Consider the following 143,046-nt stretch of genomic DNA (forward strand, 5'->3'; position numbering starts at 1 on the left):
TTTCCTCAGGTTTTTTTTTTTTCTGCTGGGGAATAATCCATGGTTAGCTTACTGGAGGTCGACATTAATGATGGGAAATTCTCGTTCAGTAAAATAAACACTTTTTTTCCCCAAGTAATTCGTTCATTTCGTTCACTGGAAACAGCGTGGCTCTGCAGCTGTCATTAGAGTAATGGCTGAAAAAGCACAGCATTCAAACACTGAAGAGCAACATGGTCTGCTTCACTTGGCATATAATGCCAGAAGTTTGCTGTTGTTAAACTACTGAGCACCCTTTTGGGCCGTAGTTTAGTGAAGTTGAATTTACTGATTACTTCATGTGTCGGCAGGAGAGCTCTCCGCCTGTCATTGAAACATTTTCATCCTAAGATGGTTCACTTTAGCCTACCTGCTAACTGAAGATTCGGAGTGTATGAATTCGTTCCAGCGGAAAGGCTAATTAAACATAGCTACATAGCTAACGTTAACGTTCATGCTAACGTCAGATAGCTCTCCTCGTCAGTAACAACAGCACTGGTCATGTTACTGTTGTAACCAGGTGAATAATGAGCAAAAGATCCGTAGTTATGAGTCTTGAACAAATCACTCATTCCTACATTGAGCCTGTGCAGCGGCCATGAGACAAGTGAACGACAGACTCGGGGCCCGAAAATACGTACTTTCGAGCCGTGAGCGAATCAGTCGCGCCAACTCCGAGAATGCGCAGCGGTCATGTGACAAGTGAACGAAAGACTCGGACCCGAAGAGCCTATTTTATGAGTCGTGAACGAATCATCCATTCCTACACAGAGAATATGCGGCAGAAAGACCCGAAACGACACTAGATCCCGGCTGCTCGGGAGCTGCTGTTGGTCGGCCTGCCCCCAGAGACTAGAGAAACCCGACCCTCCAGAGACTACACCAGACCACTCCAAAGAGACTAGGGACTGGACCGGATCCCCCCACCCCCAGAGACTAGACCAGACCCCTGCTGAGAACAGACCCCCCACACTCAGAGACCAGAGACTAGACCGGACCCCCCCCACCCCCACCCCCAGAGACTAGACCAGACCCCTGCTGAGAACAGACCCCCACCCTCAGAGACCAGAGACTAGACAGGACCCCCCCCCCCCCCCCCCCCCACCCCCAGAGACTAGACCAGACCCCTGCTGAGAACAGACCCCCACACTCAGAGACCAGAGACTAGACCAGACCCTTCCACAGAGACTAGAGACTAGATGATGAACGAATCAGCCACAGAGAAGATGTGGCAGAAAGACCGACAAAACATTAAAACACATCTTATTTCAATCTTGTAAGATCACCTATGTCTCCAGAATCATAACTGTTACATAAAAAAATAATTGTATGGGATGAAATATATTTCAATTATTAATTCACATTATTTTCTCGAAGCCACAGGGAGCCACCATGGCCGGAAGTAAATCTGCATGGCTGTCGCTCAGTCTGAGGCTCAACCATCAGCCTCATTCCCAGTAAGGCTGAGAAATGAGATGGTGCAATAATTTGACCTCACCCTCTGGTACCCTTTCATTGAAAAAAAGAGACTCATCGTTGCCACATCATCCAAGCAGCCTTAGCATCCACCATTTTTTGGCAGATCTGCCAGAACCTCCTCTCCACCAAAAGTCCTTCTGCATGGCCAAACCAAGTTCCTGCAAAAATACCCCGATACGCAGAAATGTTGGGATCCAAAACAAGCAACTTTTGGATTGCTGAAACAACCGGCAGGGACAAGACTAGCAGCTGTGTCCACAGTTAATGTTTTGAATATAGCATACTTTTACTTATACTTATATGGCAAGCTGTTCTAGAGGTAGGAGTAAATAACCCTACAGACATTCCTACTTCACTACAAAAACTTGTTTGGGTCTGCTAGGATCATCTGTTATTGGCTCCAGCTGACTGGTGGTGATCAGCCCTGTTAAAACATTTTCCACATGTACCATTTTCTTTGCCCTTCATGTCCAATAGGAATACTAAAATAAACCACATTGAACACGATGCAGCAGCACAATTCGCTCTTCTCTTCCTCTCAGCGGACTCAGAACCAGTCATGTCCACCCACACTTTTGGCTCCAGACAGAGCCAAAAGTGTGGGTCTGGATTAGTCTGATATTTAGAGAAGAGCTGCAGTTTGATACTATGGCCACAAGATGGCGGTGTGCCTCAATGTGTTTTTATCCTCAACCCTGACAAAGCACAGGACTTTAATAGTGACGGTTTTATCTCCATTTCCAACAAAGTTATTGTCACTCCGCGTGTCAGTGAGAAATATATTTTATTCCCTGAATCCAATTTACAAATCACTCCAAGAATCAATTCAATGTGACACCTACTATAGTTGAGTTGTGATTGTTTGCCAAGACAACTTCTCTCTTTATAAGCCTCTTATCTTCATCTGTTTCATCGACATGTATGATCTGTTTGAACGACATCATTTTTACAGGGACCACAGAGCAGTGCACATGACTAATAACTAAAAGATAGAGAAAATATTAGAATTCAAAGACAAATAGATGATCTATTTTGTTGTTGTTGCAGTTTTTTTTTTTTTTTTTTTTTTTTTTTTTTTTAGGCTAATTGAGATTGTGACTTTACATTCCTCCACTGTCTAAAACATTTCCAGGTATTTATGCATTTTTGTGTTTATTACACAAACCCCTGCTGATGTGGTCTAACCCGCCCTCCATACGGCAGAGTCATCGCACATGATGATACAGTGAGGTTTGCGCTGAAGCCGCTGTGGGCAGGCGGCAGCGCTGCGGCTGGTTCCTGCTTCATGCGGCCCTGATTGGACGGAGGGAGTCACGTTGTCGGCGGAGCTGTCAGTCCGATGCTGCACCATTGTTCCCCCCGAGCAGCCGGAAGGGGTGCCTGTTACAGGCAGCCAGTGTTTTGTGCGACAATTGTGCCGGTTCCCTCTTCAGGAATCCGGCGCCCGGTGCTGCAGGTCTGAGGTTGGTGGTGCAGGATTTCCCCGCAGAAGAGAACCGTGACATGGTTTTAAAATAATAATCAGAATAATAATAATGAAGTCCATAGTAGTGAAAGAGGGGCGTCTCTGACTGGCTGGATGCTGCATGTTAATAGTAACGAGATGAATGGTGAGTACGGGCTCTCTCAGGTTAAAGGCCTGAATTTAACACACATCGATCTGATGGAAAATGTTGTCCTGTTGTCTTTTCCCCCCTTTTTTTTTTTCTTTCGTAGATTCACAAAGTGGCTACCTGGGTGTTTATATGTTTGCTTGCTGTTTTGTTACCTGAATATTCTGGGACACATCCCATAATGGTCCATTTGTCAAACTCTTATGGGTTCAGTACTCACTCTGTTTTATGCACCTGCTGTAAGTAGTCAGTCAGTAAAATCTGGGAATTATATTAATACTTCAAGAACAACTTTTCTTTGTTCCCCTTGAAACGCTGACTGTGATGTTTTGTGCACAGAGGTTCACATCTGTACATGGATGTATGAAACAGGCGCAGCACCAAAAGCAACCTGCGTGAAGATGCTCATGTGCCTTTGTGTATTAGTTTTGAGGGCACACATGTGTGTCATGCAGGCTGCTATACTGGAAGCTAGTTGACTGGTCTGTGGCCAATTGGCAGAGAGCCTCTCATGCAGACCACTGGGAGAGGAGAATCTCCTTCCCTGCAATGCCTCCAGCCACCACCCCTACAAACATGCACACGCACAAACAAGTTATAAAAGGAATACTGGCTTTCAAAAAGATTTAGACAAAGCTCTGTGAATCATCCATACGTCAATACTCAAATATCAAAGTGTCCTTGACCTGCTGTTTTGCTGACAGCATGCATTACAAAATAATGACTGCGTGCATCTTGTTATGGTCCCTTGTATCAGCCTGTCACTCCAAAAGTCATTAGTATTTCTCTGTCTTTCACAGAACAGAAGCGGGTCGCTGCAGTGTAATATCTTTAGGTAAAGGTAAGACCATATCTTGTGCTTTCTGTTTAAACATAACACAAACAGTTGTCACAACTCATTAACATATTGAATTCATGCCTGCGAGATACACGGCGTGTTCGCAAAGCTTGCACAACTGTTGCTACAATGCCACAAAAGACCCTCTGATAACAAGATAGGTTGTGATGTTGATGCAGTCAACAATGTTCAGTCAATACAGCTGCACTATTCTCACTGGATATACGAGAGAGATTCCTCTGATATCATAATGATGCAAAGAGGACATGTTTGTTCCAGTGTTTTGTATTACATGCTTTTATGTGCTTCACAGTTATTTCTTTTGTCTGCCAAAGAACAATCAGTGCTAGGAGAATGGTAAAATCACAGCCTTCAACCTATTTTGAATGCGTTAGGGACAGTGGATATTCCTATATGTATTCTAATCTGTTATCGAAGCAGAAGGAGACAATTAGGGTAAAGGAGGAAATTCTTACATGAAATCCCCATAACATATTAGGCCTGAATATGGCAACAACATTATACATCCTTGGCTTCTTCATTGTTCCTTCCCCAGCCTCTTTTGTCAGGAAAAAAGGCAGCACCAACAGTCCATTGCTGTGCATCAGCATGTACTCCAACATGTGACCATCATCATACAGTCATACAACCATTTCCATCTCTGTGATTGAAATCTGAAAGGTGTGTGTGTGTGTGTGTGTGTGTGTGTGTGTGGGGGGGGGGGGTGTATGTATGTAAATGTATTTGGAGAGTGGGGCTGTTGTGCTTTTGTGCCTGTGTGTATTTTTCCTCCTCAATCCATCTGTTTCCTCAAATTATCAGCACCCAGTTGTCAGAGGAACAGAATTAAATTAATACACGTGGTACTGAGTTAAAAAACACCAAAATATTGAGTACATGCATTTACTAGAGAAAAGCTACATCATTAAGATGGCTTATTTGAATAAGGGATTCAGCCATGCTGCTCGTGCATACTGTAGCACAGATGGCTATGGCTTGATAACAGTAAATGTTGTCCATTAAAGATTTGCAGGAAAGGTGTTATGGCTTCATGGCACTAAGATGAATCTCCCTGCAAGAGGCTGTTGTGGGTGAACTGGGTGTCTGGCTCACAAAGGTTCACATGCACAGCTACATTCATTTAGTTTTTCTTTTTTTCAGTGTGAGAACAAGATGGCCTTTTGAGTTTTACCCGGCGGTTCAGGCAGATATACTGGGTCAGTTTAATGTCAGATTGTAAGTTCATGTAATGAAGGGTAGCAAGTTTGTGCTTTACATTATGGATGTGTCAAGTGCAGTGTAAAATAATGTGCAGGAATGATGATTGTGATTGCACTATTAACAAGTGAAGTGGGTCTGAATGATGCCTCCAAAACGCCTCTTTTGTATCATCCAAGATTTATACTAAATATCATATCAAAATATCAGTAGTCTTAAGTGCATTGAAAGCCACAGCTTCTTTCTAACCCAAGAAATTACAACAATCTACATTATTAATAATAATAAAAAGAACAAAACAATTAGTTTACTCATATCAATAGAAATAAATTGATGGAGCTCATTCAAAATTTTGTTAGACACTCCTATTTTTACAATAGAGCAAAACATAATTAACACCTCCTACATTCCTAAAATTAAAGAAATCCTGTAATGGCACTTTTGATTTCCTCCAGCACTTGTGTATATGGAACATTCAATGGGTTTTATATTTTTTCAATGAGTTTGATAAAAAATGCAGCAGTATTGTGGCTATATTTTCTGGTTTTATATATCCTCTTGATCAGTTATACACAATTTACCCTTTGTAAAAAGCCACGTGCTCTTGAATTGTCACTTTGTGCACTTTTAATTGACATGTCTCTTCCCAAAACAGCGAATTAAAATCCCTGCATCAATGAATCACATTTTAGTCGTACTAATATCAAGCTTTCATAATACAGAGCAGCTTTCTGTGTGTCAGCAGGGTTCATGGTTCCAATTTAGAAGCTTTTGATGTGACTCTTTTTGTGTCTTTGGCTCCTTCCTGGCTGAGCTCTGGGCTTTCACGGTCTCAGGATTGTGCTCTCTTGAGATGTTGCCATGACACCTATTTGGAATCTTTTGTCTGCTGCCAGCTAATTAAGTGTTCAAAAAAGAAAGATTTTTCTTTCTTAATGAGTTTTATATATTAGTAAAAGGTAAACCACTACATTAATGATTTATACATCCATCATTGTTAATTCATTCTATAATATTCGGTGGAATGGCAAGTATTTCATAACCAGTATAGAGCTTTACTTTCAATTTAAATGTCAATATTCACAATCAGTGACACCTTTGAGGCCACTGCATTGATACACCAACGGTTACTGGTTTAAACTGAGACCCAAAAAAAAAAAAAAAATAAATTATTCAAATTACTTTAGACAATATTAACATGTATATACAATATAATTTTTAAATCAGTTGTCAGGTATACACCCCTTGTCATGCAATAGTTAACAAGATAGACTCTATCTGGAAACACTGCCTTCATGTCAGCCATTCAAATGCTACAAGCATAACAAACAATGTAAATGTTTTAAAAGGTTAAACTAACCTTTAAGGCGTAATTGACCAGCCCTCTCGTATAAAAGAGATAAAGTATCCGAACAGAATTTTAATCGATTAAATAAATACAGTAAGTTTACTGTGTACTTGAACTTTTACAATTTGCATTACAGAAGTCATTCAAAGCTTTTTCATAAGATTGTCTTTTTTTATTTATTTATTTAGGATAATTTCTGTGATTTAGAAGCTTGAAATTGTTTTATGGACTTATAGCTAGAAAGTGCGTCATCAGTGGAATAATAAAAGTTGCACAGGTAATGGTAGAATTAGCCGCGATATAAATAGTAAAACATAATTTGTTTGACATATTTACAAAATTGATGAATCATATAACAATATTGGTGAAATATCTCACATCCAAAAGAATTGACTTGCAATTGCTTATATCCGATTCATGTAAACTTGAAAGCATCTGAATGGCATCATTGGAAGCACTGTGTGCCACTTTGGTCTGGTTTCAGTATCACACTAATTCACCATATAGTGAAATCACAGGAGGAGCTGGCCTACTTCATGAGTTTTCTCAGATAACAGTGCGAATGTTTTGCATATAAGAATTGATTCAAGATCTCTACATGATACTGGCTATATATAAATAATAAGGCTTTTCTGCAGAATATGAACCCCATATCCCACAGCTTTCTCAGCCTGTGTGAGAGATGAAAGCAGCTCTGTCTCTATGAAATGTTTTGGCAGCTCTGTTTCTGCCAGCAAACTGGCTTTTGCGAACTTTCAGGTGGCATGGGAAAATATAGTCATAAATAAAATATAGACCCATGAATAATTTAGGTGAGCGTGTGATTGACATGAGGGTGAGAGTACCTGATTATGCCTCTACTCAGTGTGACTTGAATTACAGCAAATCAAAACATTAGTCTGAATGTGGAGCTTGTTTGTAGGTATTTGTCTGCCACGCTGCATTTTGATCACTGCTTGTAACAACAAAGAGAGTCTAGATGCTGGTTGAAATGTCTTCTGAAAGATTGTGCTCTGAGTTAAGAATCTTTAAAGCCCTGCTAATGATGCATGTTGGGAAAGATGGAAAAAAAAAAAATCACTGAATCATGTCAGGAGTCAAACGAGTTCAGGAGATCTCTACAGGTTCTTGCCAGAATTCAGTACAATGATGCTTGCAAGTAATACTGGCAGTTATCTCCAACTCTTCATGCTTTCACCACATGTTACTCTGGAATGGGTACAAGGGAGTTTCGTTGTGTGAAAGCAGTGGTCACCCTTTGCTCTGGACCCATGTGGTTAATGGGAGCCATGCTTCCTCTATTGTTCCATGAGGAGGAAGAACAGATCAATGATTGCTCGCACTCGGCTATACTGTAGCTGCAGGATGGAGACCAGGCTGCGGCTCCTCCGTGTGTTGAGTGCTGAGCAGTGGGCTCCACTCCCTCCCCCCTCCCTCGCTCTTGCTCTCTCCCTCTTTCGTGTGTGGAGCAGATCTGTCTGCAGCCTCAGGCAAGTGCAAGTTAACAAATGTACAGAGCGCATGTGAAGTCTCATTTGCATAAATCTGTAGATGTTGCTACAGTTCCTTAAAAGGGTTCCTTTGTGTTTAGTTGGGAGATATTTTATTTTTTACCCCCCTGTTCGTGTGTAGTTTTTTCAAAGCTGATGGAGAATGAGGACGACCAAATCTTACAATTAATATGATTTATTTACATAATTTGTCCATCTGACCTTTAGTGCTGCACAATGGAAAAACAGCCTGAGCAAACATTTATTGTCACTGTCACTGAACTAATTGTCAGTTGTTTTTCTTGCTATTCATGAGTTATTACAGCACATATGCAAAAACGGAGCATAGGTAAATGAGCTGATTACAACATACTGTTGAAAAATTGTAGCAGCTCTACACAGTTTTCCTCTTGTTTCTTTCTTCTTCTTTTTTTTTTTTTTTTAAGTTTTTGTACAGAGGCTATCAACCTTTCATTTTGACCACCTGTAATTGTTGTCAGTTCTCTCCAAGGACAGGATGCAAATAACTGTGTTTTACTGTTTATGTCAACATTATGGCAGCACATACAGATAAAAAACTGAAGCCCCCTGACCTCGCGTAAAACATGTACTGGGGCCTTTTCATGTATTATTTAGGAATGCGTCTCGCCCCTTCTACTAAACAGTGTCATTGAATATGTGAGCAGAGTGTTTGTGCTGTGTCTCGGTGACAGAGATCCTCCACTGACCTCATCTGTAGCCGTATAATCATCCAGGCCACAGCCTCTCCTCAGGGGAGTCCAGCTGAGACCTAGCCTCTTTCTATCTATCTATCTATCTATCCATCTATCTATCTCCATCCATCCAGCCAACCAACTATCAACCTTCTACCCACCCCCCCCCACCCCCACGCCTTTTGCTCACTCTCCCTCTCTCTCAAGGTTGCCCTTTATTGCGAGTGTGACACCAGTGATGGATGAGTTCGAATACAAGATCAGACTGGCTGGAATCTTTTGTGATTTCAGGGTTTCTCTTTGCTCTGTGAGCCCATCAGTTGGTTCCACTGGAATGCCCCCTACAGTCATTTAGACGGAGCTTACTGGTGTGAAAAAAAACACATCTCTCATTCAGAAATAATAAAAAGGAAAAGAAAAAATTAATAATAAAATCTGCTAAGCCGTCTGGGATGTACAAATGTGTCCCTCCTCGCTTTGGAGACACGAGTCTGTGGTACAGTCAGCCATATTGATTTGCCACTTCTCTGTGTTTATAAGAAAAATAATCTGTATATACATATTTAACTAATTGAAGACCTGATTTATATTCACCTAAAACATTTCGTGCTGAGACAGATGGGACGTTTATATGCATCACATTATGTAAGTGCATGGACTTTGAGTGCACTGCCAGTGATGCCACTGTTGCTATTTTAACATTTAAAGCTACAACAAACTAAGCAAACTCAGATTGTATGCTATATCATGCCACTGGCTCATAGCTCAAAACTTAAAGTGTTAATGGCCACCTTAATTCACACAACCTGCGCAGACACACAACAGCATGGCATATCAGGATATGTGTAGTTGTGGAACTTGATCTATTTATTCTAATACAATTTGGAAAATCAGTGTTGGTTGAGAAGAACTAAAAGCAACTCAGTGTGCTCTAATCATCTTCAATCTTCATCTTTTGCAAACTTTATCAATTATTTCTATCAGCTATAGTACAAACATGTTCCACTAAAATAAGCCTTCCCTGTACATAAAGATTTTGCCATATTTGTACAAATGAGGGTACAGACTGCTGCATTGGGTTTATCATAAACTCCTCTGTAGAACAAAGATCAGTCTGCAAAACATCCTTCCATACTGATGTTGATGTGGGACTTGTGGTTGATGCTGATGTTCTGCTTGTATTACTTTCACTAATATCCAGGAGCCTGCCAGCTCGTCTGCAGATGAGAGTAAGGTAATTGCTTTAACATGAGTCAGCTGCTCTAACAACAGAGCAGGTCTGCCTGAGCTGGTGTGTGGTGATTGGTCAATACTTGTTCCCTCCTGCGCACTAATATTTGTCAAAGTATTTCCCAGTTGTCCATAATTTTCAGAGGACAACTCTTGGCAAGTTGCTGGTCTTCAGGGTCTAGGTTGTTGGCACAGAAAATGGTCGAGGCACAGGAGAGGAGGCGACTGAATTTGGCCAAGGCCTACAATGATGTTGTATTTCTGTTTCAGTATCAGCTTTGAAGGAGAGAAAAATTGCCCTTCCCGGCCAACTGCTTTCAGTTTATGAACTACAAGGCTTATATTTGTGTATCTGTTATGGCTTCTGTAAAAAAAAAATAAAAAAATACAAACTTAGAATAACGGCAGATGGCAATATGATCTGTATACTGCAGTACAATTATACAGCTAATGGAGACCTGAATGAGACCCTGAATATTGCTCCTGAACCTATATAGATATAGATATAGATGAAGAATGTGCATAAGGTATCGGAGTATACACTGAGATGAGCTGTGCTGGCTGTTCAGATGGATAATGGCAGTGATGAGGGTGATAAATAGGGTGGGTGCAATCTTTGATTCATCATAGTTCTACCATTAAATACTGCTGATATGCTGTCGTAAAACTAGACAGGTCACAGTCTGACCTGTGGTAAGATTTATATAGATGTGGCTTTTTGATTTGACATTTTCACTCTGCAGACACTCACTCTGAAGTTCCCGCGCCATGTAAAAGACCTTGAAAATAATTCTTGTCGGGAATTTTTTGATAAAGCTAACCACATGTCAGAATATAGGCGGAAGGCAAGAGCTCTTAAACAACTCTCATGTCATTGTTCCTGCTTAAGAAATAGATCACAAACAAACTGGGATTGGTATTTGTTGTTGCATTTTTCAAAGAGCTGTACTCAATTTGCTCTGGGATTGAGGTTAATACAAACACTCTTCTATTTTCTTATTGGTCTGAAACAATACCACTCTGTTGGAGATATCATTAAAAGCATATTCAAAATGTACCTTTCGTCTGTTACAGTGGGAATTTTGCAGGTCTTTTGCATATGACCTCAATCACAGTCTGGCTACACAAATAATATCAAATTAATCCTAAATTCTTTTCTTTTTTTCCCCTTTTTTGCCTGCAGTTTGACAATTTCCTTGACTGGAATATGAAAGCCTCTTGAAAGTCAGAGCAAATATAGGTCACCATCACTGGTGCAATGGTGTAACAAATGCTATCGCTCCAGCTTATGTTTTGCATTTTTATGTAATAGGGCAGCATAAACGTGTGATGCTCATGGATGAATCATTAAAGAAATGCAAATGAGGCTGCCTAATAATTACTTTAGATCAAACGTACGTGAAGAAGAGACTCAGAAGAATAGCATGGTTGAGGAAAAAAAAAAGATTAATATATTTGATAAAATATTTTATCACAGCACATTTTTGATTTTCACAATGAAATGTATTGCCTGTGCTGTAACGATCAGAATCTTTCTTTTAAAAGCAGACAACGAAATTTTAGGTCAGGTTGTTTTTGAAATTCAGCTATAACGTCAAGGTACAAAATGCACTCTAATCTATGATATTCTAATTGTAGCACTTCACTATGTCTATGCAATTTTCTGATGCATTGTGTCCAGAAGTATCAGAATCATTTTGTGACTTTTGTAAAGCGGCTACTTATTTGACACAAATATTACTAAACTAACTTGGAAATACACTTTGTTTGAAATGGTGACCACAGTTATGTTTGAAGTCCCAAAAAAAGCAAAAGAGGTGACATACATGGATGACATTTGTTAAAATTCTCATTAAGATTGAAAACGACAAAACAAATAGTTATAAAGACTTCAAACCAACAATCTGTGCATGCCCACCAATTCCATTATACAAATTTGAATATGGATGTTGTACACACACACACACACACACACACACACACATACATACACACAAGAAGGTGTATCATTAAAAAAAAAAAAAAAATAGACAGTCGCTAGGACAATAGTTCAGTTTAATGAAATCTGTTTTAGATATATAGTTTGTTTGTTTTTGAATGTTGAATGCTCGTTGGTTGACCTGTCAAAGACAAAATAAATGACAGGTATTGGATTTTTCCAGATGAGTTTGAGCATGTGCTCCTGTTCTTGTGTGGTCCCTGTGGCTATCGCACAGGTGCCTTGCAGCTGTATTATGAGACTTGCCCTTTCTGTGGTCCTTCTGCTTCAGCTTTAACAGCCAAGTGTAATCACTGAGTGCTCAGTGGAGTACTGCATATTTGAGAGCGGCCTTATCAATATCACAGTGCAGGAGTACATCAATACTACTGCTACTGCAACTTCACCTAATATTTCTTCTGCAAAATTCAATGCAATACGTTTTGTAGCGATGCAGCCCAGATTGCCCGGCAGCAGTGTGACATCAGCAGTGATGTGTTAGAATAATGGCATGGAGGGTTAGAAAGAAGGCAAGAATAAAACGAGTAAATACAGAGAGACTTCACACTGTAGTGGCGTTTGCTTTGAAGGAGCTGCTGCTGATCAGCGGTGGTGCTGCTTTTTAAAGCCTCTCACTGTGGCTTGTTGGTGGATGGTACAGTGGTAAAATGTGAGGCAGCGTGAGTAACGGGTGGAGGAGGAGAGCGGGAGGAGGTTCAGCGAGGACACTGGTGAGAACGCAGAACAACGGAGGTTTAAATGGCATGTCTAAATCGCAGATACACCACAAATCGTATCACGTAAAGCTGTCAATGAACATCGGTTTTACCAGCCACTGTGTAAGCTGCTAAAAGCCATCCCACAGTTGTGGCAGTGTTCAATATCATCTCCTCAAATTTGTTTTTGTAATATTTTTTTCAAAATGTATAAAATAGGAGCTACATTGTATGCTGTGTTTGTGCTCAGACACTGCCTTTGGTTTATGACGGTAATATTGAGCAGACTGTAAAAAAAGAGAAATCCTTTAGGCTTAAAGCTGCCGTGTAAGAGGAAGTGCAGGGCCTTTCATGTTGACATACTGTCCAATTGAGTGAAAGAATGATGTCTTGGCTCGTTGACTGTGCAAGCTGAGGCCCCACTAACTCCTCTGCAGAACTTCCTGGCATAGGAAGTGTCAGGAGTTCATTCAGTAGAGTCCTGAGAAATGTTATTTCCTGTGGATGAGGTAGTATTTGTGCATTTAGTTGTCAACCCAAGTCAATTTTCTAATTTCCTATGCAACTTTTTCTTCACAAAGGCTGCTTTTGTATGAACTAAATTTTTATCCTGAATTTTAAAATCATTTTCACTTGTATTATGTACAGTAGTAATTTGCTCTCTTGGTGGTTCTATTGTGTTTTTCTTGGCATCAAGATGTTTCCTCTCTTTTCTTTTCTTTTTCTTTGCTCCACTCGCTCTCCTGTCTACCTCCCTGCTCTCTCTCTCAGTCCACCCCTCCTCTGAACTATTCCCTTCTGACCCCCCCCATCCCTGCTATACCCTCCTCCACCTCTTTTCCCACTGCCCTCCCACCCCCCAACACCCCCCTGCACCCCTTTTATGCATTGCTCCACCATTCTGTCTTCATCACTCTTTCTGATCCCACCGTACCATTGCCTCCTCCTCCCCCTCCCCGTCCCCCTCCCCTCCTCAGCTCATGTTGGTAAAAATATCTGCAGACAGCAGGAGCAGAGGCACGCCTGACTCTCTCCCTCTCTCTCTCTCTCTCTCTCTCCCCCTCTCTCCCTCTCTCTCTCTCTCTCTCTCTCTCTCTCTCAGACATCCCACCCATGTGATCTCACAGGCTGCTCCACTCTACTCCAGTCAGGCTCCTGCCTTTCTGCCGGCTGCAGCTAATGAGCCTTTGTGTGGCCAAAGAGAGAGAGAGAGGAGGGGAAATAGAAACAGAGAGAGGAACACATTGACAGAGAGGGAGTTAAAGTGAGAGAGACTGACATCTTGCAATAATAAAGCATATGGTAGCGACAGTGCAGTCAGAGCTGGAAAATTACAAGTCCTGCTCGTGCTCCCGCACGTTTTTTTTTTTTTTTTCTCCTCATGCCCGTTGGAGCTCAGAGGTCGCTGCAAGTCAGTGGACTGAAACAAAATGGGAACCTCTTCATTCATCATGTCTCAACCTTTTTGAATGGCCACATTTATGATTTCGTTGCTGTGCTGCTGTGAGAAGAGGTTAAAGGAGTCACGCTGTCTGCCAGTGGATACAGGTCAGTTGTTCCTGTGAGGGCCAGTGCAAACACACACAAACACACACACACTTAGAAGTGTAATGTGGTCATTGTAGGACTGATGTGTCATGACTTGCTCCAGATGCCAGAGGCTTGCTGTCAGGACTTGGGATGAGGGTTCTGAGTCTTGTGTTGTCACATTGTTTTATTGTGACTCTGGAAAGCTTGTGAATGACAAGGGTGAAAAAATGATTGTACTGAGAGGGCAAGTTTGCCACAGTGCTGTGAACAGTGATGATTAAGGACAAGAGTTTGCTCCCACAGTTGCTGTGTGTACACAGGGAGGGGCCTTTTTAAGCTTGTGTTTGCTGCATTTTCTTCTCTTGGATATTCTCCTATGTATCATAGTGCATGCTGTCTAGCCATGATTAGTGATAAGGCAACACTAAAGACAAAGAAAGAGCTTTTGAGAGGAGCTCCAACCTCTGTTTCTCATTTAGCCACGATGGAATTCTCTCAGTCCTGTGGTTCAAAATGTACGGCAAGTCCGGCTGCAGGATTTTAACTCTTCACTGTGTTGACAAATGTTGGTGCATTAATCTGAATGGTAAACATGTGAACATAATTTACTTGGATCTGTTTGTTACCATGAAGAGCTCTTATACAGATAATGCAACACTGGAATCACTGTCATATGGTAAAGCACTAGTTGTGAGAGTACATCAGAATCTCCATGGAAACCACTTTTGGTATCAAAGCCCAGTGCAGCATCAGCAGAGGGCTAAGCATACGAATAGGTTTCCAACAATGGTATCTAATTAGGACCCTAGCTAGGAAATGGACAAAAATTGCAGAGGCCATGTCTGCTAGAAATTTCCACTCTTGTTTTGTAACAAATGAAGTGGATTGTGGATTGAATTTGTCTCTTGAGGGGTTTGATGTGAGATCAGCATCAAATGTTGACAGACATTGAATTTGACAAGATCATGATATATTTCAGATCTACTTTATTAGCTGGTGCCATCACATCCTGTCACAATCATTTAACATGGAAGTAGACTGATGGCTTCACGTCATCAATCTAAAAGGTGACTTCAAATAGATTTGCTTCCAAATTAATAGAAGTTAAAGAGAAATCTGTTCATTATGGTTCAGTGTGCTTCACTCCTCCTCTCCTCCGCTTTTCTCTCAGATGGAAGATCCCTCAAATTCCTCAGTTGTAGGTAAACTTGTTGACTCTGGAGGTTTTCCAGATGCTGCTGGTGCCATGTCACCGCACTGAACAAGCACAGACTCCTGGGAACAATGACCCTCATGCTGCCAATGCTCATCCTCCCTGGTTTGCTACTCTCTCTCTCTTTCTCTCTCTCTCTCTCTCTCTCTCTCCCCATCTCTCTCAGGCAGCATTTGCATCTGTAATGACTCAATAGCAGAGCACAGATGAAACACTGAGGCTGTCTGTGAATGGAACTCCCCCACAAGCTGCTCTGGCAGATAGACAGTGTGGGACTGGGCAAAGATGCATGCTGTCTTTACCGATTCCAGTTTCCAAGAGAGAAGGCAGTGAGGGAAAAGCTGCCAGTCATAGCAATCCTTGCTGTGCCACAGCAGCAGTGTTGTTACTGGGCTTATTTTAAAATGTGACACGACGCTCCAGCTGCTGCTGTTAAAAACAAGGAACACAAGGCTCTGAAATTGAATACATTAAAGGCCTGCATTCTCAACAATGTCTGATGTTATGACTACAGATTAATATCAAACAAGTCCTGCCATTACACACTTCAGAGTGATTGCAGGATAATATTAAAAGGGAAAGAGCAGTCATCAAAATAATATGTGAACAGTGTTACAGGAATTATTAGGGCCAGTTCCTGTTTAGTGGTTATTAGTTTTAGTGTTTTTAACTGGTGAGTCTGCTCTTGTTTATCCATCTAATTGGATAATCAGTCAGAGAGAGTTAATGGCCTCTCTCAAATGGCACTGAAGTGGTCTGTAACACCTCTGCTAAAACAGCCCAACTGTTTTAGCTGCACCTACACAGCAATACAAGGATAGTTTCTGAATTCTTCTTCAGGAAACTTGTAAAATACACCTCTTCCTGATTTAACTGTTGAAATACCACCATAAATGTAGGTATTATGGCCTGTTTGAATGAAAAAGTTTGCAGCAGGAAAAAAATCTATTGGTTGGTTGGTTTTTCACTATTACTATAATGGCACTTTAGGATACATGATTATTGATTGCTACTGTAGCAGATTATGAGGTAAATTATAGCTTGTCACAGAATAGTTTTTTTACTCTGCTTTGCAGTAGCTTTTTTTTTTCTGGAGCAGATATCTGACCTAAGAGAAGCTAGGTGATGTACAGGATGCCATTCATTATACTGTCAACATGAGCTTCACCTCTTCCTCCTCTAGCAGTGCATGTTGTGTGACACATGTACAAATCATGCTGTGAAGATTGTTTCCACACTTCAACAGCCACACAAAAATGCATCACCATTTGTTTGCACCTGTATAATAAAAGGGTTGCTCTTCTTTGCATGAGATGGCATGTAATAAATTTTAGGCCAGTTGATGTTGCACCACTTTTATGCTTTCCAGACATAGCAGTCATATAACATTTTGCATAATGCATATATATTGATATATTTATAATTGTAGCCGGACCATTAGCATTTCATAAAAATTTGGTTCAGTCTCTTTCTTTTTCCAGCTGATCTTCCTGTAAGACTGATGTAGTATGTAATTAGCAGCTTTCTCCTTCCATCTCAGCTCCTTTGTGCCAAGGTGATCAATCGCCAAGGGAACGCCTGGGAGCTGGGATAGCGGCAGCAGAGATTTTGTGTGTGTGTGTGTGTGTGTTTGTGTGAAGGGAGGAGGGGGTGGAGTCTGGGTCTCACTGCTAATTGAGTGTGCTGAGGATTATGAAAGCCCTAAACTGGATATTAAATAATGGGTGGCCCCTCTGCTGTCTTTCGGTTTCAGGTGCAGATGTGGAGGGCCATGAGCGGAATACTGAAGAGGAAATTTGAAGAGGTGGAAGCCTCCTCCTCCCCGTGCTCTTCCTTGCGGGAGTCTGATGATGAGGTCTCCTGCAGTGAGAGCGGGGATAGCAGTGACAGTGTCAACCCCTCTGCCTCGGGCCCTTTCACCCGTGAGTGCACGTGTCTGTTAAATTCATTCATTGTGCTCTGCATGGCTAACATCGTGCTATTGACGGTGAGATTAATGTCATCATCTCATCTCGAAGAAAACAAAGTTAAAGCACTGAAAGGAATTCTTAATCAAGATGGGAATGGCCCTTGGAGCCAGCCTGATTTTGTAGTTCACAGTCAGTGCAGGATGCAGGTCAAAGAAACGTCTGCGTGTGTGTTGTTAAGGCTATGCAATAGGAATTTACAGTCACGTCTGTGCAGAGAGAGGAGAGGAGAGTGATGCTAACAGTCCAGTGCTGTAATAAAGGAAAAGGATACACAGGCAGCCTCCCTCATTACGAACAGCATCAGTGTACAGATCCAGCCAGATGAATGAGCTGATGTAGGCTTAAGCTGCGTGTGTGCAACACTGTCGGCACTATACATGCAAATGAACGAAGTACTCTCTAAGAACAGAGTAGCATGTTAACACAAAATTATTGTTATAGTTAATTCATGGCCTTTGTGAATCATATATTTGATGACATTTTTAGGAGGCGTTGGAGGGATGAAGCTATATTTTCGCTTTCGAATAAACAAAAAAAGCCTGCCAACATCCACAGTCAGAATTAGCAGTGATGCTGGGTAAAGACTAAGACTGCTAAGAGCACTTCTTATTCATGATAAATCTGAGGGTTATTATATGATATCATGATGTTTCTATGTTTTTGTTTGGCCAACCAGTAGTGCAAAACAGACAAACAAACCGAAAATCAACAAACCTACGTAAATAAGTGACAATTATCCAAAAGACTTTTTCGTTTTTTAATAGTTCATTATTGAAATGGTAGCAGGTACATCTGTAGTAGATCAGGTGAATATTTCAGATGTTAGACTAGAATATTGAAACTTATTAACAAAGAATAAAATGGAGCTATAGATCTGCACAGGCAGCTTTGGAAAGAGCAGTTCTGGTTTATTAAGATAAGGTCATAGTTAAGATTATGTGAAGCTTAGCGGTTTTACTTCTCAACACATGCTTCAATAGAAGTCTATGGTTTTTCCTGACTTTGCTCACTCACTTCTAAAGAATCTGCTCCTAATCGTCAATAAACTAATCGCATAAGACATGTCTCCTCTGCAGCATCAAAATGACACTGAAGTCACCTCCAATAAGGAGAAAAGTGCTCATGTGAATCTCAATGTCTGAAATATAACAGACTGTGAGTGAATTCTGTGATATAGACAGCATTGTGTGAGTTTAGGCGCACAATTTGGCCATCGGGCCTCTGGTTTTCCAAAGTCGAAAGGTTTTAGCCAGCAAAACTGAGTTTGAACATAGTTAGAACAAACAACCATGCAGTTTTTAGTCTGTATGACTGAGATGCAGATAGCTGCCTCTAAGCCTTCTCCCTGTGAGGTGGGGGCAGAGACATAAGTAGGGTGCTGCGTCCCTCGAGGCTGAGCCCAGCCCCAGTCAGTTGCAGCTGCTGGTAGCTGGGGGGCTTGAGAAGGTCAACGAACAGCAAGGACCGCGCTCCGGTGAAGTGGCATGTGCATGGATGGTGATTGACTGTCTTGGCAGCGGGATAAAACAATTAAGTCCTGAGTGATTTTGCCATATATCTCATGCTGTGGTGTTAGGGAGGAGAGGAAAAACATCTATAATGTGGGGGGGGGGGTAGGTTGGAGTATTTCGAAGGCATAGGAACCAATGCTGATTAGAACTTACAAAACTGTGATAAACACACGTGATTTTTTTTTGTTACAAGTGTTTATAGTATTTAGCGCTGTTGCTCCACAGCAAGAAGGTCGCGAGTTCGGTTCCCAGGTTGCCTGGGGCCTTTCTTTGGAATTTGCATGTTCTCCCTGTGCCTGCGTGGGTTTCCTGAGGGTACTACGGTTTCCTCCATCCGTCCAAAGACATCATGTTTGGGTTAATTGGGGACTCTAAACTGTCCGTAGGTCTGAGTGTGAGTCTGAGTGTGAGCGGTTGTTGGTCTGTGTCTGTCTCTGTGTGTTGGCAATGTGATGGATTGGCGACCCGTCCAGGGTGACCCTGCCCTCCAGCACCCCCTGTGACCCGGAAACAGATGAGCGGTAGAAGATGAATGAATGAATGAAGCCTTTATGTTTACTGTCAACAAAAGATGAGTACCTGGTCCGTAGCATCTGTTAACCATTTTGACACCTGAAACCAGCTGATCCCTGTTTTTGCATTTCTTTTTTGTAGACAACAGAATATGACTCTGCTCCACACCCCGTAGTCTGACAGCTCTACATCTGTAATGAAATGCATTGTCCCTCTTGCGCGGGGCGGAGAGCTGTTAGAACCAGATGGTTTCTATTTGTCTTGTCTGTCTGATACAGGCTGAATGCTGGGAACACTGCCTGTGTGAGCCAGCGCTCTTCATCTCTGGGCCAGGCAGGGGATTATTTATGCTCCACTGTTGCCCTCCTCTCCGCCCCTCCCTCTTCCAGAGCTCTCCCTAAAAAGACACACTGAGGACTTGCATGCCAAGCGGAAGCACAGAGATGTGATGCAATTCCCTCCCCACAAAGCTGCGCTAAGTTCAACATGTGGAGAGGCACTTTCTGAAGGTGGCAAGAAAGATTTAAGGGCAGTGCTCTCAGCAAATGTATTCCACATTTCTCCATAAAACAGCGCTCATCTTAACAGGCTTTACATGGCAATAAAACTGTTCCACTTCAGTATGAAAGAATGTATAAATGACAAAACACTGTGCTTTGCTGAGAGTGATCTTGACTCAAAGATCTGGAGTGTGGGAGTATATTCTTTGTATGTGATATTAATGAGTTGTCAAAACCAATTTAAAACCGAGATGACAGGCACACGAGGTTTTAGGCATCACTGGTATTTTCCATTTTACTTGACAGCTGACTCAATATTGAAGAGGGAGAAACGGCTGCGAACAAGGAGGGTGCATTTCGAGAATGTGACGGTGTACTACTTCAGCCGGCGTCAGGGCTTCACCAGCGTGCCCAGCCAGGGAGGCAGCACGCTGGGCATGTCCAACAGACACAGCTGGGTCAGGCAGTACTCGCTGGGTGAATTCGCCCTGGAGCAGGAGAGGATCCACAGGGACATGCTCAGAGATCACCTGAAGGAGGAAAAACTCAACTCGATCAAACTCAAGGTAGATGATTTGCATCTGAAGAAGTACATTGTTTAAAATCTCTACAAAGGATTTCAGGAGCGTTATTCAATATCTGCGTCAAATATGTGGTGTTGTTTTTTGTTTTGTTTTTTTTCAAACCCCTCTTTGTCTTCGGGCTGTTCCCTTTGTTCTCTTGATTTTATAATATGATTTGATTGTAATTCCTGCTTGTTTTCAGCTGACCAAGAATGGCACAGTAGAGTCCGAAGAGGCCAACACACTCACAGCAGAGGACATTTCTGACGATGACATCGATCTGGACAACACGGAAGTAGATGAGTACTTCTTCCTGCAGCCGCTCACCACTAAAAAGCGCCGAGCCCTGCTGCGCTCGTCGGGGGTTAAAAAAATTGACGTGGAAGAGAAACATGAATTGCGAGCCATTCGGATGTCCAGAGAGGACTGCGGCTGTGATTGCAGAGTCTTCTGTGACCCGGAGACCTGCGCCTGCAGCATTGCAGGGATCAAGTGCCAGGTAATTCCCATGATGTGCATATTTCTAACCAGTGTGCTGTTTAGTTGTTTCTTGTTTGTTTGTTTGTTTGTTTTTAAACACCAAAATATGCTATACATTTTTAATAGCTGACTTTGTGATGACTTTATTTTGTTGTTTTTGTCACTAACCCACCTCCAACTCATGGTATATTAGTCACGCGTTCAAAATGAAACCCACAGCACAGTAAATGTTATATTTTCCTCAGGTGGACCGTATGTCATTTCCATGTGGTTGCACAAAAGAAGGCTGCAGCAATTCTACCGGGAGAGTGGAATTTAATCCCATCCGCGTTCGAACCCATTTCTTGCACACTATAATGAAGCTTGAACTGGAGAAGAGTCGTGAGCAACAGCAGGCGTCCCCGACCAACGGCTATCGCAGCGAAAGTAACGACCTGGGAAGCGGAAACCCTCTAGTTCAGCCCCAGCACAGGTTGGAGTATTCGCTGTCGGACGCTGTTCCTCAGACAGCTGGCATGCACCTGCAGAATGCGGACGAGATGGAGGAACCGCTAGATGATGAAGAAGAGGATGAAGAAGACGAGGAGGAGGAGGAGGAAGAGGAAAACGAAGACGATGAGGACGAGGAAGAGGATAGCAGCAGTGTTTGCAGCGGGCTGTCTGACTCCAGCACACAGAGCTTAGCTAACAGTGACTCTGAGGATGAGGAGGAGGACGATGAGGAGGATGAAGAGAAATCTGAGAACTTTGATGACAACATGACGACACCCCCAGCGTCCCATAATGACGTGGTCCCCCTGTCCTCCGTGCTGTGTTACAGTGACGGCTCTGTGGCTCATGATAACCACATGAATGGGAATACTTATTTGATGAACTCCTCCCCAGCTGAATACTATCAGCTGGGGACCTCCGGCGCCGTCTCCAACGGCCAAAGCAGCCAATCCAGTGAACCCTACGGGGAAGCCTTAGCATTCCAAGACCCAGTCGGCGGGACCAATGGCGGCGTGGCCCAAGGACCGTTCAACATGGCTGCTGAGCAGTACACGGACTACTCAAATCAGGCCGAAGAACAATACACGACGAATCACCACTTTGCCCTGAGCAACGGCGCTCCGGCCGCACCTTTGACCTACTACACACCTGATCAGGAGAAGAAGGTGGTGTTGTCTAAAGCGGCGTTTGTGGAGCAGCCTGAAAACCAGAACCAGACACAGTTCCAAAACTACCTGAACAATAACACCCAGAGCTCCTACAGCAGTCACAGCTCCTGTATGACTGATGCTGAGCAGCCACAGCAGGAGGCCGGCGTGAACAGACACTCTGACCTGACCTTACTAGCGAACAATACTAAGAACCTTCCTTTACCAGACCATTGCCCCGAGGTCACAGCCATTTAATGGGCCACACCTTCTTAAGTGTTCTTTCATTATTGCGTCTTTACTTGAGCTTGACCAAGTGGTATTTTAAAGGAACAGAATCATGGCCTTTTTTGAATTGTCTGACCTTAAATTTCAAAGCAATTTACGGCACCGTAGTACACTTTCATCTGTAACCATAAAGCCATAGGTTCATGCTGGAAATGAGTTTAAGGCAGCGTTGGCTCCTGAAGGTTCCTGCTTCACAGTGTTTGCTTAACTGCAAAATGGAAAGATCAAAAACACATTACCGCATCAGTTATGTCATGCTGTGCAATGTATCTTGTAATTTCAGATGTAAAGTTCTAGTTTTAAGCAGATATTGTACTGTAGATGGGATTTTCTATGTCTACTATATGTGTCAAATGTGCAAAAAAAAAAAGCTTATTGTCAGTTTATTTATTGTTCCTGAATTATGTGTATACTTATATATTGTAAATGTTTTGATAACAATGTGCATGCTGTTTTGGAAAACTCAGTGACATTTAGGGGGAAAAAAAAGAATTGCCATTGTTTTATATAAAAATGTGTTGTATACATACTGTACATTTTTCTTCATTCTGTCACTATTCAATGCTTTTCTATGGTTTTGAAAAGCATGAAAAAGCCTGAAGTCCTATTTCTTTGTTTGGAATACAATATCAACAGCATAAAATGTCAAACATGTCAGAATCAATTCACAGCCTTTTGCACTTATGTGTGGGGCTTTAGTGGCACCCAGTCGGTTTTAACTGATGAATACTTGAATGATGGAAACATGGCCCCTCACGTTTAACCCCTCCCTCCACTTTTCACTCTTAGAATACCATGATTAGCAAGTGTCACTACAAATGAAGATTTCTTCTTTGAAGCATTTCATTGATGCAGGGATACTAATAAAGTAGCACTTTAGCATATCTCCAGAAGTTTGAGAACCTCTATGATTGATCGCAGGCATCATAACGCTATTTTCTCCTTAAATTGACATAGTCAGTGTCATTTGAAAAGCAAAAGAAATCAGTCCTGTAAACAAAATATTGATCCAAATCACTGTTCCAATATTTCATCAATTTAAATGATTACACGATGTCTACTTCTGTAAACACGAAGCTGTTCACAGACAATTATGTTTATTTGCTCTAATGAAATGTTAAGTGCAATAGTTCAAAGGGTCTTAACGGCCTTTCTCTCCTTCACAGAAAATGTTTGAACAGTTTTAATTGACTGTCTTTCTGACTTAAAGCGCTATCGGTTCCATTAAAAGTACGCCACAGTTGTATATGGGGGAAACAAATGTTGAAGGTTGACAATCAACGTGATTCGTGTCAGTAATTAACAGCCACACAATATGCCTCTGGAGTCCTATGAGCCATCAAAAATGATAACACTGAAAATTATTTACCAAAAAAATAAAAAATAAATAAATAAATCTGTAAATAACCTTTTAACCACATCTTTACAAAATCATTGAAAAAAGAAAATTGACATGACTGCTCAAACTATGTAGTGCTCCTGTGATATGTCGCTGAAGTTCTTTACTTTGAGCTCTTCGCTCCTGCATGAATGCAGGCCTTTGTCCCTCTTCCAAGCTTGCAGATATCTGCCCCTTTCCAACTACGCGGGTTAGTACTGGAGTTTTGGTGATCCTGTGTGACGGCTGAGTAGCTGGGACCTCTCACGCCACCCTGGTGGTACAAAAGAAGCGTGCAGACTGCTTTCAGGCAATCAGTGGCATCAATATGGCCTATTAGTACAAATGAATTGTGCCAAAGCAAACGGTGTGTGAAGGATAGATCCAATAACACAGCATCCACCTCAGAATCCTGTGTTTGATTTTATTTCCCAGTATTTATTATGAATGATATATTCAAATGTGTATTTATTGTGGTTTACTAAAAGTCTGTATTGAGTAAATTGCTTCACTATGTTAAAATAGTCTTTTGTTTCATGCTGGTTGTGAGTTGTAAAGCTTCATGTGCCTGATTTATTTAAATCTATTTCATTTCCTGTGAAATGCATACGTTTTGCACAAATGGTACCATTTTTTTTTTCCCAATGTGGTTTTGTTTTCCAAGTGTAGATAGCCAACTTCATTTTCATTTTTAACATGATTTTGAAATACATTAAATTAAAATTGCGCTTTTGATCTTGATTGCTCCTGATGTCATACTTTTGTTTTTATGCACACATCATGCAAAGGCTTTGAGGTTGGTCCTGTTTGAGTTTAGTGATTTCTTAGCGCAAAGTGCCCTCTGCAGACCACAGGGAGACATGACACAAAGTAACTCCCGGTACTACCCAACTGAATTTATTGAGCTCAAACTAACATTCAAGGCACTGGCAAAACCCAACAGTTCCCATTCAGGGATTACTAATTCAATCCGCTCCTCATCAAGTCACAAACATAAAGCAATTCATAATATTCCACAGCCCCCTAAACACTAGTGCCTGCACCAGAAATGAATTTGTGGACACCCGCTTTGACGAAGAGGGAGAGTTTTTAGGCATTTTGAATTACAAACGGAATTACTTGGGGATGGCGTGTGTTAATCTGATATGGAACGCTACCTGTTTAAAAAAAAGCATAAAATCTTAAATAATACAGGCTGACACTGCCGCAATTAAAACATTTGAAGCAAGGTTCATCACAAAAAAAAAAACAAACAAACAAACAAAAGAAACACTGATTGTTAATTAAGCATAGAAATAGAGATTTTTTTTTTACAGTAATGAGATCTTGAGCAGTAAAATTATAATTTTTCCTCTCTTATCGCTCTTCTCCTTTTCCAGCTAATGTTTGAAGGACAAACACTTTACCTCAGGAAAATAAATGACTACAAAGTGAAATATATAAAGTTGACCCTGATCTGAAGACACATTTGATCACAGCATTGCAAAAAGCTGATATTCTGTAACACAAAGCCGCCAGAGCTCCATTATACCACCACCCATTGCATTACCATCCCCCACCCACTCTAACCACAAACAATAAAATTACAACCAAGGCACTGGACGGTACCAAGTAAAAAAAAAAAAAAAAAATCTGAAAAGGCTTATGCACACCATTCTGTAAACTTCCAGTCTCTTTGGTGCATAACAACTTGGGAACTTTGTGTCTTCAGCCTGGACCTTATAGTGTTCATACTGTGCTCTTAAATTGTTTTTGTTTTATATTCAAGTACAAGTCTCTGCAGAAAATAGTGTTGGCTTTATAAAACCTAATACTTAATGTGCTGGTTGACTTTGAGCAGTGAAAACATTGCAAACACAAAAGAGGCACTTATCACCGTAGTGCATCTTCATTGCTGTATGAATCTCAGTTCACAGTCGGATTGGGGGGCATTGTGTCAATGCTTCCTTCCAGCAGTGGCTTTCTCCCAGAAGTCCAAACTTTCCAGCAGCGACAGTTCAGTTCCTCTAAGTATAAAAATAAATTAAAACTCACTGACATCAATCTAAAAAAAATAAAATAAAATAAAATAAAAACTTGCATATTGACTGCATGCAGTATACTGTAGTATACCCATGGTCCTAGTATGCCTGAGCATACACAGTCAGTGGTAGTTGATTCACTCAGACAAAGGACCAGAGCTGGTATCTGTCTGAGGGGTTGCAGACGGCGAGAGAAGGATGCTCAAGACGGGCGCTTAGACACATTTTCAGTCCAGGGATGTAGAATAACTGGTTCTAGACGTGGTGAGATGAAGAAAAGGCAAAGCTTTTACTTTTCTGACCAAAAATAATAATTATTTTTAAGAAAAAAGACAAACAAACCCTGACCTCCTTCAGTTCCCATTTTTGCTCTGCTCCTACAAAGGTGTTCCTGCCTTTATACTGGCAGTCCTCCAGCTTCACGGCCCCCTCTACCCCTTGCAAACACAGCTCCTTCTGAATGTTGTGTCTGATCTCATGATTTGTGGAGTACTCAAAATACTACAGCACGGGGAACAGCAAGATCAATTCAGTCACTGCAATTAAAGCCAATCCTACAATTTGTCAAGCGGTGATAAAAGATACATTTTCCAACAGACCTGGTTTCCTCCCAAACCATGACATGGGTACATGATCAGCTGTTTCCCACCCTCATTGTTTTCTCCAGCATCCAGACATAAATCTTTGCCCACATTTTTCACCTACAGAGAGAGAGAGAGAGAGAGAGAGAGAGAGAGAGAATGGAATGGGGAAAGCAGGGAGAGGAAACAAAATGAAAAACTAACATCCAGAGCAAGCTGTTCAAACAACTTTAGTCTCCGGAGTGCTTTCAGTGGTGTCAAATTGGAACTGCTCTCTACCCTCTGGAGATCCTAAGTGGAAACCCACAGTGGCTAGACAGAGCTCTGAGGTTTGGAAAGAAGAGAGCTGGTAGTGGGGTGTGTGATCTTACGGCGCCAAAGCGAAGTGGGCTGAGATCGGGAATGAAGACTTCTGGATAAACGTTCTTCAAATACCAGGAGAAGTTGTTGCACTGCAGCCGCGCCCGGAGGTCCACGCGTTTGGAGATGTCTCCAAAAGCTCTCTGTTAAAGCAACGACAGGCAGGAGATCAAAGCAAACCCTTTTTATTGTTCTTCTACAGATACTGCTGGCATGCTGGATATTTACAGGGGTCATTTTTAACCCCCGCCCCCCCCAGAAAGGCTGAAGGAGTTCTGTCCATCAAAAAGACCACAGCCACTGCTTATGTGTATAAAAGGTACACACAAATCTTCTTCTAAAATGATGTCTATCTGCCATCCACAATGAAAAAATTATGGTGACCTTACTGCACAGTCACGCCTGCAGCTCCTTAGGACACTGGTGCTTTCAGATAAATGCTAACATCTTATCACTCCCCATTTTTCCACCATTTTAGTTTAGCAAGCAGCTTCAGAGAAAAACAACCACTGCATCGTTCTTTGGCTGTGTAAGTACGGGTGTGGTTAAAAAGCTGGCTCAATGTGTGAGTGATCTCGGTGTGTGTTGACTAACAGTGGGCATCCAGAAAGGTAAGCGTGTCACCAGAGGCCACCGAGGCGCCGAGCAGTGATTAGTCCTTTCCTTTCTCGCTGTCAGACAGCTCACACAATGCTGAGCCGCTTCCAGTACTCATCCAGCTCATGCTGGCAAGATTTTGGACAAAGTACAACTTTGACCTGACAGTCACACTGGATGAAAAGAGCCGTGCTCATCTGACCGCGAATCCGTGCACCAACTTTAATTACAATCCAACAAATGGCCTTTGAGATATTTTTAGTAAAAAACAAAAATGTCAAGCGGAACAAGAAGAAAAGTCAGTGAAATAAAATTAGTGGAGGGAAAAAAAAAAAAAAAACTAAACCTAACCATAATCACTTCACTTCTCTTAAGTCAATGACTTCTCTGATTGCTCCTTTCTTAAACAAATTAACTACAGACAAGTGTGTTCGATTACTTCCTTTTAAACTGAAGTGTAACAGCACATTTTAAAGGATTTTCAAGCAGCCTCATGCTCTTGAATAATGAGAGCACTTACTATAATGATGAGGATGCTGCTCAGACTAATAGCTAATACAATGGATTCCTTGAAACTGTTGATGATGGCTTGTCTGTTTGAAGACAGCGGGAGAGGGCTGACCCACTTTGTGAGGTTTAGCCCTGAGGGGACAGTTTACAGAACCTGCGGTACCACATGTTGGGAACTGCTGAGAGCCCGTGTCATTTAGCAGACCTGACTGCCTTGTGGCCCCTTTTTTCTCTTGCTTAACAGCTTTCAGCACTGAAGCGCGAATCTACTTCTCCCCTTTGTGAAGAATGCGTTTAATTTCTACAGAAACACGAATAGAGGAATACAAAAAAAGGAATTGCTGAGTCGTGCTGTAATTCTATGCTGCCCCTGCACAGTATGTTAAGTAAGCCATAATCAGACATAATGCTGGAGTTCGATTTACTTTAACCTGTGGGTGGAGGATAATGAGGGGTCTTAAAAACCACTTACATGTAACCAAGGGATGCAGAAGGGACAGATAATGCTGTGGAGCAATTTACTGCTCTGTCATAACCACTGAATTTGACAGAACACAAAACAGACACCACAGGACTTTGAAGGCATTAACAGCGGTACGCACATCTTTTGCCATCCTAGCTGCCTGCTGGTTACGACGGTAGAAGATCTCCTTGTAGTCGTCCATCCACACCTCGGCCAGCCGTACCTGGTTACGAGCGATCACTTGGGTACCCTTGGGGAAGGTGTGGGGGCTCTTGGTGCGGAAAACATGACCAACAATGGAGCAAGGGATGATCTCCAGCTGTCCGCCGCACTGCCACACCTGCAAATTATTGGGAGACAGCACACAGTAGATGAATAATGGCGTGCATTTGGACACACCTCTGCAGCCATTTGGACACTGAAATGGTTGAATAGGTAGCAGTACATAGACAATACATTGACATGTGACCGATGACTTACCCTAAATGACATTTCAATATTCTCCCCTCCCCAGATTTCCATTTGCTCATCATAGCTCCCGATATGGTAAAAATATTCTTTTGAGATGGAGAAGAGCCCACCAGCAAATGTGGGAGTCCTGAGGAGAAGGTTTTCAATTATTTCCACCGATAAAACAAAACTTTAAATAAAGTTGATATTCTATATACATGCATCCTTTTTGCTTACTTGATAGGGTATGTTTCATCCTTCCTCCGCTGCCTCTCATGATCTGGGAGACTCTCCCAGCCGAAAGCAAGGCCCCAATCAAAGTTTCCCCGGTTGTGGTTCTGGCCATATGGGGATGGTTTCATAAACTCAAAGGTATTAAGATCAATAGTGGTGATATCAGGACTGACTACTGCAGTGTAGTTCTCAGCTATCCTTGCTAAAAGAGGCTCCAGCCATCCATTAAAGCATTCACCTGTTAAACACACACACACACACACACACACACACACACACACACACACACACACACACACAAAAATGACCACTAAATGACAAATTGTTGAAAAATCCATGTAAAAATCCATGGAAGCCGTGGCTAAGCTTCAGAGACAGACAAGCACTGTATTGTTCTTCTTTGGTTATGTAAGTATGGGTGTGGTTAAAATGCAGCTGGTTCAATGTGTGAGTAATCTCGGTGTGTGTTGACTAACAGTGGGCATCCAGAAAGGTAAGCGTGTCACCAGAGGCCACCGAGGCGCCGAGCAGTCGAGCAGTGATGAGTCCTTTTCTTTCTCGCTGTCGGACAACTCGCACAATGCTGAGCCGCTTCAAATATTCATCCAGCTCATCCTTCAGCACATCTGCAAGAGGGTGAAAACAGAGAGGACATGACAGGCTCATTGTTCTGCAAGCTCATATATTATATTGTCCAGAGCCATAAAAGGAAGATGAAGCGGACATTTTCTCTGCTACTGAGACAGGATATGTTTACAAGCGTTAACACGGACTTGTTTCTTCGCACCACTGCTGCTAATTCTTCTTAGTAAAGTTTTCACTGGCTGCCTCACACTTCCCGTTGTAACCCGTTTCACAGGCCACAAAGGGAGCAGGGCATTCCTCTCTGCACATTTCGCCATTGACACGCCAATGAGCTGCCCACCCAAGGTGCAGCATGAAATCGAACCTGAAAGGGAGCAGAGCGCTTCTGAAAGGGACCCATTGAGTCTTACCGTCCACACTGGCATCGTCCACCAGGATGATCTCCTTGAGGAGAATGGCAGGGGAGGTGTGGAGGACACTGTATACTGTCCTCAGCAGGGTGCTCCAGGCTTCATTGTGAAATACAATTATCACGCTGGTGGTTGGCAACGCAGGGCATCTCTTGAAGGTTTGCTCAATACATCTGCAAGGAAGAAAGAGAGGGAGAGAGAGAGAAAAAAAAAAAGAGCACAAAGATTTGACTGTCCAGTGCAGCTCCTGAGTGGCACAATAGTCTACTTATTAAATCTGCAGACCCTCCCCTGTGAGGTGTCCATTTCCAATGTGACACCGCATGTGTGGCAGGCCTTGCGATACCTGCTGTATCAGAGAGCGGAGAGAGCCTTTGCAGCTCTCTCTTATGAGAGGCTGTGTGTTGGTATCATGCACTGACTACATGCTGGGGTGTATGTGGACTTGCATTTACCCTTATGTGCTGTAATTAGCCAACCATAACTGTGCTTCTTCCTGCACTGGCCACAGTAACTGGGCAGACGTGCTGAAACAAAGTCCCAGTCAGAACAATCATCTCTGCGGTTGCTGCCTGAGATTTTCCCCAGTGACGAAAAGCAAATACGATTAATTTGTTTGGGTTAGGCTGTCAGTTTTGCATTACCGCGTCTATATTACAGTAATCTCTGGGTGTTTTTCAGTTATTTTCTGAGCCAATGCTCAAATGTATGGTGTGGTAATTTCAAAAGAGAAATAGTGCAGCCACTACACCCACCAGGTGGTGCACCAGGTTTTTGTTTTTTTTTCTTCCCAATCAAATTTATTTGTGAAAGCAACTGAACATCATTTGGTTAACTATGTTGATCTACACTGTGACCTTGTCGTACTTACTAATTACACGTTTGTATTAATTATGAACAAAAGCATAAAGACTGTACAAACTGACATACTCTGGTGGTCTTGTGTCCGCGCCCAGATCCCTGCTCAGGGAGATGCGGTCACTGGCATACAAGTTAAAGCAGTGTTTCTCTTCACCCCTCTCCTTCTCTTTCTGCTCTTCGGGGCTCAGTGAGTCTGTATGGAAAGGTTTCCCAGCAGCTCCGGGGGCCAGAGGACTCTGAGGTGGCCGCTCCAGAGCTGGCCTGAGCTCAGCTGCCGTGTAGTGCCCTGGCAGGCAGGATGCGCCCTCAGCTTTGTCCTGCTGACGTACAGGGGCTCTGATCTGCATCTTTGGCATCGCGTCCCTGAAGTTATTGACAGCTCCCATCACCATTCCCAGCATGGCATCCCGCTTCACTGCCATCTCCTTCAGCCAGGGGTCCTCCTGTTGGCTTTGGCTCCCCACTTCCCATTGTATGAGGAATACAAATGTGACAAACACAAGGGCCACTATCACCAGCTTAAGTGGGTGCAATCTCCTCCGGAGGACTCTGCGGAGAGCTGTCATTCTGCTTGAATGGAGAGCTGGCTGTCTTTGGACTGAAATTCAGCTGGAAGGGATAAATATATTCAGGTGATCATTGGATTGGCCGGCCATCAGCATTACTGTATTAATCACACTTGAGATTTGAGCACCAGGAAGACAAATGCGACCAAGAGGTGGCTCGTTTCTTGTCAAGTCACAATATAACATCTTATACTCGAACCAAACGTTAAACCTTTGGTCGATGAAGCAGAAACCAATAAACCGCGTGGAGCGTGAAAAGGCAACTGGTGCGCTTTAATCGACAAATCACATATTTTAAAATCTGCTCCTGAAATCAGTAAACATGCCGGGCTCTACATTCCTTCAGAGAAAAAGAAAGACAACATACCATGAGTTGCCGAACAGAACACAAAAGTTGAAAAATCCCTTCAATTTATTCCCATAAAATCCAACGCATGGCACCCTGCAGTGACTGGAGATCCAAATGTAATTTCCCCAGAGAGACCGAAAAAAGAAGGATCAGCAGTGTTTTGTGAGTCTCCCAGAACTTCCGTCTCGTTGGATCAAGGTGCGCCGCGCTCAGGTAGAAGGAGGGGACCTGCGGCCGCGCCTGCGCACAGAGGAGCTCCGCGTGTCAAAATCCAGAGAGGAGACACCGAGTGATCCAAACAAAACATGATAGCACTTTCAATACAGCGTTTCAGTGAAGGAGAAGCCTCCTCCTTAAATCCTTAACAGTGTCATTAATGGGATTGGTTCAGGTCATTCGGGGGGGTTGCCGGGCTACTGACACCAGAGGAACGCACACACACACACACCATCCAATCAGCCTCTCTGGGAACAAACTCACACCACAAACACCAAAAATAAGCGAACAATAATAATAAAAGCACATGGTCCGCGTGCTGCGGACAGAGCGGGAGTTCCTGCTCTGAGTTCATTCACTCCTGATCCCACTTCAGACGCTCACCGGCGGACCGATCCTCTGGTTTCCCGGCTCTCCGTCGGCGGATGGTCCTAATGAGGAGGAACAGTCCGGATTCCAGCCGCAGGGAGGCCGATCTGCCGCCCAGTTTGACGTCTTTCTGTGGGGACTGACTGACTGTGTTCCCCGGCAGGCGTGCGCTTTATTGGGTCCATTAAAACGTTCGCCCTGTCCTTCCTTCCCTCCACGGAAACGTTTGTCTGTGTGCAGACTGATGTCAACTGTCTTCACCACACAAATTAAAAGCGAGAGGAAAGAAAGTAAAAAAAAAAAAAAAAAAAAAAAGACAGAACAAAATCTGAGCTTCAAAATAACTTTATTTTAATGCAAAGTTTCAAAAAACGTAAAATACATAATTACACTGTAATATTCATAACAACACGGCACATATCAACAAGTTATGAGGAAAAATAGGAAAGATCTATATTTTTCTACATATTAGGGAGAACATTTCAGTTTTGATGAACAAACTTTAAATATTCTTTCCTTTAAACAATGTCTTTGGTCAATGTTTAATAAAGACATAAATAACATGAATCATTGCAGTGTTTAGAACTTCAACAATAACACTGGACTCAAAGGTAGTTGACTCATTTCCATAAATCATACAGACCAAGTGTCTTTTCACACATGCAAACACACAGACACACACATGTCCAGCACTAAGATCTCAGGGCAGCACGAGCTTTGTCCAGGATTTCCTTCTTTATTCTCGGGTAATTTGGGTGAGCAGCCAGAATCTGTGAATGAGAGCAAACATGATTTGTGGGAAAGTACCAGCTCAAAGCTCATCAACTGTGGACATTCAGGGCGTCTCACCTTATGACACACATCTATGGCGTCAACATGCCTCTTAGCTTTTAAGTAGTTGAAAGCAAGCTTGTAACCTGAAATAAAAGCAAATATTACACGTATGTCTCTTTACCTCTTTTACCTCATAAACAGAACTGGACATGTCATTTCACTGACTTACCAATAGTTGGGTTGGTTCGATTTCCATATTTCCAAGCCAGTTCATATTTGACTGTTGCATCACAGAATGCCTGCTCTTTTTCCAATATGTAGCCCAGATATTCATGAGCTTTACAGCATGACTGTGGAACAAAAGTGTAACTATTATCACAAAGTATTTAAAATAAAAGACCATAAAAGGCCACAAACCACATAACATAAAAGCAGTGACAATATTTTCAGTATTGACCTTATTATGATTGAGGCATCTCTCCAAGAGGTCTCTGGCCATGTCGTTCTTCCCCGAATGGATATAGATGTCTGCCAAGAGCAGCCAGCTCTTCTCAAACTCATCGGCGTCAGCAATGCTCCAATTCATTTTAGCTATGCGTTTGAGCTGGTTCCTGGCTCGAGGAGTTTGTTTTAGCATCATATAAGCTGTCGCCATGGCCAACAGTGCTGGGACGTGGTCTTTCTGAATTCAACCAAACAATTCTGGTAAGACAGGATGAATCTGGCAACACCTCCCTTGACTGTCCAACTGGAATTAGTTTAGACCAAAACCATACTCCCATTACTTTAGCACGCAATGGTAAATGATAAAATTTCATCTTCTTTTTTTGAAAATATATTTTATTTTGTAACTACACGGTCCCTTTATCTCACCCTAACGCAGTGCATTTCAACTCATGAACAAACAAAATGAATGAACCAAGAGGAAGCCTGAAATAATGCACGGCTCCTGTTATGGGTCTATTTACAAAAGAGGGGGTAATGTAAATCATAACCGCCACGTGGAGTTTACTTACCTCATTGTTTGCAATCTCTGTGAAAACACTGAGGGCTTTCTCTACATTGGCCTTCTGTTTAGTTGCCAGAAAGCAGTAATTCTCCAGGATACGGTATTGTATGTGTCCACCTGGTGTCTGAGGCTTTATCTCCTTCAGCAGCTTCTCAGCAGTTCTCACAGCAACTTGCTCTGACTCCTGCTTCTCTGTGGAGTTCCTGATGATAGACAAGTTGATCCTGAGTAAGACCGTGGGTTTAAACCACATACATACTTTGTATATTACAACTTAGAAGCTCCTATTGCAGCTCACCCAATTTCACCATCTAAATTGTCAAACACTTCTCCTCCCCTGGTCTCATTGTCAGGGTTTAGGTAGATTTCAATCATGTTATATACAGCATTTTGACCCCAATCATTGTCTTTGCGCGCTTTGTTAAAGTGTCGCAGAGCATCATTGGGCTCTCCTGTATACCTGAGGGACAAGCACAAATTTAATCACACAATGTACTTAACCCGAAACTGGAGTCCCCATAATCTCAAGGAGGTACTTTTCCCAACATACCAAAGATAAAGGCCTTTGCAGTAGTTAAATCCAGGGTCAAACTTATGCCTGGGTGAATGTTTTTCGGCCATATCAAGAAATCTGGGGATTTCTTCCAACTTGCCAGCCCTCCTCAATAAGTCAATCAGATGGGACAGAGTTTGGTAGTTGTCTGAAATAAAAAATCATCACATTGATATTGATCACAAATTTGTGTTGTTTAAAAAAAAAAAAAAAAAAGGTGCTCAGTTGCACCTGGTTTGCGCTCCAGGAGTTGTTGAAAATGGAAAATAGCTTTTTCATAGTCTTGCTTCTTCAACATAATGTTAGCCATCATCTGAAGAAAAACATATGGAAAAAATTAGTTCTATATTTTTGTTCCTAAGGAAAGGTAATAGTCACAGTTGTGTTTGGAGGCCACAGAACAAACCAAAGTGGCGTCTTCATTAAACTGGTCATTCTTCAGAATGATGCTGCATTGCTCCTGGCATGCATCGCTCTCATCCAGAGTGAGGTACAACGAAGCCAACTCCAGCATCACCTATGAACAGGGAGTGCTTTCATAAAAATGAAGTTGATTTGACAAGATTATTCGTGGAATAGCGTTTGACAGATTTATTTTTGCCTTAAATCGAATTATAAACTACGAAGATCACAACATTTTAAAAACACAAGGACACAACGCTAAAAGATGCCAGAGCTTGTTAACCACAGCTGCAGTGAGTACACAGAAGGTTTTTGATTCAGCTCCACTGACCTTGCGATCAGTCTCACAATACACAAGAGCTTCTTTGTAGAATTTGACTGCTCTCTCATAGCCCCTCTGACTCGTGTAGTATTTAGCGATCTCGGCACAGATCTCTGCAGCAAGCTGCTTCTGCATGGGGACAGCGTCAGGCTGCTCCAACTGCACCCGCTTAAGCACTTTGGCCTGCACGTCCCGGGCCTAAAAACAGCAAATAAACAACCTTAGAATGATCATCATTATCATCTCAAGATTATTGCAATTCAAAATGTTTTAAATAATTTCTATATTTGTTATTAAGCAAACCACTAACTAGTACTTAGAAACAAACTATTTAACAAAATATTTGATACAAAATATAAAATGGTTAACAAGAACCACTTACTCTTTGTAGGGAAAGCAAAGCCTCCTCCTTTTTGTCAACCTTATTTTGGACCTTTGCCAACAGGACCAGGTAACGACAGTCATCTGAGAGTGCTGGTAGTTCATTCACTGAGTAGGCCCAAAGAACAAAGTCAAGTTGAAAACACAACACAACAAAAGACAATTCAAAATGATCAGTAAATACTTTTTTTCTGAAACATAACGGAGATATGTTTTCATTTGGTCTATAAATTAAACAGCATTAACATAAAACCTATTTTCTAATGTGTTCTCTATCTGTGCATTGAGTTGTTCATGCTAAAACATTACTTATATTACTAAATCTGTGCGCAAAACACCCCCGTGATTCTCCTCTTCTTTCTAATGGTGTCTTCTGACGTCAAGATTTCACTGTGTGTTTGTATATGTAAGTATTGTGACATCTTACGTACCTGGCTCATGAGCCAGAGACTCATGCAGGACTCTCTCACAGAGCTCATACTGCTTCATCTTCAACAGCAGCTCAGCCAGGTCATAGCGTAGGAAGTTCTGTTGCTCAGTTTTCAAGGCAGCTTCATAGTAATTTATTGCCTGTGTAAACACCAGTCTTGTGTCAACGCTAGTTTATCTCTGTGAATTTTGTTTATCTTTGAAAGAGCGTACAAACAAACCTTCCCATAGTTATGAGTCTTCACCAGGGCTTTTCCAATCTTGCTGGCTAAAGCACCATCTTTGGGGTTTTTCTTTAGAGCACACTCATAAACTTCAATGGCTTTCTCTGGCTGAAGATAAACACGTGACAAGAAGTGGTGGTAAAATGTACTATTAGTTTTAGGTTTCTATAAATATTTTTCAGGCAGATTGATACACTTCACTATTTACAAAATGTTGTGTACAGTTGGTAAACAGCTTAAAAGCTTTGATTTACATCAAATCGAGAGCTGGTGGGTAAAGATATCCAGTCCAACCACAGTGTGCATTAACATGAACGATCTTCAAGAGGAGGGGGCTTGGATCGCTACCTATAAAACTGTGTGGGTGACCAGACCCCCAGTCTTTGTCTTCATATTAGTGCTCTCACTCTCATACTATGGTCTAAGTACTTCATTAACTGTGAACATATTTAGCGAAATAAATTCTTAAGTTTAAATTTCCATTTTGTAGTGTGTATGAGTGTGAATGCTGGAATGTTTGATCATAATGTTTCCTCTAATTCTTTCATCCATATCTACAAGAACAGATTTAGCTCTCTTTTTCTTATTGGTGAAACATTGTGTGGTAACAATTAACTCTTTTTCTTGCTTTATGTAAACTGCAAAAAATACTGTGTTGCAGTGCAGGGTGTTATTTTTGCTCAGCTTCTGTTCACAGGGGCTGTTAATGATCCCCTGTGAGCTACCATGCAATGGGTGATCATTTAGATTGCTCTAGACCTAAACATAGCTGTTCCAGATTCTTGCTGTTGTAGGATTTTCATTGTTTGCTCCATGTTCTTTCCCAACACATTATTTTCAACAGTTTTTTCCTTTCATATGTGAAATATCAATCTGAAAAGTAGTCAATAATTTTGCAGGATTTCCAGGAAAACTGAATGTATTGCCAAAATCCATACTATAAGTGCATTTTAATTCTGCCCCAAGGGAAGTAGATTTGCTAATTTAATGTTTATTTTAACAATTTTATGTGAATTGTGAAGCGTTAAAATCATGACAAATTAATGTTATAGATTAAAGAGAAGAAATTAGGCTTTTTCCTGGTCCACCTTAAGAAAGAAATTGCTATGTGCAACATTCCTCTAATGTGTATAAAATTTACAAAGATGCAATTCCAAAGTTATTCTGTTTCATTATACTGCTCTCAGCTTCTGGGTGAAAACTGAAAGAGAGACATCCTGTGTTCCTTTTTTATCATTCAGGATGAATTATTCTCCATTTTGTTTTGTGTAACCTTCTCTTGTCCAGTCCTTGATTGAAGCATTGACAATTTCTATGATTCCTTTAATTATTTACTTTTTTTTCCCCAAAAGGTCTCTAAGTTTTGTTTTATTATGAATGACATAGCTAAAACAAAAATGTGACTAACCAAACAATCAAGAATTTGATCATTTTATGCAGGTAACACCTTAAAGCTGTTCTAAACTGTCATGGGATATAGAAAAATACCCCACAGCCGCAGCTGAATGATATTACCCACCTCTTGAATGTTCATGTAGGCATCACCTAGCAAGAGATATGTATGCGGGCTTGGCAGCTTCTCCACCATTTCTCTGGAGAAAAGAGAAGGATACTGCATCACATATGGTGTACTTCATTATGTAGGCACACTGGATCCCTCGGCTGCTTCACTCATGCTTTACTATGTCTCGACTGTCAAAACAAGCAGCATCAAGAGAAGATTGGAGGCAGCTATGCAGACTGTGCACAGTTCTTCATGCATGAATGGCTTTAGCTAAAACTGTTTTAGGTTTGTGGTTTTAATCCTACTACAGGCTACATATCTCAGAGTGATGTATATAATTAAGTTTCAGCCATTACTGTTAAGATAAACATTTACAATACATGAGGTTTCCAATGGAGAATATGTATTCATATGTTCTGCTACTATGTTACATCAAGATGACATTTAGAGTCTGATCCTTTTTTTTTGTTCATTTGGATCAGGATTTGCTGCTCACCTGTAACAGCTTGCATAAAGACGTTTCTCTTTTCGGTGGTTCAAATATATGCCTGCCATTTTCTCCTTGGCTTGGATGTAGTAGGGCTGCTCTGGGGTAATGTTTCTAAGCATACTCAGTGCCAGCTCAGTGTCACCACGCAGCAGGGCCAGGTCTGCATTGGCAATAGTGACACGCAGCTCTTCAGGGGTGCCCGAGAACTCAATGATGGCATCTTGCATTATCTTTGCTGCCTCATGCTGAAATATAAAATCAATTTGATTTATTGATTTAAAAAGATTTATTTTTGTACTAAAAATATGTGGAAACCCATATTTTTCCTTCTGAAGTCAAAACTCACTACTTTACCTGTTCGCCATTGAGCCACAGGGCCTCAGCTAACTCTAAGAAGACAGAGACGCAGTCAACAGGGCTCAGCTCAATCTTCTTACTCTTGGACTTGGATGAGGATCCAGCTCTACGGACACCTGGAAGACTCATGGCCATCTGCAATGTCTGAATAGCCTCTGTCAGTTCACCCATTTTCTTCTTAGTCTGAGCCTGGATCAGGTGGTACAAAGGATGTTCTCGGATCTGGAATGGGAAAGAAGTCATGAGCTATTTAGGTATGCAATCCCAGTATAAAATCAAATTTATCAAGATCCTGTGCATAAATCCGAAGTGGAATTTCTGGTTAAACCAAAGAAAAACCATAAAAAAAAAATTATTTATCAGCCTGAATCAGCTCAAATGCCACGATGACACACTTTAAGTTGACAAATTTTTTTGAAAACTGACACTTTTAATAAGCCCAAACCTGACTACCTCAAATATTGTTGAAGGTTTTAAGACTATATAGTGTATTGACACTGATAACTCCTTGCTGCTGCTGATTATCGTGAACAAAAATAGTATTGACTGATTAGTCAATATTGGTTTCTTCTACCCTTCATTTCTATCTATTTTTTGTATGAATATGGCTGATGCACATCTAAATGTTGCAGATAACAGTGGAAGAGCTTCAATTAGCATATTCTGCTGTGGATTAAAAATGTAGACTGCCTCAAGAAGATTTAGCACCCATTAATATCACAATGTTGACAGCGATCTCACCTCAAAGTTATGGCTGAGGCAGAGTTCAAGAGACTGGGAAGACAAAGCGAAGTTACCCTGCAGGAGATGGATCTGTGCCATAAGCAGATGAGCATCTGCATGAGACGGACATTGATCCAAACAATGATGCAGACTGCTCTGAGCAGTGTCAGTGTCACCTGAACGAACACAGTAGCAGTCCACTTAGAAAAACAGCAAAAGAAGGAAACAGAAACACAGTTACATGTTTTAAATGCAATCCTCACCAGACTGATATCTGACTTTGGCCAGCAGGAAGACTGCTTGGAGGAGGCCTGGCAAAATCTTGACCACAGTGTCCAACAGTGTTGCACAGTGCTGGAGCTGAGGAGCAGGAGGCTGGCCCTGGGCTGGAGGCTAAAACATCAGCAGGCAAGGTTTTTTAAATACTGATATTACAAGACAATTGACATGCATACCGTTTTCATACTATCCTCAAATGTGCAAAATAAAAAAACAAGTGGGAAAAAATGAATGTATGGACAGCCTGTCACAGATGCATCTCCCTGACATACCTTAGCAGGACACAGTGCAAGATACTCATTGACAATCTCCAAAAGGAAGTCAGGGTTGAGTTTCTCAAAGTACTCCACTCCCAGAGGCAGACCCTGCAGTGTGGAGAAATGCGTGTCCACTGCATCATTCAGCAAGTTAGTCACCTGTTCCTGGGGTCTGCGCTTTTTCACTGCCAGAACAGCACGCAGGTACAGTAGTTCCTAATAAGATGGAGAAAAAAGAAGAAATAAATCAAGGGAGAAAAATGTTAGATAAAAGAAAATAAGTAAAGGAAGACAACAGGGGGGAGACACCTGGCAAGGTGTACAAAATGGATCAAAAACACAAACATAAAGAGCAAAAGAAAAAGTTTCAGAGGGAGAATGACTGAGGAGTAAATACTGAAGAACTTCCAAAGCAGCTCAGCCCTCTGTTGCCAGATGCTCTCTTTTATTGCCTAACATCTCCTCTTATTGAGTAAAACAAATTATTCTAAACGATTGATTAAAAAGGCATTTGATATTGTTTTTTAAAAGACATAAACATATTACCCCTGATTTTCCAATAGATTGTTGAATCTCTGTGAGAAATTCCAGCTGTTGTTCTGCATCATCAAGATGACCTTCTATCAGCTGGCATCGAATAATTCCTGTTTCACACAAATTTGGTAAAAAAATAAGAGAAAAAAAATGACATCATCTGACTAACTGTGGACCCTCAGTGTTGTGTGGACATCTGATTAATTACTATAGCATATTACCAGTCAAAGCAGAAACACTTGTCTCATCCAAGGTCATAGCGGTCTTGTACCACTTCATAGCCTCCCTGATTCTGCCCTGAAGGACCATCTGGTAGCCCATCTCCGTGGCGAAATCTGAGTCTCCTGATGCCACAGAGAAGGCTCTTTCCACCATCCTGAATGTCTGCTCAATCACTTTCTCATTTCGTCCACACTTAGAGGAAAGAAAAACATCAAGAAGAGTGATGAATCCACACGAAAAAAAAAAAAAAAAAAAAACACACTAAAAATGCAGCATTACGAATTTAGAAAGAAAACTGAAAATTGACTTACAATACGAGTGAAGGCTAGAGACATTCTGTAGAAAAGCTCAGGATTGTGTGGCTCCAAAATATCCAAGTTGCTGATGAGATTTGAAAGCTGTTTTACTGACTGGAAAAAGGACATTTAAGAGTTTCAGTAAATTAATCACTTGCCCACAGCACAATCAGAAACACTAGTATTTACTATCTCACATTTGTCCCTGCTGAAGTACATTGCTAAGTCCAAAGAGTGAACATGTATAAAAAAAAAAAAACAAAACTATTTACCTCAGCAATATCTCCATTTCTACATAAAGAATGCAGTGCCAACATCCGTAGTGCCTCCAGGTTATTTTTATCCTTCTGTAAAAGTCTGAAATATGACACAAATATAAGGCACTGTGAGAATGATGCATCTCCTTCACTTAATCGGACTTAATTTATTTCATTGATAATAATAGAATATTTGATACCGTTGCAGGACCATGTTAAGCTCCAGTCAAATAAAACGAAAACTACGTGGAATTATGAGAGTCGCTTAAGAATATCAAGTATACTGTGTACTGCTTTGACCCATCTATGAACCGGAAGCTTCAATTCTTTGGAATTGTGTTAGAGTTCTGCATTTTGGCTCAAAGACCTTTTTATATCGTGTGGCACTGGCTAAGCTCCAGTGGGGCAAACACCAACAACGACTTAGTCAGTATGCACTGGTTTGAGGCATCACACTAGTGTTTAATTTGCACTTGAATGATGAGCTCTTTGTAAAGCAAGCCTGTGCTTACTCTAATATGTCTCGTGGTGAGTCCAAATGTTTTTATGCACTCTGATCTCACACAAGAAACTGAACCCCCGTCACATTCATTTATGAATCTGGGGAAGAGAGCTCAGATAAGGTTTCACTGAGAGAAATGTGAACTCTGTTAATAATTTGGGATAAACTTTGCAATGACCACAGCAATTACCTGTTTGCTGCATCTACGGTTTGATCCCAGTCTTGAAGGCTGAGTAACAGTTTCATCTTCTTGATCAGAGCAGGTAAGAAACCAGGGAAACCTACAATGACCTGGTTAACCATCTCCAGTGCTCCAGAGTAGTTCTGACGAAATTCATAGTACTGTGCCTAGAACAAACCAAACATTTTATTTATGTTACTCAGTAGTGCAGTACAAGAGAACTTCAAGATATTCCTTGTCCTGACACAGTAAGTCAATCAATCAATCAATCAATCAATTCAAGTGAATTACAGACAGTAAATACAGTAAGAGAGCCAGAGGAGAGATGATATCATTAGTTGAAACTTGTAAAACTATTCAAATTGAATTTGTATTCCTCATAATTTCCCCACCTTTCCCATCAGAGCGAAAACATCTGTTTTTTCTTTTAGTCCCTCATCAAAGTATTTTCCAGCTTTTCTGGCATTGGCGTCTTTACCAGATGTCACATCTATCCAGGCCTTTAGGATGGTCCCCTAAAGATCAAACATCAACAAATTTTATAAAAATCAGTTCAGTACAATTAAATGTTTTACACTCAATAATACTGAGGCTTAAGCAATAATACTGATGTCTCACCTCTCTAGAACCACTGGAGAGTTTAATCATTCGCTCTGTGTACTCCCTTGCCTTGTCATTTCGCCCCAACAGCCAAAGAAACATTCCAGCATTATAAAGACTCTTGGGAGATGCACTTTTACGATCTTCTTTGACTTTAGCATCAAGTTCTTGAATGACTTCTCTGTCTGTCGATACAATGACATTACCCTCTTATCATTATTTGTGCTCAGTCCTCAAAAACAACGGATCAAACAGCTGTGCCCCGGGTAAAAGGGCCTCTGTGTGGGGGATTACCTGGTTTGGTCTTTTTTTTCTCGGCGTAGACGAGTGCCATCAGTGTACAGAGAGATAAATCTCGGCTATCTCGGATTGTGTCCAACTCCGCTGCGGCTCCTTGGATTTGACCTGTGGTAAAACAGCAACACAACGCTCGTGTGTGTGGCAGGTGGTAAGGAGACACCACTCTGTCCAAAAAATGCTCATGTTTTTGTTCGATTTGATCCACTCCAGTTCACCTTGCATTAGTTTTCCATACGCATGGAAAAAAGTGTAGACGGGATCACTGCCGAATTTCCTCTGAGCGGCTGCAGCAGCGTTCACGGCGTGATTGAAATACCTTTCATGGCAGTAATACCTGATCAAAGCCTGGGGGGAAACATGCAGGATGGAAAGAGAGTGTTTTGGGAAACGACGTTATTTGCAGCACACCAAATAGCTGAAGGAGAGACCCTGCGGTTAGCTTTAGCACGCGTTAGCTAGCCAAGCGGTAGCTGCATCATCGTTTCATTCCTTCACTACAGCTTTGGTCGCTGCTGGGACGTTTTAAAACCTCTTAAAGACTGTCACATCTACTTCATCTACCCCCGTGTCGCGGTGCATCGGCCCCGAAAGACTGATTTTTTTTTCTGAATTTTAACATGAGCAGGCACGTTGCTGTGTGATCTAAACATCTTCGCTTACCAGTGTTGTCTCTTCATCCTCCATCTTGGCTCAGGCGCCTTATACAAACCTGTCAATAATCACCGTTTCACTCTATATGCGTAAGACTTTAGCATAAAAACAATATCACTGTGGTGTTTGTTGTGTATTCGCCATCTTGGCCTAACTAATTTAGCGTTGCCTGGTAACTTGGCAACAAGAACGTGGATTTTGCCCTGAACTTTTCCTTTCAGGCAACCTCTGCACGCCGGCTTCTGGTATACCTGTCAGTTTGGGCATTGTTGCCAGTGTGAAACCAGACGAAAACTGACGATACTCTACAGTCTCCAAATACTTACATTTCAATCCATCGACAAAGTTATGTGGGGGCTAAATATTTTCGGCCGGCCAGCCTGGGAAGGAGTCTGACACTTTAAAAACAGGGCAAAAATTGCCCATGGTAACGCCGTGTTAATTTTGGTGGCGGTCGTTCGGCCTTCCATCTGCAGGGGGCGCAGTGGTCCATTTAATAAAAATCAATTCTGCCACATTTACAACAAATACGAATACGGTTTCAGCTTTTGAAAGTAATTTCTACGAAGTGTTGATTAAATAATTTTATATATGCTGAAATTTCATTTTTTTTTAAATTCCTGGGTCATATGAAGCAGCATTAAGGAGAAAATATTGCATGTGTAGTTAAAGTTAACCTACTTTGAATATATGGAAATGATTTAAGGGAGCTCAGTGCCTTGGGTTACACTCACGAAGGTTTGATAAGTGTGGTAAGTAGGTTGGGCTGTTTGCAGACCTGCATGTGTAATTTACAATTCTTATTTAAAGATAGACATTCAAAGTTACACTTATTTCATTTTCATATGAACTATTTTAACTAACAAAGTAAGAAAAAAAAAGAAAAAAAGAAAATTTGTGCAAATCACAGCTTTGCACGGTTTCACATGTGCAGTGGAAACACATTTCCATCCAGCCAGTGGTAATATTGTTTGCTTAGTGTTACGCAACACCACACATTGACTGTCAAGGATGAACCCCTGATGTCTATAGTGTTGAGCTCATGGCAGGAGCAGCCAGTGTCCAGCATGGGCGCAGTTGTTCCAGGAGAGCCCTTTCCATGCCTGTCAGATACTATTTAGCACCAACCCTGGCACATAATCATTAGTCTCTGCAGCATACATCAATGGAAGAGTAAATCAGGTTGATATCGAGCTCTAAGCAAGTGCAGCAATGGGAAATGTCTGACTACAATATCACACAATTTGCTCACAGTTTGACATTGTTCGTGTATTAATCTAAATGTAATAAATTACATTTACATATTTCTACCTAGTAGTTATATGGAAGGTGGCCGAGGTGTTGTACTCAGGAAACAGCAATAAATACTGCATGTGTTGTTCCACTTACACAGAATGCATCTAAAAACCTATTAGGGGAAATACTGTGCAATATGTACCCCCTGGGATGTAGTGCTATAGCATTCTAATGGCTATATCCATTGTGGTTTGTACAGACTATTATTGATCAAAGAGCCATGCCCAATAATACTAACAGTTCCTTTGCTAATAAACTCTTTCATTTCTTTTTTTTAATATGTGTTGCAATGAAAGAAAAGTAGCTTTTACCAACTAAAATTAAAAAGTAAGTTATTTATTATCAATTATGATGATTTTTACTTTTCCAAGTAGTAATATTGTTGCAATACCATTTGATAGGGAAGGCACGTGTTTTCTCTGCTGCTGGGAGTTACTGAGGGAGTGGTTCATTTGAAACAGCGTGTGTATGTGTGTGTGCATACAATGCAGTGGTTAAGATACAAAGTGAGTGTGAGTTTGTGTGTTGTGTGCATGCGCATGTCTGTCAGCCTTTGCCTCTGTCTATTAGCACGTTGAGTGGCGGGGGGGACTTACCACAAGCTAATTTAATGGGATTTTCTTCTCATCTATCTACAGCAAACACAATTACAGAGCTGTTATCGGTAGCATTCTCAAATTTCTCTCTGAATTGTTCTTCATCATGTTGCACCATGCATGCCGGTGGCGAGATCCTCAGCCAAGTGGACATCCTTTCAGATACAGTATAAAATCCCTTTGTATAACTGGCCAGCTCGCGAGACTCCTGGGTGTGGACGTCACACTGACTACCAACCTTCCACCCTAATGCAGTCTAACAAAAGAGCTTGATGTCCTGTTGCTGAGCAACCACTGAGGAGAATCTGCAGAATCACTCTTGATTTGGTCATTAAAATAAGCAGGCTGTATCTGCACCTGTTGCCATCAGTCGGGCTGTATGCTGGAATCAGACATGGGCTACATGTCATATTACATCAGCTGACGAATGATGAGCAAATTGTCCCTTTGTTTCTATCATAATATACACAGTTCTGGGAACACAGGCTTTGTCAGGAAAACAACATGTGAGCCATAACTTACTGCAAGTGGGTGTGGCACAAATTCATGATCGCATCATGTTTTTTAGGCTGAATGGCAGAAAAAAAATCTGCTTCTTGCTAGCAGCCTTCCGCTTACTGCTCTTAAAAGTCACCAGCCGCAATAGTAAAAGACAATGTTGAAATTTAATGAATATTTGCTGTTAAAAATTGATAAAACGTTCCACCCACTGATTCCAGCAGAAGCCATAAAGCACACTCAGAGACCAGATTCCACATGCAAACTAGAACGAAAAGATGACTATCTATCTATTCATGTAACCTTGAGACATGCATATTAGAGAGATAGATATAACATCAATCCTCCTGGACCCTATGGCCAATGCTCTTCTCATTGTTCAATGTTAATTTTATATATATAAAAACAAAATACTAAGCCCAGGATGTTTGCACTGCTTTCTATGCAATAGGGACAAGTTCAGAATAAAAAAAATAAGTCTCACTCACAAAAAAAAAAAGAGAAATAAACATATACCTTAAAACAGGACCTTACATACATCTTAAATACAAAGGCAGTTTATTAAGGATTATAAAGTAAATGAGTATTTTAGACATAGTTGAGGTACAGGTAATTTTTATTCTTTTGGCTTTTCATTGAAACGAGTTATAGCAATTTCTTGCATGCAGATTATTTATACACTACAAGCATTCTGCATATGAATGATGGGAGACGTTAAATTCTTTGGAATGAAAACGTTCTTTCATTATGTATAAGTATAGTAAAGTATTTGAAAGTTTTATTATCATGCAAAATATACTTAGATGATTGGAATTATGCCTTTATAACATTGACCAACAGATGTAGTTGTGACATAGTTTTGTGTGGATGTGACAGAAACGACTGAAAAAAGTAAACAGAAGCGGGAAACAGCCATGACCACATAAGATGGGTAATGCCATATCCTTGAGACAATCATTCAAAATATTCTGAGCTATCTTTTGTCCAATTTAGATATTTATCATGATAAATGTTCAGTGGTAAACTGTGTAAAAGCAGTTTACCAAGCACACAGAAACATAAAAGATAAGTTAACCTTTTTTTCCAGTCACAATTTCCAAATACAAAATGCACTGAAAGTTTGAATGAAACAGCTTACATGGCATACAGTAGCACTAATCATACACAGGGCTTTGTCTTACCATCCATATAGCAGGTTTTTTTAGGCAATTGCATTTTTAACCTCACAGCTCCTGCTGGAGGAACTTCCCTGTCGGCCTGAAAGTAGCAGAACATTGAGCATATATTTACTAATAAATGGTCATTGTGTTCCATCAAGTCCGTATTTCATAATCATTGGAGAGAACATACTGGAGTTCATCACTGAAAACAAGAAGAAGGAAAGAACACGTGGAGGACCCCCTATACTTTGGAGAGGACAGACATGTGAAGTGACACTGCAGTCCTAAAAAGCAAGACATTATCAAAACAGATCAACTCCTAGAGCAAAGTGTCAGAGGTTTGTGGTCAAGTGAGGTAACTTAAAGCAGGGCAGTTAAAATGTGCAAACAACATCTGCTTTTCTTCATCGACTAGCTGTGAAAAACAAACCTTCAGTCAATGATTCTCTTCTTGGCCTGCCTCATGATAAAAATGTGTACGTAATTAGCAGTCTTGTAAATTATAGCTACATACATGGCGTATAGCAGGCTGAGATGAAATATGTGTTTTGTTTAGATGATTTAACAAAATGTAAATGTGCAAAGTATTTCTGCCGAATCTTACCTCTCTGACACTGATACTGAAACATACTTGATGACTCGGTAGGATTTGTTTGGACTTCAGACTAAGGTCATCTTTACGTAATTTGTAAGAAACAGCCATGTTATAACTGCAATAGTTTGTATCATGATGCATGATGGACAGGGAGAGACTCTGATGAAAATAGTACACTCTAGCATGCATAATCACAAACAAACATTCATGCAGGTCTACATTTTTTTGTTAACTGCAGCAACTCAGACACTGTGTCTTGGATTTGTCAAGTATTCTAAGGGCTATCAGTTAGCGAAACTAACCTCAAAGCATTGCTGCTTATCGCAAAGACTAACCCTGAAGGAACAAACCTTTTTGAAGAGTAAAAAAAAAAAAAGTGTATAAAAAGTCAGTTAACCAAACTACAAATTCTTAAAGTAATAACATTAAAATTGTTTTTATCTGGTTGAAAAACAAATCAGTAAATTAATACAATGACTGATATAACAATGATTCAAGACACTGGATAGCAGAACTAGCTGCAATAGAAGTTAAACGTTTAACTAATGTGTCTTTCAGAACACCTGGAGAAATGTTGGCCATCCTCACAAAGAGTCAAAAGTCATCCTTTCCCCTGAAAATCCGCCAAAAAAAGTCCAACTACAGCTTAACTGAGCAACCTTTCCACTTAGGCACCAACCTTTAGACTCAAGTAAGCACGGTAGGTTTGGCATAGATATCCGTTCTAAAGAAGGAAGTCCAGTCGATTTGTCACTTTTAAAAGCTGTAAACGCTTTGTCATTGTCAAGATTTTTATATATCTTGCTCTCTGACATCTTTGCCTACAACCTCCTTTTCACTTTTGTCTTTTTCATATTTGTGTTTTCCATTTGCTGTCACACTGTTAGATGACGGTTGAGAGGCAGTTGAAGATGCAAGTTCATTCTCATCGGCACTAGTTTTTTTGAGGTTGTCTATGATGACAACGTCTTCAATAACTGCTTCGTCCTTTTGAATCCTATCTTTGGACGTGTCGGCAGGCCTACTGGCAGCGTGATTCTTCGCGTGCTGTCTGTATGCTCTCTGGATGACGATGGCTGATGTGTCCTCCTGTTTGCGGCGGAGGGTGGTTGTGATGGGTTCATAGGACACTTTGGAAGGATTGGAAGCCATGAAGCGTTCCTCCATCTGCCCCCTTAGGATATCCATCTCCCCTCCTTCACCCAGAACACGTTTGGTGAATGCAAACAGAATGTCCAGGCAGTGAATACGTTCACCACTCACCATGGGTAAATCCATGGAAATCAGTTCAAGCTTGTTAGGCTTGGCTATGCGTAGCGGTGGATCCAAAGCATCTGCAAATTCTGAAAGCTTATTATACTCCATGAACTGTGTTGCATGAGGATCAAATTTTTCCCAGACCTCATAAAACATTTCAAAGTCGTCCTCACTCAGTGGGTCGGCACTCTCCTCAGTGGCCACACTGAAGTTCTCCAGGATGACTGCAATGTACATATTCACCACAATCAGGAAACAGATGATGATGTAGCTCACAAAGAAGGCAATTCCCACGGGAGGGTTCCCACAGTCTCCTTTAACGGAATTGCCAGGATGCTCGGTGGTCGAATTACAGTCATCAGGTTTGTTGAGAATCGGAGCTAGTAGGGTGTCCCACCCAGCTGAGGTGGTGATCTGGAACAGGCAGATCATGCTGTTGCCAAATGTCTCAAAATTGAAAAGATCATCTATACCTGATTCCCTCTTGACATAAGCAAATTTTGACATGCCAAAGATGGCATAGATAAACATCACCAGGAAGAGCAGGAGGCCAATGTTGAACAAGGCGGGCAGGGACATCATCAAGGCAAACAATAGTGTACGGATTCCTTTGGCACTTTTAATAAGGCGGAGGACACGGCCAATCCGAGCCAATCGGATGACTCTGAACAAGGTCGGCGAAACGAAATACCGTTCTATTATGTCTGAGAGAAACATACCTATGGAAAGAAAGCAAGTTACACACATGTATATAATAATGTACTGAAAAAGCTGAGAAAATGAATACGGATATCTGATAAAAGTAATTGAAAACATACCAGCGATAGACAGAATGACTATGATGAAATCGAATACATTCCAGCCATTCGTGAAATAATATTGGCGAAGCGAGATCACCTTCAACAAACACTCCCCAGTGAAGATGCAGATGAATACTACATTAATCCAATAGAGGATTTTGTCCTTTTCCTTTGACTGGTCAGCAGTTTCCACCATCATGGCTACCATATTTAGCCATATCAGAACCATTATTACAATATCAAAAGCTTGTTTGGTGGTGAAGTCAAAGATGTAAGCTTGAATCTTGTTCTGAAAGACAGACAAGGCAGAGAACAGAAAATCACTTTAGGGTCTATGAAATGACTGAAAATGTGTGACGCAGATTAGATGCAGCAGTGAATAACATTACATACTGACGGTCTGGGAATAGGTTTTTGTGGTTTCTTTGACCCCAGCTTTTTCATGGCATTGTAGTATTTTTTCTGTTCTTCGGTCATAAAGATGTCTTGACCTCCAAATTAAAGGGGGAATGTAAGGCACGTTAAATCACCTTTATCACAGCAAGATGATCGGGGTAATGAGGTGATATTGCAGCAAGAGAAACTGAAATTGAGGCTTTAAAAATTAGTTTTCCCATCAGAACAGCAAGTAAAAGATACAATTATCAGAGAGAAGATTTTATACTTATCTTTTTCTTTTGCTGATTGAAGTTGTCTATGATGACACCAATAAAGAGATTCAGTGTGAAGAAGGCTCCAAATATGATGAAAACAACAAAATACAGGTACATCTTAAGGTTGATCTCGTACTCAGGTTGCTCGTCTGGCTATAACAATGACAGAAAGTGGAGATAACAGTGTATTTATAGGAAAGTCAGATGAAGTCATGTTGTCGCTAACATTTAATAACTTTTATCTATCTCGTGCTCTGCATCCAGCTATGCAAGTCTTAATTTGTCCATGCAACCTTAAAAGACAATAGACTTCTTCATAGACTTTAAATAGATTTAAACATTTTAGGCTTACCATCACCCTTAAACATAAATGTAATTTGTATTTTGTCTTTGCTTGCATTTGTTTGGTATCCCAAATTACAGCCATACATATTGAAATGAGGTTTGATTAAATGAAAATTTGAACTTTACACATGCACATAATAATAACAATAAGCAAACTTTTCAAAGTATTTGAAAATCATCATCACATCTACAATCAAAAAGTCAGCACTTTCCAGCATCTTTAATATTACAGGGTCATTAATAATATTACATTATATAAGTTAAAGTTACACGTTTCCGTTTTACGCAATATTAAGAAAAACAATAACTTAAGGTATTGCAGTAATAATAGTTAGTATCTACAACTGAGATTGCAAAATGTAAAAAATAAAATAAAAATGAATAAGCTATATGTGAAAAATTGATTACCTTGGCTTGAGAGTCCACAGCAGCATACATAATATCCATCCAGCCCTTGAATGTCGCCTATAAATAAATGGACAATGTCACCAAAACTTAATCCCTTGTTTTAGCTTCCTGATCTTTCCATCAACGCCAAATTTTCAAATACATAGAAAATATAGTTGCTATAGCTTACCACTTGCAGAAGGGCAAGATAACCCAGTCCAACATTATCAAAGTTGATTTTGACATTCTTCCAGCGAGCATCCTTTTGATGGGCTTCACATTCTGTCTTGTTCTTCACCTCTGATGGAAGAAAACGCTGACCTGTGGTGCTGTTTACACAATGGAAGTACTTCCCGGCAAATAAGTTGACTCCCATGATGCTGAAGATGAGCCAGAATATGAGACATACCAACAGCACATTGAAGATGGAAGGAATTGCTCCCAGCAGTGCATTGACGACCACCTGTGCACCAACACACAAATACAAAAAATTTGTACATCAGGCAAAGGAGATGGTACACAAATTGTGCACAAGACTATTGTGATGTGATGACTATTGTGACTACTGTGATGGACAGAGTAGGAAAACACAAGAGTGAATGTTTCATTGCCAAAATAAACATCAGCATGAGCTCTTCACAGCTAGGCCTAAGACCAAAGCTCTAATGGGGGACAGGTAAAGGTGAGAAAAGAATTAGGAGAGGTTGCATGAGATCTATCAAATAAAGAATACAACATCTAGATGTGGTTTAAATGGGTTAAATCAAAATTTTAGAATAACATTGAAAAAAAAAAGCACATTGGATAGGCAGAAGTAAGACAAAAAATGTGCTTGCTGTAAACGGAAACATGAATAAAACATGAAGAGATTATGGTAAAGAAACAAAATAAACAAAATAATTCCCAAAACAAGTGAAAGTATAATGTAAGAATATAGCAGTATTGATGCAAATGAGAAGCTCTTCATGCAAATAAGGGAACTGGCTGGCTACTATGTGAGGAAAGACCGTCATCATAACCATTGCTGTAAATCTAGACCACCATAATATGAAAGCAACTAATCAATATGTTAGATTGATTTCAGCAGCTGACAACCCTCTCCTTTCAGTTACATAAGTCATCAGCCTGTTTAGACCATGCCAGCATCGCACAGCAAAATTTTACACTGGCTTGAAAAGTGACAGAAATTCAGTGTACAGTGCTTTTCTCGCCACGCTGTGGAATTTTTGAGGACTTAAAAAATGATAAAGAAACTCAAATTGAAAAGGCTAACATAATTTTCGTGGACTGCATTGCAAAAAAGGGAGCTATTTTTGTGCAATTAAAAGTAAAGCAAATGGAAAGCTATGAAGGAAAACACTCAAGAAAAATATCAGCTGGATAGAGGATTAGAGAAGGAGAGAGATGCTTCATTTTCATGCAACAAGTCTTTGAGGTATCTGCTGCTCTTCAGCAGACTGAGACTGCAGATTTACTGTGCATTACCAGGGCAGTGAGCTGGCGGCAGACAGTGAGCCTTGACTCAGAGTGGGTGGAGAAATCCAATGACCCTTACCCTCATGCCCTCAAATCGTGACAAGGCTCTCAGGGGCCTCAAAGCTCGTAGGGTTCTCAGAGACTTGATGGCACCGAGTTCAGAATATCCCATGGCGTTTGCTGCCATGCTGACAAGTGAGACCTGGAACACATCGATGCCAGGTGACACATCACTCTCAGTTTAAAGAAAGCACTGTCAGATACTGGAACATAGATTGAATTGCCTAAAAAAACAAAACAAAAAAACAAAACAAAACAAAAAAAAAAAAACACCTGATAAATCAGAATTGTGTAAAATTGGGAGTAGATGTGCTTCTATTTGAGCGAAGGTGTTTCAACCTACATCAACAATGATGAAATCGAGCCAGCACCAGGCATTCGTGAAGTACTTGGCAAATCCGTACGCCACCCACTTCAGTAACATCTCCAGAATGAAGATGTAGGTGAAAATTTTGTCTGCAAACTCCAACACCGTTTTAATGGTCTTTCTCTTCTCTATGTTGACGTCTTCAAACGCCTGAATGTGGACAGAATTAGTTATTTAACTGTGACTGGATCAACTAAAATTGTTCACAAAAGTACAAAATTTTGACAGCAGATACTCAGACAGTAATTAAAAGCGAGACTGCACTTCCTTAACATGAAATGAAACACAGCAGAGATGCCAGATACATAAATGTAAAAACTTGGCAGCAGCCATGTTACTTCTTCCAGAGACATACCAAGGCTCCACTGCTAAGCAGGATCATGAAGATGATGAAGCTCTCAAACCAGTTGTGCTCCACAATTCTGTAGCAGGTCTTTCTGAGCGTCCACCACATTTTCCACCAGCCCACCTCCACATTCACCTGACAGCACAGGAACTTTTGCACACAGACTGAGCAGCATCAAAGAGGAAATGGGGATTTAGTATGCAGCATCTTAATTAAACAGAGGTTGTAATAGTTGGCTGCCGACGTGGTGGCAGTAGATGTAGCAGTACTAACCATCCGGAAAGCAGGCATCGGGATCCATAGATTCCTCTAGTTCAATGTCTATAGACTCTCCCTCCCCAGGCGGCAAGCCATCCACAGTGCTGCCCTCAGAGGAGCTGTCCTGCCCATCATCATCTACAATCTGCTGAGAGTAAGCGAGTACAACTACTCTCAGACAAGCAGCTACAGCAAATGAGAGGTACTAACATGCTGAGAATCCATCTTTCCACACTTATCATGCACTCCATGTCCCTCCATAATGAAGTCATTTCTCAAAAATCGTCAAAACGTATGAAGACACTTGCACAAGACATTTGAAACTGGTGTGTTTAAACTGTGATTGAAGCTGTGGCTGTTGGTAAGAAGGACAAGATTCATTGACATGCATTGAGTTCAAGATTGAAGCGAATGTGTCATGGCTAAAATGAGGAACATGCGTGAATCTGGATATGCTATCACGAGATTTAAGAAAGTTGATTTAACATCAACATAAAAAAACATGCATGTTTTCTTTCTGTGGAACGAACATTAGGGCAACCTCATTAGCTTGACAGCTGAGGAGCAGCCAAGTGCTCTTAAAAACAGAAGGCAATAAAGAGTTTACATTGTACTCATCTAAACCACTATTTGGGAGGAGAAACCTGACTCTGAAAAACATGATATGAAAAATTTTACATGTTCAAGATAATCCAATTGTTATTTAGATAGATAGATATATACATGTATTATCTATTCAAATACTACATCTCTTTTTTCCCTGTATGTCAGAGACACTCAAAATAGCCAAAGAACTTTTATACAGCCTTTCCAATTCAATATATCTAAAGAAAACACTTTGATTTAAAACCACAGTGTTGTACTGCAGTCTCTCCTTTAGCCTGCTGTTGTATGGCTTTCCACAGGGTGTGTCTCCTAATAGCTCATAGATGAGAGCAGTTTGAATGCCTTCCTGGAGAATGCAGGAGCACTGGGCTATCCTGGGACCAGCTAATGCAGTGCAGGGAACAATGTAGACATGTTACTATGATATACTGTGAGCACTAAAGTCAAAGTGTTTGTGTTTCCACCCCATCCATTCTGTCTCAGTCAGATGTGCTTTGTATTCAATTTCAGCAAAGATTAGGGATAAATCGTGGAAATTGAATATTTTGTGAAATGTTCTTTTGAATAGATGAAAATCATTAAAAACTACAAATTTGTTGATATCCTCCGACTATACATGCTATTTTTAAATTGTCTGTATGTTGGGAAATGCATCATTGCAGCAGAATACATATCACACAGCTACGGTTCAGCAGATTTTAACCACAAATCTGACTAAATTAAGAGAAAAAAAAACATTATACATCAAAAACAACATTTCCATTGATGTGTTGAAAATGTCCATGAAGATTATTGCATGGTTTATGTATATGAGGCAGGCAATCTTTGATATGAGTGTATCGTACTGTTTTGTAAAGTGTTCTTACAAGTCTCCTAAATCTTTGCAGCAAGCAAGCCGTTACAATGATATTGTTAACAGATCTTCAAGAAAACACTCCCTGTAGGATAAATGAGTTTAGAGGTGAAACAGAACAAATTCATTAACAAGTAAGATACTGACAATGAAATTAAAATAATATTTAAATCAATACTTTTGGCTGAAGTGTTACAGTGTCGTCTGTCCCATCATCTGGAATTTACCTGAGTAAGTGACTGACCACGTGACTGATCGTGTTTTCCACATTTGAAAGCCAAATGCCAAACAATGAATTGGAGTTTCTAGTATGAACAGGCTCTATTACCGTGAGGGTTGTTTGCAGGCTAGGTAGCCTAAGTATAAACCTACTACATGTCTGGGCTGTTATTCAATGCCAACCGGGGGGGCCTGAGGCGATTCCTCTTGTTAGGAGCAATTTACGTTCAGGTTTCTTAGCTGACGGGAGGGAGGTGGACGAGCACCTCCAATAAACTTAGCCTCGCCTCCATCGTGGTAAATAAACTATAAGATGTAATTAGCATGTTAATAAGAAATTCCAGAAACTGAAAATGAGAGATACACTTTTCTCCAAAACAACACAAACCCTTTAAGAGGACACAGGCCCTTTAAGAGGAAAATTCAGCTAACCAGCACTTAGACTTATATGGCACATAATGCAACCAGGTACTTCCTGTCTAAGTGGCTTTTCCTAAATTGGTCGTATATGGGATCATTACATCCCAGTGAAGGCATATATACCTTGTTGTCATCGTGACGTCACCAATATGATTCTCAATCTTTCTTTCCCCAACAAAAAATGTGTTTGAGCCACCATCAAACATCCCCCATCAGAAACATTATGTGCTTGTGATACGGTGAATTAGGCTTGGATTAAAGGCAGCATTATCTGCAACACCACCAATTTCACAGGAGCATCCTTACCGCATGGCATCCTGCTAGGTCTGATGAGGCGCTGCTGAAGTCCTCTGTGTTGAGGTTTTCAAAGTCAGACTCTCCCACAGCAATAGGAACGGTGACAGTCAGGCTGGGATTGTTGATGAAAGACATTATAGAATCATCACTCTTGCTGCTGACTATATACTTGTCTCCATTTTTGTCAACTCCAATGACATCCCCATTGGTATTCCTCGAAAAGTCTTTGATGGTATGGTTGGGGACACCGTTTGGCCCCAAAGGTTTGTGAAGCTCATCCAAAATTTTGTCGTCACTCTTGCCTTTCTTCTTATCTCCGAGACACACACTGTTGCAGCTGCTTCGGAGCAGGGACTTGAGGAAGGCAATGCCTCTGTGAATCCGTGCAATAGCGATTTGTAAGTTGTTCGTGTCACTTTCATCCTCTGTTGCTGCCAGGTTGTCGGCACTGAATGAACTCAGCAGGAGGGCTAGGAACAGGTTCAGCACCTGGTGGGTGATGACATTACTTAGTGTCAAGACCGTTTTATCTTTTAGCTCATACATTTTATGTTGAAGACAAAACATGTAGCAATAAAACTACATCATGGGTGGTAACTTTTAACATGAATTAGAAAAATGTAGACCAGTGTGCAGAGTTGGATGACAATAAGAGATGGAAATGTACCACAAGGTTTCCAATAACCATGACCATCATGTAGACAATGATGCACATGGCTGTTCCAGCCACCTCCATGCAGTCCCACATGGTTTCGATCCACTCTCCACAAAGCACTCGGAATACAATGAGGAATGAATGGAAGAAGTCATTCATGTGCCATCTGGGTAAAGTGCAGTCTGCAGAGATTTTACACACACAGTCCTTGTAGCTTTTTCCAAACAGCTGCATGCCCACCACAGCGAAGATGAAGACAATGATGGCCAAAACTAGCGTCAAGTTGCCCAAAGCCCCTACTGAATTGCCAATTATTTTGATCAGGGTGTTAAGAGTGGGCCATGACTTAGCCAACTTGAATACCCTTAGCTGTAAAAAGAGAAAAAAACAACAACAAAAAATTCACTTCAAATGTTTCTGCCCTAAAAATGCCCCTCGACATTTTGGCAATGACACGTACTATACATACTCATAGAGACTTACCAGTCTGAACGATCTCAGAACAGACATGCCGACCACATTTTCCAAACAAAGCTCCATCAAGCTTAAACTAACAATGATTCCATCAAAAATATTCCACCCTTCTTGAAAGTAATAGTATGGATCCAAAGCGACGATTTTGAGGACCATTTCAGCAGTGAAGATGGCAGTGAATACCTTTTAATAAAAACAAAAACAGACCATTAATAAACACAGCACATACTTTGGAAAACCATTCAGTGTGCTATACTCTACAATCCATTCACCTGATTGCCCACAGTAAGCATCCTGGAGAAACCTTTGGTCATTGGATAATGCTCCATGGCCATAAACAATGTGTTGAGCACAATACAGATGGTGATGGTTAAGTCCACGAATGGGTCCATCACAATTAGTTTCACCATCTTCTTGATCTTTAGCCATGCTGGACAACATTCCCAGATGAGGAAGGTGTGGGAAAAGTTGTACCAGCAAGGAGGACACTTCTGCCTCGATTCTTCCAGCTCTGATGGTAGAAAAACAAAAATCAATATGTTTATGTACATGTAATAATTATTTCTTTTTCTATTCATGTTTAAGATAGAGATCCATGTAAAGATAGCATGTGGATAGCCATTCGAGGAATACCTACCTTCCATTGTGCTGGTTATGACACTTGCTATGCTTTGCGCTCTCTGTCTGACCTCTGGGCCATCAAGGAAGTCCATGAGTTCATGGTTTGTGCCTCCACCAGCCTGTTTGTACTCGGTGTCTGTGGTGTCAGCCTTGAAATAGAGGTGGTTGTTTCAGACACAGCTTAGAAATTAACACATAATTTTACCATGGATATACAGAAGGTAAAAACAATAAGCACCACATTAGCACCATAGTGTAAAGGTGCAAAAATGAAAAGTAACTGAACTTGAGCAAGCATTTTTTTCTATAACAGGTTGACTCCATTAATATATGAGGTAAGTGTAACTTAGTGAAACAATACCTTGGTCAGATAGTCAACTGTTAGCTTATCATAGAGGATCATTATCAGGATCATTCCCTCTCCCAAATTACTGATGTTGGCGCTTATCTGAATTCACCTCTTCAAAATAGCTCCTCCTCACAATTGCATAAGCACACAACAATAATGCAGCCATGACAACGAGCAAATTATTTTCAACAGCATAGCCTACTGGAACGAAAAGAAGCTAAATAGCTGCTTGAAATAGAGAAATCAATGTGAACCCCTCTCCACTGTTTGGAAATAGTCTGTTTTAATCGAGTATCAAATATCACTGATGTGAATTGTAGTTAATGGACTAAAATATTCAGAATGGGAGTGAGGCAGGAATAAGGCAAACAGAAAAGGAAGAATCAGAAACAGAACCAAAGCTTCAATAGCACAGTCGGGAACTAGGACCATCACATCTCCCCAACCCCTTCTTACATTGTCTCCGGTGGAGGCCATGTCTACTGTCACTTTAGGCAGAAGGAGCCCCACCGGTGATGATGGGATTGAGTTCCCACCCACAAGAGATACAACCCCATTGCAGTCAACAGCGCTATGCTTGATCCCATTGGGTGGAAGCAGGAAATGTGACAAGAAGCTGCACTGGCTCATACTGCTGCTGCGTCGGTCAAACCTCAGAGGATGAAATAAAGAGCCTCTTCGACTTAAGTTGCCCTCAAAAATACTGCTTTCATCATCAGCAAACTCATTCTCTGAGCCCACATCTTGCGCCTGGCTTCGGAAACTGAAAACACTGGTCCTGCTGTTCCGTCTGGTTGAGAACAGGGGTCCTCGAAAACTCAGAAATGACTGGGAAAGAAAGATACTCTTCAGTGGATTCATGATACATGCTGATTGTATGGCAGAAATGTCGATGACAATTGACTCTGCAAATACAAAAAAAGTGATTTCTGCGTTGAAGTGAAGAAAAAATTGCAAGATGATGATGATGGTGAAAATTGTGAAACTGCAAAATTAAAAATATATGTTGGCGATGACTGAAAATGGTAAAGATGATGATCATGATCATGATCTTAATGATGATAGTAGCGTGTAGTAGTGAAGTATTGCTGGAAGGAAAATTGTAAAATTAAATATGCATCCTGATGATGATTAATAATGACAAGAATATAAGAAGTTGATGAGCGCAAAGAAGACCAGGAAGATGATATTAGAATGAGGACGCTGAAGATGATGATGATGATGACAATACAATACCAATGATGATTGTGATTATTTTGATGATGAGATGAAAAGAAAAGAATGCAGTGAGAGCAGTCAAAGAAACAATGCATTAAGCTTAACTGCATAATATACAAGCAGTCCTATGAGCAACTTAAGAAAGGTGAGAAAAATCAGCAAAGGCACATCATGAATAATGGATCATCTGCTGTAAGAAACAAACCTGATGTGCAGTTGAGCACTTCATGTCATAGTTGAGCAGGTTTGCTTCCCCAGAGAAGCGACAGCGAGCTTTCCTTATACTGTCTTGTGACACTGATTTAGGAATAGTCTCATCAGCACGTTTACCCTCCTCTTCCCGTCGTTTTTTTCGCCTGTTACGTCTCTCTTTCGCACTTTTCGAGCTGACCTTGGAGGTGTCAGAGGAGCTCTCAGCAGCCCTGGCTTTGTCGCTGACCTCCCCACTTTCAGAAGCAGCTCCAGTTGCTACTGCCTGGAAGAAGAAAGAGAAGACATTTTAGGCAAATTGATGAAACTGTGATTATTTCCTTCTTTCTTACACTGTGTTATTGTAGTTACATTTGTCAAAGAAAGGTTGTCTTTTCTTCGTCTGTCAAATTAGATGAAAAGATCATCAGTCATCCAATATCTGGTGCAATAGGACAAGACTAGTAAATTTACTTGAGTACTGTACTTAAGTGCAGTTTTTGAGTATGTGTACTTTACTCGAGTATTATTTTTGGTGGATACTTTTACTTTAGCTTCACTACATTTGATGGAAATATTGTACTTTTGCACTACTTTTCTATTAATGCTCTCGTACTCCCTAGTTTTGCACTCGTCTAACATTGATCATTTATTGTTTTAATTGTAATTTTTTTGTAACACACACACCTCTGTGCGTGTTCCAGGTAAGAAAATGGCCATGATGTATAATCCTCATCCTACCTGGGATTATTTCTCCATAACGATCGGCTCATTCTACATGATACATAGTGGCCATATTATTACCTGGAACACACACACCTCTTACATTCAGAGTGGCACACATTAGCTTGTAGCCAGAATCTAGCTGTCTTCTGTGGACATCACTTACAACACGGTCCAACTCCTTATCGGTGGAGTACATCTCAATTTGCGGTCAATATCTTTGTAGGGAAATAATATTTCTGTCAAAGATAACGTTTTGTGTTGGGCTTTAAAACAAGCTAGGCTGATGGACGTTAGCATTAGAGCATGTTAGCTCAGTTAGCTTACGTTACAAGTTAACTGCGCTGTTTCTTACCTTGCTCTACGTTTCTCTTCCCGTCACCACTTTTTTTAAAATATTTGTTTAGAGAATTTCTTAACCATTTATTTTGTTATTCTCTTTTCTCTTCCTTTCTGGACACCTGACCTATGCTGACCGGACATTTTCCTACCAAACTACAGACAACAGAAAACAGCCTGGCATAGCAACAGTAACCAATGGGGGCGGGGCTTAGCAAAGGCTCGGTGGCCAAACCATTTGTTTGGGGCAGTTGAAAACAAACAAACACAAAAAAGGTAATGTAACTCAAATGTTACATATCTTTGCCACAAATCTTTTGAGAAAACAAACTTTTTTGAGAAATCCCCCCACCCCCTCACCCTCGGCCACTGAATTTGACAGATAAAATGAATTCATGAAGCACTGCAACAGGACCATGAAATATTTAATTAAATTGTGAAATAATTATATACATTTTTACATTTAATTAACCATTGTACTAAATTCTGTCCCTTTTTCCTCCATAAAAAGTCATCTCAGTGGGTGATTTGTTCTATTTTTTCCTGGTCCATATCCTGATCTGGTCTCGGCCTCTTTTCTAGTCTAGTCTGGTCTGTTGCAGTCACTGGAGGGCTGCCGTCACCGGTCTGGAGACCTCTGGACTGGACTGGATCCTTCCATAGACCGGTTCTTTTAGGGCCTCTTTCACTGAAGGTATTTTTATTACAGTTACATGTCTTCATTACAGTGTATTGTGTAATGATAATAAAGCTATTTTCCTTTCCCGTATTTCCTGAGGTATTTTTTTAAATACTTTTATTTCAGTCATTTTTAAGCAAATACTTTTGTACTTTTACTTCAGAAATATTTTGACGAAGCTACTTGTATTGGAGTAATATTTGACAAGAAGTATCTGTACTCTGTACAGTGAGGTTGTTCACTCTGTCCACCTCTGGAAATAATGACTTATATGTGAGGGGTTTCTGTGTACCTGAGCATCCTCCTGCTGCCTTTTAAGCTGCTCCATCATGGCCTGGAACTCCTCCTCCTTCTCCTTGGCCTCCTTTATGGTGGCCTGGCTCTGCTCTTCATAGGCCATTGCTACTACAGCCAAGATCAGGTTGACCAGGTAGAAGGAACCGAGGAATATCACAAGTACAAAAAACACCATGTAGGGCTTGCCAGCTGCCCGCAACGTCTGTGAGGAACACAAACAATGTTGTGGTCTGGGAAATAATGCAGACTAGTACAAGCCTATACATGCTGATGAGTACGTCTTATTTAAACATTTCTTTTCTTTTTTTCTTCACCTTTAAGTAGATTACCTGGTCGACTGTCAACTTTTATGAATCCTATTTGCTGTAAATGAGGTGACAATATGATTTGTATTGCAACCTTTACTATGATGGTAGCTGTAGCTAAAGTTTGCTGCTGCCCCACCAATATAACAGTTAGATACACATCTGCTAAATAATAGCTCACTCACATTCTCAAGAGTAACAAAGCTAGACGAAATCTGATAACATTAAATGAATCAATACAAAGTATAACCACTGTGATGTCTGTCGGGGGCCCGATGTGTCCTATGAGTCTGCTGTACAGATTCACGATGATAGGATGCTTCTTCAAGCTACTGTCTTATTTACCCAGTATATACTGACTGTAAATTTTATGTAAATACTGATATCATTAAATCAGGATGGAGATCATGACCAAGAGATAAAGGCAGAGACGAGAGCTAGTCAATAGTCTCAAACAGACAATGTTACCCCATGACACAGTGCTGAAAAGATTTGTTTGTTTAATTGTTGATGTTATAAAGTTAAGCAGTGGCCTATTCACTGGAGCTCTATCTGGCTTTTTATGGCCTTTCACTTCTTGTTTGCCTGAATCATAATGGGACATATCTTTGTTCCTTTTCAGACACGATGCACCTGCACTTCGTTCAGAGGTCTGGTTGAACAGGATGTTCAAATTATTCCTCTTAGTGCTAATATTGTAATGTGAGAAAGCTTTGTCTTTGAAGGAAACCTTTCCTCACTCAGACCGGCTCGGCTTGTTTGGGCATTCTGAGAGGTAGACCGTACAGATACAGCACCCTGAACCGCGAGGTCAAACACTTAATGAGCCTGCCGCCGAACACATTTGTTAAACGTACACCGCAAAAACAAAAAGACAATGAAGATTTATAATGCCATTTAGAGGGATATTATACATAGACCATATTTTTTATTTTTAGGCAGATGACACCCTCTTCATTCTTTTTCATATCTTGTTCATCACTGTTTAATCCATATTTTTGTGGTTTAATCAAAAAAAGGGTTAGGGTTCACTGCCTACCTGCTTGTAAAGGTTCTCCCAGTAATCCTGTGTCATCAGTCTGAACAGAGAAAGGAAGGCCCAACCAAATGAGTCAAAGCTGGTGTAATCATAGTCGGGGTTCCTTCCCACTCTCATGCAGGTGAATCCGTCAGGACACTGCCTGCAACAAACAGAAACTCTGTGAAGCTCTGAAGGGATTGCACCTTTTTGCCTATTCACCCTGTACAGTAATGTGTCGAGCCAAAACAGCTGCACCATTTGAGTATTATATGAATTCTAAATAGTTCTCAGATGTCTAACAGTTGAGGAATGAACTTACCCAGCCTCACTGGCATTTCCGCAGAGCAATGGATCTCGCTGGTCTTTTAGGATATAATAATTACCTGATGGGAAGAGAAGGAAGGAATTTTGTTATTTGGTAACCCTCAAGAACGTCGCCACCACAAATCACAGAACCTCCTGTTCATTCCTTATTCATGTGGTATCTGAATTTTTATTTTTTATTTTTGCTAAGGGGACCAGCTCAAAGCAGAACAAAAGAATACTAAATACTCACTTTTATTGAGTATGTACTCTGTCCAGTTGGTGATAAGCGCTGCCTCTGCTGCCTCTAGAGGCCACCGAACACATTTTTGCTTCAAATGGCCCATGAACAGCTGTAACCCTATGAGGGCAAAGACGCTTAAGCAGAAGACTGTGAGGATCATCACATCAGAGAGCTTCTTCACTGACTGGAACAACGCACCAACAATGGTCTTCAGGCCTGCCAGAAATAGAACATAAATCAGACATATAGTCGGAATGTGCAACAGTACAACAATTTCAATGAGCTACATTTTAAACTAACATATGGCTTCTTTCATCTTTTTTTTTCCTCTTCTACGTAACAAACATGATCCCGATTCACAATAATGGCTTATTCAAAATGGTCGTTCATCAAAATCCAGTGCAACAATCAGACAGAGGAAAGCACAACAGGAAATTAGGATCATACTTATCCATGGCGGTGTACATGCAGCACTAAATGGGAAACACTGGATTATGTGACATTATGCCTTCATTAAATGGCCGTCAAGAATAGTCTGCTTAGAAATATCAGCACAGAAACAAAAAGAGAAGGTGGTTCAAAAGACATAAGCAAATGGCACAGACCTCACAGAGTAACGATGCAAACTATTACTTCCCTGTAATCCTGAGGAAGGATTTTTTTTTTTTAATCTTAGGATTCCTGATTTCAGTGGCTGCACTGTTACATGAAAGTTCAAGAAACTGATTCATCAGAGACACATATTTCAGATAGTTCTCACCCAGGATTAGCTAAATTAATTCAGATTGCTCAAACAACTCTGTGACGTATCTGTGACAAGGAGGTGGATAGACGGGGGGTCTCTGGTTATGACACTTGTTTGAGAAGAGGTAATTGAGGGAAGATTGGAAGCTGAAGAACAGCATGCAAGAGGCTAACTTACAAGCACTTCCTCCTACTGCTTACCTGGGATTACTGAAATAGCTTTGAAAGCTCGCAGCACTCTGAATGTGCGGAGAGCTGAAAGATTGCCTAGGTTTACAAACTCTGTTACGTACCTGCAGGGAAACTTATGATTACAATGGCTTATTGACTGAGGCATACATATACAACATAATATGTACTGATTGGAAGCAAAAAAACCCAAATGTGGTTGGATAAACAGGATTACATTTTAGTAGATACACATGGCTCTATGGTGTGGATAGTGTGAACTAGGCATGCACAGTGGTGAAAGTCAATGATTATGAACACAGACAAGGTAGCAGCTTGTTACCTTGTGCTTTTTGAAAAATGTTTGCTAAAAATAAATTGCTCTGCAGTTTTGCAATATCATTTAGACTAGAAACCAGTGGGAAAAATTCAGATACTGAGAAATCTTCAAATGCATTATTAGTTTGGGATTTGTTGGCTAGAGTTCTATGAAGTTTGCAAATGCTGATGTATAAATTTATCAGATGCAAGTAATAATGTTGCTTTTGCTAAGAAGGGTGACACCAGTGGAAAGTAAAAACTGCTGGTTACCAGCTTGTGCGCCTTCAGTGCAAAGTTAAGTGGGACTCCTTTGAAAAATGGCATTATTTTCAATTGACTTAAAAGTACTTACGCCATAACAATGACACAGAAATCGAGCCAGTTCCATGGATCTCTGAGAAATGTGAACTTTCCTATACAGAAGCCTCGAGCTAAAATTTTAACAAGGGACTCAAAGGTATAGATTGCAGTGAATGTGTACCTGTTGGAAAAAATAATTCAAACGTTTAGTCTGTGCAGATTCTACATGATGAGCTATTTTTGTGATGTAGTATTCATCCACAATTTCATATCCAATTTAAACAAACTTACTCTACATTCTTTGTCCACTCAGGAGGTCGAGTCAGTGTCATAAATACACAGTTGGTGAGGATGGTGCACATGATTACCACACTGAACAATTTGCAGGAAACAGTCAAGGAAATATTTCATTTATATCTGGAATTATTACCTTTTTGTATCAGTTCCCAGACAGTGATAATTTAAACAATACCCTTTTTGTTTATGTTGACAAACAGTGATCAGATATACATAAAAAACAGCAAACGTAAACACAAAGATTATTGAAGGAATGATGTGTAAGTTCTAAAACTGACACATGACCAACATTGGCATAAGCAGTTTAGGGGCAAGACTTTTCAGTGCACAGCTGTTAATGCTATATGTGCTGTTAGGCAATATCAAAACTAACAAATAGCTCCCATAAAGCTCATCAGATTTTTAGTTTCATTAAAAGGATATGAGTGTACCAAAATCTTAATTGATATTCTTCTCAGAAGGTTGAAGGGGCTCAGGAGGTACAAGGCAGGAGCGGCGTTGAAGCGGAAGATCACCTTTCCTTTGTTTAATACTATGAAAGTCTGAGAGACAAACAGATAAAATGGGGGAAAAAAGACATACAATGATACTTAAATCTTTCTCCTTCACCTTGTCTTCCTGTCATCTAGCATTCAAAGATGCTGGCCAAATAGCAACACTGCAATTATAAAAGCTGTGTGCAGTGTTAGATGAGTGAATATCAGTACATCGCTCCTCCCACGTCCCTACAGAAGTGTTAAACCTTAAATAAGGCCTGTTTATTAAGACAGCTAAGAGGACTTCAAATCAGTTCTAACTCCTATCTGAACAGGAGTTCAACACTTAGTTGCTGTGATGGCAGCTGTGCAAACATAGTTTTTTTTTTTTTTTTTTTTTTTTTTTTTTATCACATTGAGAAGATGGCATGAAATTTAAACCCAGATCTATCTGTGCTCAAGATCCAATCCTTAGAGTTAAGGACCTACTTTCTGATTGCTGTAGAAGGGATCCAGGTCCTCCAGCGGTGTCGACACCAAGCCAGTAGGAATGTCTCCATACAGGAGAGGGAGGGATTTGCCTGCTTCCAGGTCCCTGCTGGGCCTGCCCTTATTCTCATCACTGCGTTTTTTCTTCTCTCCCTTGGGTTTCTTTGCCTTCTCCTCAGCAATCCTTCCCTCAATGGCTTTGAGGGACTCACGACTAAAAGGGTGGAAGCTGTCTGGTCCTGGTGGTACAAGCAGCTGTGCCATCTTTTCATCCTGCACCTTCAGAGTGAGCAGCTAGCCTCCAACATGAGAAAGGCCTGAGGATCACATTGGAGGTCAACAGCTGTTTATTCCAACTTGAAATATTATTGAATTGAAAAGAATGGAAACACAACAAAGTACAAGATCTGGTTTAGATGGTAGACAGGGAGGTGGGCGTGGTTCAGCTCTTTGGTCAGAGATCATTATCTCAGGAAATGGCAGGCTATAATGAGCCGAGAGATGGCTGTCATACACATAAATTCCTGCCTGCTCTGGTAAAATTAGATCTAATTATCTGGTCTTCTGTAGGTAAAATTAAGATTTGACATGACAATGATCAATTCCAGGTAAGATTCTCGCTCTTCTCCTTCATCCCTCAAAATGAAAAGAGCCCAGTTTTCCCCCTGAGCCTGAGACAGAGCGGTGGGGGCAAAGATCCATCCTCCTAATAGATCTGACTGGTATGATGTGTTAGCCAGACCTTTGCTGTATTAAATATGAATGCACTACAGACTGCACAGCATCTCCCTGGCTGCCCTGCCGCTGAGAGCTTTTGCCTGACGAGACTGTAATAGTGTAATAGAATACTTCCACATGTTGTACTGTGATGCAATAAATCAATCACCAACTCACTGATCAATCAGCTTCCCTCAGCACTAAGTGTGTGTTTGTGATGTAATTGTGACAACAAATGTCTAACCATCATGGGGAGTGGGCTCTGATAATTTATTCATATAAATCCATACGATTTATGAAGTCTGCTAGAAGATTATAGAAATCTGCAGAGACAGCTGAGCTGAATTACGCAAAACATGAAAAATTGCTGGTAGCTGCTGATTTTCTTTGGGATTGTGTAAAATACTGCCATATCCATGAACATACTTCTCCAGTCAAATGAAACAATGCTGGCTTTGTGCGCACCAATGGCACCAACCTCACTAGACTGAAAGGGACCAATGACTGAACTGGTGAGTTAGTCAAATGCAGTGCATGAGCCTTTGCAAATACAAAGCATTGGTTACAAATATTTGCACTCGTCTGTTTTAGTCATCCAGTCAAACGCAACTCATCCTCACAATAGTTTGTCCATTAAGCATGATCGTGAAGGAGAAGACAATTCGGACTCCATCAAAATCTGAACTTCTACATTTAAACTTAGACTAAAAAAAGGGACAAATATTTGTTGGACTCAGACACAAAGTGCTTGCAGAGATCTGCAAGCATCAACCCTTTGAGCAGGAGCCGAGATGCTGGCCTGTCTTTAGTACATACTTCAGATTTAATGTATATAGATCCGGTGCCAACTATTACATCAGGGAGAGCAATGGGTGCTTTAGCAACATATTTACCACAATAGATGTGAATCGTATTGAGGTTAACATCATCTGAAGGATGTCACTGTAGTTTTCCGATGACTTTAAATTGCAGGGTAGATTAGACAGATTTTTACTGAGTTTAAGTCAGTGATTAAAAATTCTCCCCTCTTCATGTGTGATGTTGTGGGGTTATAGTAAGGGGACACACATGCTGTGACCTTTGTGAGTGGAACACATACAGTAAACAGTAGTTTTTCATGTGAGCGTCAGTTTTCAGCAACACAATATGGTCTTGGTTGAAAGAAAAACCTTTTTAAATGTCTAAAAACTTTCGAGGACCATAAATTAAATAAGCCTCGATCCGATTTCATTCAGCAAGGTCAACTTGCAGTGACTAACCTCTAAAAAGGCAGGCATCCTTCTGTCAATCCATTCCAAACTCACACACAGCTTGAGATATGAACGGCCACATTGAAGCTTCAAAGAGCCCCACTTCAATTTATCTGCAACCTGTCAGCATCATGACCTCACGCTGACTAACCTAAAATGGATACATTAGTCTCCACCAACTCTGGCTGGAATAGAATGTCAACACATTAATTTGGCATTTGCCACTCACAATACATTTCACTGTGTGCCGCTGGTGAGCAGTAAGAGATGAGTGATCTTGGCCTCTGGTCACCCGAGTCACCTGTAACTACATTAAACACCCAGACAGTGTCAAGGGGAAGCTCATCTTGAATATATCATCACTAATATGGACTGCTAAAAAGTTTAATAACTTAATTTAGCTGACCTGAAATGGTTTCTTGGCACCGGCTGGTTGTGAGAGAGGCTTCAACAGAATACAAATTCAAGCAATTTAACCCAAAGTTGATGATGACGAGTTATGATATGAATTGGTATAAATTTTGATAGATGATTCATACATTTTTTTCATTGTGGGAAAAAAACCTAATATAATGCTAAAATCCTCTGGTTCCTACCTCTCAAATGTAAATATTATCTGGTTCTTTCTGTCAACTAGACCATAAAATACATTTGTGCTGGAAATTCCTCACCATCTTCTGACTTTTTACAGAGCAAAGAACAATGAAATTCACTTGTTAGTTGTTTTAGTGAAAGAGAATTTTTTTCTGAAATTTTGAATGCATGATACAATGTGTTACCTTTTTTGTCACAATTCTATCAATTGAAATGAAATTGATTATGTTGAGTTCATTACAAACTGGTTGTAAAAAGATCCTTTTCGATTGCAATCCCCCAAATAGTCTAAAGCTCAGTACGACCCAATCTGAGGATCCAGCCTGGCTGAACTAGTCAAACTGAGTTGGTGTCTTATAAAGCTCCTGTCATCACATACTGTAAGCAAACATCTTCTTTAGGGCCAGTAAGGATAGGATCGGCAATTAGTTGCAATGACCACATGCAGTTTTCATTGTTCTGTACATGGGGGTTGTGACTATTGCTTTGAAATAGACTTGAAATTAACTTCCCTTTTGAGGTTGCTTTCTCTAAGATGTACAATAACAGCTATTGTGCAGTGCACTATAGCTCATATTTGGTCAAGCCACGACTGTCTACACACTGTCCACTGTCCACACTGACTAGCCCAGCAGGCCTAAAAACAATAACTATATATACATATATATGTGTGTGTGTGTGTGTGTGTGTGTGTGTGTGTGTGCATGTGTATACATACACATAAAAATAGAACGATTTAAGTTCAGTAGCTGGTTAATTCTATTAATCAGAGGGTTTGAAACAACAGATCCTTTGAACTTTAACATATGTACCGATCACACCTCTGTGTTGGTGGGCTCCTCTGGGACCAACACTCTCACAGCTCTTAAGTGCTCAAAACTAATGCGTGGTGCTCCCTCTTACAGCCTACAGGATGAGGATTAGTTCTTCCTCATTCAGGGCGTTGGCAAAGTTGCTGATGATACAGTCATTTTTTTATGTACAATCTGCCTGGCAGCACTGTATGTGCATGTGCGTGAGTGTGTGTGTCCACAGTCTGGACAGAAAGCAAACAGAGCAGGATGAGCCCTAATTGACAGCAATCTAATAATGTTGTTGACAATCATGCAAGCAGGAAGTCATCAAAGATGGAGTGTGGGCTAATAATTGCTGCCATACCCATTAACTCCTCTAATATATTGTAGCCCATGATTTGCACTTTAGTTGTTGAACCAATGAACAGCAGGAGACAAATCACCTCTTTCCTTACACATTTTCCAACATTGTTACAATCATAAATCATGACATTTGGCAGTGTAGCATCTGTTATATGAAGGCAACATTAAATAAAGTGTGAAACCACTCAGGCATATAGATAGATAGATAAATAGATAGATGGATAGATAGATAGATAAATAGATAGGTAGATGGATAGATAGATAAATAGAAGCTTTACTTTAGCACATTCTCTTCCACTCACCATCAGTTTTCCGTCATCGACAGGTGAACAATACTGGAGGGGAAAAAAATCTTGTTGTTTAAAGTCAGTGCAGATACAAGTCTCTGAAATAAACCTGTCCGTCCCTTTAGGATGTTTGAGGGTCGTCCAGGCGCAGAACTGGTAATTTCCCCCACTCCAACACGGAAAACCTGAGAAGGAGAGAGAGACAGAGAGACAGAGACACACACACAGAGAGAGAGAGAGAGAGAGAGAGAGAGAGAGAGAGAGAGAGAGAGAGAGAGAGAGAGAGAGAGAGAGAGAGAGAGGAAGGGAGTGAGCGCTCCTGCCGCCCGACGCGCAGACTGAGCAGACTGAGCTGCTGCGCTTCCTGTTGATGGCTGTGAGAGCCCTGATGCGGTGCACATTATCAGGAATAATTGTCGGGATGTTTTGCAATATGGCATGTATTACAAACTAAAAGCTTAAGCCACACCAGCAAATTGAGTTCTGAGAGGTGTTTGAGTATGTGTGTGGATCGGGTGAGCGAGGACACAAAGTTTTCACCAGTCAGTGAGAAGAGAGTGGAGAAGCACATGAGAAACTCGGAGGCACGGCTGTCTGTCTGACTGCCTTCGTGTTTTTCAGATTAATACGAACGTGTGTAAAGTTGGTGACTTACCTGAGAGCGTTTCTCTGTGAATCTGATGCCCCCTGGTGGATGCAGGTGCCTCCACATTAGCTTCGACTTAAAATGAGGAAGCAGGATGAATGATAGACTTAATATCTGTCTGAGCTGTATATTCGTAATCATCAATCGGTATTTTAGGTAGTATGAAAACCCAAATAAAAGATCACTGAAGGTTTAATAGTTTTAACATAAAGTTGTAATGTGGTTTGACTTGGGGACTTGAAGATCAATTTTCTCATGACCATATGAGGCGGGAAATTGAATTAAAAAACTCGCAAAACATTTCACAGCTTTCGGGGTCAGAAATTGACCTTCAGTCTTTATCCCGACTCTTCAGTCATTTCTCTTCCTTCACATAAACTCTCTTTCAAAAGTCAGTTTTACACAGTGATCTTGCTTTGATTTAAAACGCTCTTCCATGTTTCCAAACATATTTGTGCCTAACATGCAGCTTGTACACTGAGGTGTATGCTCATGTGTGTGATACCGTGTTTAAACTCCAGGCTCGGACACAGTCAGTGTTTATTGGACCACAGCTGATTTTCCATCGCAGTAAAAACATACAGAGAAAGTTTCCCCAGCCGGGGGTGTGGGGGCGCTGTTGGTGTGAATCAAACGGATTTAGTTGAGGGTAAATTGAAATTTCATTTTTACAGACTTGGTCAAATTTTAGTCACACCCTGGAGATGTTTCAGTTTAACACTGAAGGCACAAGGGGGGCACAAGTGTGCGCTCGCCATGGCTCAGCAGGTTGGTGCGGATCTGAAGGGATGCTGCTGGAGGGCTGCAACTGAGCTGTCCGGTAAACTTTGTTATTACCTTACATTGTTTTCTTATTCTCCAGCTAAACAGCGAAGAAGGCACCGAATTGATTTCTCCACAAAAAGCTGGGGAGGAACCAAAAGGCTCCAGAGCATCAGCGTCGTTCAATTTCATCAATTCCATCATCGGATCAGGAGTTATAGGTAGGCGAAATGTTCACCTTTTCTTTTATTGCGCGTGACAAATTCATTTATCAGTAAATGTGAATAATAAGTGTATATGTGGTTGGACTTTAACCATATGCTGGATGTACTTTTGATCATTTAACCGATTGAGTTAAATAATTAGTTGCAGTCACTGTTGTGCAACAAGGAGCTGCTTTCATGCGGTGGGTGCCCTGCAGTGGTAAATCCTCTGTATCATATGACTGGCGCCTGTTACCCTCATTCTCCTTTTAACTGTTTCATCCTCACAGGCATTTTTCTCTTTATATCTTTTTTTTTTTTCCTCTTCACATGTGTTTGCATTTGATTTACACAACAATGTTAAGATCACATAAGTGTGCAAACGTCAGTGTCTCTGGCAAATAATTACCAGATTTTTATTTTATTTTATTTTTTTGTGCTCCATGTGTTGTTTGTCTGGCAGTAAAAAGTAGCTATTATTGTTGCAGTATGCTCTAAAAGGCTTTAATGTTGTTACTTAAATGAATCCTGATTCTGCACAAAACTGCAAACAATGACCTGTTCACACAGAAAATGTAATATGCCTTATATGTGGAGATATTCCACATTCCTCGGTTAACTGATTTCACAGGCAGACGAATATACAGCATTATAGGAGCCAACACAGTAGAAGGTTATATCCCAAGAAATCGATTAAATATGGCATGCATGCATCTAAAATGCAGAGCTCAGTCAGACTAAATCTTTGTTATTTCTGTCCTATATGAATGTAATGTTCAATGTGGGATCATTTACTGCTTTGGAATCGCCTTTGGTTCTCCTTCTACATCCCTCAGCTGGTTTTTTTTTTAAACCAGGTTTACCTTATGCACTGAACATGGCAGGGCTCCCCTTTGGCCTCCTGCTTTTGGTAGTTGTTGCGCTCATCACAGGTGAGTGTATGAAGAAGTAAAGGTTTTTGTGAAAATGGAGACATTAATCCACCACTTGGAAAAAAAAACAATAACATTGTGTTTCTTTGCATTTCATGGCAGACTACTCAATCATCTTATTAATTAAAGGAGGCAACCTTTCAGGGACCAACAGTTATCAAGCACTGGTACAAAGCACATTTGGTTTTCCCGGATTTCTGATTTTATCTGGACTGCAATTCCTTTATCCTTTCATTGGTAAGCTGTTTAAAGAATCCAATGAGCTAAGTAGCCCAAATCCAAATATTATATTACATTGCAAAATGTTACTTCTATTCCCCAATGTGGCCTGAAAAGGAAAATCCTTATGATTGCTGTTATGGGGCATTGACTTTTTGTCCAGTCTAAATAACAATGAAGATCATTGTGAATAAAAGAAATGATACTTAGTGTCTGTTTTCCTTCTCAGCTATGATTAGCTACAACATCACAATTGGGGACACAATGACCAAAGTATTCCAGAGAATACCAGGAGGTATAATCCCTTTATTCAACCTATGATTAAAACTGAAAAATAAATTGCATGTGTGTTCAAACCTGGATTTTTTTATGTTGTGATATCTTGTGTTTGCAGTTGGTCCAGATAACGTACTTGCAGAGCGTCACTTTGTGATCTTGCTTTCAACCATTGGTTTCACTCTGCCGCTCTCACTTTATCGAAATATAGAGAAGCTTGGGAAAGTAAGGCTGTTTACCACACATCTGTCAGGGTATTTTGGTGATTTTAAAGCTGCCTGTAAAACATCCATATATGTTACCAGGTGTCCCTCCTGTCAACGCTGCTGACTCTTGCCATCCTCGTCATTGTAATCATCAAAGCAGCTACCTTGGGACCCCAAATGTATGATTCTGCAATTTGCTAATCCAAAGTGGTGTGAATGTGTTTGACCTATGAGGCTCTTTCTTAAAAAACACAAGCAAACAAAAGTACCAAAATGGTTATATGGTAATATAATCGTGTGTTGTTGTCTTTGTTTTTTTGTTTTTTTTGTCTTTCTTGATGATGAAATACAAATATCCCTCTCTAGCCCCCTGACAGAGAATGCATGGGCATTTGCAAAGTGGAATGCAATTCAGGCAGTTGGTGTGATGTCCTTTGGTGAGTGTGTCTGCATGATGCCGATGATAAAGACGCCCGATATTTAAAATATATAGATGTCAATCTTAAACCTGTTTTTTTTTTTTACGATGCCAAGCAAGTTTTTATATAGTTAACTGTTTTCAAAAGTATCATAGCAACTTTACCCCGGTGGAAGCCTGCTGTTTAGAGTTGTGTGTCTGTCAGCTTGGTTCTGCCCCTCAGTGACTAAAATCGATTCCTGCAGCTTTAATCTAATGTCATTAAACAGACCCTATCAAAGATTTAAAGCCCACAATTTCAATCTCCTGTCCAGTCAGCATAAGAAATGCAGTGCAGCCTGACTGTAAAGAGATCGATGCTATTAATTTAGTTAGATCTCTGTCGAAATATTTTGCCTTTGGTAGCATCTCACATCTGTTATCATCACTTATCATGTTATTGAGACTCTGCCCATCATTGCATGAGAGTAGAGAGCTCGGTCTCTTCCAGCCTGTCAAGTGCTTTACATACATTGTGGTGAAAAAGATGGCCTGAAGTGCCTCGAGGATAATAGCCACTGTACTATGGCGGTAAGAGGCCATTTAGATGCGGATGTGCATGCTTTCAGGAAAACACAGTGTCGTTTTGTTTAAAGTTAGATGGATGTCGAAGGCAACTTCTCAATCCTAAATGGAATTGGATATGTGCAACCTACCGTCAAAGTCAAAGCCATGACATGTTGTTTTTATGTGAATGGATTTTAAATGCTTTCTGTATGATAAGAGAAGTCTGACGTTCTGGCCATGTGTGTCTCTTCAGCATTTATATGCCACCACAACAGCTTTCTCATCTACGGTTCCATGGAGCAGCCCACACTGGCTAACTGGTCTCGAGTCACCCATGTCTCAGTTGGTTCTGCTCTCGTGATCAGCACTACATTTGCTGTTGCTGGCTATGTCACCTTCACCGGCTACACGCAAGGTAACAATACAAAATAATTTCACAGAGCTGAATTCAGCATTCATAATTGAGTTGAGTGCCAAAAATGTGCTCTAATCTCAAACTTCAACTTCCCAGGAGACGTATTTGAGAACTACTGCAGAAATGATAACCTGGCAACATTTGCCCGCTTCTGTTTTGGCCTTAGCATAATAACCACATTTCCACTGGAGTGTTTTGTTACGCGAGAGGTAAGTAATACTCTCTGAACCTCAGACTTAAACAGTTAAACATTAACATATGTTTAAGTTATTCAGAGGGTTTGAGCCCGAGATGTGGCATTGTTAAGAAAATGGACAAATAGGAACCGCGGCACTTTTCACCCAGATGCCCCTGCAGGGCGAGCAGCACATCAGTGTCAGCCAAGAGGCCACTTACCAGGAATGTGTGTGTAGCCCTTTCTCAACTTACAACTAATGCAAATAAAGCATGCATAATTGGATATATTAGTCCGGTGGCAGAAAATGTATTAAATACATGTGTGTAACAATGAATTTTCATATAGTTGTTTATCCTTGCAGGTGCTATCTAATGTAATATGCAGTCGCAAACTTTCGAATGCCGAACATGTGGCCATAACTATGCTCATACTCGCAGTTTGCACAGCAATATCTTTGGGCTATGACTGTCTGGGAGTTGTTTTGGAGTTGAATGTAAGCCAAACTTGCTCAATTTATTATTTATTATTTACAAGTGTTTCTTAATCCACAACAAGCTCTTTGTTTAACCTCACGCGTGCTTTCTTATCATCTAGGGTGTACTGAGCGCCACACCTCTCCTCTTCATCATTCCATCGGCATGCTTCTTAAAACTCTCCCATGGCCACTGGTTGCAGCGGGAAAACTTGATACCAGCTGCCTTGATAGTAATTGGTGTATTCGTCATGATCACTGGCCTGACTATGACTGGCCTCTACCCTCAAGACTGTTCACACGGCGTAGAGATGTTCTACTGTGCAGATGCAAATGTCTCTGGCACTGTACCGCCCCTGTAAAAGGGACAGTAACAAACTAACTGACCAACTTGTTTCTAACACACCATACACACAAAAACACACAGCAAAAAGGGTAGTTAAGACAGTTGTTTTTTTTTTTTTTTTGGACAGTTTTAGCTTGTCTACACAGCTACAATGAAGGGACACCTTAATCCTACACATTGCTTTGACAATGTTCACTGTATCACTTTTTATTGTTTGTGAATGTGAATTTGTTTAAATCGTCGTGGTTACTGAGGCAAGGTATTTCTTTTAGGATGTTTTCTTGTTTATTATTCTGGCTGTTTTGGTTTCACACAAAATGCAAACTGGAAATTTCCCTTTTCAGCCACTCGGTGTCACTATAGACAAATAAAACGTCCATTAAAAGGAAGTTCAAAACAACAGATTTGTCTTCAGATACGGCTTATTCCACAATAAAAGGGTGGATTTGTGTAGTCTTTGAAGACACGAAAGCTTTGGGCTGGTCCAGGACTGGACTGGACAGGGTTTTGCACCCAAACGCCTGTTGGGGGTCCAGGAGGGAAGGTGAACTGGACTTGAGAGACGCCCCATTTCCCCCCCAGCGTTTAGATACAACGTCTTTGGACGTGCAGAGAAAAAGTGGCCCAGCTTTGCTCGGTGACAGGAGGGATGTGGTTTGGACGCCGTCGAGTGCGTGAGAGCCAATTTAAATCCTCAGGGAGAGAGCGCGTAAAAGGCGCAAAACACGGACTTTAATCGGGATTATGGATTATTTACCCACGCTGTCCGTCTAACTGCCGTCACGTTTTGTCTTATTTTCTTTTGGAGACTGATGGAAGTTGTCAACTGCTTCGAAAACCAGCTGCATTCATGGTAAGGCATGTTTATTAAACTTTAATCGCGGGCAACATTTTCTCAAACGGTCCGTCTGATTGGAAAACTGTGACCTCATGTGGGGATTCGCCCATTTCAGGAGTTGCGCGTCTTGCATCACTTGGAAGCGGCGACTCAGAGAAAGCTTCTATAAAATTCCCGATGCCATCTGCTACTAAATGTGAACTTTCTGTTTCCGTTAAACCAGTCCGAGGGATTTGGTGAAACCAGCGAGTTTAGTCATGGATGAGCAGCCCCATCCAAGGAGCTCCAATCTGAGGTATGTACTGTCATTTCTCTCTTTTATTTGTCGGTGTTGGTGAAAAATAATTAAGATCCAATGGGACGACTGGAAGCTTTATTTTTCCTTTTTCTAAACATAAATAATTTAGTTTTACCTGAGTTTCATTGGTGTCGTTTGGAAATACACTTAAAAAAGATCAATTATTGAAAATATAGGCTGAAGACAGCTATGGAAATGTGTTTGCACATGAATAAAGCACCAAAATAAAGAGCTCTGAGTGGCTGACAACAGCAGATGGAAGCAGGAAAACCAGCTGCTTGCCGATCAAACTGTCCAAGGTCTGAGCATAAAGCCACCTTTGTAAATATGTGAGAGATGCAAGGCATCTGAGCATACACCCAAATGTAAACTACCATTCCTTTCATTCAGAGCATCTCTGCAAAGTCACAGTTGTTTCAGATGTTTCAACCTTTGAACTGTTCTTCATTTCCTGCTCCCAGTTGTGCTGAGAAATCGCCTTGACCATATGTAGAGGTCATGGGAAGTATTTAGGAGGCAAAACATTCTACCTCCTCTGATGAGCCTGAGGATCCTTAATCCGGTGGAAATCATGTGTTCACTGGGCTTGAAGCTTAGTTTCTGAAATAGTGATCTGTCATGTCCAAAAACTCAGGAACATCTCAGTGAAAAAAGGGCTGCGCGTATACGACATGATGGAATTTCCCATCAGTTTTGGTTCAGGGATTTAGAGATGATGTCAGCTGCCTGTATTCTAGTGGTTGGAATCATTAAAAAAAAGGAGGGGGGTGAGTTTCCAGAGCTTTATTTTTTTTTTTCACAGCCTCTGCTCACTTCTTTGGCATTCAGAAGGGCTCTGCAGACTTTTGAAGATTTAAATTAGAGAGGTGAGAATTTTTGACATATGATAGTTTCCAATCCCTTATTCCATGAGAGCTACATTTCCAGTCCTGCCCAGCATACTGTAATTTCCTTTCACTAAAAGTAGCATATAAGCACATCATATACACTTAAAAAAAAAAACAAAAAAAAAACACCCTCTTGGTGAAACTTGTCTATATTTCATAAGGATTTTGTAATCTGGGAGCACAGCCGCGCTCTCTGGCAACGGAGAGCAGCAGACTACCTAAATCTCTCTGTGGTTTGACTATTATTTGGAAACTACAGTCTTCCATAAGCTGCTGCGGTGTGAGCAAAGACACATGTTCTCTGTCTCATTTCTGGCCAATAGACCTGCTGCCTCTCTCTTTCTCAAATGCAGGTCATATGTGAAGATTTCATATGACCCCCAAAGCTATGCCACCTTTGTTTTTTTTTTTATCCAAATTCTGACACTGCCAGAATCAGGGTGACAGGGCTGTCCTTCAACTGCTGACCATACACTGCAAGATTGCCTTGACAGTATTACTCCGCATGATTTCCTTCCTGTTTCATTTTCAGGGGTCCCTTCTTTTTTTTTTTTTTTTTGTTTTTAGTATAATTGTGCAATTTCAAGATGCATAATCATCCGTTCCTATCCTCTCTAACAGTGCACGTCTTGGCGCTTGGAGGCCTGCTAATTGGACACACCTTAAACCATGATCTCACATGGCTGGCTTTCCTCAGGGCAGAATGTGGAATTAGTTAAGGTATTGTGAATCCCCACAGCTGTTTCACAGCATGCAGACAGTCCAAGGGCACAGCTGCTCAAATGAGTCTACGGATGAAAATCGTGGCAAAACAATTGACTGGTCAGGCTGAGATAGATGACAACATAAACGGAGCCCAGTGCCTCGAGTGGACTCAAGCACATTGAAGTACTTTCTCATAAAAACTATGCCCAGAGACAACAAGACTGTCTTCATTCAGGAAAAGATATAATTTGGTCTGCTGCATGCTGCCCTCAGAAAGCCCACGCTGAACATCTGTGGTCCGTGATGAAGGATGTCATTCAAAGATCTCCACCCACCAGATGCCATAAAGCGAGCGGCAAATCAGCACTAAGACCCAGCAATCTTGCCCTGCTAATGAGCTGATGCAGCTGAATGCTGTGATGTTTAATCTTTGGGATGCTTTCTGCCTCACAGGGCGAAAACAGATAAAATGGTCAACAGCCATGCAGCAGGGAAGAAAGGCCTGCCTTTGTTACCACTCTGAAGCCAACGCATTGACCGTAAATACCAGTGAATATTCTCACTGGACAGTTTTGAACACAGTGAAACACAGTTGGTCTGCCATAGCTATTTTTTTTCTCCTTAACTCCCCAGTAGCTGTTATGATGATGCACTTATATAACGGCGATGCTGTCCACAGCACCTCATTTAAATAGATTTACTGCACAGGTCCTGTCTGTAAAATAGCTAAATAGAATGGAGGTCCCTCTCTGTTTCTGCCTTCCAGGGCATCACAGTAGGATGCCTCCCACTCTCAGTCTGTGCAATACAAGCTAGCATGAATAAGCCCTTTGTGCACTCTCAATAGGAATTTTTATTTATCTCCAATAACATTCATACATTTTATGTGACAATGGAATACATTGCCTTGATTTGTTTGACCTTTAGTATCAATGTTTGTCTTGTTTAGATGAGATAATGTGCGTGCAGAAATGGCCTAGTCAGCTGTGTCTGGCATTGGTGGATTTTTTTTTTAATACAGATTGTTCAACAGGGCCTTGATAACCGAGGAGAAATCATGCATCCAAGCTTTAACCAATAGGACAATTGGTAGGGTGTAAAATGGGTAATTGCACACCTTCAAATGGTTCACTAGATGGCTCTATCTCAGTGCATATGTTCGTGCTGTTGGATCCACCCAGATGTTTGTGCACATGGCTATTATCGCTGCAGTTTCTGTGGTAAGTGAAGAATGAAAATGACTTCATACAGTGGACCGTCAAAGGAGTTTCCTCACATACTGTGTTGCTAGAAGGACAGCATGGCACAAATAGACAGCAGTCAGCCATTGCAGTGAGCGGACAGGAAGCATTAGCAACTGAAGGAAGCAGAGCAGCTTTGTATTAAACATCCGATTGCTTTGTTTGTATTATGAGCGATGCCTCTGAGGTGCTGCGCTTTGTTGAAACTTGAGTAGTCGATGGAAAGGTGCACGAGCTCCTCCTCTGACCATGGCATTGAAAGGGCAGGATGGTTGCGTTGCTCTTGCCTTGACATCGCATGAGAGAAGTGGGTGTAACCGTTCTGACATTAGGATAAAATGCGGAATTTTCTTTCTGTGGTCCAGATTTCAAAGTCTCAAGGTTTGTGCAACACTGAAAATTGCTGTTTACACTATTAGCAATGGAACAAGACACTGCATGTGCTTGTTTTAGTGCAGAATCACTGTGTGTACACTCCTGAAACCTCAGTTCATGTGATCCGCAGAGGAGCGAAAGAATGCTGTGTGCTATTGAAAGATGCCCCACTGTAGATAATGCTGCTTTGTATGAGATGAAAGAACACTGTGTGATAGTTGTGATTAGCACTATGTTCATCCAGTTCACAGCCTCGACAGGATGTTTATTTTTGCATAAGCAGAGACGGAAACCTGCATTGGGTGTTTACACATATTTTTGTTTTTGCAAAAGCAATGTTTGTTTTGGTGCAGCGTTCAGACTAACAGCATCTGAGCTCCTCTGACATAACAGGGCACCGTAGCAGACGCCTGTTGATGGACTACAATGATGTGAAGAGCTGTATAAGAAACTCGGCGATTACTGCCTATAATCTTAAATCTCATTACCCAACTGGCCAGGAGACATACTGCCCTGCTGGCTTACAGTTGCTCAGGTCTCAGCATTAGGCTCTGTTGCCTAGTACGTATAGTGAGCACCACAGGGAGTAATAACAGAAAAAGGGGGAAAAAAAAAAAATGAGGCAGATCGCAATAAAAGGAAATGACATACTGCATTGAGAAGCTAACTGTCACAGGATTGGCCCTGCATAATGGTGTAGAGGATCCCCGGGGAGTGAGTTTAACCTCTGCTGTGCTGGGAAGTGCGGTGGGAAAAAGTTTTTGTTTTGCCTGCAATAATAAACAGTACACAAAGGAAGTGGGAAGTTCACACAGAGTCCCTCTGCTCTTTCCCCCCCAATCTCTTTCCGTCCCACACAGCTTATGATAGTGCTAATGGTCTTTCCAGGCCCTCTTTAAAAAGAGTTTACTCTGAGTGACCTCTCACCAAATTACCAGCTGTGGCTCTGGCTCTGTGTTTTGTCTTTCCTTGGCGCCCCCCCTCCTCCTTATTTTTTCTTTTTTTCTTTTTTTTTTTTATAGTCAAACCCCCCCCCCCCCCCCCCCCCCCCCCACCAGCCTGTCTGCCTCTACACAGTAACATTTAACTAACACAACCTTCTTATCATCCGATGGTATTCAGCCATTGTGTTTGCGGAATAAGACGCACAAGTGAAAGTGTGGATCGGGGCTGCTGATAAGAGCCTGGCAGTCAGCATTTATTTAGGGATGGAAGGTCAGATTCATTGCGTCGGTACCAGACGGCGTAAAGTTTCCCAACAGCCGCAGCTCTTCAGATTTCAACAGCACTTGATTCAAATCTGCAGAAAACATTATTCATAGACAGGTTTATAAGGGTCAGGAGAATACGTGAGAAATTACTACTTCTTTTTTTTTTCAATTTAATGCTTAAGTCACAATAGGCCCATTGAAATGCTCTTCATTTAGATCAAAGAAAGAGGAAACAGGGATGAGACTGTTAATATGATGAAAAATATACACTGCTTTGCGATTAAATATGTTTTTTTTTTTTTTAACCATTTGATTAGACACAATTGCAACAGAAACATTTCTAGAGGCAGTGCTTCCTTGGCTGGAGGTTCATGGTGCTGAGAGCCTTTTTTCATCGCTTTCATTCAAATTAGCATTTCACTGCCTTCATGAATCTCTGTGTTAACTTTTTGAATACGGTTTCAGTCACAGCTTTTCATTCATGTGTGTCCAAACTTATGACTGCTATTGTCAGTTGCACAGCATATGAACAGTTTAGTTTGACAAAAGTGATGTGTTGTTTTCCAGAATCACTATCATCGTAACCACACTCAACAAACTAGTCCTCTAACATGATTTTGAAGTGAGTCATTTCTGTGACAGTAAGGTGTGGTTTTGAACAGTTGACATTGTTTTGCATCCTGAAAAGCAAACACAGGACAAACACTTGATTAAATTAGGGAGTGGAGAGGACTGAAATGGAGATAAGAGCCGGTCTAATTCCTTTTTACTCAGATAATCGCATCATTACAAGCATGGGCAGAATTAAGGAGCATTTGTGATTAAAACACATCTTGATAATTCAGGAGATCTACTCCTTTCTTTATCCGAGTTGCCATTTTGAGGCCACATGCTGAGCACTGTTGCTCCACTGAAGCCCCTCCCACAGGTTCATGTCTGCACAGGGAGGCAAAAAGCTGCTTACCTTACTGCTCATGACCGTGGGGGGAGTGCTACCGACACACTGAGCTCCGGGGCCGACAGGACTTGAGTATAGGAGGCGTGTTTCTGATGTCACATCTTGGGCGTGGCATTAAGGTGGGCCTTTTCAAGCTGTAGTCATATAGACTTTAGTCTGACTGAGTATTCATGGGACATACACATCAGAATGGAAATTATCTGAGTGGAGACAGCAACAGACAAAGAGGTAAGAACGTGAAATGAATTGTTTGCTAAGTGGGAGGAAGAGCAGGTCTGTCACACCTATTCTCCAAATTAGTTGTTCTCCTTGTTATGGCTGTGGTGATATTTTTAAAGCACATCAGAGCTGTGACTGGCTTTTGCCAAAAATGACGTGCAGGACCTTGAATTTTGTTTGTGTCACCGTTCTTTTCATTCAAACTTTTAGCTGTGTATGTGTTTTGACTTGAAGAGGAGGGTGTGTTGGATTTGCTGTACTCTGGCATGTTTGAACCTGCGCTCACAAATGTACAACTATCTACTAGATAGTTGTACATGACTGCATGCAGACAATTTTGTGGTCAATGGAGTATTGAGTTTTTGCTTGTGTCTTAAAATAATTGGGGTGTTGTCTGAAAATGCTATTAAGCAGGAGGATCCACGTTGAAAGCTTGTTTGTTTCTTTTAACAAACCCAGCATGTACGTGAATTCCCCAAAGGGCCATCCTGCTACTCAGCAACTCCCAGCATACCACAGTAGGCATTTCAGCTAATCTGGACCTTCTCAGAGTCAAAAAGGAAAGCTATATTCTACCAGTGCCTTGGTCTCATTTCTTTTCTGGGATACTCCCACTTGATGATTGTTACATTTGATCCTGGATTTGCCCAAAGGGAATTTCATTGATTGGGTGGAAAAACAGAGGAGTGAGTCAAATGTTTCTGGTGAAAGTCCTGCCAGCTGGAACAACCTGTAAAGGAATGTGGGGAATTTCGATATTCTTTTGTCCAGCTGGTTGACTCCTGCTGATATTACAATTTTTTTTTTTCTATATTAGTTTTTCCCATTTTTGGATGACTTGTACCAAAAGACAGGTATTTACGCTGTATTTCATACTCTTTCTCCGGTCTCTCTCACGTTGTCATCTTGTTATTTTTGATTTGACACGAGAGGCAGCGTCTGGATATTTTCATGGCTTTTTGCTTTCCCGTATCCTTTTGATGTTTGTCAGTAGAGGTATAGGTAAAGCTTAACAAAGCATATTTAAACTACTTATTTAAGTTTTAAATACTTGGAGTTCTTTTTCACCTGCCTCATATTATGTACCACTTGCATCTGTTTTAACTACAGTTAAGCTGCTGCAGTTAAACTCGTCATAGCAAGCCACCAGTATTCATTGACTAGAGTGCTACTGAGTTCACAAGATCATTGTATGATGAAACAACAACCAATGGCAAAATACCCTGTTATTTCCCAGTAGTCTGTGATCAGGTATGTCAGGCATATCCCCTGGAATTGAATGGGCTTGTTTGTGAGTGTCAGACCTCCCAGGGAAACCCTGTGAATGAAGCATCAGCACAGTCATGCTTCAACACGTCTCCTCTCATTCAGCAACACATCCTGGGCTTTTGAAAAAACAAAAAAAACAAAATACAAAACACAGGCCTGGTCGTCTAAACAAACCGGCCTCTGTGTCCATGTCCATGTCTGTCACCTGCTGAAGGTGTCTCGATAAAATCCCTGATGACACAGCTGTATAAACCAGACTGACCCTGAACCTTACGCATGGGCATTGTGTATTTTTTCCATGTTAATCTATTATATGTTTCTGTTTGAATTGTCTACAGTTGAAGGTCACATGGTGTTTTTTTTTTTTTTAAACCATTAGAGATCGTTTAAGAGCTAAATCGATGAAATAAATCTATTAACATGGCCCAGCTTTGAAGCATTTGTAGTATGTGTGGAAAATAAAAAAGTTTAGGCACAGTGCTGATGGATTTTAATCCTATTGCCAAATAAACAGCCAGAGTCATGAAATGAGGACTTTGTCCCCAGTAGGGACCACAGGGAGAACGACTGTTTTAGCTACTCTCCCCATTCACACATGTAGGGAATTTAAGGCATTCATGGCCAAAACAACAGTCAGATCTGTCAGTTATTTTTGTATTTATCGTATAATATGGTGTTTTACGAATCCTTCCTTTTCTGCACATTTCTATGTAACCCTTCTAGAGAAGAATATATTTCGAAGCATCCATTTATTCACTACAAATCAATAACGCAGCTGCTTCATCTTAGGATCACTAACTAACTAATCAGTATCGACATACTGACTCTTCAGGGTGCTAAAAATGAAACATGAAACTACTTGCTCTGCAGCTGTGTAATTAAATCGTCCAGTTTCATCATTCAAATCCCTGGGAGGAGGACACTTTGTTGTGGGATTAGTTTCTTTCATTTATATGGAGAAAGTGATGAGAACAGAAACAGTGGCCACTGTGCAGGTGAAATGCGTATAGAAAAATGTATTAAATGGGTGAAGCTATTTTCACATGCGACCGAAGCAGGAGTGTGAGCCTCTTTCATATGTTTTTAGATTTGGATTTAAAAAAAAAAAAAAACTGTGGTCCACATTTTGACCACTTTATCTAATCATTGCAACAAGTTCTGTCACATTTCCCCACCGGCTCCGACAAAACAGTGAGAGTAATTATCGATAATGAATCATCCCTGTTGGAACCTTTTGTTCTGTGATGGATATTACTTTTGCAAAAAGGAGAAGTACTTGCTTTCATTTTCAAATAAAAAATAATTGGCAATATATGCCAAAAAATTCAACGATTATATATCAATACTGCATTAAGCTCAGGGGCGTGGGGCCCTCTGCTTCTACTTCTCCCTGACATCTACCTTCTTTCACCCAATATCTCACTGGCACATTTTATTATTATTATTATTATTATTTATTTATTTATTTTCAGTGGAAAGGATGACAGGCAGATCGAGATAGTCACACATATTTTTTGGCATTGAGATCAATGAAACGTCTAATGCTAAATTGAAAAAAATCCTCAAAGCTAAAAGATACATGGACCTGAAAGTGAATGTATTAAGAAAACCTGACAGACTTTTTTGATATGAATATGAATAATATGAATGAATGATAAATGTCAATTGTACACCTGTAACTTCAGTTTGCCTCTAGCAACTCCCGAGAAAGATGTTTGAAAATGATTTAAATTACATTTCCGAACATCCACTGCAGAGTTCCCGAAACGTTATGCCGATTATGTAAGAGCAAATACCCAACCTTTAGGTTTTGGATTTTATTCACCCTCCTAAAACGGTTTAATTTGGGCCTCATAGTATTTTATAGCTCAGGATAGAACGTGGCTTTCCTTGATCAGTTTTAGCTGGGGTGTGTTCTAGATGTTTCCTAGCAACAACCTTTACATTACTAAAGTCTAGTTGCAGAGCTGAATTTTAGCTGATACAATCTAACCGAGTAAATCTCCAGTTTGTGTTGTCTAAGATGTAAGTACACATTTTTTTTTTTTATGGATTTGATTGAGGAATGACTAATGCAATCTAGCGATGAAGTGTGTATATGGTGCCTCTTGCTAGGTTTGTTCCTTTCAGTTTATGTTTTGACAGATTCAAACTCAACACGGTTACTCGACAGTTCAGATTTCATGGCAGTGTATGGGTTTGTTTAATAGTGTTTCTGATTTTGTGGCAGTGAAACGTACTGATGAACAAGTTGCCATATTTCTGTAGCGTTCTTTTGCTGCATCATCTCTTCTTGCAATTCTTTAAAATTATTGATAGCTGTTTGTGTACTGCCTGTCGTCTGGCTGACCTCTGATTAGATAAAACATTATTCAAGGCTGTGAAATGACTTTATGGATTTCAGGGCTTGTCATGCGGTTCCTAGCAGACAATAATACATGAAGAAAATCTTTCTGACATTTGTAGATATGCCGTGTCTGAAACATCGTATATGAAACACTCACTTCCTTCAAACTCCACAAAGATAGACAATGACAAAGCTATTTTCCTTTTGATTTTTTCACACCACACTTTGTCTGCAAAGACGTGCAAACATGGTGTGTAGCAGCTAGTCATGAATAGTCACTAAAGGGCAGAAATAGTTAAGCACAAAAGTCATTAGAGTATATTATAGTAGTAGGTTTTTTTCAGGATTGTACAGAGCCAGTCTATCCCTAATGATGGAATTATTTGTTTATTTTTTACATTTGTTAAAATAACTCTCTTTAGACTTTGTGGTTGTGGCAGGGTGCCTATTGTGTGTGTGTGTGTGTGTGTGTGTGTGTGTGTGTGTGTGTGTGTGCGTGTGCGTGCGTGTGTGCGCGTGTGCATGCATACATACTGTAGTCATAGCGTTTAAGGACAGCCGCCTAGTAGCAGGACTAGTAATCCTTTGCTAGACGTACCTCACTGGAGCCTGTGACCTTGCATTGCTCAGATTCCTCTGTTTGAATAAGCAGTGCCCCCCACAAGAGAAGCCTTTACAGACTAATTCAGAGCACTGGCTTTTTTACACTGCCAATCAAATGAAGTGAATGCAGGTGACGTTATAGATACTTTGGATCATTTTGCAGCTCGACAATGTGACCTTTGCTAAACTGATGTAATCTTGTGTTTACTCAGTTCCTCTTCATAACATCAGCAGCTTTTCATTTCTAGCGAGTAGTAGCACAACACAAAATAGGTTGCTGTTAATCTCTAAACATTATGATGACTGTTTACTGACAGCATTTGCCCTTCTCAGGGGCATTATGAGAATGTTGTAACCTGTTTACCGTATATTACTTGACAATCTTGGGACAAATTAAGTCACTTATACAATACATGAAAATTAGTGGCCTGTGGTGTTCCCTGTGCGGTATTACCTGCTGCGTCTGTAAGTCTCACATGACAGCTACTGCTCTTTATTGACACAGTTAACTAGAATATCAAGCCTAGACAAACACTCAAAGTGCACATCAAAGCTGAAATGTGTTTTGTTACAGATACAATGAAGGAAATTCCAATGATGATCAGTGATACAGAATATGCAAATGCCTCAATGTAAAACCATTTTTACCACGACATAAATTATAAAACATACTATCTACAGTTTTTTAGGGCTCTTTTTGCATCTTATTATCTGTGTCTCTCACGTGTGTCCATTCACAGCCATGTATTCAGGCTCAATGAGTAAATCTGTCCACTCGGTTGTCTTGTGACTTCTTTGCAAAGTGGACTTGCGCTCTTTCATCTAATTGCCTCACTGCTTTAAAAAAAAAAAAAAATCCTTTCATTCTCTCTGGTTCCCTTTAATTTTCAATCACGTTATTGTCTGAGGGAGCAGGAACAACATAAATCACATTTTTGGAAAATGATTACATGTGCACATTTTTGGAAGACTTTGCCTCGTCATCTCTTAAGTATTCCTTTTCTCAAATTCAGGGTGTCGACCAAGAGCAAGGCACCATCCCCGCCAGAGCTAAAGAAGCTGGATTCTCCGAGTTTCACTCAGTGGTACAGAGGAAAGCCTCATTTAACCATGGACCAGAAAGAGAACCTGATTGAGAAAGACCTCTCTCTGGTGGTGGTTTTGCCTGGTGGGGTGGAAAGGATGACCACAGTCCATGGCAGGTACAGTCAGATTGTTGAACCTAAATCAGAATCTCAAGCTCATGATACCTGCCATTGAAGTGAATTCTAGTATCTCATCAGATGGTGCACTTCAATAAAGACATATGCAAATCATTCCTTTACACACTTAAATTGGAGCTGAATGTTGTTTTTGTTTTTTTTTTTTTAAGAACAAGGTCTGGGTGTCCTTGTGTGGACCGATTCTCTCACACAGCTCAGACTTTCCATCAACAGAGTTTACTTAAGATATCATTATCTTTCTCACAATGCACACAGTTTACAAACATTCTTTCATTAGGTATCTTTTGCAACATGGCCTCTTGAGAAATGATTGAGACCAAGCCGGTATGAAAGGATTAAGCACTGGATTTTTAACGTGCTTTTCTCCCTCTGAGGATTAAGTTTAAAGCATGGCATTTTAACTGTATTATCAGGAAAGATAATGAATCTACTGTAGGTTTTATTAACATGCCTTAACATTTTATCAGTGTGCCAACCTATGAAATTGGTATTTTTCTTTGACATAGCTGTAAAACTATCCTCGCATCAAAGCACCTATGGAACTGATTAGATTAACACAATTTTAGTGTTCATTTTTAATGGGCCATTAGAAGCTATTTGAAAATAATTTTGACTGGGTTGGTATATTTTGCATTGTGTAACTGGAACTTGTGCAGCCAAATTTCACCCCCCTCACATTTTTCCCCCTCCCTTGTCTTGAAGCAAACCCCTAATGGATCTATTAGTAACGCTTTGTGCAACATATCACCTAAACCCATCAAGCCACACCTTGGAGCTGGTCACCGCCAAAAGGAATAATATCAAGCTCAAGCCTAATGCACTCATAGGAACTTTAGATGCAGAAAAGATTATTCTTAAACCCAAAGGGGAAGATAAAAACAAGAAGACAAGTCCTCAAATGCCTGAGGTACGTTAAACACACCGGACACCATGCTGGCACACACAATGTTTTTTTGCTGTTTATGTTAAACAGATTAAAAGTAACACATTTTGTGTTGTGCAGGCAACTGTTCGGATGGTAATAAACTACAGAAAGACGCAGAAAACTATACTGCGAGTCAATCCGAGAGTTGCCCTCGCAGAACTCCTACCAGCAATATGTGAGAAATGTGAATTTGACACAGAGACAACAGTTCTGTTGAAAGATGTCCAATCACTGACGCCTTTGGATTTGTCCAGTTCTCTTAATGATTATGCAATAAGAGAGGTTTATGCAAGAGATACAAAGGGTAAGTAAGTATTCATGTAAAAAAAAAAAAAATCATATTTTGGCATAGGATTTTGCACATAGACTACCTGGTGTTTGTTATTTTGTACCACATTTTGCTTACCTGTATGTTACTGTTGTTGTACACTAAATCTCATGCCTGTTGGCACTGCAGGACAAACTTCTTCTCCTGTGTGCCCATCCTCACCAAGTCATGCAGGTATTTTTGTTTGTTATCTGTATTAATATCAACAGCCCTATCATATATCTGACCAACGATATCTTACAATGCCTTTTTTTTTTTTTTCTCCAGGAACAGTGACTCCAGGCAAAGCTAAAAATCAGAAAGAGAAAGAAAACAAAGGCCTCTTCAGCCTATTTAGAAAAAGCAAGAAAAACTCTGATCAGGTACTGCTGCTGATCCTGGTGAGATACAGAGATACAGTTCTATTACAGTAACTTTAAAACATTCAGAGGGAGGTTTGTTTACTTTGGTTTGCCATTGGTTGAGGTGCACTGTGTTGTTTGAGAACAGTCCTCTTATCGTGCTCTGATTGGATGTTTGTTCTTTATAGGCATCGGCGTCCAGCGCCCCAGCTTCTCCAGTGCTTGTGACCAAGCCTCGACCACTCAGCATGGCCTTACCCAGCACAAATGCGTCTCCAATCAGCTCTCCCACGTTCCCCTCTGATATGCCAAAGAAGAGACGTGCACCCCAACCCCCAATCCTTGTGTCTCAGAGCTCCGTAGACCTCAGCGCTTGCAGGACCCTCAACTATGAAGCAAACACCCAATTGGACGGTGACCAGGTGAGTGGACTGAATTTTAAGACATTATTTCTTATCTCTCAGCATAGAACTGAAACACTTGGCTATAGTGGTTGGATGACAGTCATAGGATTTCTATGTTTACATGCACTGATTATGTAACTTCATTACTTCTCATTACTCAGATGCCCAGTTTAAGTCGTGGGTCCTCAGCTGAGTCTTCATTAAAAAGAACTAAGCGCAAGGCGCCCCCACCCCCCACATCCCATAGTGCTGTTGTCCAAGAAATGGTTCCTCTAGATGAAAATTTGCAAGGTTAGTCTTTGTTTACATGTGTCTGATAATCAGCTATTCATGTTAAATTCACTCAGTGTTTTTGGGGTCACTTGAAAAAACAATGAATATGAAAAATACTGTATGAATTTGTTTGTTTGTTTGTTTTGTTTGTTTGTTTGTTTTGTTTTGTTTTGGGTTTTTTTTTTTTTCGGTTATGTGGACTATGGCCCCAAAGACAAAGAGAGATTTTTAAACTTTGCTGATTCTCCAACTCTATATTGGATTAGCCTTTTGTGACTCCTAGTGGTGGAATTGAACAGTGCTGTCTTTGAAGCACTCCATGTTTTTCCTGTAAGGGAAGGTGATCATGGCTATTTGAAGCAGGGACAATATTTTATCTAAATCCAATTTATGTTTAGCTCTATCTTGGCATCATCTGTAAATAATAGTTTGTGCTTCACTGGTTCTGGCACCATGTTCTCAGTTTTTCCTTTTTCCCCTCTTTATGTCGCCAGTAAAGCCTGTTTTTTCTTTTCACTAAATATGCTCTGATCTTTTTTTCACATGAATGTTATGCCGTACTTTTAACCGACATTCTAATATTCTTTCTATCTACCTTGACAATACATAAACTGTGTTTGTCTCATTAGAAATGAAGCCAAATTTATACCAATTTCTGTGAAATGTCTAAAAATCCAAACCAAAATTAGCAGTTTGCTCAAAAACAAACTTTCTGAGGTCTCATTTATGCTACCTTTCAATTAACTGCAAGAGTCTGAGTTCTTTGGGGCTTTTTTTTTATGGCCAAGTATAATTAACTTTCCTGTGATTGTCCAGACACAGCTGGCCCTCACTGTAGTATATTGTACTGTGAGGGAAGCTCTACCCATCCTGTATACAGAGCAATTTGAGGAAAAAACATGAAAAATGTAGAATTATTTTTAACTGAGGTTTGAAAAACACCATAGCCAACTGATTTATTATGAGATGTACAACAGCGAGATCTTCACCATGACAATGTATCTGAAACATAGAGAACAATGACCACTTTCAGTTATTTTCATTTTATTTTATTTTATTTTTTGTGGCCTTGAGGAAAATGTATATAAATTAATCTTACATTATATTGCATATTCTTCATTTCTTTTTTTCTTCTCATATTTCTACTTGTACCAGACTTTGTAATTGAAAAAGTGAAGTCAAAGACATTTTACAACTCTGTATCTATATGCAACTGTTTGTGTCCCAGAAAAAGAAACACTTCCCTTGCCTTTTGCCCTAAAGCCCAGTGTGGCTCAGTAGACATGCATATGAGAGGCTTATGCAGTAAGTAGCCTTGAAATTCCTTTGGCTCGCTCCTCCTGTCTGATGCACTTCCTTGAAGTGCTAAATTAAGAGGAAACAAGAGAGAATAGATGAGATGCAACAGATTGCTCAGGTTGATTTATTAATCAATAGAACCCCTTTAACTGGAAAAGGTGAACCTTTAAACCTATAAGGTAAACATGCTGGAAATTTTGTTTGCTTGTTAGAAAAAAATTAATATAATAAAAAAAACTAATATAATGACTTAAAACTGTTAAAGGACTTTCACATAGGCATTTTAGATCACATCAGAAATAGTTTCTTAATATGGCTTTGCTAATGTAGATTAATATTATTTGGGCCACTCCACTGGTGATCTCGCATTTGCGTAAATGTGCATTTTCTTTAATCAATTTCCTTAATGTTGATGTTTCCAGGGGGATCAGCTGCTAACACACTGGAAGAGATTATGGAGCAGGAGGAGCTAACGCCCTCTGTAATGTCTACAACTGCTGTTGATACCCAGGGAGAGGACAGCAGCCGCAGCATATCAGCTGATGTCTCATTGCATTCCCAGTCTCCAGATACTGAAATAGTGAGCACAGCATCAATGGAGGGCAGTGGGGAAGATCAGTCTTGTGATCTGTCCTCAGATGGCAAGTACGAACTCTACTAAGACTCCCATAGGCTGAACTGTGTTTTTCTGTGGCACTGGCAATGCTTTTAATTCTTCATGTTTGCCTGATTTATTAGTCAACTAAAGACCACTGGGGAAGATTCTGCAACTGTCAGTGATGAGAGGGCAGCTGCTGGCACAAACTCATCTGAACTCGTGGATACAAGTGGGTTTGCTCTTGGACTGAAGTGTTATTTTCATACCCTTTCTGCAGATCTATTGCAAAATGTCAATGTTTATGTTTCCGAGAATTAACCTTCATGTACTACGTCAATGTGTTCTTGCCTTTCAAACACTCCTGTCTAAGATTTAAAATGTCTTATTCCTGTATAGATGGTGGTCTACGTCAATTTGAAAATATAAGCGAACAGACAATCTGTGAAGTTGATTGCAGCGTTGAATCCAGCAGCCTCCCTCAGCCTGGGAGACAGGCTGCAGAAGCACAAGTCACTGTTCAGGCGAACACTGAAACCCTCCGGGAACAGAACGGCGAGGTGGTGAGCCCAGTGGCCGTCAGCACATCACGCCTCATTGGGGAGGATGTTCAAGTGCAAACAGATTTCCCGCAGCTCCCTGCGTCTCCAGAACAGCACGCGGACAGAGTTCCCGCTACAGCTAATGCACATGCTTCAGATTTAGCAGGGAAGAAAAATATGGCCACTTTGACAGATGAGCTGCAAGCACCAGACCTTAAAACCCACACCTCAAAGACCTCATCATGTCATGACTCTGCACCAAGTACCCCTGTCTTAACTCAGGCATCTTGTGGTCGTGTCACAGACTCTGAGCCAAAGCCAAAGCCTTCAAATGAGCTGACGAGGGACTACATCCCCAAGGTGGGGATGACAACGTATACTATTGTGCCTCAGAAATCTCTGGAGAAACTGAGATATTTTGAAGTTGCTCTGACACTGGAGGCACCTCTTGCAGCTCCAGAAGAGGGACCTAACATTGATTCTCTTCAGTTAGAGGAGAGCACAGCGGTGAGGGAAAAGTTAGTTTCAAAGGAAAAAAGTGTGCTACATTCTACTGTACCCACGGAAGACTTACTGAATAGCACTGCTACTACCCGAGGCGCTGTTGATGGAAGTATATCTGAATCTACTCATTCCTCATCACCACCAAGTTTACTTAAAGCAAAAGACACAGTTTCATCCTCCGCTAATGGGGCATCTCAAGCAGAGGTCAAGGGGATAAAAATTCCACCCGCAACTAAACCCAAGCCTGGTTCTTTCCGCTTGGCACAGCACAAAAAAATACCTGGGTATTATGTAACTTCAGCAGCAGAGAAAAATCTGAGCGCCAGTCATGGCTCTGGCCAGAGGGAGGCTCAAGGAGGTGCAGAGATAGCATTGCCACCCCCTCCTCCTCCTCCACCACCTCCTGTGCCGTGCCAAGAGGAGACAACAGGTGGCGCTGGCATCCAGCTGAGCCCTAAAGGGGATGACAAGAATATGTCCATGATGCGAATAACTAGGCAAAGCAGTTTGACATGTAAAGGGCAAAGCACAGGGTTAAGTTTGGAAAAATTAAGAAACTTTACTGCCCCGAGGCCTTATTCTCCTACAACCCCATCCCGCTTTGCCCAGGCAGTCTCATCTGCTGTGAAAAGGAGCCAGTCCCTCTCTCATGGCCCAAAGTCACCACTCTCCTCTGTTTCACCACCATTCTCTCCACTGACTAGAAGCCCACCAGCAACAGAGCCCAAAGGCTCATTGAAGCCCGAGGTGAGTTCTGATAGTGTTGATAGATGAAAAAACTCCTGTTTTTCCTGAAACTTTATATCATATATGCATGACTAAAAGAGAAGCACTGAATAATAAATGCTTTTGGGGAAGAGTGTAACTGTTTTTTCACAGCTATTTTAGCTTGTTGTTTAATGCCATAGAAATTCCCCGTAGCTATTTGTGTAGGTCAGGTTTTTATCATAGAAATTCCACCTTTACCGTTAACCCCCCCCAAAAAACAAATAACAACACAATACAAATCTGTTCTTTATATTTCTGCTTATAAAAGTGATGCGGCAAGCTTGTGTATTTTGTGTGGAACTGTAAGTCATTCGTGACTGCATAAGTTGTCTCTTTTTTTTAGTCATCAGAGGACATTGAAAGCAAAGAGGTGGATAAAGGCTCCATTCTGCAGGGAGTGGAGGGCGAGCCGCCGTCTTTTAGTGGGATTGCTCAAATGGAAGAAAACAGCAGTCCATAGCAGTGCCTTCTGTCTTACCACAGTCTGTCATCCACTGTAAGAAAACCCAACACGTTTGATTATGAATAATGTGTATGCACGTGTGCTTGAATTTTTTTTTTTTTTTTTTTCTTCCAATAGGAGCTTATCCTGTCAACTCTGAGATCCCCAGATTCCTTCGTCCCTCAGCACAAAAACAACTGTCTTTTTATTTGACCTCTTTTGGTAGCCTCCAACAGTGTACATAAAATCATTTATTTAGATTATTAATAATTGCTGTATTTTGGTTGGTGTCTCAAAAGTCAGTGAGTAATATCCATGACTGCTCTGCATATGTTAATGCTTCGCTTTTACTTTCATGTGACTATATTGCATTTAATGTTTTACTGTCGTGAGTTAACAAGAATATTGAACGATAACAATTCTATAAATTATTCCATTGAATTCCACAGTTGTAATATTGAGTTAATTCAGAAAATGTATGATCCAAATAATACTGGATATATAGGACAGAGCAAGCCTGACGGATGGTACTGAAATGCTCAGATTATACATCAGATCGATATTTAAATATTGCAGAGTTTGATTACGCTTTATGTAGAAACACACTGATGTGAACATCACACCCGTTTTTGTTTTTGTTTTTTTTTTTTTGTCAAACCGTCATTTGAATAAAGCGTTTATCATTTCTGTTATTATTACTATTGTTGTTGTTGTTGTTGTTGTTATAAAACCACAGAGTATGAATCTGATAAAGCAGAAGCAGCTGAATACTGTGGTTGTACCGGGGGCTGCTGCCGGACGGTCACCCAGCCGCCCTCACCAGATCCCGGCTGCTCGGGCGGCTAGCGACACTAGCATGAGCGGAGCTAGCTAAAGTGCGGAGCAGCGACTCTTAACTCACAAACTCTGTATCCTAAAAGGAGGCAGAGGAGGAACTAGACATGTAGGACACAGGACAGGAGAGGAGACGGAGAGCTGGAGGACATTGCTAATCGTTTAGTTAGTGACTAAACCAGACCAGTGATCAGACCCCCTGGGGTGTAGACTGTTTATTGTGTCCTTATAATGAATGTTTTATGACTGACTCCTGCTGGATAGGAAGCAAAAAAAAAAAAAAAAAAAAAAAGCTGAAATTCAAACTCCAGTTCTCTGCCTCTTTCCTGATCCCCTAAAGTGGAGCTGTGTGGACATTAACCAGCTGATTTAGCATATCAACATACATTTCTATAGAGTTCCCCATTGCTGAGCCTATTTTGTGTTTGTAAACCTTTCATCATCTAATCTCTCCAAAAATGAGCTGTCATGTTGGGAAGTAAAGCACATTGCAGTGTAAAAGTGAGGCAGCATGTCTCTGTATGTGTGTCTGTTGTGTGAGTGATGCATGCAAGTGAATTTCCCTCAGGATAAATAAAGTGTACCAAATACCAAAATTATATAATATAGCACCTGTATATGAACTGGGATGTAAATGAAAAATACAGATGGAGGTTGCTGATCTACCAGTTTTGTGCCGTATGCCTTGAGCAGCACGGTGGCATAGTGGTTAGCGCCTCGCAACAAGAAGGTCGCGGGTTCAATTCCCAGCGGGGGTAGCTGAACATGTTTAGGTGAAGTGGTGACGAGTGATAGACAGCAAGGAAAAGTGGGTCTAGACTAGTCCTGACCACAGAGGGGACCCCCTCCTCAGAGACTGGATCCTTCCTGAGAGTAGAGACAGCACTGGTCATGTTACTGCTGCAACCACGCGAATGATGGAACAAAAGAACCGAAGACCCGTATTTATGAGTCGTGAACGAACCACTCATTTTTCCACTGCGCCTGCGCAGCGGCCATGAGCCAAGTGAACAGGAGACTCAAGACCCGAAGACCATATTTTATGAGTCGTGGACGAATCAGCCGTTCCTGCACGGAGAATATGCGGCAAAAGATCCGTTTGTGAACGAATCTGAGCCCTTGGCGCGCATGCGCGGACCAAAGGAAAAAGAAAGACTCACGTACTGTGATGAGGTGTTACTCCTGAGTCATACAAACGATTCGTTCAAAATGAACGAACCGTTCCCAAACGACACCTCACTCGCCACAGCAGTTGGACAAACAGGCCGCCGAGGCTCTCCCGCCGGCGGAGAGAGGAAGCGGCAGGAAGGCGTGTGTCGGCATGACTTCTCCGGGTTTCAGTCTCTGGACGGCCGCCCCTCGTGTTTAACGTTTGTGGGGAGTGTGTGATGATTGAGGTAAACGGAAGTAATTTACGCTTCTTCTTCTTCTTTTTTTTTTTTTTTGAAAATGTTTGCCGACTTTGCTGTTTCAGTCCTTTTAAACGTTCAAATGTCATGTTTTTTTTAAAAAAGGAAATATTCAAACAAAATGGAACAGCGTCACACAGATCTGATGGTGTCTGTCGGCGACGTCCGGATTGACAGCAAAACATTTAATTGGCCCTTTGTAATAAAAAACACATCTGATGATTATGTCTCGTGATTGGATCCCAAAATCCCAACATGCATGGAATTGCTACACATAAGTGGAAGTGACAAGGACTTTTGTGTTCTCTCAGTTATGAAGACAGGAGAGGATAACAAATATTAATAGCAGTCACTGACTAGTTATCTGATTTTTTTAGATCTGATGCCACCAAGAAACCTGCATTGAAACTAACTAGTTCTCAAAGGCACAGTTCTGTAAGGTTCTGTATCTCAATTGCTTATCTTTGGACATTTTCACCATTTCAAAATTGGACCTGTTGCTTCAAAGTGTAATTTTGTCCAGGCCTCTCCTCGGCTTTATATAGCATGAAATAAAGCATTGGTTTCAAATGAAAAATGACAGCAAGTAGAGGCAACAAGACTTACTCCGAATACACAAATAGTTATTCTTCCAAGTGGTGACAAATGGCATGGTCCCCACTGTCTCACATTTTGAAAGGACTAGCATGGATTTTGTAAAGACGCTGCTGCTGCTGCGCAAGTGTTAAACACCCCCTGCTTGTAGTTTCCAACAGCTGCTATGCCTCACTCTGTGCATTCCTCATAAGCCAACCCACACTGTACACACAAATCTAGTAACCTTTTAATTTCAGTGACGTGAATGCATGGTGGTGGACTGGACAGCTTTACTGTGAGTTATATTCCTGATGTTCGGCAACATTAAAATGCCTGTGTTGTATTGTAGGATGTCTCTGTCACAGACGAAACCATTTTCAAAAGGGCAGGGGAGACATGCTCGGTTGGCCCGTGCAGTATTCAGTCCGTCATTGTGGATTGTGGAGATCATCAGAGAGAGAGAGAGAGATGTTGGTAACAGGATTCTGTAGACTTTGGTAAACTGGTCAGGCACAGCATGTAGTCAGAGAGTGCCCGGGTGAAGCAGGTTGTGCAGGCCTTGTACTGCTCTCTTAGTTGAGGCTGAGTGTTGTAGAGAGTTGATAAGCGAGGTGCAACAGTGCGTGTAAGGTTTAGGAGTGGTTTGTCCTTTATTGGCTGTTCCTGAACACATTGGTGTCCTCTTAGGGCAAGCAGGCCTTGCTCACTTGAAGCTCAAAGTAGACTTCAATATTAGAACAATATGGAGTAAGGGATATATTTACTTACATCTAATTTCAGAACATTTTTCTGTCCAATAAAGAACTTTGTTTGCATCGTGTATTTACTGCCCACTTATGGTGGCGGCAGAGTATTGACCCTACAAGCTCGTTTGACTTCCAGCTGTTGCAGTTATCATTTCTGTCATTGTCTTGGGTGTGACCATGATTCACTGACAAAGACTGGAGCTTGGCAAGGGGAGAGGAGAGCAGCTCAATTTGGAGGATATTCCTGGGATCCTTGACCAGTGATTAGCGACAGCCAAAATGTATCAGGCATGCTGTCCGTGGTGTTCTGACGTCAGTTAAGATATACCATGCATTACAGGCATGTGCCAATGTGTGAAAATTAAACATGCATTAAGCGTAGAAACAGAGCAGCCACAAATAAACAAGCAGATTGCATGGATGCATGATCTATGTGTAAGATGTTCAATAAGTTTGAGGAATTTGAGATGGAATATTGTTTTTGGAGTAGATCAATATCTAGGTTGTGAATGTAGTGTGAGAGAAAGAGCAGTGAAGCTGGTGACCAGAGTTAGGTACTTATTTAGCAGTCAGCAGGGTAGATATTTGTCAATAAATAAATGCCACGACTCCTCAAGACCGAAGTTCCATCATCGCTCCTGTTTAACTACAGTCCAAACTGAACCAGGAAAGGATAACAACACAGAGGCTGGAATGTGTCATTGTCAGTAAATGATAAATATGTTAAATAAAATAAATAATGTGCACATTTTATTATTTATCGATTCAGGAGAATAGTACTAAAGCTTCTTCAGATGGGAAGAATAAGAGATGAAGATGTCAAGGTGGATGCAGGAGAGAGACTCAGCACAGGAAACATAAGCAGCACAAAGCATTAGACAGAGCTGGCTGTAAATTTAAAAGAACTGCGCTACTGCTACATGTCTTTTCTTTTCTTTTTTTTTTTTTTTTTGTCTGGTCCATGTTTTTGTGGTTTTTGTTATACACATTTGTCCCAGGGGCCACTGTGCCACCGATGAAGACGCCAGTTCTAATAGTTACAGTAGACCAACCAGGAGCTTTTCAATGTCCTTGGAAAACAAGCAGTTCTTCTGTCAGATTGAACTTCTTAACTGATGTGGAAGTCTGACCTGTTGTTGTAACATTTGGAGGATCATGCCCAGTAGTTGGTTGCTGGTTACCACAAACAGACCTGGATAGCAAAGTGGAATAATCCCTTTCCCCCAGTTTCCTGACCATGCTTTATTGAGAGGTGGCCTGCAGGTTAGTCGTAGCAAAAACTAGGAGTAGATTGGATGAGGTGCTCCCTCCATTTGCCTCACGGTTTTAATCAGCTCTACAAGTACATTCTCTCTCTGAGATAAAAACACCCTGGCACTGACTTTGGAGCTGTTAAGGATCGATGGCAACAACTAGTCCCTCACTGCAACAATTATACTCTTCCCTGATTTCATTTCTCCTTTTTGGTGCTCAGCAATACAAGTATGATGGGAGCAAAACTACTGCTGTCATTTAATACGGCACATTTCCCAATGATGCAATAGCAAAAATCTTCTCTGCCTCTGAAAAAGAATCGAAAAGTTTTCATCATCTAATCATCTTTTAATGATAAAATTATACAAATTTATAATTAATTGGCCCATTTAATAGTCATTGCTCATTTAATGCAAAAGAAAACTGACTCTAGAACAAAATACTGAAACCAAAGCTGTATCTTACAGTAATGTCAGACAGTTATTAACTCCTTAAAATAGATTTGGCATTCATCCTACACCAATGTAATTAGCATTTGCATTGACTGATACTAAAAGAATGTGTTCCAGGCTATGAGTTATTTCTGGCCCGCTCATGCTGCCTGGGGTTTCTTGTCCTTGTATCAATCCACAGTTGGACCTCAGCTAAACTATTTGCCTACCCACAGGTCCTACTGCTCTCTCCTCACCAAGATCAACCTTAAGAAACTGATATTAACTCCGCTGGTTTTCCCTCTGACCACATGCCAGCACTGACACGTTTAAGCTCAGCTGTTTCTCCTGTATAAGTGTTAAGCGCTTTTGACAACTACCTAATTTTTTAACAGTTGCCAAAGCAATCAAATTCCCTTTTTCCTTTGTTAATGTAGCGAGATACTCCTTTAACCCTATGCTGCCTCTTAGTCTGTACCTCCAATAGCCTGTCAGACTCCGTTACACATTACCTTTCAGAAAGATGTTATCATCCGAGCCATCCCCCACATGGAGGCTGTCACTGAATGACACAGCCCCCAACACAACCAATCTGTTGGGCCGGCTACTCTGTACAACCACATGCCTTCTACAGTCTACTAAGTTTAAAGTGCAATTTGGATCCCTGTGCGAAGTCCATGACAAAAGATAAGTAGTTTTTTTTTTTTTTTTTTTGTGGTGCTCTCGGCTCTCCCAGAGCCATTACTAGTTTAAGACATCCCCTTTTGTGTAAATGCAGTTTCTGTGTGCAGTCCTACCTTCCAGGTTGCAAATGAAGCTATATCAAAAACAGATGAAAGGAAATTAAAGCAACAACATTAAGGAAAACACAGTTCAAAAGTTTGAACAAATGTGTTGATTATTAATATACTACTGTGTCAGAGCAAGGATGACTGTTTTGGGAGTCATTGCGTTAAAAATATCTTTATTGTGGTGGATCATGTTTGGGAAGGAGGGATCGTTTTGCCCCACTGGGCCACCCTCGTGGGCAGCAGATGAGCCAGAGAGACTTGTGTGTGTCTGTGTCTGTGTCTGTGTCTGTGTTTGTGTGTGTGTGTGTGTGTGTGTGCATGCATGCATGCATGCGTGTGTGCGTGCTGTGCTGAGTTGTGAGCAGAGGAGCCCCGCCAGCCTGCTTGCTCTAACTGCTCTGCACACACTCCAGCCCAACAGCTTGTCTCTTCTCTCTGCTCCAGATGATGCCTTGGATTTAGCTGGCCCACATGAGTGATATGAATAACGCACTGGACGAAATACACACTTCTGGAAGCCTTGGAGATAAAGTAGAGATTTTTCAGAGTGGCAAGGGTAATGCGAGTGGCTTTCCTAGCCCAGCCCTCATCCCTTTGCGAGCTCCTTTACTAACACCAAATGCCCAGAGGAGCAGGACTACGCTCTGCAAAGGAAACAGGTATGACAAATTTTTCTTTTCACTTACCAGGAATGATGCCAAGCTGTTTATAAGATTTAAAAAAACATAAATCACTTGCACTTAGACTCAAAGTAACATTATTGATTCTGTACTTAACAATATCAGCTACCCCGCAGAAGAATAGTACTCTCTTTGTATTTGCAGGAGCGAGACACAGAGGCCTGTTTGAAAGCTGTAGTGTAGACTTTGTACCTGTAAACAGAATTGGCTCAACACAAATGCAGCTGTCAATGAAGTATATGGTATTATTTCAACAGTGCAGTTAAAGACCAGGAATCAAATCAAGCACCTGTTAGTTTGTGGGAGATAATTAGTAACTCAGTAACTGCTGTTCTTGCAGACCAGTAGAAAAGTTTCATTCACAGAACAGCAGCTCACAAAAACTAAGCCCTGCCTTCTCCAAGTGGACTGAGATATCACTCTTTTTCCCTGATCATGATTGCATTTCGATATTGTGTTATGTATGATATCATAATGTAATTTTTTCAAATTTGTATTTTACAAGTAATCAGCAAATTACACAGATTGCAATTTTGCATTCTTAAGTCGTTGTTAAGTTGTCGTTAAGTGACGACAATATTTTATGACTTTGCTAAAAACAATTCCATTCCATATTGATTAGAAATCTTGATTGCATTGTGGCTTGCTTTCCTCCAGACGGCAGTTGAATCGCTGTCTGTGTTGGTAACAGCTTAATGTCTCTCATAGTGGTGAAGTCAGGGGTATCTCACATGTGCCTTATCTACCATGTTATCAATAGGCTGTTGGTGATTTGGGTGTGTCGTCTGGTTGTTGAGAGCATAAGCTGTCCAATCAGAGACAGCCTTGTGTTTCAGTCGGATCTGTCAGTTTCTTTATCACTCAGCCCATTTATGCTCCTTGTTCCTGTGCTAAGGACAGAAGCAGAACGAGCAATAAAAAGCTCTAAGTTGCAAGTTGGGAAATCAGTCTTGCATAAAGTTTAATACATTATTGCAATGTCACAGTCTATACTGACTGAAAAATGCTTGGATCATTTAATGTAGCATCTGTTTCATTGTCTCAGCCACTGTGTGTTTATTTATTTGTTGTTCAGGAGCAATAAAGAAGAAGAGGAATCATTTCCTTCTCCTGTTCCAAACCCTTTTCCCGAGCTTGTCCCCTCCACCATCTCCCCCTTTGTCTCTGAATGCTTATTACCGTGGACCAAAAGTAGTGCAACTCAGGTGAGTCTTCAATTTACAGTACTTGAACTTGTTTCTGACAAAATGTTTATATTACTTGAAGAAACTGCTAACTGCAATCTTTTCAACATTCTACCTGAAGCAGAAAAATCATGTGAGCTTTTATTGTAACAAGCGCCAGACAAACAACAGCAGGACATAGAGTGTTTAAATTTCGCTGAAGACATAGTTACCTGATGTTTACCTTGGGATTTGTCTGAAATGTCAGGGCCTATAGATGGTTGAACCAGTTATGTGAGTATGGAAATGAGTTGCAGTGAGGAGATGATAAAACACGGTGTCAGCATGTACAGACAACCTACACACACACAATGTTTTTACCTCTGAGAATTCATAATTTTGCCTATGCACAGTACAGTGACCACTAAACCACACAGAAAAAGGCAACACATATAAAGTATGATGCCACCCATCGATGTGGTGTTTGAAATTTCATTAGAAGTTCATGGTTTACCCAGGAAATACCTGGCCTGGTGCCAAAGAGCCACTCTTGTGTGTTTGTTTTAGCACAGGGTGTGATTTGTCATGCACTCAATGTTGAGAACTACGTACTGGTGCAGGAAAGGTTTTCACTCCAACATTAATGTTGAGCCAATTTTGGCTATTTTAATTTTAAACGGGGAACCCCCCACAAAGTGGGATCCCTGTTTAGCTAACTAGCAAATATATGAAATATTAAGCATTTGTGAGAAATTTTGCTGTGTGAGAGTTTTGTGCTGTCCACACATGTAATACTGCATTTTTTGAAGTCACCATGACATTTACTTTTGAAATTTGACTTCCAAAGTTCAAGAGACTGGGCTGGACAGACAGATGGATAACTACAAAACATAGTTCTGGCTGTCCCAAGCAAAAAAAAAATAAGCAACTGAGTTTTACAAAAAAAGACACTCCTTCTGTGTGTGAAGAAATCCACAGCTTGTGTGTATGTGAAGTTGGTTAAGTAAGATTGGTTGTTGGGGGGGCAGGAGTTTGGTGAATTTTTTTTACCAGTGAATTGGGACACACAAATCTTGAATATTATGCATTTTTGTAATAATTATTGAGAGAATACTTTTATTTATTTCTGTCAGGCTAACATAACATTTTGCAGCTCCCAAATAAAAGCTCATACATAGGCAGGCATAATGCAGGTGATATACTGTACAAGTCATACTTACAATCTTTAACCTAATTTCCTTATAAAACAAGTGAGTGAAACTCAGGAGTCATTATCATGGAGAGCAAAAAATTATTTAACTTGACCCTGTGATCTGTAGTTGATTTGTGCGTTTATACAGAACTTGCTGTCAAATTCTAAAAAGAGAGCACATTCATTATGTTGGAAAGCTAACAATTATGGGTCTGCTGTAAAAGTGCAAGGCTTTCAAAATGGATTTCGTCTATACATTTTCCAAGGCTGTTAAATTGGTCTGGTTTGTCAACCACTAGATATTTCCTGGATGTGGATCCCTGCAATGTATGCTGGAGTTGATTTCAGGTTTTTCAGTATCTCTGTGGTCTCGGTGTACGTGTATTTGTGTGTGTATGTGCAGCAGCAGGGGGCAGGTCAAAGCAATGACTCATAGGAAAGCTAGAAATTACAGAGCTCAGCAGTTACCAACAACTATCAGCAATATTAGACCGCTGTGTGCTTGTGTGTCGCTGGAGAATGAAAAATACATACAGAGCGGTGGTTTCTTTTGTTTGTCTGTTTGTTTGTTTTTTTTAACACAGCAGTGTATTGGTGATTAGTGCAAGACTATCACCAAATTGGTATTTGTTTCTCTGCACACATTGTGGTGAGATTGTTTGATGACATAAAACTGGGGTGTTTCACTGGAGCAGCTCCAATTGATATATAGAGTCTCAAATAAATCCTTCATTTCCTCTCCACTCTTTACTGAAGTTTTGTCATCAGATTGACAATTTTCCTAAGCTGTCACTGAACTATTGTGAAGCTAGGTCAGGGAATTGCAAGGATTTGGGATTTTCTTTGATAAGTGTGAAAGTAATCCTGAGCTTTCTCAGGGAATGAGCAAAATGACACCCAGTTGACCTCACTCTGCAACAATGTACCTTCCTTGTTTAGTAAATCTTAAAGATATCTTGCTGATGAGACCCGGGGCTGGATCCCATGAGCCTGGCAGTGTCTTACTTAACCTTGTCAGCAGCAGACATGGAAAGCAAAAAGAGCATGTCTGACTGAACAGTTGTATGACAAGTCTCATATCAGCATATTATGGCCTCATTTCCTGTGAGGGGAAAATGATCTGCTGATCTTTCCTGTGGGTTATGGAACAGTTTTTCCTCCATCATTTAAAATGATCTGAGAACAATCATCTTTGAGGGACAAGCTTAGACTCTGAAATGAGCAGGCTAACTAAATGGTAGAGACATTGTGGTATCTCAAGCTTTTCAGTGTTCAGGTGAGGCCCTTCACATGACATTGCGCATTTTTTTTTTTTTTTTTGTTTCTTTCTTCTTCTTTTTTCTTCAGTTTTTTCTTCTAAAGCTGTCTCACGTGCCAGTCATTGGTATATCGGAGCCCACTTTTATCCTTGTGTTTGCAGTGTCATGGGATATTTCCATTACAGAACCACAAAGTCATGAGGGGCACATTATGTGAAGGGTACTCTTAGACTTGCTGTCAACACAACAGCCTCCAAAAAACTATATGTCAAACAAATATAAAGTCAGTGTGTAGTCAGGAAAACTATACATAGGACACTATTATATGTACAGTAGTTAAAGACAACTGGATTGTTTTGACAGATCAGTTTCCATGGTGAATAAATCAGAGTGTGTCCTGGACCACCTCAGCTGTTTCAGACATACAACTGTGACATGAGAGGTTACTTTATGAAATGAAATCCTCCTGCACTTTTGCGTTTGACCTCAGGAAAAGTGCCCACTGCCACGCCGAGGCTTGAGGCTGTCAGACTGTCGGCTCCGCCACAGCACCACATCACTACAGAGACTGACACAAACTTAAACACGATTCTCTAAATATGTGTTGAATTGAGAAACAGAATGACGCAGCGTCTTGCCACTGTGTCAATGTGTAGAAATGAGTTGATGTTGCTAATAAGTGCTGGCTAACGTAGCTTTGAGTCCAAGATCATGAAATAACTGGCATTCTGTATCTTCACAATACAGTGGCTAAATAAACAGGTTCTGGGGAAGTCCAAGTGGCTGGCACCGCCTCCACTCTCCAGGAATATTGTGGGCAGTCATGGTTGGACTCATACCAGAAACCAGAAACACACAGACAGCCTGTGTCCAGACAGTGTTGAGAGCTCAGTTCAGCCGTATGACTCAGAGGAAATGCCTGCCCCTCTAGAGATGTTATTTCAGATCCAACGTGCATCATGTCCGTGTTCCTGAGCCTCTCCTCTACAGCAGATGTTACGCTGTCTTCAGTTCAGTCAGCTGTTTACTGACAAAACAGGGCTAAGATGATGAATAATTAGTATTTTACAAAACTGATTCGGCATTTGTTGATGGGTTTGTTGAGTGACAATCAATGCCACAATCACAGTCTTCTAAGTGGCAGTGACTGCAGTTGAGTCCAAGTCCTTTCTTCTTACTTCGTATTAAATCAAATCAGGATGATAAACGCTGCAATCCTCACTGACTTGTCCTGCTTTGCTTTACAAATGTTAACATTTACATTTTAACTAGCTGTGTCAAAGACAATAACTAGTTCTGACTGACAAGTTCAACTGTTTACTGAGTGTATGAGGTGTGGGATTATCCTGTGGATTAACTGTGGTCTGTGGAATGACAGCTGCTTGTCCGGGTCTTGTGTAAACGGCAACAGCCAGGGAATTAAATTGCAAGAGCAGTGTGATGTGAGTAGGTCATTTGCAGAATGTGTTGTCATTATACCATGTCAAACACAATTAGAACTTACCTCTCACTCGCTATCTCTCTGAAACACAAACACACAACACACACACTGACAAATCCATTGCTCGCTCACTTGTATGATCTTATCAGGACCAGACAGTGCTAAATAGTATGTGAATGCATGGAAATCCATTTCTCACTGATGGTTGCCAAAAGTGTGTCCACAGACAGTGAGGTTGTGCATTCGCCTGCAGTTACTCTAGTGACTGCTTTACCTCGATCAATGTTCAACTGAGGAATTGGGTGTTTTTAATACAAGTAATTGTCAACAAATGGCAACTAAGAAGTGACAAATTCAAGTACAATTCCCACGGGTACTTCTCTGGAGTATTTCTGTTTTATGTCTAAGATTACTAATCATCCTTTGGAGAGGATTCTCCCTCTGCTGTAGCAGGTTTTGTGGTTGTTTGACCTGTCTTCCTTTTTCATGGAGCTTTACTGTGTCATTGGTGTTTAATTTCTGCTGCTTGTTACATATATGCATACTAATAACTATTATACTTTTATACATACATAGTCACCTCGTAATCCTCAATAAAGTTCACGTTATTGAGTAACAAAGAAATTGAACTGTCTTCTGTTCTCCCGGTAAAAGATGTGCTTTTCAGCTGGCTGGACAGAGGCGCTGCCTCAAAGCCTAAATTCAGGGAACAAATCTTTCACCAATAGGATAGCTACATGACTGGCTGCTTCCTTGCTCACCAAGATATGGCCTGATATGTGTATCCCCCTGCCAAGCGGTGTGTATACACTTTGTATGCACCGACCTGCACCTCAGCTGCTGTGTTGTCGGAGCAGCCAACGAGGTCTTGATTGAAGCAGCTATGGTTAAAATGTGTCTGGAGCTGGCTTTGTTATGAGAGTTGTGGAGACTCTGTTATCATTCTGGCTCCATTAATTCCAATTCATTTTAGCTGTGTGATAACTACTAGCGTCTGTTTGTCTGTGCTCTCACAAGTCACTGTGCTGTGTTTCCAGATAAACATGAACTTTGTTGTGGGAAGTTTTTTTTTTTTTTTTTTGGTATTGTCTGTTCTCATGAAAGAGGGGACATTGATTGGTACCCAACTTCCAGTTCAGTGCTGTAATAACATACTGCTCAATACTTAAAGGAGATAAGATGGAAAAAAAAATATGCGAGACCTGTGCATATATTGAAATGGGGAATATTGGTCGTTGTTGTTTTTTCCAGTAGCTTTATAAGTTACAAGTTTTGCCAAAGTACTGCTTTATTTCTGGGATACACTAAAGCAAAATCTATGGTAAAAATTTCATTTTGACTATTTTCACACAACTGGCAATGCCTTACCCATATAGAAATAATCTAAATACTACTAATAGTACTATAATGAGACTATTAGTTTGTCTTTCTGTGTCACTAAACATCCTGCATGGGCTTTCTAGAAATTATGATATCAAAATCTTCTGTTTAATCAATCTGAAAAACTGAATCCAATGTGTCATTCTGGGAACATGCTAGTAATATGCAAATGATCTGAATCTATTTACTCTATGAAATATTGATATTAAAATAATACATATTCTATTATTATTGTTATTATTATTGTTGTTGTTATTATTAATTACAAGTTGAAGAAATGAATGTAATTGTTGAATGTTAAGAAAGTAAAGACTAATATCAATCAAACAAGTCAGTTAGTATCAGTAATTGTAATTGCAAGAACATAAGAATACAACTTTCTTGTTTCATGATCCCTTTTTGGCAATGTTTGTTTCCAATGTCAACACAAAGTATACAACATTCATGCAAAATCCTCATGAATGTGCCGATGAATGTTTGTGAAGTCAAATGTATAATGTCAGAGACAAAAATAACAATGTGGTGTCTGGCCACAAAGTCCACAAAAACAATATGACACATGTACTTTATGGGAGACCTTCAGGTCTTTGATGTAGTTTGAAAATATCACTTTTGAATTGATTTGAAGTATTTTAGCTTTCTCTGGCCTCTATGTTTTCACCCTGCACACCATGAGAAACATGTTTCAGTTTTGTTCTTTGCCACTGCGTTTCTGAAACGACAGAAAAGGAAAAAGCTTTTTACATTTTCAAGGACAAAGGAGGAGTTTGTGTTGTGGGGAGGCAACATGTTTTAGTTTCTCACACTTTCGTTGTGAAGGATCTCACTCTAACTAGTTTTTTGTGCTATGCAATTGGATTACTAGGAGAAAAATATCATTTATCAAATACCATATTATACATAGTTTATTACTATCATTAAACCCATAGTTTATACAGTACCCTTATTTTCAGTTAATATGAATGGATATTTTTCATACGGTGAATTGTGCAGCTAAGGCAGAAGCATGAATTTCCATGCGAGAAGAGTCACCTTGCCTGCCATTACACCACTTTGTCTGCAGAAGCGGGTAGGAATCTTTGGTGGATTTACTCTGTGTTACCACTTTCATGTTAAAGCTATTATCTATTTTATTTATTTTTTTATTAATGTCAGATCTTCCATAAATAAAATTTTTGGATGTTGTGGGATGAGCACTGAGCACAAAAGGCTTTAATCCGTGTAAATATGTTTAGATTCTGTTTATGTACAACAATTTGACTGTGCTGTTGTTTGACTCGTTGTCATTATCAAAGCTTGCTACAGATGCAAGAAGTTATTTTAAAAGTCGTGCATTAAAATAGCCATCTCTAATTTGAAATACACTAAAGTGTGAACTGTGCAGGTCATTTCAACAAGAAACAGAAATACTGAACAAAGACAACTTAAACATTAAGTGTGTGTCTCCTGTGTTGCTTGCTAGGTTGTATTATCTATAGTTAGTCAAGTTAACACTATCTATCCACTTTGTGGTCAAAGTCAGCTCTGGAAGCTAACAATTATAATTTACAAATAATACAGTAGACACTGCAACTGTTAACCTGCTGGTCTGGCTATTCAAGAGAAAGTTCTGTATAACGCTGTGGGGATAATTCTTTTTCAGTTTTATAACAGTCAGGTGCTCGGAGGACGTTTCTCAGTGGTTGTGTTAGCTAGACAAGGCTGGAGGCCGCCTTTTCTCCACCACACATTGATACAGCTGCAGCTGTGAGTGCAGTTGAAGGTTAAGCCGTGGTAGTCTAATTGGCAAAATGGCTCACAGTGTCCTGTCCTTGAGATAAGATGGTGTTATAGAATAATTTATATTCAACAATTCTATATATAGTTCATCATAGTCCTTATCTGTCTTGTCGTGCCTTTTCAAGTGTTATTTTTTTTAGTTTTTAAAAATTTTACTGAAATCCCCAAAGCACATAATGTTTTTATTTGCTCTGCCTGCTACTTTAACCCTGATTGCTGAGTTACAGTCAATGTGGCTTGCAGTTTCCCTCACAAACATGATTGGGCTGACATCATTGAGCAGTTTAGCCATATACATAAGTATGAGTATGTTGAAGTAAATGTCATATGGTCCAGACATTTTGACCACCCAGATCAAACATTGTGGCTTATCTTATAATAACGTCAATGTATTTTTTATATTAGACAGTAAGTTAACAGCGGGAGAAATGGTCAAGTGTAAAAGCCTAAATTATGAAGAAGGGCCAAGTCAACATGACCAGAACAATCTTGTGGAATACGTCCAGTCAGCAGTGGTGAATACCTACTAACAGTGGGCAGACGAATAACGAACTGGTGCATCATTAATAAGAGGGACAGCTACTTCATCTGGTCTGAACAGCCAGAAGGGCTGAGATGATTGTTGGAGAATATTCTGCCAGTGCTGTGGCCTTTCATAAAATACTGTTGAGTTTTCTCACCATTGCAGGCCACTTTGTAACACCAGTCGATAAAGGAGTGTTAAGCAACGGTTTATGTAGCTGCCTTTCCTGGACACTCATTAGAAACACTTAACGATTAACAGCCACTGTTACACTGTACACTCACTGCCAACAATTACCTGGTATCAAACAATCATGAGCAATAATACAATAAATGTATACGTAGAAATCAGAGTAATTACATTGGGTGATTGTAATGATTTGACAGTTGTGTTAATAACAAACATGAGTCTGTTTGTTTAAATGTATTTACTTTTCTTTTTATTTTATATTACATACGTACTTCTTGTACATAAATGTACCTGTATATTATATGTGTATAGATAGGTTGGTTGTTGAGCTGTTTCAGTGTGAATCAGACTGTTTGACTGACGTTATCATCCCTAGAGGTATGGCAAGAAAATGTACCTCTTTTTTCCACGTTAATAGTTGTTAATAGGTAAAAGATTCTAGTGTAAATGTTTGGTCAGTTTAATATAATGTCACGCCAGATAAGTCAGTTTAGAGCATTCATTGTCTTTGTGTCTTCCTGACATCCAAACTAAACTTTGCACGAAACCGACTTGGTGTGTGCTAAGCAATGCAAATGTTAAGTACATCTGTAATGCTAATGCATCAAAAAAAGGTTTCCTCACCCTCTGACGAACCATACCCCGTCCTTGGTGAAATGTGATGCCTCAGTGATTTGATTTGGCCAATTCTCAGGAAACCACTTCCTCAGAGCAGCTCAGCTGAACCCCAGTATACAGTCTTGACCAGAAATAGCTTTAATTTTGATGTGTTCTGTGCATTTCAAACGGTTATACATTTTTCACTACTGCTGTTCTGAACTACTGTGCACAGCTGTTATTGTCTGTGTCTTGGTTCAATTTATCTAGCTGCAAAAGTAACCTACAGTGCTGCAGGACTAATCCATTTAATGCAGGCTTTTGTCTTTGCTAGACATCAACTAACAAAGATATTTGTCTTGTAAGACTCCATGTGGGCTGATTAAACACTAAGTGGTTTACACTGAGAGGTGATGTCATAGCTTACTGATGGCTCCTTGAGGGCTCAAAGCACTGCCCAGTTGGATAGCTCTGAACCCCTATTATCTCTATGAAAGGAGTCAGGAGTCTCGTTCTGCCCAGCTTTAACACCCCCACTCCTCACTCCCCACCCTTCATACCCACCCAGTCAACTTCAGGCTGAGTTGACCCAACTAGCATTACATTTAACTAGCACCTTTATAATTGCTCCCTTGGTTATGCTGGGAACTCTGCTTGCCATGGGTGTGTGAGCGTGAATAGAGAGGGGGTTGGAGCCTTGTGACTCGCTGACCCTCTCTCTCTCTCTCTCTCTCTCTCTCTCTGTCTCTCTCTCCACCCACTAGTGAATGAGCAGATTGATCTCTGGCTTCTTGACTCTGCGTGGGGAAGAAAGGTAGCTGGTCATTTGGTATCGAGCAGGGCTCTAAGAGGCAGTTTTGTCTAATTACCTCTTCTCAGTTCCACTGCAACACAGAGGAAGAGAGAGAGAGGGAGAGAGAGAGAGAAGGAGAGAAAGCAAACGAGAGCAAGCGAGAAAGAAAGACAGATTCGTTGCCTCCTAGCTGACACTTGCTGTGCCGTCTGATGCGTATTTTTATGTTTCTTACCAAAGCCCTCCATTATAATGCTGTGTACTCAGCCATGTATAGGCTACAGAGCTTGCCCAACCTCAGGCCAGTGCTTTGCTCCAAACAGGGGGGTGGTAAGTTAAACTTGAGATGGATTAATTTATTTTACATTCAGTTTTTGATGCCTCATTGTGGTATTGCAAGGTTACTGCATGGCTTTCTTTGCAGGCTCAGGACTTTACATCCTGAAAAATGTTTCATTTTGTTTTTCTAGACATTGTGCTGCTGTAATACATTACAAGGCCTATAGCTAACTTCTTTATGTGGGTCAAACTGATTACATTATCTGATGTTTGCTTCACAGTCTGCTTCTACTGCCTGAAGGTAAGAAGAATGCCAATCCTAGTGAATATTTTTGTAATTTGATGTTACTGCTGCAGGTAATCAAAGTTTATAATGAAGATAACACCAGCAGAGCTGTAGAGGTTCCTAGTGACATCACTGCCCGGGACATATGCCAGCTGTTTGTGTTGAAGAACCAATGTATTGATGACCACAGCTGGACTCTGTTTGAACATCTCTCCCATCTGGGTATAGGTAAGGATTTAGTTTTCCATACAATTGCCATCTTTTACAGCAATGTATAAATACATTTGTCTGATTAAACATTCACAATTTTTGGCATTTTTAAGCAAAAAAATGAAAATGAATGAAATGATGAAGGAAAAAATGTCTTCATGAATCATTTGATGAAGATATTTTAGGGTATATCATTTTGTAATATACAATATACATGAACCAGCATCTCTTTTATCTGTACGTATTTACAGGATGTACTTATTGATCATGTGATGCTAATGTTGTTTGTCCTATGGATGATGTTTCCTTGATTTTTATTGGAGTGGCTGTAAGTAGCAGGGTGGCGAAATGTGTTTGAGAGTGACTGCTCTCTGTTTGTTCTGTTGAATCCTTAACCATATGGTGTAATATGTGAAGGGTGGCTGGTGTGCTGAATCTTAATTGTAGGTCTTCCTTGAGCAGAATATTATTTATAATCTTTTATTGGAGTTTCATTACTCAAAGCCATCTCTACACTGACACTTAGGTAGTTTCTCCTGTTGAAGCCACTGGTATTGTCTGCACGGTTTTGTTGTGATGTTGCTGTAAGCCTTAATTTGTCTGCCTTTGCCAATTTATTGTTAGCAGTGAGAGCAGTAAGTTATGTAATGTATATTGTGATGTCAGTGTTTGTAAATTAAAGGGGCATCATCTCCATTTGCATTTAATAACAGATATGTATGAATGGCATGCAGTATTGTTCTTGGTAAGCTAATACTGAAAAACACACATATTTGTCAATGGTGCATAAAGACTGATCTGCAAGATCACAGTGTGATTACATAAATGATTTCTCAGCTGCATTTTCACACTATTGCACACATTACATAATTCAGCCATCTGTTCTGTTCCAGCCATCATTTTTTCACCAAGACTTCATATCATTGCTATCCAAAGGAAACCAAGTATCAGGATATTTGCTCTTTAACTTTATTTAGATAGACTGATGGACTAAATTCATCTCTGAGGGTTGACACACTTCCCCTGAGATAATGGAATCCTGTAAGTGTCTCAAAGTCAGGTGTTTAGTTTCATAGTTCATCTGTAGAGACATATCTGCTAATTCTTCTTCAATTTAGTCATTTATACAGCAGGATGTCATTTTTCTGATTAATTTTGTCAGCCACATCAAGCAATATTGTCATTTGTTTGCCTGTTGTCTGTTTTCTGATAGGACAATGCTTCCTAAGACAGTCTGACCAAAAAGTTTTCTATTAATCCAACAACCATTTTTAGGAAATAATCTATTTTTATATTGCGCTGCCTTCCTGAGTTACACATTGATAACAAAGTTAATAATCAAACTCCATACCTCGAAGTTAAGCAGTATAACTTGTGGGAAAATATATTGCAAACATAAATTAAAGTAACATCTTTCACGAGAAAGTGAATTATCTACATTTCCCATCCTTTATTGATAAATGAGTAAAAAAAAATGTAAGTGACATCTTTTCTGATTATATCACTAGAGAGAACCATTGAAGACCATGAGTCCGTTATGGAGGTGCTGTCAGCCTGGGGGATGGACACAGACAGCCGGCTGTATTTTAGGAAGAACTACGCCAAATATGAATTCTTCAGGAAACCTCTGGTGAGTTTGTAATCAAATTATGTGAATAATTAGAACTAACCCACCACAGAGTGGATTAAACTGGTAAAGAGTGATAGTTAGAATCAACACTAGTATATTAATGTAATGCTGATGCTACTTTCATTCTGATAGGACTTTTTCCCGGCTCACATGGTCTCCATATCCAGTGAAACCAATGGGATGGTGGATCAGTCTCAGATTATACAGGTATCATGTTCTTTCTGTTTAAATTGAACTCACTGGCCTTGAGTACCAATTGAAAATTTCTCAGAATCCGTTAAAATCTGTGTTGTGTTAATATTTCTCTACCCAACACAGACCTTTCTCAACTCCAGCACTTGCCCAGAGATACATGGACACCTCCATGCCAAAGAACAAAGCAGGAAGTCTTGGAAGAAGTTTTATTTTGTCCTGCGGAGGTCAGGGCTTTATTTTTCCAATAAGGGAACTTCAAAGGTAAAACAAAATTGTCCACATTGTCTGCATTTTCGGAAAAGCAATAAAAAGTCAGTGGGCTGTTTTGTTGCATACTCCAACTGCTCTGATGCATGCAATCTTATTTTGACATGTAATTGCTTTATGTCGGTCTGTCTAGCATTTTCCCTGTTTGAGTTAAATGCACTCAGTCATTAGGTTGTACAGTAAACATCCATTTAAAAAAAAAATATGCATAGCAGCGAGTGGAAATTTCAAATTCTTCACACAATCTATGAAAATGAATTCTTGTCCTCTGTTTCACATAATGCATTCACCACTTCACCCTTTGTTCACTGTATCACTCCGGTTTTGAGAGGGTAGTGGAACAGGTTGAGCTTGATTTTCCTTAGGTCAGCTGGCACAGCACCCATGCAGAAACAGTGCTCTCAATGCTGCTGACAAGTGAACCTTATACCTATGCACCAGCCATGCCAACACAACCACTTCTCAACTGCTTTCATTTCCTACAACAGTAGACCTTTTGTTGTCCAGCACAGGGAGGCTTTGGTATCGTGCCCACTTTTACTCTAGCAGGTTTACCATGCATCTGTGGTCTCGGTCAGACACGTTGCTAGTAAGTCACCACAGACACTAACGGCAGTGGCTTTACTTTAAATAAGGAAGTGGGAACGATGTGTCACATGAAAGCAGAACAATGGTAACCCTTGTGCTTTTTTTTTTTTTTTACTTGGAAATTTATCAGCCACAATGTGGCTGCTGATACTTTCTCAAAACAGCCCCTACCAATATTTCAAAATGTATCCTTATCAGTTTCATTATATTTATGGGTTAACTGCACCAGAGTTACTGATAGCACTGCTTTATAGGTAAATGCACAATGTTTAACTTTAAACGTGCTGGCCTCCTCCTCTCTCGTTGGACTATACTCGCAGTATATTACTTTCTTGTGCACTCCACACAGACATACTGTGGAAATTATGTTAGATACAACTTTGCTGCACTTCTGAGTTCTATCATGACCACTTTTTGTTTTACAGGAGCCAAGACATCTCCAGTTTGTTGCCGACTTTAGTGACAATGATGTCTACTCCGTTTTGTCAGCCAAAAAACTACATGGAGCACCTACAGAATTTGGCTTTTGTGTCAAGGTACAATCATTTCCCAAACATACCAAAGCTTTACAAAAGGAGTGAAATGAGTATTGATTTCCAGCATATTGAACTTCTTTGTATTCATGTAACTTTTCTCTCCAGTCCACAAAGTGTAGTTCAGCCTTGAAGCTGCTTTGTGCCGATGATGAGCCCACCAGGACTTGCTGGATCACAGCCATGCGCTTGTTAAAGGTTGGCTTGCTGATCATAAACTGTGGGTCTGTTTCTAAGGGGGGGGGGGGGGGGGTGTTGAGTCAATGCTAGAATCAGATTTAGCTTTGGGAGGAGGTCAAGGGAAACTATTGAGTGATGCTGGATTGGCACTCCCTCTTGTGATAGAGGCAGCATGTGTTCATTGTCTGGATGTCTGCTGGGCACAGTTTAAAGCATTAGTCACACTACAGCTTATTTATAAATAATGTGCAGTAAAATACAAAGGATTGATTTATTTGTATCTGTCCAGTTTCATCACAATGCCACCAGTTAATTGAAAGATTTTACACTCAGCATGTGTGAGGTTCATGTTCTTGTTTCAGTATGGGATGCAGCTGTACCAAAACTTCATTCAGCCACACCAGAAACAAAAAACCTCTCCAATGGTAAGCTACAGAATATTATTCTTTTTATTTATTTATATAAAACATTGTATATTGTAAAATTTGTCTGTATGAAATCGACCAATCACAAAGACAGTCCCACATTACCACACAATCTAATAGTCCCAGGTATCCTCTGAGTATTTTTGTGACAGTGAACACAAATCTATTTATGGCTTTTGGACATGTTGCCGCTTTCTAAAAATACACAGTGATCAGCTGCTCTCAGATTTAACAACTCATCACCTCTTCTCTGTTGTCAGAGGGTCATATGTGACCAATAGCCTCGCTGAGAGGATTAGCTAGAAAGATAGGAGTGCATGAATCTGCCAAAAGCAGGCTCAGGGTGTTGAATTTTCTGTAGTCTACATGACAGATTAAGCAGTACATGCTATCCTTAGAACAGCTTCATAAATTCACTGGCAAGTTCAATGAAGGCCCTATTTAAACCATAAGTGACATTGATAAGTGATAAGTATATTTTATATTGCATTTGGAGCAGAGTAAGGAAGAGGAACTGAAATGCTTCTCTCCTCAAAGTAAACACTGCTCACTCTGTTTTAACCACTTGTGTAAATTACTAGGCTGTGGTAGGGGAACAAATGTAGTCATTTAAAAGCTTTTTGTTAATCCTGATGAAACAAATTTTCTTCTGTGTGCACAGTTGTATAGAGCCACTCATTAGATGGCAGCTTAAAGGACTATAATGTGCCCATGTGTCATTCTTGTCAAAGCCACACTAATCCCATTAAATTGGGGTTTTCTGTTTGGATTCGTCTCGGAGTGATGAGGATGGAGTCATGTTGCTCAGACACTAGATGGCAATACAATACCACATGATAGGAAAAGTCAGTCCATTTTCTTGCCCCAGTATACAAAAGAAACCAAAAGTAAGAAGAGACCGAGTTTTGTACAGCATAACACATGCTTTTGTTTTCTATTTTTGTTTCTCTCTCTCTCTTTTGTTTCTCAAATCTCACATTACTCTCAAAAGTAATGTGAGATTTCAATGTAAAATAGTTCAGACAGCCGAACAAAATATGTTAACTGTATCATTTTAGAGAAGCATCTCAGAGAACTCATTGGTGGCCATGGATTTTTCTGGCCAAAGGAGCCGGGTGATTGAGAACCCATCTGAGGCGTTGTCTGTGGCTGTAGAAGAAGGCCTTTCATGGAGGGTGAGTCAGGGGTCTTATTTTAATAACAGTCTCTTCCTCGCAATCAAGAGCTAAAGCAAGATACCTAAGATAAGTGTACACAAGAGGTTCATCTTGGAATATGCTCTATTTTGCAATTGCCATATTGCTTTATTTTACCAACGGGTATCATGGAAATGTGCACTCTTCACATTTTGTTCCACTAACAATCTCTAAAACAAATAATAAAAAAATGGTCTCTGGAACTAGCAGCAAATGCTACTACAAACTTTATAATGATGACGAATTAACCTCAACACATTATATTCATGCATCCAGTTGGTTATTGCAATAAAATAAACCTTGTAAGGTCAACAGCTGTAAGCAGTTCATAATTGAAATAGAACAAGTCCAGAATACAGAATAAATTAACTATCTTATGAAATTAATTTCACTAATGTCGCGACTATAACTCAATTTTCCCTTAGAGAAAAAGCTGCCACCGTCTGAGCAGTCACGGCAGCCCCTCCACATCTCAGAGTTCAGTGTCAAACATAGGTTAGTCCGACATATTTCAGTTGTTTTTTTGGATTGCGCACAATTATCATAAATAATTTGTGACATATTCTCTCTCATGTGTCAGCTCTGCACTTGGCTCAACCGTGGTTCCACAGCAAACTGTCTCGGGATGAGGCTCAGCGTCTAGTCACTCAACAGGGCCTTATTGATGGGTAAGCAGCTGCAGTACACACTTCACAGTTTAAAATGTGTCATTAAAGACATCTGGGATATTAGCTATAAGTAGCATTTAGTGTGTGTTTCTTACACAGTGAGAATTCCCCTCTACACCCATTTTCCCATCTTTTAAAATGTTTTCAATTTCCCTGGTTAATGTGTGTGAGATTTTTGAACAAAACCCACGTAACAAATGCAGTCAGTAGTAGTCATGCAGTTGAAAACACAAAAGTCCATCTGTGTGATAGGTGGGTACAAAATACAATCACTGAGAATGCAAACATTACAACTGCATTGTGTTGTCCCAGGGTATGAACATATCGTTAAGTTTTTGGTTCTGTCTTTTCAATAAGAAAAACATGAAGGCATTAGGTAATATTGTCTAGTGGTTTAGGGGTCTTGAAGTTTTAGGGACAAATTGTTGTTGTTCCTTAAATATGAGCAAAGACCACATTATGCGACCTTTTTTTTATTTTTCTTACATATTTCATTCTCAAAAAAAATTAAGGATTTACTCTGCGAAAATATTTGTTTTGCTTTCAGAGTATTTCTTCTGAGGGACAGCCAAAGCAACCCTAAGACATTCGTACTGTCACTGTGCCACATGCAGAAAGTGAAACACTTTCAGATCTTACCTGTGAGTACAATCAACTGTTTGGATAGACAGTTCCTAGGTGCTTTTCATTCATCTTCCAAAAATTGCTTCCAAAAACTTTAAAGTGATTGCTAATAAGTTACTCGCCTCTTGTGCCTGGATGGACATGTAGGTGGAAAATGAAGGCGAGTTGCACTACAGTCTGGATGATGGTCACACACAGTTTACTGACTTGATCCAGCTGGTGGAGTTTTACCAGCTAAACCGCGGGGTGCTACCCTGCAAACTCAAGCACCACTGTGCACGGATCACCCTGTGAACAGGGGAAACAAGAGACCCCAGAGGGCCCACGTCCACCTTAACTCAGGGGCCTTTGTGGACAAACACTCCCAGTGTTCTTGTGCCTTGAAGAAGAAAGAGATACACAATCAATGAAGAGCCATGCAAACTGAAATTATCGCTATCATCATCTAGAATCCACATTCATACTGTGGCACTGTGGTAGGAATTCAGAAAAAGATCAGTTTGACCACACTGCAGCAAACTATAGGCGCTGAAGATGATGTGCAGTTTTATCTTGTAGGTATTTCTCTTCAGCCTCAGAAGTCTCGCAGTAAATCATTTGTGCAAACTGCAAACATGACTTCTTGTCCTGTATATTGTAAAGCTGAATGTGTACTGCAAACAGGTAGTGATTCATCAAGACGCCAATGAAAGAAATAGCTTTCCTCAGTAACTGGAATTTGAGTTTTCACTGAAAACATTTCAATAAATGCATGTATTCAGTATGTAAACGGTCTGTGAAAGCTCAAATCAAGCTCAAGAGTCCCAGTAAGGGCACAAATGTTAAATTTGCTCCCAACATAATATGCTGGGTATTGTAGTACACAACACCTCTGTCCTGTTAAATTTGAGTAAAACTAAGCTATTGTATTTTTTATTCTCATTGCATCTCTAAGTATTCAGGTTTTGTTTTCTTGGTTTTTTTTTTTTTTTTTTTGTAAGAAAATTGTTTGTTGTTTTTTATTTGAGAGAGAAAATGACCTCTCAGGAAGCGTCACTATGCATGCTCTGTATGCTGGACTACGTCTGCTATAGAGAGAAAAGGTAATGTGCAGGCAGACAGGTGGTACACATTCTCACCAGCTTGCACTGTGCATTGTTGTTTTGTTTTTTGTTTTTTTTAACTATGTGATTAAATATTGTTGTTTTTTTTTTTTGTTGTTTTTTTTTTTATTAGATTAAATCAGATGAGAGCTTGCTTTAGAGTAAGGTTCATGGAATATTTGATCAATTTTAGATACAAGTCATTGAGATGGAAATTAGAAATACTGTATGACTAATTTTGATCATATCTGAATCCACTGTATATTGCAATTTAGCTTTTATATTTTTCAAAGATTCAGGTAATGTATGCAGGGCCTGCGTTTGGTTGTATTTTGTCGGTACGGCCACAGCTGTGGGTAAACAGCGTGAGATGATATTTTGTCTCTGAAAAACCAATAACGCATCAGCTTTTCGGAACAAGGTGTTTTAAACCACTGACACGATTGAAATGACCATCTGGTGTTTGTTGTTTCATTTGTTTTTCAGCTGGACAACAGTGCATTGAACAATGAATGTCATGGACTGCACAGTTTTATATGCATAAACACAGCCTGTTTGTAATGTATGACTTTGCATGATTTATTGTCACATTTAGTTTTTTCTGGCTCCCAAAGAAGTGTAGAGAACCGCTGTCTCATTTTAGCACACACGCACCACGATAGGTTTTAATGATGCTGAAGAGCTGCCAGCAATGTGGTATTTAAGCTTAAATAAGATCGGCTACAGACTGAGGCAATAGATCACCGGTCTAATAAACTCTGTTTTTATTTAAAATATAAAACATTTTACATTGTAGTCATTAGATAGTATATTTCTCAGTAACTAGGCCATTCATGGTTATCGTAGAAACGCACATGAAATATAACGGTTTAATAAAATGTCTATGTGAGCCGTATCACCAGCTCACAGTAGGGTGCCTCTGTGCTCAGAAAGATTTTTATAGTCAATACATAAGTCATGATCTGGCACATAGTTAAATTTAGTCACACCAAAAGCCTGTGTGGGACACATTGGCCTCACATTGTCAGGTGTGATTTACTGAATTCTGTGGGCAGTAATCTATACACATATATACTTTACATGCTCTCTGTGGAGCTATCACATAATTATTTTTATAACCACTTGGTGGTACTAGAAGCATTTTGCTCTTCCCTGTCTGGCTTTATGTCTGAAATTTTATTGTGTCCACAGCAATTTAAATTACATAATACATATGAAATGTTTCAAAGATGCAAGTCGGGTTAATGTTAGCTTTATGAAAGAGGAAGTTATTTAAAAGTTGTGTAACTATGACTTAATTGACATTGATTATCTGATCTTTTATATGCGACAAATGGCATATAAAATGACACATAAATGAATATGCAACACGAAGCATGCAGAGATGAAATAAGATTTTATCTTCCACGGACACCAACAGTAAGAAAATTCCCCTACTTGCACAATGAGAGAATTCAAATTGAATTAATAGATAGTGAATGTCAGACAATCACATTTTTAGGAACACATAACTTTTAATGTCATTTGGAATTTATACTGAAATGTTCTTTATGAAATAGAAATAAATGTAACATAAAGAAAGATTGTTCCCCGCACAACCTAGAGCAGCCAAATGTCTCATCTGGCAGTGTCCGTGTTAAACAATCTTCTCTGTTGTGATACAATCACATTGCCCCTATACCTCCCCTGCTTTACTTCAATAGCACATTTTGAAACGGAGCTCACATCCAGGGGAGATGTGCGCACACAGAGAAGTCTTAAATGCACCCCTGCTTCCGAGGTCTTGTGCTAAATGTTGTTTTGGATGTATTCCTGCCATTGATCGGAGTCTGGCTGCAGGGGGAGAGATGGCAGCTGGGAGAGCCTGCGCTTCCTTTAATGAATTCATCCAGCTCTATCCAGCCCAAACGGCCTGTGGATACAGCATCCCTCCCAGTGAAGAAAGCTTCTCTCCGCTCTGCCTCGGCCCTCATGGACAACCATCACTGTTCGCAGCATTTCACACCACTACACTGGATTTACTGCTGCCTGCACTTTTACTCTTATGACTCCAGGTTTTGTACTTGAACGTTGTCAGCTTGACTCTGTTCTTAAATGCCCTTCTTGTTGTATTCCCTGAGTCTGTTTTCAGTTATGTGGCCTCTGTGTCTTCAGCCAGTTACTGATTATCTTCAATGAAGTGAAGACCTTGCTGTTTGCTCTGCTCTTGATCCACAAAAGGGCATTATCCAGGCTTGGTTATGAGTCTGTGAGGAAACGGGGCTAAGTTACTTTAGGGGATGTATTTTAGTGAAGGTTAGAGGCTTTTGACTATTCCTTTGCAAAGGGCTCTCCCATTAGGAGTGTCTAAAGCCAAAAGTAAATCTAGCAGCTCTTTACAGTAACTGCAGTGATCACAGTGGGCTGGAGCAGAGATAATCATTGGTTGATTGGAAACCTTTTATAAATGCGGGAATGATTTTCACTCATTTTTTCTTCAGAACAATTCTCATGTAATACAAAAATGTTTACCAATTTCGAATCAAACGCACAAAACAACAGCGTCAACAGTTTACCCACGTCACACACACACAAAGACACACAATATACATGTATAGATGAGTCCTGTTATGTACCCATATGCGATTTTTTTTTTTTTTTTTTTTAACCTCGTATTAACTATGAAATACTGTGGTGAAAAACAGTGGGTGGTACATTGTTTGGAGCAAAGAGGTTTAGCAAATGGCTCGAAGGAATGCTTTGATTCCAACTCTAGATACTTTTTGTTGAAGGAATTGTGGATAATGTTATTTGATGTGTCCAGTTAATTCAAACTACCCATTACACTAACATTAAATACTTTAGGTTTGTCATTTAAAATTGTGCGCAGATAAAGGAATTGCCTTCAGTTACAATAATTCTTTTGTACTTGAAAAGAAATGGTGAAATTTATGTGGTCGCTTCCTGTAAAATGTGTAAAATTAAATAGCAATAATGATGATACATTTATTTTTAAATCAAATCTACAGTTATCTCACGATTAATGGCTTTCATATCTTTTTCTGCCCTGCATGAGTTTCTCTGAGAACGTGGCCGTGCCGTGGTGGGAAGAGGATTTTCCTGGTATACTGAGCACCTTTGGTAATGTATTATGTCTCAGATAATTGCCCAGACAGCGCTTGCTCTATAAGTCGCCTTTCTAACCTCTGATATATTTTTCTGGGGGTCTTGGAACTGGCAAACGGTAAGTGCCAAGCTTTGTTAATTACAAGGATAACACGTGCACTCGTCAAATAATGGATGTGGTTTGCAATTTCAAGTTTTAATAATCAATTACTGGCTGTAATTCTCTGTGGAGTCATAGGATAGTCATTAAATCTCAAAAGGCAAGCAATGTAGCTTTTTCTGAAGCCCTATTTTTAAATACATAAGGGAACGGGATCTGCTTTAATCCGATGCATTTTGTTGCCTTATTACAATGTAAAGCAGCTCAATTAGACCTAGACAGTGTGCTTGTAAAATAAGTCTTCAAAACAGTGAGTGATGAATGGTCATATCAACGCTTATTCCCACAGGAATGGAGCTAACAAGGACAAGAGTGGAAAGATGCTCTATTATAGCAATACTGCAGATCAGCCTCTTTTATTTTTTATTTTTTAATATGACTGAGTGTTTTTATTATGTTGAAGCTAGAACTTCGGGATGAGCTCACATTAAACAGACGTATCTGTCCTTTGATGTTGCGCTTGAACGCCTCTGTAGCTGGCCTCTTTGATCCTAGCAAACAGGTAGTTGTACTTGTATCAAATATATATATATATTTTCTATTCAGCGGGGTTCCTGTTATTGTATTTTCAGTCCACCTTCAAAGCTGAAACATTGGAGAGGTTCTTCTTGACCTTGAGAAATTAACATGGGAGGACTGCCTTTGCTCCCAGGGAGCCCTATAGAGGCCACGTCCCTTCCTAATCCCCAGCTGAAAGGCATACCTCTGCTGCTCAAACAAAACATCCCAGCAGGCAAGTGTTTACATCACATCCGACAATATCAGACACATACCCCGACAATGCAAGACACAGAATATTTCTCGCAGATAATTTAATGCAGAGACAGTTAAAGCGTTTGATGGTGTGTGTGTGTGTCTGATGGAGTGACAGGGAAATAAATAGAGAGAGGGGGAATGAGTTTGGCCCTGCACAGATGAACAAACAGTGAATCTGAAGTGCAGCGCCCTGTGTGGCTGCCCACCAACTGAACAACATTAAGGCAGTCCTCCATGTAAAACCTGTTCACTTCTCCCACAAACACTCGAGTTTGGCGAACAGGCAGCAGCTCAGCAGGGAGGAGCTCTCACTGGAAGGCAGAAACTGAGCTGCGGACAGCGGGGAGACGTAAACCACAGCTTCTGGTGGTGATGGACTGATGTTTTAGGTGATCAAAAAGATGAAGAAGAAAAGGAAAACGACAGGGGTAAAACCAGGAGGGCGTCTCGGAGAGGAAAACATTTTGGACTTTAAAGGTAGAAAGACAGGAATAACAAAGTAAAGCTGAGATATTTGACGGTGCAGCACTTGGGGTAAATATTATTGCACAAGGTAAAAGTAGATCCAAACCCTCAGATTCCCTTTCCTGAGCTCGCCATCATTCCTGCCTTAACATGTAGCTCTACAAAAGAAACTTTGGAACAACACAATATATATCATGGGGCAGTTTCCTTCAAGGTAACAAAGCAGGTCTGGGGATGATATATTATCGGTGTATTTTTCCGCAATTAGGTCAAAATGATCACAATGGCACCCACATGCACACGTGCGCATGTGCACAAGTGTATGTAAACACGTAATGGATCAATTTTGATTCCTGCTTACTTTTCTGTCTCATTAACATGTTGTTCGAGTGACTCCTGAACGGAATAGGAAGCCTTGTGGAAGAATTAGGAAATGGTCCATTTCTGCGAACACAGTGGAGTAGAAGCAGAGCAGCATATGTTGGGATTTGAATGGTCAATCGATGAATAACCCAGAGCGGTGTTTTTCTGTGCAGATTGGCAGGCATTGTGCACTGGTATCTACGTAAGTGTGTGTATGTGTGTAAGAAAAAAGAGAGAGAGAGAGAGAAAGTGAGGGAGAGAGGGATGGGGGCATGGAGTAGTGGGGATTCATCCTTCCCCAAAGTATTACGCAGTGGTCAAAAATATTTGCAATGCCAGGAGGTATTTTGAAAAATATTTGAAAAAATTCAATACTGTGCTGACCTTTTGCTGGGCATTTGTGAACACATTCACTCTCCGTCTAATCTGGCTCAGAGTCAGGGAGGATCTGCGTTCCTGTATCATGTTCTCCATTGGAAATTATGCTCATCTATTCCGCGCGTACATTGCCTTTATTAAAATATTTTGTTTTAAATTTGCAAGTCAAGGTGGCATACTTCAAATTTAGCAAAACAAGAAGCTAAAAATGTAATTGGCACATACAAGGCAACAATTAGCATATTATGAAACTGAATTTTGCCAGCAGAATTTATTAGGGAAAATAAATTATCCATGATCCAAAAGTATTCCTTTAGCTTTCATGTTCATGTTTTCTTTTTTATTACAAAAGTGTATTCTATCCATTGAAATATTATTATTTCCCCTATATATACATCTACCTGCTTTATCTCTTTATGTTCTTTTCTGTTGTTTTCACTTCTTGAAGTGAACTGATGTGGAATGTGCCTCTTTCTGCTTCCACAAGAGGGCAGAAAATATCCAAGCACACACAATCTAACTTCATTATGCTATATGCCCACAGAATGTATCCTAAACATCTGCTTATTTGAAGAGACTGCAATTGTAGTACTTGTCAGTTCAGTAGTGCTTCATCAGAGCAGACAAACAGTAGGCACAGGTACTCAATGTTTGTTGCTACGGTTTCTATACGCTGGTGACTTTACGCAGTTTGCAGTTAAATACACCAAAGCTGTTACAAATGTTTGGTAGATTAACAAACGAAGGACAGGAAGCATTGAATGACATTTTAACGAAGAAAAATATTAGTGTTTGGCAAGATGTGAATGAGAAAAAGTCTGAAATGCATATTTAACTTGAAATACGAAACAATGGGAAGGCAGGATTGTCCCTGATTCACCCAGAAACTATTTTCAAATGCTTTCACATTTTGTAATTTGCCAACAAAACTTAATTCAGGTCATTTCTGTTATGCAGCAAGAGCAAGTTGTACAACACAGTACAATTCTTAGTTGTCACTTCTGTCTGATAAGTTACAAAAGACACAGCATAGAAGGAAAATAAATGAATATGAAATGAAATAGGAAGATAAATTTTAAAATTAAGAACAGCCATGCTTTCAGGTGTAACAGTGTACTCTGCAGGGCTCAGACTCTGGTCAAGGCTTGTTGGTGTGGACACTGTCACACAAGTTCTGCAGCAACATGGGATGGAGGAAGGAAACAAACATGTTGCACAAACTCCAGTGACAAGCTATTACTTTACCCGCAGTAATAATGATGGCATGGAAATCAGATTTGGCTGAAGGGCAGCGAGTCGTATATAAATTATATAGAAATTAATGTCAAGCTTTCATTCCAAATTGATCTTTGGCAAGAATATTATGTGTGGTTTTAAACCGAATCACATAAAACGTAATCACATAAAAAGTTTACATTATTCTGTTTCAGGGCTGCAGTGATGTTGTCATCGCTCTTAACATAACCTCTTTAATTAGGTGTGTGTGTGTGTGTGTGTGTTTACTTTACAATGCATGTATGTCTCACAAACATTACCGAGCATGGAAACAACAAGACTAATATACATTCTGTGGCTGTTGTGAGGAAAGAGAGGGACTGTTAAATGTGCAGCGAAGTGAAACATAAGGCGTATGAGGATCTTACACTGTCACTCATTCAACACAGATAAAATCCCACTTGTCACTTAGATGGACTGTGTTATATTCACCATCATAACGCAATTTCAAATTCTTGCCAATTTTGATACAAATTACACACACACAAAAAAAGAAGCAAGCTTGACAAGGACGATGTTTTTAGCCTTGTAAGGAGAAATATTCAAAATAAGATAGCGCTGAAATTACCAATTGTCCCTTCACTGTCCCCTCTACTTCTCAATCGTTGCCCAGGGGCTTTCTCTCCCTCAGATAGAAGCCAGTGTAAGATACAGCTCGTCCTTCAACTCAGAGATTTACAGCACGGCTCACAGACTTATTCAATTCGTTCACAAGCCACAATGCATGCACATCCTGGCACTGATCTGACGGACAGAAATGGTACTTTAAACGCGTGTAAACACCATTTCATGTTACCAAAAAAATATGAGGCTTTTTTTTTTTTTTTTTTTGAGCAATTTAACACACAGAGAATGGTTTGAGAGCATGCTATTTGTTTACTTAGCGCTTCCTTTCATGCTGAGGTTGAATGGAGGCTAACGTCAATCATACCTCTGGACCTGAGTTGTGTTCCGTTAAGTCCCAGTCTTTGCCCCTTATTATAACACAAGTTAATTGAATCTCACTCCTCTACTGCCGTCCAGATGCTTCTCTCTGTATAAAGGTACAAAAGTGATGGAGCAGGTGTAGCAATATTTGCACTTAGAGTATTTCCAGTGAATATCAGTTTGCTCTGGTCAGACATTAAAGAGAATAGTTCTAGCTTTGTAAACCCCTTTCATTTAGTGCTGGACAGTATTCCTATCTTCCTGTTTTCAAAAGATTCCTCTTTGACCCACATATACCAACAACAGAGAAAGACTTCAGTGTGAGCTACAGCACACAGTTTGCTTGGCTTGCTAAAGATACACCAAGAAATGGGATATGGACTAAATGGCCATGACCTCAGACATGACTGCACACTAAAAGGAAAGGAATGTATCTTTGTCCCTAACAGACTGTTGAACACAAGGATCACAACATATTTATGTGTAATGGTTTGCAGAGGTGGCCAACTCACATGGTGGTGGAGTAATTGCTGTCATATTTCTCCAACGACTGAAACACGGCAATAAGAATTCACTAGCTGTAGTTCCTGTCCTGCACATGTTTATATACAGGACAGCAAGCGTTATTTGCACATTGGCATGCACATAAACGTGCAAACACATAATGTTTAGTTCCAAATTGTCGCTTATCAACCACAAAAGGTTGTGGCCGGAAACACCAAACTCCAAATCAAGGTTCATGCTGCTTTGTGTGTTTTACACATGTAAATAGACAATTACCATGTGATTCGGACAATGTAGCATTTACAGCTAACTAAAAATCAGTTAATGTTATTGAGCACTTTTAACCGCATCTAATAGATTTTTTATAAAAATTTTTTTCATTCATCACCTGAGATAAATATGGAAATTGTGACCATGTTATGCACCATGTTTGGGGCATAAGATGATACGTCTATGATGAACCAGTGGGTATGTCCTGGAGCTAGTCTTTACGTTTATATACAAATTTGCGCCACTGACCAACTCCAAGTGATCCTAAACTTTAAGGGATGTACAAAAGTGAACATGACATTGTAATTTAGTAATTGTGCTGCACCGTCTAATTTTATTGAAAGGAATAGTTTTAAACATTTTGTGAAATACATATACCAGTATTTGCTGTGCACAAAGACTGTAAACAGGGGGCTCTGTGTAAAGGGGACAACCCCGGCCAACAGTAAAACAAAAGCTCACTAAATAAAGAGGAAAAAGCTGAAGGGGGTGGGGCGGCAGTGCTTTTCCTCTGCTAAGTCAAATCTACCAAAGACGAGCCAAGATACTGCCTGAGATAGCCATGCAGAAGCCAAAGATTTTAGCTGACCACGCATAAGGTCAGCTAATTTAATTATGTAATCTAATACATAAGCTGCTGTGTCTGAATGTAGCCTTTACTCTGCTGTGTGGCAAGTTGTCCCTTCCCCCGATAAATTACATGACACTTTGATCAGTGTACAGTCCAGCTGGTAAAACTGCAACAATGATAGTGTAACATCAAAACTGTTTTATCTTAGAAGAATCTGCATGGAATGATGTCTCTATTAAACAGTAGGTTGAATATTATTATTTCACTATGCTCATCAATATGAAGCAAAAAGCTCCTTAAATTAATGATATATATATATATATATATATATATGAACAATAAATGGACTTTTGAAATGAAGTCAGTTTGTTTGTTTCTTATTTCATACTTATGGCCAGCTGCTGTGGTTTAATGCCTTCAGAATAGGACATCTATCATTAAGTCTAAAGACTTTTATAAATTGTCAAAATATCTTTGGCCATGTATTCTGTGTGCTCAATATGAAGATGCTGAAATACATAAACGATAGAACATGTTGCTGCCAAGGTTCAGGTATTCACATACATGATAAGAGTCATGTAGGGCTGCGCAGGGCAGAGTTCCTTTCTTCTTTTTTTCCAGCTATAATTTAATAATTTAAGCTATAATTTATATATAGTGTACGATGTGTTTTCACAGGTGTCACGGTCAATAGTCAGTGTAATCATACCACATGCGGTTACATTTACCTTTAGAGATATGTTAATTCTATTGCTTCTCTTTACTTTCAGAGTGTAATAAACTTGGACAAACCTGTAACTTCCTCTTCAATTTAAGTACTTTGTGGGCACTTCAAAAATAGTTCCCCTTTTTTCTGCAAATTGGAGAGCCATGAAATTGAAAATGCAAAGAATGAATCAGTACTTGAGATAAGGATAGCATGGTTTCAGCACAATTGGCAGATGGCTATATCCACAAAGGGAAAAAAAAAAAGCATCTTTCACTTCCAGCAGTGAGCACAGATTTCTGATATTTTGGCCGTTGTCAGGGTGTGTACAGTCTTCAGTAAGTGTCACCAAAAAAATATACACTGTTTAATAAGATGAGCATTGCGTTGATTAAGCATTGTATAAGATTTTCCATCAGAAATCAGATTTCTTGGACATTATATGTTGTATGTAAGTCAACAGCATTTATGGAGTTATGTCCAACTGACAACACAAAGTTTACAAGTATTAATGCTGAGAAACGTCAGACGTCAGTTCTGTTTTTTGTTTTGTTTTTTTTAAATGAGTGAGTGTGGAGTGATGTTTGACTCGGGGAGATCAGATTGGTCATCAGTGTTCTACTTTAAATGATAGTGTATTCCACATTTTTACCAGCTCATCTTTTTGTGTCCGAACTTGACAACTCTCATGTCTGAACATGGAATCGCTTCATTAGAACTTGACCAATAAGTTATTTCAGATATATCAGCACTGGTGTCTAATAAGTAACTAAATAAAATGCAGTATAGAAATGCAAAACTAGGTTTTTAGGTAAATAGTAACAATTTTGCCATTACATAATTTACTCACCAGAGACCACTGATAACAGTTGGTTAAGATTTTATACATATACATGTGTACACAGCTTCCTGTATAACTCAGTCTGTGACTCACTATTGACGCATCGTCTGTTTGATGCTGTAAAGATGGGGAATATGGAAAATCATTTACCAAAACTTTCAATTCATGCCATTTTATATAAGTAAATTCAGTTTTACAGTTTTGTATATATGTAATGCGAATGTTAAGCACGAGTTTAAGTTTCATACTAAACAAATACAGCGAGCAAATACATCTGATGTTTACTGTACATGCACCTGGCAAACTAAAAAATGTATTTTTTACAGTACCAGAGACACCACACCTACACTGCAAATCAAGCCGTGCAGAGCCATGCAGGACTGAGCCTAAAAAAGGCAGAAATCAGGAGTTTTCATTAGAGCCGTATGATCAAATCATATGTTGTGTGAAACAGCTGTTGGTGCAGATTTCTACTAATTGTTTGAACTGTTACACACTTCTGCCAAGCTTGAAAAGATGTAGGCGTCTCTGTAGAAGATTCATTCATGACTTTATTTTGTGTTAAAGTGTTAAAGTCAATATGAGTAACCTGTCACGCACATAAAAACGTAACCTTATGGGAAATACATGGCAGTCGTCGAATAACTGATCATCAGGATTCATTTTTAAGAGTTTCAGGAACATAATTGACTGCAGGCAAGTACTTTGATCTTTTATTTTTTTTTTTCCTGATTTAGAATTGACATCTGGCTATTTATCATAGAGTTCAGTGCTACTTAAAAGGCTGTTGTTGTCATTGAACATACAGCTGACCTGAACTAAGATGCTGAGCGTTCATTGTCTTTCAGTGAAGGTAACACATTTGAAAGCAAAAGCAGCAGCACAGAAGGATAAAAACCACAGGCCAAGGGGCTTTTTCACAGCAAGGTGAGCTGTACTGTACTGTATATTCATATTTCATATTCATATTTTTGTCCCTTTCCTTTTGTTTGTTCCCATATCAAACTTACTGAGGTCACCCTTGCTTCATTGTACTACGGCATTAGAATAAAATTATAAATCTCATTGTGTGTATATCAATAGTACATTTTTTTTTCAGCTATTGTGACAACACGTGTTGGCCTAAAATATATATTTTTCAAAGAAACAAACAAAGAACAGACAATATACTGTAGATGTGTGGTATCCAGTCACATTTATGTTGCTTATGCCTTCCTCATACTGAAATTTCCAGGTACACCACCCAGTGCTCCAGGTCCCCCGATGTTGAAGAAATGGAAATACATGCAATCAGGATTCAACACATCAGGTCTCTGTGATATAAATTCAGCACCACAGAGGTGACTGAATAATACCATTAATGAAATTTTTACATTGACTAAAAGTCAGAGTTCCCCTTCATTAATTTTGCACTCTGTCTTCGGAACTTGAAAACATACGGCCAAATCTCTGCTCCTCAGTCAGTATTTTCACACATGGGTAATCTTCAATAAATGACGTAAACTTAACTACTAGCTTGGATAATGTTAACATTGTGTTAGTGAATGCACATCATCAAGTAGATAAGAGTAGATAAGTGCAATCAATGCCTTTGAAATAGGGATGACAAAGCTTCAGAAAAAGGCAGGACACTGATTACCATTTAAAATTGCCACTGGCTGTTCCACCAACTGCTGTTTCACTTATCTATCTAAATCTGACGGCTTTGTATTTTTCATCCAGTAACATATGCACCCAAATAAATAATATCTTTATCTTTTTTCATTCTTTGTACATAAATGGAAAATGTGTTTGCTTGTGTGTGTGTGTATGTGTATGTGTGTGCCTGAGTGTGACTGTGTGTATTTCCAGACAGCTCTGCCTTGATCCAGCTTTTGGATAAACCTCCAGGATCTGATGATGGACCCCAGAAGAAAGCAAAAGTGAGAAGACTTTACTGGATTTTCTTATTGCCTGTCAGAGTACCTGAATGCAATTGGAAACCTATGATGCATTCACTATATCTACATGATCTAACTATAATACAGCAGCAGATTTACACCAGTATGCAACGGTAGGTTGTAATGCCACTGAGCGAATAATTCAGATATCACTTCTTTTTTTTTTTTTTTACGAAAGAAGCAAACATCTTCAGTCTGTGAGTGATGCAGGGTTTCCATCCAAACCTGAGACCTTCTTATTTGACCATGAATAGTCCTTTCCTCAGGAGCCTTAGATTGTTATTGTACAGGATGGCCTTATTCCTGTTAAAGGCCTGGAGCCCAAGCTGGGACATCACTCCTTTAAATCAGCTTTGGGATCTCATAGACTGCACTGATTTCCTTGTAGGCCTTTGTGCTCTTAAGAAGTGATCACCCTCCTTCAATGCCCCGTGGATTAAACAGGGCAGGCTGGTTCACTCCTCTCTCACTCAGCCTCACAACGACTCTACCTTTGTAGCCAATAAAAGACTAACTAGAAAAGAATGAAGCGATGGGAGAATCAATCTACTGGAAGCCTCCCCACAGTTTTCTCATCATTTCTTGTGTCGTATGTCATCTTGGATTGCAACACAAAAAGCAAAACTCAGTGTGAGGGATGGTTTCTCAGCTATTCAATGTTCAGAGAAGCCGGAGCGTGAAAGGTTTTCAGGAGAAGTGTGAGATAAGTTGTGTTTAGGAGTTAAGTGGATTGTGTATTTGTTTGTGGATCAGAAATGACTACCAGTGGCAGTATCTCTATTCAGGACACACAGTTACTGTTTTGCCAACAGCAATCAGTCTTTTTGTACAATAAATATGGCTCTTTTATTTAGATTCTCTCACCGAAGCCCAATTAACATTTTGTAATAATTACACTAATTATAACTATAACAACAACCAAATAAAAATCTTTGTTAACACAACAGCCAATTTACAAGCTTTGCGGCAACCATGATATTGTCAAAACTTGTTTTATAATAAAACAATCCATTTAGATCCATTACACATTCATATTTATACGTATGCTTTTATTTTCCATTAGCGGTAAACATACAATGTCTGTCTGCATACTGTGAATTCATAATACAAATTATTAATATTTGTTTTCAAAGCTCTTAATAATAATAATCCATTTGGCAGTAAAGTGCGTTCTTTGTTATTTTCCATTTTACTGCTACTGTACAGAACTATTGTATTTCCTTTGGTCTGCTTGGATCTACTGTGTGACTACTCCATATCAGGGGATGAAGCTGTCTGTTCAGGTGATTGACACAAGCCCACATTAAGAGGTGGTTTTGGAAATTAGTCCGTGGAGACCCTTTGGAGCCGAGCTGGAGAAGGAGGGCTGTCTCTGAGAGGAGCCGTGCCTTTTTAACCCCACTCATTGGTATGCCGATGTGCGAGTGGCAAGCTGCTCTCTAAATGGCTGAGGCATCCTGGCTGGTACCCCCTCGACACGTTCCTGCACAGACAGACCCCGTGGAGAGCTGCCAACAATATGCAGCACAGAATCCTCAAATTACAATGGGCCCAATTAATAATCACATGGTTAGTTTATATCTCATATCTTATAGAGAGCTCTGCTGAACAAAACCTCCATCAGAAATTCTAAGCACCTTTTTTTTTTTAGCCATAACCAAGCTTTACTTTAACACGATGAACTTTGTGTTTTCTTCGCCTCCGAATGTTACAATTTTTTTTAATGATGCCTTAGCATGACCATTCTTTCACCCTCTTTTTAATTCTTAACTCTTACGGACAGATCTGTAAAAAAAAAAAAAAAAAAAAAACATAATAATGGAACCACTAAGGGATCATCATGAAATTTGAATGAGTCTTTCTTGGTGGAATACACTATGAAACAAGAGTTATACCCGAATCAGTAAAGCACTGCATTCGAACCAGTTTTTGATGTTACATCTTTTCTAAGCATTGCAGCTTACAGTAGTTAGTCGTTTAAATCAGTCCTTTTATAAAATGTTTTCAAGGGGGGCTGTATATGAATATTGCCATTCGTGTTCCTTTCTGTTAATTTGCCCATTTGTGTAGCATATTCTACAAAATTTACCTTTTCCCCTGAAAGATACACAATAAAAAAAAAAAATGGCAGCAACTCTGTTAGCATCATCTCATTGTAACCACAACTTGTGTTCAACATTTTGTTCCATTACAGCTCATGGTACAGAATAGGCATGCTGTTCTCTATATCAGTCATGAACAGTTTCCAGATTTTGACATGTTCATTTAAAGTTGTTAATCAGATGTAAATATGCAAAGTGGCTTCCCAGGGGCCCCCTTTGAAATGCAAATACGGGGTGCAAACAAAGGTGCTTGGGATATAGGTTCTGATGCAGCAAAATCATGGCGGTGTAATACTGTTCATGTCTCATTAGAATATGAAAGACATCATTCCCTCAGCCTTTTATTAATAGACCTACTGTGATTTGGGGGGTATTCTGATAAGATTTGACATTTTTAGATTCATTTTCATCACTGAAATAAGAAAAACATCTGGTAAAGTTTTAAACCTTCTATCTATCTATCTGTCTCTGTGTATTTGTCTGTTTGTTGAAGTAACCACAACCTTGTATTTTAAATATATCTTGTAAATGTTTCACTGAGATGCATTTGAAAGCAGGTGGGAGGTTGGTGGGAGGTTTTAAGTGATTGTATGAAGGCAATTTATGAAAAGTGCCCCATTATGTGTTATGCATTGTATTAACCTATTATTACTTGTGTAATTTCTATATATGTGTTCATAAGTTGTATCAGTGGTAAATGTTTTCTGCTCAAATACAGAGAACTGGAGATTATTTAAGTGTGAATATCTCACTTTATGAGCATCTCTCTTTATTCCGGCTGATGAATGTTTATTTAGCTGTGTGGTTTTGCACATTTCAGTGTTATTCTCTGCCCCCTTTTCCTCTTTAGTCTTTTCAAATGCATTTTCTGCATTTCCCAACACTGACTTCTTTTTTTTTTTTCAAAGTCTCTTTGCATTGCATTCAATGGCAACAGTTTTCAAAACTCGCAAACAATTTTCTCAGTCAAACTTTACCGCCACCCAGTAGATTCAGTTCTACAGTACGTACGACAATTTAAGCAAAATGTACCAGCTTCATATAAAGTAAAAAATATCTGTAAAAATGCATGTATTTACTAGCACAAGAAGCTTGAAATGCAGTAATTCATAATTTTTTTCTCAACCTGCTGCATATAAGTACCGGTTGCCATGACACACCCAAATGTCTGACAGGCCGTGGTTCAGATGTGAGGTTGCCACAAGATAGCATAACGGATGAAATAACAGACAAAATCTCAGGTTCCTTCAAGTCATACAATGCTATCGCAGAGCAATACTAAATCAGCTCAGTACTCTTTGTAAAACCTCAGCTTCACTTTCGTTTCATACAGCATATAGAAAATGATTATGTGTGGCATAATATGCAGCGTGGTAATAGCCAGGCAGATTATGAGGACAGTTGAATCTCACACTGCCTTCTACCACCAGTCAGCCAAAACTTTGTTGATGATTTGCAATTCACACTCATGTCTACACATTTCCAATTTCAGGAGGAAAATTGGGATTCCTGAGTGTCTGAAGTACCATTTTCTGACTCTATCGAGTGGAAAATAGGATTCAATTCCTGTTCAACACCTCTTCATTAGCTAACCACCAAATGCCAACCATAAAAAGTACTCATATCAAAGAACTTTGATAACTGTATTTCCACGCTTCTTAAAAACATTTTGGGGCATTTTGCACAGATGTTTTAATGCTTTGTAAAAAGTGCACTGAAACACTACAAAAGTCAAGTTTTGTGTAATTATTCAGTGTGCCTTTGCAGAGACTGGTGAATGCAATTTTGTTTGAACGGAGTAACCTTGACCAATCCCTCTGGAGAGGTGTTTCAGCTCCTGGTGTATACAGCCACTTAACCAGACTCACAGACATTAGCCACCCATGACTTTTCCGCCAATACAGATTCGACACCCACTGTACTTCCTATTAAAATAATACAGGTCAAAAATATAAAAGGCAGTTAAAGAAATGTTCTTTTTCATTACATGGGACAAAAAATGAGTGGGTCAGCCTGTGGCATAATGGCACGGTAATTAGAGCCTTACACTTTGATAAAGTGTGACTGTGAATCAATGTAAGACTAATTAATCAATATTTTAATTATTAGACCTTTTAATGAGCATTTTGTTAAATTCCCCTGGATCTTGCTGCCATATTGGCCTCCTCTGTCATCATTAGCAAGAACACTGAGGTTTTACTACAATGAATGTGCAATGCATATAGTGACACCGCAGAGCTTTACATTTTTACATCTTAAAAACTGTTAACTAGATTCCTGGAATATAAGGCACTTCTCCATTCTGAACACAATTGTTCTTCCTCTAGAAAATTTTTTCTGCAAATGCAGATGAAATGGTTATTTTAAATCTATTCAATATGTCTAAATAGTTTACATATTTTAACCTATATTTGACTTGCTTTGCAAGATCTAAACAAGCTTCTGGTTCACAGAGTGCTAGTTGTTCTGCTCGACTATGCACTCACCAGTGGTGAAAGGGTTAGGGTTAGGGTTAGGGTTTTACAGATGGTCAAGCAGATCCAGCCAACCAACAAAGATGACAATGATGCACTCCCGTTACACAATACATAATCCTGTATTTTCCAGCCTCAGTGCCGTCAACTGTATATCTTAATTTTGTTTATTTTATGAAAAAGCTGTCAGTTGTTAGTTGGCAGTGACAGCTGTGATTAAAAACATCACAAGAAGAATAAAAAAAATGTAGAGGTGCTATAAATGTAAAGTCATGCACCACGAAGAGTAAGAATGTTTATGTTATGTAAAAGAGAGTAAAGTGGCTAAAAACAAGGATGCAAAACAAACAAAGAAAGAAAGAGACAAAAACAAAGCTGTTCTGAACACATCCTCCGCATGAGTCGATCTGCGATCCACCTGTTGAACCTTCATGATCGGGATTGATTAATTATGCCTGCAGAGGTCGGAAGGGGGAGCAAGAATCCGCAACGCTTAACTCGACGAATCTGCTGTAGTTCCCCCTTTTTCGGTACGTTATGAGTATTTATGTTCTTGAACTCTGGAAAATCCTCCATGAAATCATTTGTGAGTGTTTTACGTACACGTTAGCTGTATTTTGAATGTTTTCATGCTGACATCTTTAGTTGACGGACTGCCGGGGCAGCTAGCTTAGCTCGGTCCTCTGGGCGGGCAGCACACAGCAGCTGTAACTTCCTGTTTAGCGTCTATGTTGATCCGGAGCAATAAGAGACACTTAGATTAGAAAGTCACTCGTGTGGAAGTATTGTCCACTAACTATAAGAAATAAGAAATGTGGCTAATACTATGGGGGAAATAATTTACCTTCATTTTATTTCCAGAAAGTCACAGAACTAGAAGAAGACCAAGAATAATAGCATTTCCATCTCTTCAGACATCTCTGGAGTGAAGTTTGTCTGATACTTTTAGTCTGGTAAGTAAACAATTGTTGGTGTGATTGGGGTATTTTTTTTATCTCTGCAACTAAGTCTGTAAATATGCTTTTTTTTGCAGGAATAAAGTTCAATTTTTTTGTTTGAACAGCCAGATCTTGCATTGTAGTTGTTTTTTTTATGTGGCTTTAACAATGACCAGTAACAGTGAATTCAAACATGACAAAATCAACTGCATCTACTACAATAATTGTGATTATTATTATTAATAATAATAATTATTATTATTATTATGTGACAATAATGCTTTGCACATCTTGATTTGATTTGATAGTTTTAATTTATCTTTCTGTGTATTTGGATGGGTTTTCTTATGGTTTGGGATCATGTGCATGCCTGTGTGCCGATTTTAGTTTTTGAATGAATTTATTCAATGTCAGACGTCAGAAGTCACGTGGCGGATTGTCTGACAATGAAACAAAAGTGAGAAAGATTTTTTCTGACCTGAGATTAAAACAATAGACTGGATGGGGAGGGTTTGCTAACTGCTGAAGGTATAGTAAGGTATAGTAACGATCAACTTCCTGATTTACTTCACACACGATTTTACTTCTCTGAAGACTATAACACATGATTTGAAGGACACTTAACATGAGTGCACATACTTGCATTTTACCTGAGAGTCTTCTTGTCAGTGAAGAGAAATTAGTCTCTGTTGTGTCAGCTCAGTGACTGTGTGAGAATTTGCAAAGGTGCAAAATTTTTCGACTGCACAATCTGTGTGAATTCAAAGCACCTAAAGGGACAAAAGAGTGTTCAAAATTGAAAGCCAAGCGATATTGTAATGCAGCTGTTTGAGATTAGGATGTGTGGATATAAACTGTGAAATTCTGCTGAAAGGCAACAGTTGCCCAATTTTATTTGTTACATCATCACAGACAATATCAGGGTCCCTGGTCGGAGAAGTTTAAAGAGATTTAAATGAAAAATTTAAAGGGTGTGTGTCATCACTCACTGCAGTGTTTGGGAAAGGTGTAAGTAAATTAAAGCTATGGACCATAGAAAGTACTACCTAGGGCAATTTGTACCATTTTCATACCTGACATCATACATGTTGCTGAAAAAGATTCTTGTTTGTTTTGCTTTTTGCATGAAAATCAGTATCTGATTCTTTTCCTTGCAGTTTTAACAGCACAACCTAATTTACAAGCTGGAAGGTGCCTATTTTTAATAGTGGGACTTTTTTTCATTGCACACTGTGAAACACCCAATAGCAAATAGACAGCTTGAAAAATATCAGTACTGTACACAGTGGACAAAATACATGTGAAAATGTGCTGCTAAATGCAAAGTGTTTTTGTTAGGAAGGAGACCAATTTAAGGATATATATACAGTATGTTATAGTGGCTAACAATACATGTAAACATACTAAGGTTATGCTATTGTGCTCTTGGCTCACTGTCAGAATGTCACCAGGAAAATTCTGCTGTTCATCTATAATTTAAACTCATCTATAGACTATAGGTCAACATGTGACAATCCTTACTACCGTATGAGGATGGATTACCGCAAAATAGTTTTAGTGTTGTTATTTCCCATGAACACCAGCACGTGGTTTTAGTAGAGGTTGGGTAGGGTAGGAGGTCATATTAGCAGGGCTGTGAAGTGGAAGAACAAGCAAGGTTAATGAGCATGAGGAGACAGAGCAGTGCTGACATGGTGAAAAAAGAAGGCAAAGACAGGTTGAAAAGGCATGTCTTTGTTTTGATGGTTTAAACAGAGATAACACACTGTAGAAAGAAGACTCACCACTTCAACACATCGAGAAATAAAATGTAATATTAATATCTACTTTAAAAATACTGACCTACACTTGTATCAGTTATAATTTGCCTGTGGGATGTGCTATCTAAATGAAATTACACAACTCATTTGAATGTGGCCATTGAGTGCCAGGCTACTCCTTAACCACAACTGGCAAAATTGTGTGGAGCTCATCTTCTCTGAGGCAGAAGTAAAATCTGGAAATAATCAGCTAGTGGGGAACATAAGAAATTCTCCAGAAAACACTTTAGCGCCACTGGAGCCCACTGCTCCTCAAGATTGGATTCAGGTACCTAATCCCAGGCGGCAGCTGTCCCCCCTCCTCGTCCACCCTTGCTTTCCTTTCATACGGTGGAGCACAGCAGCCATGGGGTGTCAAAGGGGGCAGAGAGACTGCTGTGGCTGACACCTGCTGGGCGCTATATATATATATATATATATATATATATATATATATATATATATATATATATATATATATATAAAAACAACAACCAAAAAAAAAAAAAAAAACTAGAGCTGCCACTGTTAATTCGTGCTGTAGTTCTCTCTCCCAGGCCACTCTCTCTCGTAGGCTGATGTCTACTTTAATGCAGACTGAAGGCTTCTGCCATCACCAAACCATTAGATAAGCAACGCATCCAAATGACTCAACTGATTCTAGCCAACAGCAAAGATCTTGGCCTGGATCACAGCGGAAAGCTGTCACTGTAGTTGGTGTTACACAAAACAAGAGAAATAAATCCGGTAAATGTCCTCCCAAATACTGTACATGTCAAGCTGTTGGTGCCACATTGGAAAACTTGAAATTTTTTCCTCATCCCGCCCTGCTTGTAAATCTTAACTGTAATTTCAGATCAATGTTCAAGCTGACTTTTTATGTTGAAAATATCATTATCCTATTTTTTTTTTTTATATCCTTTATATTCATCAAAGGAATTGCAAAATCTAAAATGTGGCCAATGATTACAGCCATGATATGAGTAGTGTAGTATAGTGTATTAACTGAGCTGAGTCATGAACAAGCACTGCTTGTGATCCTCCTAACAAGCCAACAAGCAAGGTCGTATTTAGAAAAAAGAGAAAGCTCTCTGAAATCCCAAGATATTGGCAGGTGATTGAATGACCTCATAACAAGATATTCCTGCTAAGAAGCCAATATGTTCCTTAAGAAAAAAATACTTTAATACATGTAGTTAATCTTTGTGTATGACCTGGTCAAATTCCTTGTGGTAATGCAATTTGCCCCACATGTTCTAATAAATACTCCTGGTAAAACTCAAGATCTTATCACATGTCAGAGAGATGCAGGGCTTTTGTTTGAAGATCAGCAACATGTGAACCACACGGTCCTGTGAAACAGCTGAAGGGCAACACACGACAATATATTACCTGTTCTGTGTTAAATTCTTCTGGTGAATACCCATGGGAAAATGGTAATTAGAATTCCTTGTTTGGAATTTCTGCTCTGGGAATATCAATGTTGGTTGTACTCTGTCAGAATGACTGGAATGCATTTATGCGTTTTATGCCAGGGCGTTTGCTTACTGCCCCTTTCTCGTGTCTCCTCCCTGGCTTGGTCGTATCCTACACCACTAGTGGATGTGTTCTTTACAGATGGTCTCCTCTGGTTTTCCAATTTGCAGTGCTCTGACTGTTACAGGCGGCATCAGTGCTTTAGCAGGGCTGTCAAAGTCGAACTGCCCCTCCACTGTCTGCAAGGGTGACACCTCCATTCCATGCTCTTTTCAGTCAATAGAAGAAAAAGTGGATTAATGTCAGTTTCTGGGAGCCTCACAAAGCAAAGTGTAGCTTTGAACATGAGAGCGATTCTTGTTGAGATGGTCATCTGCAACACCAGTTGCAGGGGAAGGAAAAAACAGAGGAGGTGGGGGATAGTGTGAGAGAGAGGGAGCACTACAACACAGGCAGTAGGCATAGGCAATACACACCAGCAGGGTCATCAGATGTAACCTGTTTAGAGGCACAGGCCTAATCACATGTAAGCAGCATCAGACAGCCGACACCTTGGTGTGTGTGCGTGTGTGTTCGCGTGTGCGCGCGCGTGCGTACTTTCTGCCAGAGTACCCCCCCTCCACCCAATAGCCTTCCCCTCCCCTTGATTTTCCCAAGAGACACCCTGCTGAGAAAACGACAGGGCAGCAAAAATGTACAAACCAGCTCTCTGCTGGCTTACACCACCTTTCACTGCTCAGAGAGAAAATGCCTGAACCAAGCCAAAGGTATAAAAAAGCTGATAAAGCTCATGCTAATGCATTGAGCTTGAATGCCCCTAAACATGATAATGCATTCACTTAACCTTTATTGTTTTCTGGTAATGCTATTACAAAGGTTTCCATTTTTTAAGCAAAATATTTAAAATGACGATATTGAAATTGGGGTGGTTGTTGTTGTGCAGGACAAAATAGAGCATTACACAGTGCATATAATATTATTATTATTATTTTTATTAACATCAAACTTGCAGCAATCAATTAAATAAATATAATTTTTGTAACAGCATAAGCTAATTACTATGAACTGCACGTAGATGAATGCATTTAAAAACAGAAAACACTGAAGATTTTAAAGGCACGACTGCAGCATCACCATGACAAATCAAAACATGAAGTCTGCCGGCCAACTGATTGACAGATCATAAACAAACATTAGAAATCAAACGCCCACCATAAAACAAGTCAGTTTTAATTGTTAATGTTTTTCTTTGATGCTGTTGAAGTTTTGTTTTGATCAGGGCTACTTGTAAATACAGTGTAAAATTTTCAGTCACGAATAGCTAATGCACATTTTGTAAATTGTAAATTCTTCACCATTCTGACATGAAACTGTGATTTCAGTAACCCCAAATCATTGATTGGGCCTTTAAATATCAGCAAACTTAAGGGGATCAGAAGTGGTTGAGACTTGTATTCAGTGAGAGTGGAGGTGAAATGTGCCAATAAATATGTATTAGACTTTTTCATTGTTAAAGGTTGCATACCATGTTTGCACATTTGTAGCTTCGATGATACTTGATGTAAATCTCGAGGTTGGTGAGGACATTTTCAAGTGTACAATGCCAATAGTGCACTTTTTATGCAATTGCCAGTCAGAAATGGGTGCATTAGCAAGTCAGTCCTGCTTTCACTGACACCAAGGTCCTAGTAGACCTGCTATGACATGTCTGACCATTGGGAAAGATAAATTTGTTTGTTATTATTGTATTGTATTTATTATATTTTTCTTCACCAGTAAATAAATAAAAGCAATTACAGAGATGCATACTGTTCTTTCTAATTTAGCTTTTTCATAGCAGGACTAAAAGCAGTGGACTACCCTGCATAATGATCACAGCACAGTGTATGAAACCATTAGAAGTGGTCAATTTAAAGTTGTGACAGTTCAAGGGAACCGGGAGCCATAACATATTCAGAATGGTCCACAGCAAGGTCAGTGTTTTAGTACCTCTCCATGTCTATGCACTGAAGCAGACAAGGATGCAGCACATTTCATTTGGGACCGCCAGAGAAGACAATGTAGAGCCATGACTTGTCTCGACACCTGGTGCTCGTCCTTAGCACGATGGCTGTGTGTTGAAATAAATCTGTGACCCAGTCTGCATCTGTATCAAAGAATCGGTGGATTCTTTGCACCCCGGCTAAGCAATGCACTTCATCTTCTTTGTAATGTATGCACTTTACATTGCAATATATGATATTGGCTCAGACTTGCCTGATTGACCTGCATTCCAGAGCCAGCCTGGTCTCTGCTCACCACACCTGGGGCCTGGGGCTGGCGTGTGGCTGT

The 143,046-nt window shown here is 40.2% G+C and overlaps 7 protein-coding genes across 12 annotated transcripts; 4 read left to right on the forward strand and 3 right to left on the reverse strand.

Moving 5' to 3' along the window:
- Positions 1-17,143: 17,143 nt before the first annotated feature.
- csrnp3 (cysteine-serine-rich nuclear protein 3) lies at positions 17,144-22,318 on the forward strand. Its single transcript, XM_029530950.1, has 4 exons — positions 17,144-17,306; positions 20,185-20,444; positions 20,644-20,940; positions 21,167-22,318. Exons 1-4 carry the CDS (start codon positions 17,144-17,146, stop codon positions 22,316-22,318), a joined length of 1,872 nt encoding a protein of 623 aa, XP_029386810.1.
- A 2,283-nt stretch (positions 22,319-24,601) lies between these two features.
- On the reverse strand, positions 24,602-31,926 carry galnt3 (UDP-N-acetyl-alpha-D-galactosamine:polypeptide N-acetylgalactosaminyltransferase 3 (GalNAc-T3)). Its single transcript, XM_029530143.1, has 11 exons — positions 31,732-31,926; positions 30,868-31,407; positions 29,938-30,110; positions 29,419-29,568; positions 28,946-29,180; positions 28,739-28,856; positions 28,398-28,598; positions 26,700-26,831; positions 26,347-26,448; positions 26,096-26,248; positions 24,602-26,002 (listed from the first exon to the last, which is right to left on the reverse strand). The coding sequence occupies exons 2-11, from the start codon at positions 31,362-31,364 to the stop codon at positions 25,889-25,891; spliced, it is 1,875 nt and encodes a 624-aa protein (XP_029386003.1). The 5' UTR covers positions 31,365-31,407; positions 31,732-31,926; the 3' UTR covers positions 24,602-25,888.
- Positions 31,927-32,639: 713 nt separating this feature from the next.
- On the reverse strand, positions 32,640-43,700 carry ttc21b (tetratricopeptide repeat domain 21B). 2 transcript variants are annotated; one of them, XM_029530052.1, is made up of 29 exons: positions 43,555-43,700; positions 43,110-43,239; positions 42,889-42,999; positions 42,613-42,779; positions 42,387-42,509; positions 42,004-42,161; positions 41,327-41,411; positions 41,070-41,168; positions 40,758-40,950; positions 40,549-40,646; positions 40,018-40,218; positions 39,730-39,859; positions 39,485-39,642; positions 38,741-38,965; positions 38,393-38,631; positions 37,912-37,984; positions 36,390-36,500; positions 36,171-36,309; positions 35,741-35,847; positions 35,368-35,556; positions 35,041-35,151; positions 34,866-34,947; positions 34,632-34,782; positions 34,380-34,541; positions 34,089-34,284; positions 33,530-33,754; positions 33,302-33,422; positions 33,148-33,215; positions 32,640-33,068 (listed from the first exon to the last, which is right to left on the reverse strand). In XM_029530052.1, exons 1-29 carry the CDS (start codon positions 43,576-43,578, stop codon positions 32,991-32,993), a joined length of 3,954 nt encoding a protein of 1,317 aa, XP_029385912.1. In that variant the 5' UTR covers positions 43,579-43,700; the 3' UTR covers positions 32,640-32,990. The 2 variants fall into 2 exon arrangements, with proteins under 2 accessions (XP_029385912.1, XP_029385913.1); XM_029530053.1 differs by lacking the exon at positions 43,110-43,239 and having other exon boundaries at positions 43,555-43,667.
- A 2,844-nt stretch (positions 43,701-46,544) lies between these two features.
- scn1laa (sodium channel, voltage-gated, type I-like, alpha) lies at positions 46,545-70,411 on the reverse strand. The gene is made up of 27 exons (XM_029530051.1): positions 70,267-70,411; positions 66,247-66,563; positions 65,705-65,823; positions 65,276-65,365; positions 65,037-65,165; positions 64,397-64,488; positions 63,461-63,667; positions 63,224-63,287; positions 62,923-63,064; positions 61,574-61,780; positions 59,557-59,826; positions 58,623-58,961; positions 57,801-57,933; positions 57,436-57,674; positions 57,173-57,346; positions 56,702-57,058; positions 56,044-56,523; positions 53,655-53,784; positions 53,391-53,545; positions 53,012-53,185; positions 52,688-52,810; positions 51,323-51,595; positions 51,154-51,210; positions 50,418-50,553; positions 50,141-50,247; positions 49,766-50,036; positions 46,545-49,666 (listed from the first exon to the last, which is right to left on the reverse strand). Exons 2-27 carry the CDS (start codon positions 66,508-66,510, stop codon positions 48,483-48,485), a joined length of 5,916 nt encoding a protein of 1,971 aa, XP_029385911.1. The 5' UTR covers positions 66,511-66,563; positions 70,267-70,411; the 3' UTR covers positions 46,545-48,482.
- Positions 70,412-71,653: 1,242 nt separating this feature from the next.
- Positions 71,654-75,886, forward strand: slc38a11 (solute carrier family 38 member 11). Its single transcript, XM_029530805.1, has 12 exons — positions 71,654-71,665; positions 71,760-71,880; positions 72,720-72,794; positions 72,897-73,031; positions 73,243-73,308; positions 73,408-73,514; positions 73,595-73,674; positions 73,862-73,932; positions 74,713-74,874; positions 74,971-75,083; positions 75,414-75,545; positions 75,647-75,886. The coding sequence occupies exons 1-12, from the start codon at positions 71,654-71,656 to the stop codon at positions 75,884-75,886; spliced, it is 1,314 nt and encodes a 437-aa protein (XP_029386665.1).
- A 512-nt stretch (positions 75,887-76,398) lies between these two features.
- Positions 76,399-95,591, forward strand: cobll1b (cordon-bleu WH2 repeat protein-like 1b). Of its 4 annotated transcripts, none has more exons than XM_029492949.1 (14): positions 76,399-76,723; positions 76,932-77,003; positions 87,835-88,023; positions 88,747-88,951; positions 89,048-89,273; positions 89,427-89,471; positions 89,565-89,659; positions 89,827-90,060; positions 90,204-90,333; positions 92,037-92,259; positions 92,353-92,441; positions 92,609-94,002; positions 94,367-94,519; positions 94,604-95,591. In XM_029492949.1, exons 1-13 carry the CDS (start codon positions 76,683-76,685, stop codon positions 94,481-94,483), a joined length of 3,060 nt encoding a protein of 1,019 aa, XP_029348809.1. In that variant the 5' UTR covers positions 76,399-76,682; the 3' UTR covers positions 94,484-94,519; positions 94,604-95,591. The 4 variants fall into 4 exon arrangements, with proteins under 4 accessions (XP_029348809.1, XP_029348811.1, XP_029348810.1 ...); XM_029492951.1 differs by lacking the exon at positions 76,399-76,723 and adding an exon at positions 78,515-78,613 and having other exon boundaries at positions 76,938-77,003; XM_029492950.1 differs by lacking the exons at positions 76,399-76,723; positions 76,932-77,003 and adding an exon at positions 82,464-82,611.
- Positions 95,592-96,498: 907 nt separating this feature from the next.
- On the forward strand, positions 96,499-120,240 carry grb14 (growth factor receptor-bound protein 14). 2 transcript variants are annotated; one of them, XM_029530961.1, is made up of 15 exons: positions 96,499-96,696; positions 100,951-101,165; positions 102,262-102,391; positions 112,139-112,295; positions 113,786-113,907; positions 114,040-114,114; positions 114,226-114,363; positions 115,383-115,493; positions 115,599-115,688; positions 116,033-116,095; positions 117,154-117,270; positions 117,717-117,786; positions 117,872-117,959; positions 118,507-118,600; positions 118,731-120,240. In XM_029530961.1, exons 2-15 carry the CDS (start codon positions 100,978-100,980, stop codon positions 118,875-118,877), a joined length of 1,590 nt encoding a protein of 529 aa, XP_029386821.1. In that variant the 5' UTR covers positions 96,499-96,696; positions 100,951-100,977; the 3' UTR covers positions 118,878-120,240. The 2 variants fall into 2 exon arrangements, with proteins under 2 accessions (XP_029386821.1, XP_029386822.1); XM_029530962.1 differs by lacking the exons at positions 96,499-96,696; positions 100,951-101,165; positions 102,262-102,391 and adding an exon at positions 108,628-108,690.
- Positions 120,241-143,046: the final 22,806 nt, after the last annotated feature.

The sequence above is a fragment of the Echeneis naucrates genome, chromosome 21, assembly GCF_900963305.1.
Source record: "Echeneis naucrates chromosome 21, fEcheNa1.1, whole genome shotgun sequence".
Classification (NCBI taxonomy): Eukaryota; Metazoa; Chordata; class Actinopteri; order Carangiformes; family Echeneidae; genus Echeneis; species Echeneis naucrates.

What these genes read in the sequence shown, in the direction of transcription:
- csrnp3 (XM_029530950.1), top strand. Translation starts at nt 17,144, where the DNA reads ATGTGGAGGGCCATGAGCGGAATACTGAAGAGGAAATTTGAAGAGGTG. An exon ending in TGCCTCGGGCCCTTTCACCC is followed by an intron (nt 17,307 to 20,184) that starts GTGAGTGCACGT and finishes TTTACTTGACAG; the next exon opens with CTGACTCAATATTGAAGAGG. An exon ending in TTGCAGGGATCAAGTGCCAG is followed by an intron (nt 20,941 to 21,166) that starts GTAATTCCCATG and finishes TATTTTCCTCAG; the next exon opens with GTGGACCGTATGTCATTTCC.
- galnt3 (XM_029530143.1), bottom strand. Translation starts at nt 31,364, where the DNA reads ATGACAGCTCTCCGCAGAGTCCTCCGGAGGAGATTGCACCCACTTAAG. An exon ending in GCGGACACAAGACCACCAGA is followed by an intron (nt 30,111 to 30,867) that starts GTATGTCAGTTT and finishes TCTTCCTTGCAG; the next exon opens with ATGTATTGAGCAAACCTTCA. An exon ending in ATATTGAAATGTCATTTAGG is followed by an intron (nt 28,599 to 28,738) that starts GTAAGTCATCGG and finishes AATAATTTGCAG; the next exon opens with GTGTGGCAGTGCGGCGGACA.
- ttc21b (XM_029530052.1), bottom strand. Translation starts at nt 43,578, where the DNA reads ATGGAGGATGAAGAGACAACACTG. An exon ending in TTAATGAAGACGCCACTTTG is followed by an intron (nt 34,948 to 35,040) that starts GTTTGTTCTGTG and finishes GTTTTTCTTCAG; the next exon opens with ATGATGGCTAACATTATGTT. An exon ending in TGCAAAGGCCTTTATCTTTG is followed by an intron (nt 34,542 to 34,631) that starts GTATGTTGGGAA and finishes CTTGTCCCTCAG; the next exon opens with GTATACAGGAGAGCCCAATG.
- scn1laa (XM_029530051.1), bottom strand. Translation starts at nt 66,510, where the DNA reads ATGGCACAGCTGCTTGTACCACCAGGACCAGACAGCTTCCACCCTTTT. An exon ending in GGAAATGCCAGTGAGGCTGG is followed by an intron (nt 63,065 to 63,223) that starts GTAAGTTCATTC and finishes TGTTTGTTGCAG; the next exon opens with GCAGTGTCCTGACGGATTCA. An exon ending in TGGGGCTCCTTCTGCCTAAA is followed by an intron (nt 57,934 to 58,622) that starts GTGACAGTAGAC and finishes CTCTATTTCAAG; the next exon opens with GCTGACACCACAGACACCGA.
- slc38a11 (XM_029530805.1), top strand. An exon ending in ATATAGAGAAGCTTGGGAAA is followed by an intron (nt 73,515 to 73,594) that starts GTAAGGCTGTTT and finishes ATATGTTACCAG; the next exon opens with GTGTCCCTCCTGTCAACGCT. An exon ending in CTTCACCGGCTACACGCAAG is followed by an intron (nt 74,875 to 74,970) that starts GTAACAATACAA and finishes TCAACTTCCCAG; the next exon opens with GAGACGTATTTGAGAACTAC.
- cobll1b (XM_029492949.1), top strand. Translation starts at nt 76,683, where the DNA reads ATGGAAGTTGTCAACTGCTTCGAAAACCAGCTGCATTCATG. An exon ending in CCAAGGAGCTCCAATCTGAG is followed by an intron (nt 77,004 to 87,834) that starts GTATGTACTGTC and finishes TCTCAAATTCAG; the next exon opens with GGTGTCGACCAAGAGCAAGG. An exon ending in ATCCTCACCAAGTCATGCAG is followed by an intron (nt 89,472 to 89,564) that starts GTATTTTTGTTT and finishes TTTTTTCTCCAG; the next exon opens with GAACAGTGACTCCAGGCAAA.
- grb14 (XM_029530961.1), top strand. Translation starts at nt 100,978, where the DNA reads ATGAGTGATATGAATAACGCACTGGACGAAATACACACTTCTGGAAGC. An exon ending in ACGCTCTGCAAAGGAAACAG is followed by an intron (nt 101,166 to 102,261) that starts GTATGACAAATT and finishes TTTGTTGTTCAG; the next exon opens with GAGCAATAAAGAAGAAGAGG. An exon ending in AATTCTTCAGGAAACCTCTG is followed by an intron (nt 113,908 to 114,039) that starts GTGAGTTTGTAA and finishes TCATTCTGATAG; the next exon opens with GACTTTTTCCCGGCTCACAT.